The following is a 144,179-nucleotide window of genomic DNA, read 5'->3' on the forward strand; positions in this document are numbered from 1 at the left end:
TTCTAAAAAAATTGGTCAAAGTTTTATTTCTATAGAAAATGTTGTAAAAATTTTATTTCTATAGCAAATGTTGTCGAAATCTCATTTCTATCGAAAACTTTGTCAAAATTTTATTTCTATCGAAAATTTTGTCAAAATTTTATTTCTATAGAAAATTTTGTCGAAATCTTATTTCTATTGAAAATTTTGTCAACAAATTGTTTCCATAGAAAATTTTGTCAAAATTTTATTTCTATACAAAATTTTATTAAAATTTTATTTCTAAAAACCATTGGTCAAAATTTTATTTCTAAAAACAATTGGTCAAAATTTTATTTCTATAGAAAATTTTGCCAAAGTTTTAATTCTATTAAAAACTTTGTAAAAATCTTGTTTCTAAAGAAAATTTTGTCAAAATTTTATTTCTATAGAAAATGTTGTCAAAATTGTATTTCTAAAGAAAATTTTTGTCAAAATTTTATATCTCTAGAAAATTTAAACAAAATTTTATTTCTATAGAAAATGTTGTCAAAATTGTATTTCTTAGAAAATTTTTGTCAAAATTTTATATCTCTAGAAACTTTAAACAAAATTTTATTTCTATAGAAAATTTAAACAAAATTTTATTTCTATAGAAAATGTTGTCGAAATCACATTTCTATAGAATTTTTTTTTTCAAAATTTTATTTCTATAGAAAAATTTTGTCAAAATTTTATTTCTATAGAAAATTTTGTCGAAATCTTATTTCTATTGAAAATTTTGACAACAAATTGTTTCCATAGAAAATTTTGTCAAAATTTTATTTCTATACAAAATTTTATTAAAATTTTATTTCTAAAAACCATTGGTCAAAATTTTATTTCTAAAAACAATTGGTCAAAATTTTATTTCTATAGACAATTTTGCCAAAGTTTTAATTCTATTAAAAACTTTGTAAAAATCTTGTTTCTAAAGAAAATTTTGTCAAAATTTTATTTCTATAGAAAATGTTGTCAAAATTGTATTTCTAAAGAAAATTTTTGTCAAAATTTTATATCTCTAGAAAATTTAAACAAAATTTTATTTCTATAGAAAATGTTGTCAAAATTGTATTTCTTAGAAAATTTTTGTCAAAATTTTATATCTCTAGAAACTTTAAACAAAATTTTATTTCTATAGAAAATTTAAACAAAATTTTATTTCTATAGAAAATGTTGTCGAAATCACATTTCTATAGAATTTTTTTTTCAAAATTTTATTTCTATAGAAAAATTTTGTCAAAATTTTATTTCTATAGAAAATTTTGTTAACAATTTGTTTCTATAGGACATTTTGTCAACAATTTGTTTCTATAGAAAATTTTGTCAAAATTTTATTTGTAAAGAAAATTTTGTCAAAATTTTATTTCTATACAAAAATGTTGTCAAGATTTAATTTCTATAGAAAATTTTGTCAAAATTTTATTTCTATAGAAACTTGTGTTAAAGTTTTATTTCTATGGAAACTTTTGTCAAAATTTTTTTTTTTGTAGAAAATTTTGTCGAAATCTTATTTCTAAGAAAATTTTGTCAAAATTTTATTTCTATAGAAAATTTTGTCGAAATCTTATTTCTAAGAAAATTTTGTCAATTTTTTTCTTCATAGAAAATTTCAAAATTTTATTTCTATAGAAAATTTTGCCAACATTTTATTTCCATAGAAAATTTTGTCAAAATTTTATTTCTATAAACAATTTTGTCGAAATCTTATTTCTAAGAAAATTTCAAAATTTTATTTCTATAGAACATTTTGTCAAAATTTTATTTCTATACAAATATTTTGTCAAAATTTTATTTCTATAGAAAATTTTGTCAACAATTTCTTTCTATAGAAAATTTTTTTTTATTTCTAAAGAAAAATTCGTCAAAATTTTATTGCTAAAGAAAATTGTATCAAAATTTTATTTCTATAGAAAATTTTGTCGAAATCTTATTTATAAGAAAATTTTGTCAAAATTTTATTTCTATAGAAAATTTTGTCAAAATTTCATTTCTTGAGAAAATTTTTTCAAAATGTTATTTCTATAGACAATTTTGTCAAAATTTTATTTCCATAGAAAATTTTGTCAAAATTTTATTTCCATAGAAAATTTTGTCAAAATTTTATTTCCATAGAAAATGTTGTCGAAATCATATTTCTAAGCAAATTTTGTCAAAATTTTATTTCTACAGAAAATTTTGTCAAAATTTTATTTCTATAGAAAATTTTGTCAAAATTTTGTTTCTATAGAAAATGTTGTCAAAATTTTATTTCTATAGAAAATGTTGTCAAAATTTTATTCCCATAGAAAATTTTATCAAAATTTTATTTTTATAGAAAATTTTGTAGAAATCTTATTTTTAAGGAAATTTTGTCAAAAGTTTATTTGTATAGAAAATTTTTCCAAATTTGTATAGAAATTTTACCAAATTTCAAAATTTTATTTTTATAGTAAATTTGTAAATACATTTTGGAGAGAAAAAAATATTAAGAATTCTACAAAACAGTAAAATATCTGCCACAGTTGGTTGAATTGTACCAACTGTGGCAACCGTTGATGCAACATTGCCACTATCATTGTAAATTAAATAAGTTATAGTGGCAGCCCGATGTTACAGGCTCACTAGGACTATTCAGTCCATTGTGTTGCCACAATCTAAAGGCAGTTGCAGTCTAAAAGGCCTTTGAAATATTTTTCCTCTTTTGTTAAGCTACTCTTGTAATTTATTCAACGCATATGTTAGACTGAAATCAAAACGATAATAATTTTTCGTAGTTTGTAAAATATTCTCAAAAAATCCAATGGAAGGTTAAAAGTCATCTGGCACAGGTTCAAATTCCCGCGGGGGTAAAATGTTAAATTTTTGCATTGTTTTTTTTTTTTATTCTTTTTTTCGACAATTAATTGTCCAAAATTTAAAATTTCACTTTAAACGGCCAAATAGCGTATTTTCTAAGACTTTTCCCCAAAAATGTTCATCGGAAGTGAAAAAAATTGGTGGAGGAATCCCAGATGGGCTTAAACAGAAATGTTTGTGGAATAACTATATAATTGCTATCACATAGATGTCATTCATTTCATCTCCTAAATGTCAACGACTTTAGGTCAATGTTCCATTTAATAGTTCGAAAAGTATTTAGCAAATACTACCCAAATGCCAATAATATTGTCACACACAAACAAAAATCTTCCAAATCCAAAATTGGGAGCAAAAATGTCATTCATTCAATCACATTCTCTTTGGCATTCATTTCTCAACCACTTTGCTGGACACATCCGAGTATTTCTTACTTTATTGTTATTATTGTCCAGGCCTATAGAAGACATCACCATAATGGAGTGATGGCTGTTACTGATGCCTGACTGGCCATTTATCCTTTTAGTCCTTGTATTCACTTAACACTTGTTGGAGAAATTTTATTGTTTGTGTGTTGTGTGGTGTGTAAGTGTGAGTGTGGTGGTTTATTGCACATAAAATTTCACTCGCAGCAATTCACATTCACACAAACACACTCGCCTATATCGGAGCACTGAATGTAGACAAATCCGTATATATATGTACATCTTATGCTCGTAATAACAAAATAACATTTTATGTATATTTATGTCTATCTTTGTCTCTTCTTCTCTCTTTCTCCGTTTCTTACTATTCTTTCACTTGGCCATTTAAGAATCGTACATGACATTTCATCGTCTTATTGAAACATTTATAATTTGTTGCACATGGACACACTACTCGCATGCACAAACACACATACTAAGATAAGAAAACAATAAAGTCAAGTATACTCTTGGCCAAATAATTGTGATGAGAGTATGCACGGGAGTGTTGTACTTTGTATAGATGTCACGGTTGCCACAGTTTATAGAATACTAACAAAAATGGTAAATTTTTTAAATGTTTATTTGATTGGTAGAATTCTTGAAGTTTTGGTAGATTTCGCAAAATGTTCCTCTATAACAAAGATACACTTCAATTTTTTATAGAAATAAAAGTTTGAGAAAATTTTTTATGTAAATAAAGTTTTGAGAAAAATTTTTATAGAATTAAAATTTTCCCAAAATTTTCTAAAGAAACACAATTTTCTATAGATATACAATTTTGACAAAATTTTCTATAGAAATAAAATATTGACAAAATTTTCTATAGAAATAAAATGTTGACAAAATTTTCTGTAGAAATAAAATTTTGACACAAGTTCCTATAGAAATAAAATTTTGAGAAATTTTTCTATAGAAATAATATTGAGAAAATTGTCTAAAGAAAAAAATAAAATTTTGAGAAATTTGTCTATATAACTACAATTTTGAGAAAATTTTCAAAAAGAAATAGAAATAATTTTTTGACAAAATTTTCTACATAAATAAAATTTTGCAAAAATTTTCTATCGAAATAAAATTTTGAGAAAATTTTCTATAGAAATAAAATTTTGACAAAATTTTCTATTTAAATAAAATTTGTAGAAAATTTGCAATATAAAAAAAAATTTGAGAAAAATTTTTGTATAAAAAAATTTTGAGAAAATTTTTTATATAAAAAAATTTTGAGAAAATTTTCTATACAAAAAATTTTTGAGAAAATTTTCGATAGAAATAAAATTTTGAGAAAATTTTCGATAGAAATAAAAATTTGAGAAATGTTATAAAATCTTGTGTAGAAATAAAATCTGAGAAAACTTTCTATGGAAATAAAATATTGAGAAAATTTTCCATAGAAATAAAATGTTGACAAAATTTTCTAAAGAAATATAATAATAAAATTTTGACACATATAGTAATAAAATTTTGACACAATTTTCTTTAGATATAAAATTTTGACAACATTTTCTGTGGAAATAAAATTTTGAGAAATTTTTCTATAGAAATAAAAATAAAATTTTCTATATAACTAAAATTTTGAGAAAACTTTCCAAAGAAATAGAAATAATTTGTTGACAAAATTTTCTACATAAATAAAATTTTGCAAGAATTAAAATTTTGAGAAAATTTTCTATAGAAATAAAATTTTGCCAAAATTTTCTATTTAATAAAATTTTGAGAAAATTTTCTATAGAAATAAAATTTTGAGAAAACTTTCTATTTAAATAAAATTTTGAGAAAATTTGCAATATAAAAAATTTTGAGAAAATTTTCTATACAAAATTTTTTTTTAGAAAATTTTCGATAGAAATAAAATTTTGAGAAATTTTTTAACAAATAAAATTTTCTGTAGAAATAAAATTGTTTTAAAATCTTCTGTAGAAATAAAATTGTTTTAAAATCTTCTGTAGAAATAAAATTTTGAGAAAATTTTCTATAGAAATAAAATATTGAGAAAATTTTCTAAAGAAATAAAAATAAAATTTTGAGAAAATTTTCCATAGAAATATCGTTTTGACTAAATTTTCTAAAGAAACAAAATTTTCTATAGTAATAAACTTTTGACACTATTTTCTATAGATATAAAATTTTGACAAAATTTTCCGTAGAAATAAAATTTTGACAAAAGTTTCTACGCAAATAAAATTTTGATAAAATTTTCTGTAGAAACAAAATTTGGCAAAATTTTCTATTTAAATAAAATTTTGAGAAAATTTTCTATACAAATAAAATGTTGATAAAATTTTCTGTTGAAATGAAATTTTCACAAAATTTTCTATACAAATAAAATTTTGACATAATTTTCTATAGAAATAAAATTTTAAGAACATTTTCTATAGAAATAAAATTTTAAGAACATTTTCTATACAAGTAAAATTTTGAGAAAATTTTCTATACAAATAAAATTTTGACAAAATTTTCTATACAAATAAAATTTTGCCAAAATTTTCTATAGAAATAAAATTTTGAGAAAACTTTCCAAAGAAGTAGAAATAATTTTGTGACAAAATTTTCTACATAAATAAAATTTTGAGAAAATTTTCTATAGAAATAACATTTTTACAAAACTTTCTATTTAAATAAAATTTTGAGAAAATTTGCTATAGAAAAAAATTTTGAGAAAATTTTCTATATATGAAAAAATTTGAGAACATTTTCTATAGAAATAAAATTTTGAGACATTTTTTAACAAAATTTTCTGTAGAAATAAATTTTCTGTAGTTATAAAATCTTCTGTAGAAATAAAATTTTGAGAAAATTTTCTATATAAAAATTTTTTGAGAAAATTTTCTATATAAAAAAATTTTGAGAAATTTTTCTATACAAATAAAACTAGCGTAACCCCACCCGCTTCGCTGCGCCTTCCGAAACATACAAAGAATCACTGTTTCCCTTCCAATACGAGTAAATCGGAAAAAGTAGAAATACTAAAAAATTACCACATCAACTTTTGTTAAAATTTTGGACACGGGGAACATGCCTTTCCCGAACATATACCGGAAAATGATACACCCTCTATGCTACATAACTTAAAAAAGTCTGGCAGAAGCCTGTGCAAAAATCATAGAATTATGTAGCGAGTTCCCATTTACGGGCAACCCTCTACTTTCAGTTTTCAAAAAATCGCACCAAATGGAATCCTCTTCCCACCTTCGCTCCACCCCGACCAGATATCGGAAAATCACGTAGCTTATATTAATTTCACAAACTACCCAACGGTCCCTATAGATTCCAAGTAAATCAACAAAGTTTATTTCACTATTTCCCTTTCCCAAACAGATATCGAAAAACCATGAAAACAATTTAATCACCTTCTTCCACGTTCCCTGTACATTTCAAGTTGATCGGAGAAGATTAAATTTTGCTCTATTTTTTTTAATACACTTCACTTTCCCTGACAAAATATCGATAAACACAAATGTGGATAGCACTCCTAACCTTCACTGAAAATTCCAAGAAAATCTAGAAACTTTCCTTCAAGTGTTGTGTAAGGAGAAGGTTCCCTCCCAGTCAGTCGGAGAATTTTAGTTTTGTTTTCAATGTACTTTAAAAAATTTGGGCAAAGGGGAGGTCTCCCTCCCCGACCAAATATCGAAAAATAAAATTGCCGTTCTCTGTCTAGACGCTTCCTTCTACCTTCCATGACAATTTCAAACAAATCGGATAATTTGGTCCAATTTTTAAAAAGTCGGGCAATAGGAAGTCCCCCTCTCATCCAAATATGAAAACATGAGGTACCCCATATTAATTTCGTAACCTCACCGCACGTTCTCTGTAAATCTGAAGTAAATCAGAGAATTTAAGTTTATTCACTGTACTATAACAAAAAGTCAGACAAAGGGGAGGTCCCCCTCCGCGACCAAATATCGAAAAATAAAGTAGCAGATCTTTGTCTAGATGCCAATGACAACCTTCACAGGCAGTTTAAGTAAATCGGTTCAGCCGTTTCCGAGCTTACCCCGAACATACAAATAAACATACTTGGAATTTTATATATATATATATATATATATATATATATATATATATATATATATATATATATATATATATATATATATATATATATATATATATATATATATATATATATATATATATATATATATATATATATATATATATATATATATATATATATATATATATATATATATATATATATATATATATATATATATATATATATATTTTGTCAAGATTTTATTTCAATGAAAATTTTGTCAAAATGTTATAAAGGGTGATTCTTTTGAGGTTAGGATTTTCATGCATTAGTATTTGACAGATCACGTGGGATTTCAGACATGGTGTCAAAGAGAAAGATGCCCAGTATGCTTTGACATTTCATCATGAATAGACTTACGATCTGCCACAACGTCGAATTTTCAGTGAATGGGCCCTAGAAAAGTTGGCAGAAAATCCGCTTTTTTATCGACAAATTTTGTTCTGCGATGAGGCTCATTTCTGGTTGAATGGCTACGTAAATAAGCAAAATTGCCGCATTTGGAGTGAAGAGCAACCAGAAGCCGTTCAAGAACTGCCCATGCATCCCGAAAAATGCACTGTTTGGTGTGGTTTGTACGCTGGTGGAATCATTGGACCGTATTTTTTCAAAGATGCTGTTGGACGCAACGTTACGGTGAATGGCGATCGCTATCGTTCGATGCTAACAAACTTTTTGTTGCCAAAAATGGAAGAACTGAACTTGGTTGACATGTGGTTTCAACAAGATGGCGCTACATGCCACACAGCTCGCGATTCTATGGCCATTTTGAGGGAAAACTTCGGAGAACAATTCATCTCAAGAAATGGACCGGTAAGTTGGCCACCAAGATCATGCGATTTGACGCCTTTAGACTATTTTTTGTGGGGCTACGTCAAGTCTAAAGTCTACAGAAATAAGCCAGCAACTATTCCAGCTTTGGAAGACAACATTTCCGAAGAAATTCGGGCTATTCCGGCCGAAATGCTCGAAAAAGTTGCCCAAAATTGGACTTTCCGAATGGACCACCTAAGACGCAGCCGCGGTCAACATTTAAATGAAATTATCTTCAAAAAGTAAATGTCATGGACCAATCTAACGTTTCAAATAAAGAACCGATGAGATTTTGCAAATTTTATGCGTTTTTTTTTAAAAAAAAGTTGTCAAGCTCTTAACAAATCACCCTTTATAAATCTATATATATATATATATATATATATATATATATATATATATATATATATATATATATATATATATATATATATATATATATATATATATATATATATATATATATATATATATATATATATATATATATATAATATATATATATATATATATATATATATATATATATATATATATATATATATATATATATATATATATATATATATATATATATATATATATATATATATATATATATATATATATATATATATATATATATATATATATATATATATATATATATATATATATATATATATATATATATATATATATATATATATATATATATAATATATATATATATACATATATATATATATATATATATATATATATATATAGATTTATATAACATTTTGACAAAATTTTCATTGAAATAAAATCTTGACAAAATTTTCTATAGAAATACTATTTTAGACAACATTTTCTATAGAAATCAAAATTTTGTATAGAAATAAAATTTTGGCAATATTTTCTAAAGAAATAAAATTTTGACAAAATGTTCTGTAGAAATAAAATTTAAAAAAAAAATCTATAGAAATATAATTTCGGAAAAATTTTCTGCAGAAATAACATTTTGACAAAATTTTCTGTAGAAATAAAATTTTGACAAATTTTTCATTGAAATAAAATTTTAGACAACATTTTCTATAGAAATCAAAATTTTGAGAATATTTAGTATAGAAATAAAATTTTGGCAATATTTTTTATAGAAATAAAATGTTGACAAAATTTTCTATAGAAATCAAAATTTTGAGAAAATTTTCTATAGAAATAAACTTTTGACAATATTTTCTATAGAAATAAAATGTTGACAAAATGTTCTGTAGAAATAAAATTTTGACAAAATTTTCTGCAGAAATAACATTTTGACAAAAATTTCTTTAGAAATAAAATTTTGAAAAAAATTCTATAGAAATAAAATTTTGGGAAAATTTTCTGCAGAAATAATATTTTGACAAAAATTTCTTTAGAAATAAAATTTTGACAAAAATTTCTATAGAAATAAAATATCGGGAAAAACTTCTATAGAAATAAAATTTTGAGAATATTTTCTATTGAAATAAATTTTGACAAAATTTTCTATAGAAATAAAATTTTGAGAACATTTTCTATACAAATAAAATTTGAGAAAATTTTCTATACAAATAAAATTTTGACAAAATTTTCTATACAAATAAAATGTTGACAAAATTTTCTATAGAAATAAAATTTTGAGAAAATTTTCTATACAAATAAAATTTTGAGAAAATTTTCTATACAAATAAAATTTTGACAAAATTTTCTATACAAATAAAATTTTAACAAAATTGTCTCTAGAAATAAAATTTTGACAAAATTTTCTATAGAAATAAAATTTTGAGGAAATTTATAAATAATAAAATTTTAAGAAAACTAAAATTTTAAGAAAACTTTCCAAAGAAATAGAAATAATTTTTTCACAAAATTTTCTACATAAATAAAATTTTGCAAGACTTAAAATTTTGAGAAAATTTTCTATAGAAATAAAATTTTGAGAATAATTTCTATTGAAATAAATTTTGATAAAATCTTCTATAGAAATAAAATTTTGACAAAAAAATTCATAGACATTAAACTTCAAAAACTTCAAAAGATTTTTTAAATTTGGTAGATTTTCTTCAAGGTTTGGTAGAGTGGCAACCGTATTGAATGCTTCCAAAAATGAAATTTGTGGTAATTGTGTACTTAATTTGTCGATATTGGCTACGAGTTAAATAAATATGAATATAGTGTTTGCAATTTAGAGTATATGTGTCGGTATGCGTGCGTGACTTTGGTTTATTTGAGTAAACCAATATTGAAGCTGACACAAGCCAAGGCTCTTTTATTTTTCGCCATTAGAGAACAAAGACAAAAAGTTTTTCTGCGGTGAATTATCCCCCCTCAATAATGCTGGTGATATTTCTGATTGTTTAAAAGCTTATCCAAGTGATTTCACCGCAATGTAGAACGCCGTTCGGACTCGGCTATAAAAAAGAGGTCCCTCTTCTCTGAACTAAACATAGAATAGGGCAGAGAGAAGTTCACCACTGTGGTATCACAATCTAGTGAATAGTTTAAGTGAGTCCGAAATATCGGGCTGACACTATACCTAACCTAATACAACCAACCCGTACAGTTGCCCTTCCTTCCCAGTTTTGCTTCAAAAAAGACCTCCCCGGTTGTGCTCCAAAAAAGTCTCTCCTTTGAATTGAAGATCCAATAATAGAATGACAATGTAAACATTCTGGTATATTTCTTGAGGTCTATGACTACATATCTCCTTAGTAAACATACATTCTTGACAAAGCCTTTTGTCAATATAATTTCATACCCAAACTATGGCATTGAAGCTAATTAAGCCAACTGCAAACATAATTCAAAAATATTGCTTGTAGCCGCAAAAATGTTATCCAAAACGCCACTCTTACTGCACTAGTAATTGACAGCTGAATTTTGCCATTTAAATAGCTTCACAAAGTCATTTGTTGTCTTCTTCACAAGTTCTGCATTGCATCTGTTCCTAAATTCATATACCATACATGACAGAGAGACTTTGATGAAAGTCTTCTTTGATGAGAATAATTTGTTCGTTTTACACACATCCACACCAACACACATATGCGTATGTAGTATTTCCTAAGACTCTTTACTATTTATGTTCCTTAAAGGAGTTTTCCAATTTACATAGGAAATTTGTGATACGTTCGTTTTGTGGCAAATAAGGCTTGTTCTCTCTCGCTCTATCTCTCTCTCTCGCTCTTGCTAGTATCACATTCTAATCATTAACATTGTCATTTATTAGTATTTAGAAATGAAATGGAGTAGTAGTACACTTTGGTGATTTAATATGGAAATTTTGAGAATGTATGTTGAGTGGGATCTCTCCAGATGGGGAATGAAGGGTATAAGTATTTAAAAATTCGTACAAATGTTCAGGCATGTTCCTGATATCAGCTAGCAAATTTTGTCAACATTTTATTTCTATAGAAAATTTTGTCAAAATTTTATTTCTATAGAAAATTTTGTCAAAATATTTTTTTTCTATAGAAAATTTTTGCAAAAGTTTATTTCTATGGAACATTTTTGCAAAATTTTATTTCTATTGAAAATGTTTGCAAAATTCTATTTATATCGAAAAATTTGCCAAAATTTTATTTCTATAGAAAATTTTGTCAAAATTTAAATTCAATAGAAAATTTTGTCAAAATTTTATTTAATAAAAAATTTTGTCAAAATTTTATTTCTATAGAAAATTTTGTCAAAATTTTATTTCTATAGAAAATTTTGTCAAAATTTTATTTCTATGGAAAATTTTTGAAAAATTTTATTTCTATAGAAAATTTTGTCAACATTTTATTTCTATAGAAAATTTTGTCAAAATTTTATTCTATAGAAAATGTTGTCAAAATTTTACTTCTATAGAAAACTTTGCCAAAATTTTATTTCTATAGAAAATTGTGTCAAAATTTTATTTCTATAGAAAATTTTGTCAAAATTTCATTTCTATAGAAAATTTTGTCAAAATTTTATTTCTATAGAAAATTTTGTCAAAATTTTATTTCTATAGAAAATTTTGTCAAAATTTTATTTCTATAGAAAATTTTGTCAAAATTGTATCTCTATAGAAAATTTTGTCAAAATTGTATCTCTATAGAAAATTTTGTCAAAATTGTATCTCTATAGAAAATGCTGTCAAAATTTTATTTCTATAGAAAATTTTTGAAAAATTTTATTTCTATAGAAAATTTTTGAAAAATTTTAATTCTATAGAAATTTTTGAAAATTTTTATTTCTATAGAAAATTTTTGCAAAATATTATTTCTATGGAAAATCTTGTCAAAATTTTGTTTCTATAGAAAATCTTTGCACAATTTTATTTCTATAGAAAATTTGGTCAAAATTTTATTTTTTTAAAAAAATTTTTCAAAATTTCATTTCTATAAAAAAAAAATTGCAAAATCTTATTTCTTCAGAAAATTTTGTCTAAAGTTTATTTCTTTAGAAAAGTTTGTCAAAATTTTATTTATATGGAAAATTTTGCCAAAACTTTATTTCTGTAGAAATTTTTTACGAAATGTTATTTAATATGGAAATTTTGAGAATGTATGTTGAGTGGGATCTCTCCAGATGGGGAATGAAGGGTATAAGTATTTAAAAATTCGTACAAATGTTCAGGCATGTTCCTGATATCAGCTAGAAAATTTTGTCAAAACTTTATTTATTAGAAAATTTTGTCAACATTTTATTTCTATAGAAAATTTTGTCAAAATATTTTTTTTCTATAGAAAATTTTTGCAAAAGTTTATTTCTATAGAACATTTTTGCAAAATTTTATTTCTATTGAAAATGTTTGCAAAATTCTATTTATATAGAAAAATTTGTCAAAATTTTATTTCTATAGAAAATTTTGTCAAAATTTTATTTCTATAGAATATTTGGTCAAAATTTTATTTCTATAGAAAATTTTGTCAAAATTTTATTTCTATAGAAAATTTTGTCAAAATTTTATTTCTATAGAAAATTTTGTCAAAATTGTATCTCTATAGAAAATTTTGTCAAAATTGTATCTCTATAGAAAAATTTGTCCAAATTTTATTTCTATAGAAAATTTTGTCAAAATTTTATTTCTATAGAAAATTTTTGAAAAATTTTATTTCTATAGAAAATTTTTGAAAAATTTTAATTCTACAGAAAATTTTTGAAAATTTTTATTTCTATAGAAAATTTTTGCAACATATTATTTCTATGGAAAATCTTGTCAAAATTTTGTTTCTATAGAAAATCTTTGCACAATTTTATTTCTATAGAAAATTTGGTCAAAATTTTATTTCTATAGAAAATTTTGTCAAAATTTTATTTCTATAGAAAATTTTGTCAAAATTTTATTTCTATAGAAAATTTTGTCAAAATTGTATCTCTATAGAAAATTTTGTCAAAATTGTATCTCTATAGAAAAATTTGTCCAAATTTTATTTCTATAGAAAATATTGTCAAAATTTTATTTCTATAGAAAATTTTGTCAAAATTGTATCTCTATAGAAAAATTTGTCCAAATTTTATTTCTATAGAAAATATTGTCAAAATTTTATTTCTATAGAAAGTTTTTGAAAAATTTTATTTCTATAGAAAATTTTTGAAAAATTTTAATTCTATAGAAAATTTTTGAAAATTTTTATTTCTATAGAAAATTTTTGCAAAATATTATTTCTATGGAAAATCTTGTCAAAATTTTGTTTCTATAGAAAATCTTTGCACAATTTTATTTCTATAGAAAATTTGATCAAAATTTTAATTCTAATTTACTTCTAAAATTTGTGGAAAATTTTATTTCTTTAGAAAATGTTGTCGAAATTTTATTTCTATAGAAATTTTTTTCGCGAAACTTCATTTCTATAGAAAATTTTGTCAAAATTTTATTTTTTTAAAAATTTTTTCAAAATTTCATTTCTATAAAAAAAATTGCAAAATCTTATTTCTTCAGAAAATTTTGTCAAAAGTTTATTTTTTTAGAAAAGTTTGTCAAAATTTTATTTATATGGAAAATTTTGCCAAAACTTTATTTCTGTAGAAATTTTTTACGAAATGTTATTTCTATAGAAAATTTTTGAAAAAAATGATTTCTATATAAAATTTATCAAATTTTATTTCTATAGAAAATTTTTGAAAAATTTTATTTGTACAGAAAACTTATCAAATTTTATTTCAATAGAAAATTTTTGCAAAATGTTATTTCTACAGAAAATTTTTGCAAAATTTTATTTCTATAAAAAATTTTTCAAAATTTAGTTTCTAGAGAAAAATGTGTTAAAATTTTATTTCTATAAAAAATTTTGTCAAAATTTTATTTCTATACAAAATTTTGTCAATATTTTATTTCTATAAAAAAATTTTGAAAATATAGAATATTTTATCAAAATCTAATTTCTATGGAAAATTTTGTCAAAATTTTATTTTTATAGATAATGTTTGCAAAATTGTATTTCTATAGAAAATTTTTGCAAAATTTTATTTCTAAATAAAATTTTCTCAAAATTTTATTTGTATAAAAAATTTTTCAAAAGTTTGTTTCTATAGAAAATCTTATCAAAATTTTATTTCTATGGAGAATTTTTCAAAATTTTATTTCTCGAGAAAATTTTGTCCAAATTTTATGCCTGGAGAAAATTTTGTCAAAATTTAATTTCTATAAAAAATTTTTGCAAAATTTTATATCTATATAAAATTATTGAAACTTTTTATTTCTATAGATAATTTGGTCAAAATTTTAATTTCTATAGAAAATTTTGTCAAACGTTTATTTCTATAGAAAATTTTATTTCTTTAGAAAATTTTGTCAAAATTTTATTTCTATAGAAAATGTTTCCAAAATTGTATTTCTATAGAAAATGTTTCCAAAATTTTATTTCTATAGAAGGTTAGGTTAGGTTAGGTTAGGTTAGGTTAGGTTAGGTTAAAGTGGCAGCCCGATTAAGATTCAGGCTCACTTAGACTATTCAGTCCATTGTGATACCACATTAACTAAAAGTACCTATTACATATGGGCACTTCTAGTTTTAACCGCTGAACCTTCTCGATTATTTTTCTTCGCTGAACCAACCAGATTATTCCAAAAACATTAGCAGACTGCTTAAGTTAAGGTTTTCCAGATCCGCCAGTAATCTGAAGGTATATGCTCCCAAAAGTGGCTTGCGCTTTACACAAAATGCAGGACACTCACACAAGAGGTGTTTAATTGATTCTGTTTCCTCCGCATCATGACAGCTCATACAATAGTCATTATACTTCGCGCCAATAGTTTTTGCAAAATCGCCTATCAGGCAGCGACCCGTTATAGCAGATATCAGGAGTGATATCTGACGTCTCGAGAACATTAGCATATCTAGTGTGCGGTTTAAGTTGAAATGGGGCCATATTTGCTTGGTGTCGTTACAACCCTTGCAATTCTCCCATCGAACATTTGCCATCATAACAGCCTTCTCACGCAGTATGAGCTTGCAGGTAGCTAGGGGCATACCAACAACATATAGAACATAGAACATATAGAAAATTTTGTCAAAATTTTATTTCTACAGAAAATTTTGTCAAAATTTTATTTCTGTAGAAAATTTTGTCAAACTTTTATTTCTATAGAAAACTTTTAAAATTTTATTTCTATAGAAATTTTTTTCAAAATTTTATTTCTTTAGAAAATTTTGTCAAAATTTTATTTCTATAAAAATTTTGTCAATATTTTATTTCTATAGAATATTTTGTCAAAATTGAATTTCTATGGAAAATATTGTCAAAATTTTATTTTTATAGAAAATTTTTTCCAAAATTATATTTGTGTAGATAATGTTTGCAAAATGTTATTTGTATATAAATTTTGTCAAAAGTTTACTTCTCTAGAAAATTTTGTCAAAATTTTATTTCTATAGAAAATTTTGTCAAAATTTTATTTCTATAAAAATTTTTGTCAAAATTTTATTTCTATAGAAAATTTGTTAAAATTTTATTTCTATAGAAAATTTTGTCAAAATTTTATTTCTATACAAAATTTCCCTGTGGAATGGAATTTCCATCAAAACCTTTCTGTGCCTTAAGGCCATAATGTGTGGTTTAATAAATTGGTAGCAAAGTGGTTGAACCAATGAACGACAATGTCAATTACACATAACACAAGTAATAAAATCTCTTGAACACACACACACACATACATACTCGTATAAAGGATAGTATATCTGTGCTATAGTCCTTTTGCCTGGCCTGGTGAATGTAATGTCCTTTCATGTGCTTATAAATAAAGATTTCCGAGTAGGACATAAATAATTTTACATTTCAATTTTCTGTTAATTTTGTGGCAGGACTACGAGTATGTATGTGATTTTCCCCATAATTCCTTGAACTGGTGTCAATTAGTTAATGGCAAGAATAATTATTTGTAATGGTTTAAAGAGCACAGTACACAGATGTGTAGTTGTCGAGTGCAATCTTTTGTAGTTTATCTCTATCTCTTTCGCTCGCTCTCTCTCTCTCTCTTGTACTTAATATAAATGTCAGTTGTCAGGCTATAATTGTTTACCATGTATGTCAGAACATGGGTTAATTTTAATGTCGAATGATTGTAATTGATTTATGGTTGAGTGAAGTGTACAACTAATTTAGTTGCTTGTTTAGCTTGTTTTAATCTACAACTATGGCTATGTCATCTTTACTCCTATGGGAGTTGTGAGATCTTTGAAACTCTAGTGAGCCAGTGAATATTTGTGCCCTAAACCAAATAGTGGTCTGTGCCCTAAACCAAATAATGTTGCTGTGCCAACAAATGTGTCTACCAGAAATATTGATTGTAGACCCCATATAATATCGGCTCAGAATCGCCTATTGAGTTGATTTAACCTTTACTGACGGACGGACCGTCCGTCTATACGGCAAAAATATGTCCTCCGCATTTTATTCTAATTTCTGTTTTTAATAGTCTATGATATCGAGCTTTGAAAACCAAAAAATAAAAACAAATGCTAAATTGCCTACTATTTTTAAAAACTATTTGAAACTTAAGATTTCTTTGCAAAACTAACGATACTTTTTCACAATTAGCAAAACTTTATTTTTTCAGTCAAAATTCTGAAACAAGTCTAAATTCTAAAAAAAATGAAAGGTTGATAAACTTTTTCCATAGCCAAGGTGACCAATTTTAGATGCCTGTCACTAGGATTTACTACTTGGCCAATATTTCGGCTCTAACCATTCCAAATTTCATTTGGGAACGGTCTATAACCGTTCCCAAAAGACGGTCATTTTGCTATTTGTGTTATCTCACCATTTTATGCAATCAAATATTTTTGATCAAATTTTGTCAAAATTTTATTTCTATAGAAAATTTTGTCAAAATTTTATTTCTATAGAATATTTTGTCACAATTTTATTTTGACAAAACTTTATTTCTATAGAAAATTTTGTCAAAATACAGCAGCAGTAAGTTCGGCCGGGCCGAATCTTAAACACCCATCACCATGAATCAAATATTAGGATTTCCTTTGAAATTTCTGAGGGTTTGAGGACTGATCAAGCAGATCAGTTCAACCAGTACACTTCACGAAGATAAATTTAAAGATTTTACCTATGAAGACTATATCAGATTCTGGATTTATAAGAACCATTTTTGTTTGAATTTTAGAGGAATCATTAACATCTCTTGTAAGTGTGCAAGAAAATTATAAAATAACGTCTTGATTTGAAATCTTAAATAGAAATAGAAATAAAATCTGGAAATTTTACATTGAGTTTCAAGCAATTTTCATGATCAGTGCACCTTCTATACTCTCAAGAAGTGCAATCGGTCTATATGGAGGCATTACCAAATTGACCGATAAAAACTTAATCCGATACACGTTTTTGTGAGCCTTAAATACCAGAATATTTACAATTTCAGGCAAATCGGAAAAAACTACGGTTTCTAGAAACCTAAGGAGTTAAATCGGGAAATCGTTCTTATGGGGGCTATTCTAAAATACGGACCGATACTCACCGTTTTCGGCACACCTCTTTATGGCCCGAAAATACTTCTAGATTTCCAATTTCAGGCAAATTGGATAAAAACTACGGTTTCTATAAGCCCAAGAAGTAAAATCGGGAGATCGGTCTATATGGGGGTTATACCAAAACATGGACCTATACTCACCATTTTTGGCACACCTCTTTATGGTCATAAAATACCTCTAGATTTAAAATTTCAGGCAAATTGGATAAAAATTACGATTTCTATAAGCCCAAGACCCCAAATCGGGAGGTCGTTTTATATGGGGACTATATCAAAACCTTGACCGATATACCCATCTTCGAACTTGACCTGCCTGCAGACAAAAGACGAGTTTGTGCAAAATTTCAGCACGAGAGCTTCATTATTGAAGACTGTAGCGTGATTACAACAGACAGACAGCCAGACAGACAGACGGACTGACGGACATGGTCATATCGTCTTAGAATTTCTCCCTGATCAAGAATGTATATACTTTATATAGTCAAAAATCGATATTTCGATCTGTTACAAACGGAATGCCAAACTTATTATACCCCCGTCACCATTCTATGGTGGTGGGTATAATTATGGCAAAATTGTCTACAGCCATACAATTTTGCGATAATTTTACTTTGTCAGAATTTTATTTCTTTAGAAAATTTTGTGAATATTTTATTTCTATCGAACATTTTTATTTCTATAGAAATTTTTTTCAATTTTTTTTTATTTAGAAAATTTTGTCAAAATTTTATCTCTATAGAAAATTTTGTCACAATTGTATTTTGTCAGAATTTAATTTCTATAGAAAATGTTGTCAAAATTTTATTTCTATAGAAAATTTTGTTAAAATTTAATTTCGATAGAAAAGTTTGTCAAAATTTATTTTTATAGAAAAATTTCATTTCTAAAGAAAATTTTGTCAAAATTTTATTTCTGTAGAATATTTTGACAAAATTTTATCTCTATAGAAAATGTTTCCATAATTTCTATCGAAAAAATTTTTATTATGGCAAAATTGTCTACAGACATACAATTTTGCGATAATTTTATTTTGTATAATTTTTATATAATTTTTGTTATAGCAAAATTGTCTACAGACCTACAATTTTGCGATAATTTTATATTGTCAGAATTTCATTTCTATAGAAAATGTTTTCAAAATTTTATTTCTATAGAAAATTTTTAAATTTTTTTTAAAGAAAATTTTGTCAAAATTTTATCTCTATAGAAAATGTTGTTATAATTTTATTTTGTCAAAATCTTATTTCTATAGAAAATTTTGTCAAAATTTTATTTCTATAGAAAATTGTGTCAAAATTTTATTTCTTTCGAAAATTTTGTCAATATTTTATTCCTAGTCACGGTTGCCACTCGTGCCATAAATAATCTACCAAAGTTTTAAGAAATTGTTACCAAAAATCTACCAACTTTAAAAACCCTTATTGTGAAGTTAGATTTTTTTTCTATTGACAATTTTGTCAAAATGTTTTTTATTTCTATAGAGAATTTTGTCAAAATTTTATTTCTATAGAAAATTTTGTCAAAATTTTATTTTTATAGGCATTTTTTGCGAAATTTTATTTCTATAAAAAATTTTGTCAAAATTTTATTTCTTTAGAAAATTTTGTCAATATTTTATTTCTATAGAAAATTTTGTCAAAATTTTATTTCTATAGAAAATTTTGTCAAAATTTTATTTCTTTAGAAAATTTTGTCAATATTTTATTCCTAGTCACGGTTGCCACTCGTGCCATAAATAATCTACCAAAGTTTTAAGAAATTGTTACCAAAAATCTCCCAACTTTAAAAACCCTTATTGTGAAGTTAGATTTTTTTCTATTGACAATTTTGTCAAAATGTTACATCTATAGAAAGTTTTGTCAAAATTTTATTTCTATAGAAAGTTTTGGAAAAATTTTATTTCTATAGAAAATTTTGTCAAAATTTTATTTCTATAGAAAAATTTGTCAAAATTTTATTTCAGTAGAAAATTTTGTAAAAATTTTATTTCTAAAGAAAATTTTTGCTAAATTTTATTTTTATAGACATTTTTTGCGAAATTTTATTTCTATAGAAAATTTTGTCAAAATTTTATTTCTATAGAAATTTTTTGCGAAATATTGTTTCTATAGATTTATTTCTATAGAAAATTTCGTCAAAATTTCATTTCTTTAGAAAATGTTGTGAAATGTATATTTCTATTTTAGCACAATTTTATTTCTCTAGAAAACTTTGTCAAAATTTCATTTCTTTAGAAAATTTTGTCAAAATTTAATTTATATTTTTAGCAAAATTTTATTTCTCTAGAAAACTTTGTCAAAATGTTATTTCTATGGAAAGTTTTGTCAAAATTGTATTTCTATAGAAAATTTTATTTTTATAGACTTTTTTTGCGAAATTTTATTTCTATAGAAATTGTTTTCATAATTTTATCTCTAATGAAAATTTTGTCAAGATTTTATCCCTAATGAAAATTTGGCAAAATTTTATTTGTATAAAAGCTTTTTGGAAAATTTTATTTCTATAGAAAATTTTGTCAAAATTTTATTTCTATTGAAAATTTTTTCAAAATTTTATTTCTATAGAAAATTTTGTCAAAGTTTTATTTCTATAGAACATTTTTGTCAAAATTTTTTTTCTGTAGAAAATTTTGTCCAAATTTTATTTTTATAAAAATTTTTGTTAACGTTTTATTTCTATAGAAAATTTTGTCAAAATGTTATTTTTATAGAAATTTTTGTTAACGTTTTATTTCTATAAAAAATTCTGTAAAAATTTTATTTCTATAGAAATTTTTGTTAACATTTTATTTCTATATATCATGTTATCTAGAATGATTTTTAACCACGTTACAGCCAGCAGAGAGATCAAGCTGAAGTTTTACAAAGACTATGTTTTTGACTGCAGACAGATTATGATCTGACCCATATAAACACTGTATCAACAATTGATTGGTTTAGTGTAGGGTAATCTATAATCGACTTATATCCCACTTACTTGGTATATTGCACATTTTGAATTTTGTAATATAATTTATACCTTGTACATTTTAGGATAAAATTTTATGTCAATGACTTTTATTAGTTTTGTCGTAAATACACAAATAAGTTCTCCTTCTACTTGGTCTTATTTTTTTTACACAACATTGGCCCAACTCTGGTTGGCTTTCACTTTCGTTCACCATTTTTGTTGATTTAGGTTAAGATAAGGCCATCAGTTGCAATTTATCACTTGCAAAAATTGTAGGCTGAATATGGCCTTGCTTGTCTGTCTGTATGTCTGTCCGTCTCTCAATCAAGCAATGCGTCCGTCCTTCCGTTCGTCTGTCCCTTGATTCGTTCAAGTCGATGTGGATATTCTGTTTGGTTGATTTGAAGTTTACAACATAACTTGAAGTTGTTTTTCTGGGATTTTGTTTTTTTGTTGATGGCATTAACTTTTTGATTATTTATTATACTGCAATGAACTTTGCATTTTTCACCAACATAAATCAATATTATATCAGGTTTATCCACCTCCTTCTCTTCCTCCTCAACATCATCAAGTACCATCGGTGCGAAATGATTCTACTTTGGAGATTTCTAAAGAGATTACATGGGTTAGTATTGATTTGACTGTCTGTTTTCGGTTTCTTTGTCTGTCCTTGGCTAGGTCTTAATGTCTGCTTCTTTATGATTATTTACGAAAAACAAATTCTGGTTGTAAATTAGGGTTGGGTGATTTTTGACTTATTTTGATGGCTTTAATATAACTGGAAAAATTAACCCCTTTCAGTATCAGGCAATGAAGTGCTAGGAATTTCAAAAAATTAATGCGTTTACATTATAGAATAATTATAAATTTAAATATAAACAAATTGAGTTTTTGAGTTTCAGATTATGGTTGTTGATTATGAATTATAATAGGCTAGGTTAGGTTAGGCTGAAAAGAGAATCCAGGTTTCCCCGTCTCATATAGGCTGATGTACGCATAAGTCAGTATTCGGCAAACGTGACAACCGTGCCACGGTTGTCACGGTTGCCACAGATGGTACAATTCTACGAAAAATGGTAGATTTTTTACTGTTTGTTAGATTGGTAGAATTATTGATATTTTGGTAGATTTTGCAAAATATTCCTCACTACCTAAGAGGTAGGTAGAAGTACAAAATGTATAAAAGGTGTATGTTGACAAAATTTTGTGGAATAACATTTTTGAAAATTTTCTCTAAGACTACAATTTTTACAAAAATTTTTATAGAAATACAATTTTGACAAAATTTTATACAGAAATAAAATTTTGACAAATTTTTTTATAGAAATAAAATTTTGACAAAATTTTATACAGAAAAAAAAATTTTGACAAAATTTTCTATAGAAATAAAATTTTGATAAACATTTCTATAGAATTAAGATTTCCACAGAGTATGCTGTAGAAATAAAATTTTTACAATTTTCTATAGAAATAAAAATTTGCAAAAAAAAAATCTATAGAAAGAAATAAAATTTTGACAATTCTATAGAAAATTTTGAAAAACTTGTATAAAGAAATAAAATTTCGACAAAATTTTGAACAGAAATAAAATTTTGACAACATTTTCTATAGAAATAAAAATTTCTATAGAATTATAGATGATAAAAATTTCTATAGAATTAAGATTTTCATAGAGTGTGCTATAGAAACAAAATTTTTACAATTTTCTATAGAAATAAAATTTTGACAAAATTTTATACAGAAAAAAAAATTTTTTTGACAAAATTTTCTATGGAAATAAAATTTTGATAAAAATTTCTATACAATTAAGATTTTCACAGAGCGTGCTATAGAAACAAAATTTTTACAATTTTCTATAGAAATAAATATTTGCAAAAATTTTCTATAGAAATAAAACTTTGACAATTCTATAGAAAATTTTGAAAAAATTTTATAAAGAAATAAAATTTAGACAACATTTTGTATAGAAAAAAATTTTGACAACATTTTCTATAGAAATAAAATTTTGACAAAGTTTTCCATTGAAATAAAATGTTGACAAATTTTTCTATAGAAATAAAATTTTGACAAAATTTTCAGTAGAAATAAAATTTTGGCAATATTTTTATAGATATACAATTTTTTAAAAAATTTTCTACAGAAATAAAATTTTGGTTAAATTTACGGTAGAAATAAAATTTTGAAAAAATCTTTCTATAGAAATAAAATTTTAAAAAAATTTTCTGTAGTAATAAAATTTTGACACAATTTTCTATAGCAATAACAAATGACAAAATTTTTTATAAAATTAAAATTTTGGCAAACTTTTCGATAGAAATAAAATTTTTACAAAATTTTCCATAGAAATAAAATTTTTAAAAAATTTTTTCTATACACAGAAAAAAATATCACCAAAATATTTCCAATTAAAAAGTTAATTGAAGTTGAAATTTTTTTCAATTAATAAATTAATTGGTACAATTAACTTTTTAATCAAGATAGAAACATTAAGTTAATTAAGTCAATGATTGAACATTTTAAAATTTTTAATTAAAAAGTTAATTGATACCATTAACTTTTAATCAAATTCGGAAGACTCAGTCAGTTTATGATGATGATGAACATTTTTTTTTAATTTTAAATTAAAATTTGTTTCAAACAATCAATTGTTAATCCAAATAAAAATTCTAAGCCAATTCAGAATGTAATTGAAAATAGTTACCTTTTTTTAATTAATAAATAAATTGAGTTTTGCAATGAACATCAATTAAATTTTTAATTGAATCAATTAAAAAATTAATTGAAATTTGGCAATGAAATCAATTAATTTTTTAATCAAAAATTTTTTCTATGCCCAATTAAAACTGTGATTGATACTATCATTTTCGTGATTGAAGACATTTCAATTAAAAAATTAATTGGATCAATTAATTTCGTGATTGAATCAGAAAAAAAAATTTTTGTGTGTATATATAAAATTCAATCTATGTTTGTATATTTGTTTGTTTGTTTGTATGTACCGAGTTGGCTCCGAAACGGCTGAACCGATTTACTTGAAACTTTCAGAGATCGTAGGGGGCGTTCATGTGGTGCAAATAGGGTACCTCATTTTTGGACACCTGGTCGCGGAGGGGGACCTCCCCTTTGTCGGACTTTTTGAAAATTGGACCAAAGTTGACCGATTTGCTTGAAATTTTCATTGAAGATTGGGGTTGGCATCTAGACAAAGATCCGCTACTTTTTATTTCGATATTTGATGGCGGAGGGGGTCCTCCCCTTTGTTCGACTTTTTTTTAAGTACAGTGAAAAAACTAAAATTCTCTAAATTATCTGAGATTTACAGAGAACATGTGGTGAGGTTATGGAATTAATATGGGGTACCCGATGATTTCATATGTAAATGGTGAGGGGGACCTCCCCCTTGCCCTAGTTTTTGACACTTGGAACAAAATTATGCGATTTGCTTGAAATTTTCATTGAATGTTGGGGTTGGCATCTAGATAAAAATCAGGTACATTATTTTTCGATATTTGGTCGGGGAGGGGCACCACCCCTTTGCCCGAATTTTTTTGTTTGAAAGTACAAACAAAACTAAACTCCCCCGACTGAAATTTTATGGAAAAAATTGGTTATAAAATTTATATCAGGTTCTAGATTTTTTAATAAAAATAAAAGGGCATAGGGAGACATCCGCTTCTCTTAAGTACATACAGAGAAACAATTAAACTTTTACCGAGTTACTTGAAATTTACAGAGGACTGGGGAGAGATCGTAACCTCCGTCAACCGTAATAGTTGATACCTGATTTTGTGATATTTGGACGGAAGAGAGGCCGCCCTTTTAGGCTTATAATTTGCTTGACATTTTCTGGGACGTTTACAAAAGGTACGCTACATCACTTTTCGATATTTAGTCGGGGAGGAGGTCCTCCTCTAAAACTGCAAAAAAAACAACAATTCTTAAGTTTTCTTGAAATTTACATAGGCAGTGGGGGAAGGTTATGAACGAAGAGGCAACCTTCCTGGCCCACACTTGAAGGAAAGTTTCAAGAATTTTCAGGGAAGGTTAGGGGTGCTATTCACTACGGTGTTTGTCGAAAGTGACGTCTTTTTAAAACAATAGAGCAAAATTTAACATCGCCGATCTACATAAAATTTACAGGGAACGTGGGAGGAGGTGATTAAATTTATACATGATTTTTAAATTAGTATATGATTTTTCGATATCTGGTTGGGGAAGGGGAAAATTGAAATAAACTTTGTCGATTTACTTCGATAGAATTTATAGGGACCATTGAGTAGTTGCGAAATTAATATAGGGTACGTGATAGTCCGATATCAGGTCGGAGTAAAGTGATGGGGGGGGGGGGGGTTCCCTTTTGTCCGTTTTTTTTTTTCTTAAATTGAAAGTAGAGGGTTGTCCGTAAATGGGAACTCGGTACATAATTTTATGATTTTTGCACAGGCTTCTACCAGACTTCTTTTTAGTAAAGAACTTAAATTTACATGAAATTGGCAGCCAACGTAGAGGGTGCATCCTTTTCCAAAATTTTAGCAAATGTTATTGTTGCTGTTGGTTAAGCTACACTTGCAGTTTAGTCAATGCATGGTTTTAAACTGAAATCAAAAACAACAGAAATAAAATTTTGATAAAAATTTCTACAGAATTAAAATTTTCACAGAATGTGCTATAGAAATAACATTTTGCAAAAATTTTCTATAGAAATAAAATTTTGAAAAAATTGTCGATAGAAATAATATTTTGCAAAAATGTTCTAAAGAAATATAATTTTGACAAAATTTTCTATAGAAATAAAATTTTGAAAAATTTTCTAAAGAAATAAGATTTTTACCAACTTTTATATAGAAGTAAAATTTTGACAAAATATTTTATATAAAAAAAATTTTGACAAAATTTTCAATAGATATAATATTTTGATAAATTGTTTTATAGAAATAAAATTTTGCAAACATTTTCTATAGAAGTAAAATGTTAGCAATATTTTCTATTGAAGTAAAAATTTACACAAATTTTCTATAGAAATAAAGTTTGGACAAAATTTTCTACAGAAATAAATATTTGAGAAAATATTCTATAGAAATAAAATTTTGAGAAAATTTTCTATAGAAATAAAATTTTGACAAAACTCTATAAAGAAATAAAATTTTGACAAAATTTTGTGTAGAAATAAAATTTTGACACAATTTTATAAAGAAACTAAATTTTGTGTAGCAATAAAATTTTGACAAATTATCTATAGCAATAAAATTTTGACAAAATTTTCTATAGAAATAAAATTTTAGCAAAATTTTCTTTATAAATAATATTTTTACAAAATTTTCTATAGAAATAAAATTTGTACAAAATTTTCTATAGCAATAAAATTTGTACAAAATTTCCTATAGAAATAAAATTTTGACAAAATTTTCTATAGCAATAAAATTTTGACAAAATTTTCTATAGCAATAAAATTTTGACAAAATTTTCTATAGAATAAAATTTTGATAAATTTGAAACTAAATTTTGTATAGCAATAAAATTTTGACAAATTATCTATAGCAATAAAATTTTGACAAAATTTTCTATAGAAATAAAATTTTAGCAAAATTTTCTTTATAAATAATATTTTTACAAAATTTTCTATAGAAATAAAATTTGTACAAAATTTTCTATAGCAATAAAATTTGTACAAAATTTCATATAGAAATAAAATTTTGACAAAATTTTCTATAGCAATAAAATTTTGACAAAATTTTCTATAGCAATAAAATTTTGACAAAATTTTCTATAGAAATAAAATTTTGACAAAATTTTCTATAGAAATAAAATTTGTACAAAATTTTCTATAGAAATAAAATTTGTACAAAATTTTCTATAGCAATAAAATTTTGACAAAATTTTCTATAGAAATAAAATGTTGACAAAATTTTCTTTAGAAATAATATTTTGACAAAATTTTCTGTAGAAATAAAATTTGTACAAAATTTTCTATAGCAGTAAAATTTTGACAAAATTTTCAGTAGATATAAAATTTTGATAAAATTTATACAGAAATAAAATTTTGCAAACTTTTTCTATAGAAGTAAAATTTTGGCAAAATTTTCTATTGAAGTAAAAATATGGCAAAATTTTCGGTAGAAATAACACTTTGACAAAATTTTCCATAGAAATAAATATTTGAGGAAATTTTCGATAGAAATAAAATTTGGACAAAATTTTCTAATGAAATAATGAAATAAATTTTCTACAGAAATAAAATTTTGACAAATTTTCTATAGAAATAACAAAATTTTGTGTAGAAATAAAATTTGGACAAAAATTTCTATAGAAGTATAATTTTCTAAAGAATTTTCTATAGAATTGTCCGCATCGCTCTATGTTTCTCTCGTGCCCATTCATCCAACTTTTTCGTTTTCCATATATTGAATATTATCACCACCGCTTCACAATGGGTTAATGTAGGAACTTTGGTGTTTTCTTAACAAACTATAATTACAACTTACACATCCTTAACACCGTTTCCACAATTATCAATAAAAATTCAAAATGTTCTTCTTTAAAATTAAATATCGTTTCTCTTGTTCGTTTTCAATTTTCATAATATCATGTCTTAGGTATCCATTTTGTTAAAAAGCCAAAAAAAATTATAGGCATAGCGAAAAATCAATGCTGCTATCAAACTTCGGCAAACTACATTTAATTTTGTACCTTTAAGCATGAATGCTCCGTAGAGGGGCATATCTGTGGGGTCTACAGATCAATGGTGTATTGGTTTCACAATTAATGTTCACAAATTAGTGGTTTCTCATTGGCATTTTGGCCTTTTCCAACCCAAGTGTCAGAGTATGTACAGATAAATTACCGGTTGTTTGATTGTGTTTATTGGGGAGTTGTTTTTTGGCAGTTATGTTGATGACCTTTTTGGCTAACAATTAATAATTGGCCAATCATCAAAAATATATGTATGTAATTTGAAATGAAATAATTTGCCACAATATAACCTAAATTTCATTCCATAATTAAAGATTAGTTCGAAATGGCAAAATAATAATTAGCAAATAATTAATTATAAAATTTAGAAAATTGAAATAAAAATTATATGGTCGCAAAAAAGGAACAAAACCAAGTATATACGGCCGTAAGTTCGGCCAGGCCGAATCTTATGTACTCCCACAATGGATTGCGTAGAAACGTCTACTTAAGACTATCATCCACAATCGAATTACATGGGTTTCGGTTATACTTACCGATGTCAAGGTATCTTAAACCTTCCTAACATCGTCTTCCAAATTGTAAGTTAGTCCATACGGGGTATATATTAGCCGACTAAATACGTATATAATTCACTTCTTTACCGGTATATATAGGGAAGTCTACATATAACTGATATGAACTTTTGCACCGTAATTAGTGAGCCAGAATTGAAATATGGGGGTCGCTTTATATGGAGGATATATACAATTATGAACCGATATGGGCAAATTTTTGTGTAATTGCGGATCGGTTTATATGGGGACTATATATAATTATGAAGCGATATAGATACATTTTTGCATGGTTGTTAGAGATCATATAATGACACCACGTACCAAATTTCAACCGAATCGGATGAAATTGGCTCCTCTAAGAGGCTCCGGAAGTCAAATCTGGCGATCGGTTTATATGGGGGCTCTATATAATTATGGATCGATTTGGACCAATATTTGCATGGATGTTCGAGACCATATACTGACACCACGTACCATATTTCAACCAGATCGGATGACATTTGCTCCTCTAAGAGGCTCCGGAGGTCAAATCTGGGAATCGGTTTATATGGGAGCTATATATAATTATGGACCGATTTGGACCAATATTTGCATGGATGTTTGAGACCATATACTGACACCACGTACCATATTTCAACCGGATCGGATGAAATTTGCTCCTCTAAGAGGCTCCGGAGGTCAAATGTGGGAATCGGTTTATATGGGGGCTATATATAATTATGGGCCGATATGAAACAATTTTTTCAGGGTTGTTAGAGATCATATATTTACACCACGTACCATATTTCAACCGGATCGTATGAAATTTACTCTTCTAAGAGCCTCCGGAGGTCAAATCTGGGTATCGGTTTATATGGGGGCTATGTATAATTATGGACCGATTAGGACAAATTTTTTGCATGGATATTAGAGGCGATATATAAACACCTCATACCGAATTTCAACCGGAACGGATGAAATTTGCTCCTCCAAGAGGATCCGCAAACAATATCTGGGGATCGGTTTATATGGGGGATATATATAATTATGGACCTATATGGACCAATTTTAGCGTGTATATTAGTTACCATATACAAACACAACGTACGGAATTTCAGCCGGATGGGATGAAATTTGATTCTCCTAGAGCCTGCGCATGCCAAATCTGGGAATCCGTTTATATGGGGGCTATAAGTAAAAGTAGTCCGGTATGGCCCATTTGCAATACCATCCGACTAACATCAATAACAACTACTTATGCCAAGTTTCAAGTAGATAGCTTGTTTCGTTCGGAAGTTAGCGTGATTTCCACAGACGGATGGACAGACGGACATCGCTAAATCGACGCACAATTTCACCACGACTCAGAATATATGTACTTTATGGGGCCTTTAATCAATATTTCGATGTGTTACAAACGCAACACATCCTATGGTGGAGAGTATAAAAACTGACACGTCCGCAAAAAATCAACCTAATCCGCACTTAAATGCTTGCACTTGCTTGGTTTCGGCATCCTGTCTGCGTAGAATGGGTCCTCAACGAGATACCTTGATGTACAACTTACTTCCGATTATAAAGGGTGATTCTTTTGAGGTTAGGATTTTCATGCATTAGTATTTGACAGATCACGTGGGATTTCAGACATGGTGTCAAAGAGAAAGATGCTCAGTATGCTTTGACATTTCATCATGAATAGACTTACTAACGAGCAACGCTTGCAAATCATTGAATTTTATTACCAAAATCAGTGTTCGGTTCGAAATGTGTTTCGCGCTTTACGTCCGATTTATGGTCTACATAATCGACCAAGTGAGCAAACAATTAATGCGATTGTGACCAAGTTTCGCACTCAGTTTACTTTATTGGACATTAAACCAACCACACGAATGCGTACAGTGCGTACAGAAGAGAATATTGCGTCTGTTTCTGAGAGTGTTGCTGAAGACCGTGAAATGTCGATGAATGAAATGTCGCAGCAATTGGGTTTGTGTTATTCGACCACATGGAAGATTTTACGCAAAGATCTTGGTGTAAAATCGTATAAAATACAGCTCGTGCAAGAACTGAAGCCGAACGATCTGCCACAACGTCGAATTTTCAGTGAATGGGCCCTAGAAAAGTTGGCAGAAAATCCGCTTTTTTATCGACAAATTTTGTTCAGCGATGAGGCTCATTTCTGGTTGAATGGCTACGTAAATAAGCAAAATTGCCGCATTTGGAGTGAAGAGCAACCAGAAGCCGTTCAAGAACTGCCCATGCATCCCGAAAAATGCACTGTTTGGTGTGGTTTGTACGCTGGTGGAATCATTGGACCGTATTTTTTCAAAGATGCTGTTGGACGCAACGTTACGGTGAATGGCGATCGCTATCGTTCGATGCTAACAAACTTTTTGTTGCCAAAAATGGAAGAACTGAACTTGGTTGACATGTGGTTTCAACAAGATGGCGCTACATGCCACACAGCTCGCGATTCTATGGCCATTTTGAGGGAAAACTTCGGAGAACAATTCATCTCAAGAAATGGACCGGTAAGTTGGCCACCAAGATCATGCGATTTGACGCCTTTAGACTATTTTTTGTGGGGCTACGTCAAGTCTAAAGTCTACAGAAATAAGCCAGCAACTATTCCAGCTTTGGAAGACAACATTTCCGAAGAAATTCGGGCTATTCCGGCCGAAATGCTCGAAAAAGTTGCCCAAAATTGGACTTTCCGAATGGACCACCTAAGACGCAGCCGCGGTCAACATTTAAATGAAATTATCTTCAAAAAGTAAATGTCATGGACCAATCTAACGTTTCAAATAAAGAACCGATGAGATTTTGCAAATTTTATGCGTTTTTTTAAAAAAAAAAGTTATCAAGCTCTTAACAAATCACCCTTTATATGTATTTCTGCGCCTATCATGCTTCCGCACAGTTATCCAGCATATAGCATGCTCCCGTCTTAACATCCAGGATTCACAAAATTGCTTACGCGTTGGTTCCTTCGGCACCTAATATGCTTCTGCGCTTGTTGCTGCGGCAACAATTCTCTTTCACACTAATTGGTGATGCTTTCGCCCTAGTGGACTTGGCATCTAGCTTGGTTCCACATTCGTTGCTTTGATGCTTAACTTGGTTTCCCATTATTAGCTTCGGTTTTTAGAATGGTTCCACAACTATGTACCTTAGTATATAACTCACATCCGCACTATTTAATCCTGCATTACCTGGCATATAGCGGTCTTGCGCTTGCTTTCACTCTGGTTCCTTTGGTAGCTGTTGCACGTTTTTACTAGTATCTTCAGCGTTTGCCTTGCTTCCGTACTTTTTATATTTGCACCTATCTTGCTTCTGCTCTATTTGCTCCGGCTTTATTTTTTCCAAAGTAGTGGTTCCGGCGACTAGCACTAGTGAGTTTAATATCTAGTTTTAGTTTTCATCGCACTGTTTATTCCTGCGTCTATCGTGCTTTCGCATAGTTTCCCGGCATATATCGTTCCCCGTTTTATTCTCCAGGCTATTGGCTTGCTTTCGCATTGGTTCCTTTGACACTCCGCACTATTTGCTTCGGCATTAATTTTCTTCCGCACTAGTGGTCGATGTTTCCGCTCTAGAGGCTTCGGTTGCTTCGGATTGATTCCGCACTATATGTGTTTGTATCACGTTTACTTTTGCAGCCGTTTCTTCTGTATTTAGCGTACATCCGCACTAGTTTTTTCGGCATTTAAGTTAATTCCATACCAATTGCTTAGGATCTTAGTTTGCTTCCGCAAAATCTACTTTAACATCCAGCTATTTTCCACACCTCTGTATTCTCCCATACAAGCACTCGCATTGATTTGTGAACGCATCAATTAGCATCCGCAATGGAACATATTTTGCTTCCTAATTAATTGCTTCGCATTTAGCTTGCTTCCGCACTAGTTGTTTCGACATATATTCTCCTTTCAAATGAGTGACTTTGTTTTAAGATTGTTTTGCTTCCGCGCTACTTTTATTGGGTTCCAATTTGGCTTCCCGCTGCTTTCTTCGGCATTTTGTTTACTTACGTAATTGTTGAAGCTGGCTTCCGCACTTATTTCTTTGGTGTCTAGTTCGCTTCGGGTTTAGAGGATTTGACATTTAGCTTGCTTCTGCATCTAGTTGCGCTATTTTGGAATTTACCTTGCTTCCGCACACTTTACAAAGCATTTGCTTTATTTCCGCACTTTTTGTTTTGCCATCTTATTTACTTCCGTAATATGTGCGACAGGCCTTAACTAATTCCGCAATAGTTGTTTTATCATCCAAAATGCGTCCGCATTATTTACTTCGGCATCTAACTTCCTTCCGTATTATTTCCTTAGGTAGCTTCCGTACTAATTTTCAGAATTTTGGTATTTTCCTAACTGCCCTTTTGCTTTGGAATTTACCTTGCTTCCGCACTATTTACTAACTATTTGCTTTATTTCCGCACTTTTTGCTTCGCCATTTTATTTGCTTCGTAATATTTGCGACGTCATTAGTTTACTTCCACAATTGGGGCTACATCATCCAGATTGCATCCGAATTATTTTCTTCGGCATCTAACTTGCTTCCGAATTATTTCCTCAGGAATTTTGGCATTTTCCTAAAATCCGCACTATTTGCTTTGGAATTTATCTTGCTTCCGCACAATTTACTACGCGTTTGTTTTATTTCCGCACTCTTTGCTTCACCGTTTTATTTGCTTCCACATTATTTGCGACGTCCTTAGCTTACTTCCACAATTGTTGCTTCATCATCCAGATTGCATCCGCATTATTTACTTCGGCATCTAACTTGCTTTCATGTTCTTTCCTTACGCAGCTAACCTGCTACAGCACTAGTTGTTCGGAATTTTGCATGCTTCCGCACAAGATGCTAGGGATTCATTGTCTTGCCGCACAGGTTGCTTCGCCATCTAGATTGCTTCCGTACTATTTGCTTCGGCATTTACAGTATTTGCTGCGCCACTTATGTGACCACAATGCTGGTTCCCTCACCAACTTCTGATTGCTTCGCCATCTAGATTGCTTCCGCACTATTAGCTTCGCCACTTATGTGGCCACAAAGCATGCTTCCGCACTAGTTTCTTGGTACGTTGTACGCTTCGGATTTAGCGAATTTGGTATCTAGCTTGCCTCGCCATCTTATTTTCTTCCGCATTATTTGTTTCAGAACCTACCTTGCTTCGGAACTTGTTGTTCGGAATTTTGCATGCTTCCGCACTATTTACTGGCATTTGGAATGTTGGCGTTAGCTAGCCTTTGTAGAATTTGCTACGGTACTTAGGTGGCTTCTGCAAAAATTCTTTAGGGTACCAAGGCACCGCTACAATTGCATGGGAAGAAGACCAAATGGGTATATTGGTGGAGAGGGTTAATTCTTCCTACTGGAAATTTCTGAACAGATTTATCTCAAATTTTCTTTAGACGGCATTGTAACAGAATCACTTCACCTTCAAACTTCACAATGTGAGTTTATAACGATAAGGATAACACCCTATGTATTGTGACGCTTGAAGCCGGAGGCCCTCGTTTCCAGCCACGACATTTGTAAATTAACTTATAAATATTCAAGTAGTTGAGAAAGTTTTCAATATAGTAAAAGGTTTTGACAAAATGTTCTACATAGAAATAAAATGTTGACAAAATTTTCTACAGAAATAGAATTTTACCAAAATTTCGTATAGAAATATTTTTTTTTAATTAAACTGATTTCTCGAAAAAGTCCCCACAAAAATCCCCAAATTTATGGAAATTCCCCAACAAAACCCCAAGTCCCCAACTCTGAAATTTCGTCCCCATTCACGAAAAAAATTTGGGGAAAATCCCCAATACTGGCAACACTGGGCAGGCAGTGTGTGAGATCTGGCTCAGTCGGTCAGCAGCAGTCAAAGAGGTAACACCATATAGGTAATCGAGCTTGTTAGTAAATAGTTGGAATTGTAGAATATTGGAGAGGGAAGCGAAGGTAAAGTAAATAATTAAGCTAAAGGTGCTAGAGAGGGAGCCACCGTGGTGCAATGGTTAGCATGCCCGCCTTGCATACACAAGTTCGTGGGTTCGATTGCTGCTTCGACCGAACACCAAAAAGTTTTTCAGCGGTGGATTGATTATCCCACCTCAGTAATGGTGGTGACATTTCTGAATGTTTCAAAGCTTCTCTAAGTGGTTTCACTGCAATGTGGAACTCCGTTCGGACTCGTCTATAAAAAGGAGGTCCCTTGTCATTGAACTTAACATGGAGTCGTGCAGCACTCAGTGATGAGAGAGAAGTTCACCACTGTGGTATCACAATGGACTGAATAGTCTAAGTGAACCTGATACATCGGGCTATCGCCTAACCAAATCAAGCTAGAGGTGTGCGATCATTCTAGCCACGTGTTCCTACATTGCCTTCTCCTTTCCTATCCGATAGCTAGAGGTGTGTGACCACTCCTACGTTACTTCTTCCTTTCCAATTCCACAGGTAGAAGTGTGGGATCACTCTAGACACGTACTCCTACTTCTCCCTCCTCCTTTTCTATCCTATTGCTAGAAGTGTGTAACCATTCTAGTCAACGTGCTCCTACTTACCCACATACTTTCCCAGTCCTCAGCAAAGTGTGTGTGTGATCACTCTAGCCTCGTTGTACCTCGTCTATTCCACAAGTAGAAGTGTGCAATCACTCTAGTCACGTGTTATCTTTTCCTACTCCCCTCATCTTTTCCTATTCCACAACTAAAGGTGTGCGAACACTCTAGCCACGTGTTCCTACATTCCCTTCTCCTTTCCTATGCGATAGCTAGAGGTGTGCGACCACTACAGCCATGTGCTCCTACATTTCTTCCTCCTCTCCTTTTCCATAGATAGAGGTGTGGAATCACTCTAGTCACGTGCTCCTACTTCTCCTTCCTCCTTTTCTATCCCATTGCTAGAGGTGTGTAACCATTCTAGTCAATGTACTCCTACTTACCCACATTCTTTCCCAGTCCTTAGCTAGATGTGTGTGTGTGTGTGCTCACTCTAGCCTCGTTATACCTCGTCTACTCTTTCTGTTCAACGTATCCAGCCACGTGTTTTTTCCACCACCAGCTGGGGGTGTGCGATCACCCTAGCAGTACATTCCCCAGTCCGTCAGAGCTCCCCTGGGGTAGTCTGACCTCTCCAACCACTTTACAGTTCATCCCTCACAGCAAGCATCCTGTGTGCCGCCTACCCAACATCGCTCAACAAAGCCCGAGAACCGACGGGTCTCGGCGCACGCTATATCCACCTCCTCATTGCCTTTATAATAAAATCTACTGTTAAGCAAATTTCTTTGAACTACTCAAGTACCCCGGCCCCGAGAGCCTTACGCCCCCAGCCAGGAGTGAGAAAAAACGTCGTTACAGCCTATCATCGTGAAATCGAACTCGTCATCTTAGTTTCTTCTTGCTTATTGGAAAAAATTTACTCACATGAACCTGCTTTGATATAAAAATGTCATTCGATTGCGTTACCAAGTTGGCATCGATGATTAAACTTTTAATCATTTTTACACCAAGAATAAATGTTTCTTAGATTTCTTTATGACATTTTAAATTATGCAAATTGAAGTTGGCCTAAGAATTTTCCACGTTTCAAAAGAAACTTTTTGCAGTGACTCAAGAAAAAACAGGGTGTTTATTTTGGCGCTAAAAAAAAGGCAAACGAAAAAAGTCATAAATGAAAAAAAAAACTTTGCCAAAATTTGGGGAATAATCGTACTCAACATGCGCCAAGTAGGAAAGTCTTAAAAAGGAGGTTCCTCGCTTTATTACCACCACAAAAATCCGTAGATTTCAATCCGTTGGACTTTTGAGCCAGGGACATTTTGGAGGGTAAGGTTGCAACTAAAAAATACCAATGTGTCAATTATCTCAAGACGGCACTTTGTCACGAATTTACCGCAAAGCCACTTTTGTCCAGCGTGTAATGGCCATGGTGGCCGTTTGAAGGCCATAATTCGTGGCAAAGGTAGTCAATTCCAAGAAAATATCAATTAATTGAATATTTAATGTTATTTCCGAATTTTTTGCTTTAAACAATAAAACTAAAAAAAACTAAAAATAATATAGCGCTGCATAGTCTCCTATTTTTTGTTGTTGATCCCCATTTGGATTTCAATTATTTCTTGATTGAAAATTGTAGCGCTTTTCTATAATTTCTATCACTCCAAAATGATCTCCTTCTCTTTCAATGATGCGATATGCAATTACAATAATTCACCAGACGCAGCCAACTTTTGCCATTTCCATTGGTATCTGTATTACTGGGTACGCTAATCTTATGCACCACCGCCAGCAGCACCCACATTCCAAACATTCTGGCTCTACGACTTGCTACCACTTTTTGTAATGTAAAGGCAACAAAACAAAAAAAAAACAGTTTTCCAACAATTCAAAATTCCATAGTAATATTTAATGTTGAAGTGAACAAAAAAAATAGTTTTACATTGAAGGTTAATGAAATATTTATAGGTGAAAAAGTTTCTATCCAATTCTCTTGTAGTTCACTGGTACTTTGGAAGAATTTACTGCAGCTTGAATTCAAATTTTGCGAAAGCCACCAGTTCGAAAGTATTTCGGTGCCAATGTGTTTTTTTTTTTTTTTTTTTTTTTTTTTTGTCGATGCATATATAAGATATAATTTCATAGGAAAAATTTATGACAATTCCAAAAAAATTGGATTTTTCCCAAACTTTCTTTCTTGGCAAGGGAAGAAAATAAAAAATATCCTTTCATATTTTGACAATAGATGTCGTTGAAAATTATCTATTTCCTGTGTTACAAACAACACTGTGCCATACCATATAATGACACTTTAAGCTTCATTTAATCAAATTCGGAATTAAATTCGGAAAAGTTGCACAAATTATAGGATTTTTATAGAAATATTTAATTTATTCGAACTTTCCTAAACAATTAGCATTTATTCGAATTTCCATAAAAAGTTAAAATTTACTTGAATAAAAAAAATCCTTTGTAGAAAATGTGATTTTTTTTCGAATTTTCCTATAAAATTTTAATTGATTTGATTTGTTGTTTACAAAATTTAACTGTACTCGAATTTCGTTAGAAACTTTGAATTTATTCGAATTTTCATTGAAACAATAAATTCATTCGAATTTACATAGAAAAATTGAATTTATTGGAATTTTTATAGAAAATTTTAATTTATTGGAATTTTCATAGAAAATTTGAATTTAATCGAATTGTCATAGAAAATTTGAATTTATTCGAATTTTCTTAGAAAATTTGAATTTATTCGAATTTTCTTAGAAAATATGAATTTATTCGAATTTTCTTAGAAAATTTGAATTTATTCGAATTTTCTTAGAAAATTTGAATTTATTCGAATTTTCATAGAAAATTTGAATTTAATCGAATTGTCATGGAAAATTTGAATTTATTCGAATTTTCATAGAATATTTGAATTTATTCGAATTTTCATAGAAAATTTGAATTTATTCGAATTTTCATAGAAAATTTGAATTTATTCGAATTTTCATAGAAAATTTGAATTTATTCGTATTTTCATAGAAATTTATTCGTATTTTCATAGATTATTCGTATTTTCACAATTTATTCATATTTTCATAGAAAATTTGAATTTATTCGAATTTTCATAGAAACTTGGAACTTATTCGAATTTTCATAGAAAATTTGAATTCATTCGAATTTTCATAGAAAATTTGAATTTATTCGAATTTTCATAGAAAATTTGGATTTATTCGAATTTTCATAGAAAATTTGAATTTTTTCGAGTTTTCATAGAAAATTTGAATTCATTGGAATTTTCATAGAAAAATTGAATTTATTCGAATTTTAATGGAAAATTTGCATTTATTCCAATTTTCATAAAAAATTTGCATTTATTCCAATTTTCATAAAAAATTTGCATTTATTCCAATTTTCATAGAATATTTTCATTTATTCCAATTTTCATAAAAAATTTGAATTTATTCGAATTTTCATAGAAAATTTGAATTTATTCGGTTTTTCATAGAAAATTTGAATTTATTCGAATTTTCATAGAAACTTTGAATTTATTGGAATTTTTATAGAACATTTGAATATATTCGAATTTTTATAGAAAATTTGAATTTATTGGAATATTCATAGAACATTTAAATATATTCGAATTTTTATAGAAAATTTGAATTTATTGGTATTTTCATAGGTTAGGTTAAAGTGGCAGCCCGATTAAATTTCAGGCTCACTTAGACTATTCAGTCCATTGTGATACCACATTTAACTAAAAGTACCTATTACATATGGGCACTTCTAGTCTTAACCACTGAACCTTCTCGATTATTTACTTTTGTGGAACCAACCAGATTGCTCCAAAAACATTAACAAACTGCTTAAGTTAACGTTTTCCAGGTCCGCCAGTAATCTAAAGCTATATGCTCCTAAAATTCGCTTACGCCTTACACAAAAAGCAGGACACTCACACAAGAGGTGTTTAATTGATTTCTTTTCCTCCACATCATGACAGCTTATACAATAGTCATTATACTTCGCACCTATAGTTTTTGCAAATTCGCCTATCAGGCAGCGACCCGTTATAGCAGATATAAGGAGTGCTATCTGACGCCTTGAGAACACTAGCATATCTAGTGTGCGGTTTAAGTTTAAATGGGGCCATATTTGCTTGGTGTCGTTACAACCCTTGCAATTTTCCCATCGAATATTGGCCATCATAACAGCCTTCTCACGCAGTAAGAGCTTGCAGGTGGCCAGAGGCATACCAACTATTCTAGTTCCCCTGGAATATGTAAGGTAGTTCCTAGCCTTGCTAACACATCTGCTTCGCAGTTCCCCGGTATGTTCCTATGGCCAGGCACCCATATTAGGTGAATATTGTACTGCTCAGCCATCTCGTTGAGAGATTTGCGGCAGTCTATGGCCGTTTTCGAGTTAAGGAACACAGAGTCCAAGGATTTTATTGCAGGTTGACTGTCTGAGTATATATTAATGCCAATATTTGTTGGAACATTACTTCTCAGCCAATTCACCACCTCTCTTATTGCCAATATTTCAGCCTGAAAAACACTACAGTGATTAGGTAATCTTTTCGCTATTCGAATTTCCAGATCTTCAGAATATACTCCGAAACCCACTTGTCCATTCAATTTGGAGCCATCAGTATAGAAATCTATATATCTTTTATTCCCCGGGGTCTGTGTACACCACGCCTCGCCGTTGGGAATTAGAGTTTCAAACTTTTTGTCGAAAAGTGGTTTTGCCAGGGTGTAATCCACTACGTTAGGCACATCTGGCATTACTTTGAGGACCGAACTATGACCGTACATTTTTTCCGACCACAGCGATAGCTCGCGCAACCGCACAGCCGTTGTTGCAGCTGACTGTTTGGCCAAAATGTCTAAAGGCAATAGATGTAGCATGACATTAAGGGAGTCTGTTCCTGTCTTACTAAATGCGCCTGAGATACATAAGCTTGCCATACGCTGAACTTTATCTAAACAAGTCGGTTTCTGAAGTGCCGGCCACCAGACTACAACACCAAATAGCATTATAGGTCTAACCACTGCCGTGTATAGCCAATGCACAATTTTTGGTCTTAGTCCCCACTTTTTCCCTATTGCCTTTTTGCACGAGTACAAAGCTACCGTGGCTTTTCTCGCCCTCTCTTCAATATTAAGCCTAAAATTCAGCTTCCAGCCCAAAATAACGCCAATGTATTTTGCACACTCACCAAAGGGAATTTCAGTACCCCCTAAAGAAATGGGCCTAACCGTGGGAGTTTTGCGATCTTTGCAGTACATGACTAGTTCTGTCTTTGCTGGATTTACACCAAGACCATTATCTTTCGCCCATTTCTCTGTCATCCGGACAGAGAATTTATTCGCATTTTCATAGAAAATTTGAATTTATTCGAATTTTCATAGAAAATTTGAATTTATTCGAATTTTCATAGAAAATTTTAATTTATTCCCATTTTCATAGAAAATTTGAATTTATTCGAAGTTTCATAGAAAATTGAAATTTATTAGAAATTTTTAATTTGATCGAATTTTCATAGAAAATTTAAACTTATCCGAATCTTCATAGAAAATTGAAACGTATTCGAATTTTCATAGAAAATTGAATTTGAATTGAATATTTTCTATGAAAATTCAATTCAAATTGAATATATGTAAATTTTCACAGAAAATGTAATTTATGCAAATTTTCATAGAAAATTTGAATTTTTTGGAATTTGTATAGAAAATTTGATTTTATTCGAATTTTCATAGAAAATTTGAATTTATTCGAATTTTCATAGAAAATTTGAATTTATTTAAATTTTCATAGAAATTGAATTTATTGGAATTTTTATAGAAAAATTGTAATATAATCAAATTTTCGTAGCATATTTGAATTTATACGAATTTTTATAGATATATTAAATTTTCATAGATTTAAGTCGAATTTTAAGTCGAAGTTGCATAGAAAATTTTAATGTATTGGAATTTACATAAAAATTTTCATAGAAGATTTTAATTTATTTGAATTTTGATAGAAAAATTAAGTTTGTTAAAATTTTCAGAGAAAATTTTAGTTTATTCGAATTTTCATATAAAATACTTCATTTATTTATTTACTTCAATGTAGTTTTATGTTTATTATTATTTTGATTTCAACTTAAAGCCAGCCGTTGACTGATTTGATTTTGTTGTTTGATTTTCTTAGAAAATTTGTATTTATTCAAATTTCTATAGAAAATTTGAATTTATTCGAATTGATTTTATTAAAATTGATTTTGTTGTTTGATTTTCTTAGAAAATTTGTATTTATTCAAATTCATATTGAAAAACTGAATTTGTTCAAATTTTTATGGAAAATTTTAATGTAATCAAATTTTTATAACAAGTTTGAATTTATACGAATTTTTATAAAAATATTAAATTTTCATAGAAATTTGTAAATTTATTCGAATTTTTATAGAAAATTATAATTTACTCGAAGCTACATAAAAAAATTGAATGTATTGGAATTTACAGAAAAAAAGTTAAATTTATTAGAATTTTCATAGAATTTTAATTTTGATAGAAAATTTTAGTTTGTTCAAATTTTCAGATAAATTTTGAGTTTATTCGAATTTCCATAGGAAAATTTAATTAATTTATTTATTTCAGTGTAGATTTATTTATATTATTATTTTGATTTCAACTTAAAACCAGCCGTTGACAAATTTCATTTTGTTCGAATTTTCTTGAAAAATTTGTATTCATTCAAATTTCTATAGAAAATTTGAATTTATATGAATTTTCTTAGAAAAATTGAATTTATTGGTATTTTCGTAGAATATTTTCCAATAAATTGGAATTTTCATAGAAAATTTGAATATATTCGAATTTTCCTAAAAAAATTTTTTCGAGGTTATATAGAAAATTTTATTCGATTATATAGAAAATTCAAATATACTGAAATTTTCATAATAATTTTGAATTTATTCGAATTTTTATAGAAAATCTGAATTTATTCGAATTTTTATAGAAAATCTGAATTTATTAAAATTTTCTTAGAAAATCTGAATTTATTCGAATTTTCTTAGAAAATCTGAATTTATTAGAATTTTCTTAGAAAATTGAAATTTTTCAAACTCTCTCCACCAACAATGAAATATATATTCAAGCAGTTTGCTCTGCCAAAAGTTACAATTTAGCATTAATTTATTGTCCATCTCTGAATTTACATTTCAACATTAGTTTATTATCAATTTCTCGCTCGAAGTGTACGGTCATTTTGATTAAATAAATAGAATTAATTTTCTTTTATTGACCAACATAATTTTCGGAAAAGATACAAGAACATTTTCCAATATAATTAATGATGCATAACGAACTCGGATCTCCGAATATAAGCCATCTAATAAGCATTTGAAAGGATTGCTAACACATCTTTTTATGTAAATTTTCAATATTAGAGGAACCCTTAATTTCCATATAAATGGCAAATGGTCCTTATGTTCTCTTCATTGTGTGAAGAAAAAAAGTTGCAAAGGACTTAAGGAATACAAATAATCTATAGTGATTTATGACAACGATAGCGGCAGATAAATCTTTTGCAATCCATTTAGGCAAACCAAAAATAATTATTTATACCATTGACCGTAGGACGGGCAATATAGTGTGTGGTTAAATGTGGTGTGATGCTACACTTGAATGGTGAAGCGCTCCTACCGAAATTACATGCCCGATTCCATGTTTGGGCTTAATTGTAGGGGACCCCAAAAGTGGCAAAACTGCCATTAAAGTGGTACGACAGATTCTCATCATTCGGTCTCAGCTATGGGCAACCATTCATTGACAAGAGAAAAGTTCACCATTAAATGAAAAAGTGGCATAAAATTGTAAAAAAGTAAAGAATTGAATTGCTCAATGTTGTGACACAAAAGTAGCATCGAATGGTTAGAATAGGACAGTCGGTTGATTGCCTGCTTTCCTCCACACTCTGTGTCACAACGAAGCGAAAGTGTTGCACAACAATGGTAAAGTGATATATATATATATATATATATATATATATATATATATATATATATATATATATATATATATATATATATATATATATATATATATATATATATATATATATATATATATATATATATATATATATATATATATATATATATATATATATATATATATATATATATATATATATATATATATATATATATATATATATATATATATATATATACCATCCAATAAATCGGAAAAGGCAAAAGTAGTAAAAAATTTTACCACATTAACATTTGCTAAAATGTTGGAAAATAATGCACCCTCTACGTTGGCTGCCAATTTCATGTAAATTTAAGTTCTTTACTAAAAAGAAGTCTGGTAGAAGCCTGTGCAAAAATCATAAAATTATGTACCGCGTTCCCATTTACGGGCAACCCTCTACTTTCAACTTAAGAAAAAAAAAAAAAAAACGGACAAAAGGGAACCCTCTCTTTACTAATAAGAAGTCTGGAAGAAAGAAGCCTGTGCAAAAATCATAAAATTATATACCGAGTTCCCATTATATACCGAGTTCCACCCTCCACTTTCAATTTAAGAGAAAAAGCCGACAAAAGGGAACTCTCTCCCCACCTTCGCTCCACTCTGACCTGATATCGGACTATCACGTACCCTATATTAATTTCGCAACTACTCAATGGTCCCTATAAATTCTATCGAAGTAAATCGACAAAGTTTATTTCAATTTTCCCCTTCCCCAACCAGATATCGAAAAATCATATATTAATTTAAATATCATGTATAAATTTCATCACCTCCTCCCACGTTCCCTGTAAATTTCAAGTAGATCGGAGATGTTTAATTTTTGCTCTATTGTTTTAAAGGGACGTCACTTTCCGCGATACAATATCGACAAACACCGTAGTGAATAGCAACCCTAACCTTCCCTGAAAATTCTTGAAACTTTCCTTCAAGTGTGGGGCAATGAAGTATGCCTCTTCATTTATAACCTTTTCCCCCGCTTCCTTTGTAAATTTCAAGAAAACTTAAATTGTTTATATTTCATGTTAGCCTGATACGGAAAAAGGCAATTGACGCCCAAATGCATTATATCTAATTATACAATTATTTTTCGTGCTTTATGGACAGATATAGATTAAGGAACATGGTTAATAGAGCCATTGCAGTTTTAGAGGAGGACCTCCTCCCCGACCAAATGTCGAAAAGCGTATCTTTTGTAAACGTCCCAGAAAATGTCAAGCAAATTATAAGCCTAAAGGGGCGGCCTCTCTTCCGTCCAAAAATCACAAACTCAGGTATCAACTATTACGGTTGACATAGGTTACGATCTCTCCCCAGTCCTCTGTAAATTTCAAGTAACTCGGTAAAGTTTAATTGTTTCTCTGTATGTACTTAAGAGAAGCGGATGTCTCCCTATGCCCTTTTATTTTTATTAAAAAATCAGGAACCTGATATAAATTTCATAACCTCACCCATTTTTCCGTAAAATTTCAGTCGGGGGAGTTTAGTTTTGTTTTCACTGTACTTTAAAAAAAGTCGGGCAAAGGGGTGGTCCCCCTCCCCGACCAAATATCGAAAAATAATGTAGCGGATTTTTGTATACATGCCAACCCCAACATTCAATGAAAATTTCAAGCAAATCGCATAATTTTGTTCCAAGTTTCAAAAAGTAGGGCAAGGGGGAGGTCCCCCTCCCCGTTCGCATATGAAATCATCAGGTACCCCATATTAATTCCATAACCTCACCACATGTTCTCTGTAAATCTCAGATAATTTAGAGAATTTTAGTTTTTTCACTGTACTTTAAAAAAAGTCGAACAAAGGAGAGGCCCCCCTCCGCCGCCAAATCTCGAAATAAAAAGTGGCGGATCTTTGTCTAGATGCCAACCCCAATCTTCAACGAAAATTTCAACCAAATCGGTCAACTTTGGTCCAATTTTCAAAAAGTCCGACAAAGGGGAGGTCCCCCTCCGCGACCAGGTGTCAAAAAATGAGGTACCCTATTTTCACCACATGAACGCCCCCTACGATCTCTGAAAGTTTCAAGTAAATCGGTTCAGCCGTTTCGGAGCCAACTCGGTACATACAAACAAACAAACAAACAAATAAACAAACATAGATTGAATTTTATATATATATCTATCTATATAGATAGATATTATCAAAATTTTATTTCTACAGAACATTTTTTCAAAATGTTATTTCTATAGAAAATTTTGTCAACATTTTTATTTCTATAGAAAAAGTCAAATTTTTATACCCTGCTCCACACTGTGGAACAGGGTATTATAAGTTAGTGCATATGTTGGCAACACCCAGAAGGAGACGAGATATGCACATGGTGTCTTCGGCAATAATGCTAAGGGTGGGCTCCTGAGTCAATATAGCGATGTCCGTCTGTCCGTGAACACATTTTTGTAATCAAAGTCTAGGTCGCAGTTTTAGTCCAATCGACTTCAGATTTGGCACAAGTATGTGTTTTGGCTCAGAATAGATCCCTATTGATTTTGGAAGAAATCGGTTTCGATTTAAATATAGCTCCCATATATATATTTCGCCCGATATGGACTTATATGGCCCCAGAAGCCAGAGTTTTACCCTAATTTACTTAAAATTTTGCACAAGAAGAACAATTGGTACTATAGTCAAGTGTGCCAAATTTTATTGAAATCGGTTCAGATTTAGATATAGCTCCCATATATATCTTTCGCCCGATATGGACTAATACGGTCCCAGAAGCCAGAGATTTACCCCAATTTGGTTAAAATTTTGCAGAGGGAGTAGAATTAGCATTGTAGCTATGCGTGCCAAATTTTGTTGAAATCGGTTCAGATTTAGATATAGCTCCCATATATAGCTTTCGCCCGATTTACACTCATATGACCACAGAGGCTAATTGTTTGCTCCGATTTAGTTGAAATTTTGCACAGAGAGTAGAATTAGCATTGTAGCTATGCGTGCCAAATTTGGTTGAAATCGGTTCAGATTTAGATATAGCTCTAATATATAACTTTCGGCCGATTTACACTTATATGACCACACAGGCCAATTTTTTGGTCCGATTTAGTTGAAATTTTGCACAGGGAGTAGAATTAGCATTGTTGCTATGCGTGCCAAATTTGGTTTAAATCGGTTCAGATTTAGATATAGCTCCCATATATAACTTTCGCCCGATTTACACTCATATGACCACAGAGGTCAATTTTTAACTCCGATTTAGTTGGAATTTTGCAAAGGGAGTAGAATTAGCATTGTTGCTGTGCGTGCCAAATTTGGTTGAAATCGGTTCAGAGTTAGATATAGCTCCCATATATATGTTTTTCTGATTTCGACAAAAATGGTCAAAATACCAACATTTTTCTTGTAAAATCGCCACTGCTTAGTCGAAAAGTTGTAAAAATGACTCTAATTTTCCTAAACTTCTAATACATATATATCGATCGATAAATCATAAATAAACTTTTGCGAAGTTTCCTTAAAATTGCTTCAGATTTAAATGTTTCACATATTTTTTACTAAAATTGTGTTCCACCCTAATGCATTAGCCGACTTTAATTTTGAGTCTATAGATTTTGTAGAAGTCTATCACATTCTTCCAGATCGAGTCATATTTAAATGTACGTATTTGGGACAAGCCTTTATATATAGCCCCCAACACATTTGACGGATGTGATATGGTATCGAAAATTTAGATCTACAAAGTGGTGCAGGGTATAATATAGTCGGCCTCGCCCGACTTTTGACTTTCCGTACTTGTTATTTCTACAGAACATTTTTTCAAAATGTTATTTCTATAGAAAATTTCGTCAAAATTTTTATTTCTATAGAAAATTTCGTCAAAATTTTTATTTCTATAGAAATTTTTGTCAAAATTTTTATTTCTATAAAAAATTTTGGCAAAATTGTATTTCTATGGAAAATTGTGACAAAATTGTATTTTTATAGAAAATTTTGTCAAAATTTTATGTCTTTAGAAAATTTTGGCCAAATTGTATTTCTATAGAGAATTTTGTCAAAATTTATTTCTATAGAAAACTTTGTCAAAATTTTATTTCTATAGAAAATTGTGGCAAAATTGTATTTCTATGGAAAATTTTGACAAAATTGTATTTCAATAGAAAATTTTGTCAAAATTTTACGTCTATAGAAAATTTTATCAAAATTGTATTTCTATAGAGAATTTTGTCAAAATTTTATTTCTATACAAAATTTTGTCAACATTTTTTTTCTATAGAAAATTTTGTCAAAATGTTATTTCTATAGAAAATTTTGTCAAAATTTTATTTCTACAGAACATTTTTTCAAAATGCTATTTCTATAGAAAATTTTGTCAAAGTGTTATTTATATAGGAAATTTTATCAAAATTTTATTTCTATTGACAATGTTGTAAAAATTTTATTTGTATTGAACATTTTGTCAAAATTTTATTTCTATAGATAATTTTGTCAAAATTTTATTTCTATAGAAAATTTTGTAAAAAGTTTATTTCTTTAGAAAATTTTATCAAAATTTTTTGTCAAAATTTTATTTCTATAGAAAATTTTGTCAAAATTTTATTTCTATAAAAAAAATTTCTCAACATATTATTTCTATCGAAAATTTTCTCAAAAATGTTTTTCTATAGAATTTTTTGCTAAATTTTAGTCTTATAGCAAATTTTGTCAAAAAAAAAAAAAACATGTTGTCTATAGAGAATTTTGTCAACATTTTATTTCTATAGAAAATGGTGTCAAAAAAATTTTTTTTTCTATAAACAAATTTCTCAAAATTTTTATTTCTATATAAAATTTTGTCAAACTTTTATTTCTATAGAAAATTTTGTCAAAATTTTATTTCTATAGAAAATGTTGTCCAAACATCCTTCATTTTTGTTAAATTTAAGACAACCATATCCCAAAGAGACTTAAAAAAAGGTCTTGCTGAAAGTACAGCCAAAAAAGTACAGTCAAAATTTTATTTCTATAGATAATTTTGTTAAAATTTTATTTCTATAGACAATTTTTCAAAATTTTATTTCTTTAGAAAATTTTGTTAACATTTTATTTCCATAGAAAATTTTGTCAATATTTTATGTTTATAGAAAATTTTGTCAAAATTTTATTTCTATAGAAAATTTTGTCAACATTTTATTTCTATATAGAAAATTCTGTCATCATTTTATTTCTATAGAAAATTTTGTCAAAATTTTCTTCTTAAAGAAATTTTGTCATATATGATTTCTGTAAGAAATTTTGTCAAAATTTTATTTCTATAGAACATTTTTTCAAAATGTTATTTCTTTAGAAAATTATTTCAAAATTTGTATTTCTATATAAAATTATTTCAATTTTTTTTTGTATAGAAAATATTGTCAAAATTTTATTTCTATATAAAATTTTGTCAAACTTTTCTATCTATAGAGACTTTTGTCAAAATTTTATTTCTATAGAAAATTTTGTCAAAATTTTATTGCTATAGAAAATTTTGCCAAAATGTTTTTTTTAAAAGAAATTTTCTCAAATATTATTTCTATAGAAAATTTTGTAAAAATTTTATTTCTTGAGAAATTTTTTTCAAAATTTTGTTTCTAGAGATAATTTTGTCAAAATTTTATTTCTATAGAAAATGTTGGCAAAATTGTATTTCTATAGAAAATTTTGACAAAATTGTATTTCTATAGAAAATTTTGTCAAAATTTTATTTCTATAGAAAAATTTTGTCAAAATTGTATTTCTATAGAGAATTTTGTAAAAATTTAATTCTATAGAAAATTTTTTAAAAAAATTAATTTCTATAGAAAAATTTAGTAAAAAAATTATTTCTATTCAAAATTCTTTTTATAGAAAAATTTGTAAAAATTTTATTTTTATAGAAAACTTTGGACAAATGTTATCAATTTTTTTTCTGTATACAATTTTATAAAAATTTTATTTCTATTCAAAATTTTGTCAAAATTTTATTTATATAAAAAATTTTCTCAACATTTTATTTCTATAGAAAATTTTCGCCAAATTTTTTCTTATGGAAAATTTTGCTAAATTTTATATTTATAGCAAATTTTGTTAAAATTTTATTTCTTGCTAGATTTTCTTGCTAGAGAATATTTTGTAAAAATTTTTCTCGTAAAGGAAATCGTTTGAAATATTATTTCTATAGAACATTTTCTCAAAAGTTTATTCTTATAGTAAATTTTGTAAAAAAAATTTTTTTTGTCTATAGAGAATTTTGTCAACATTTTATTTCTATAGAAAATTTTGTCAAAATTTTATTTCTATAGAAAATTTTGTCAAAATTTTATTTCTATAGAAAATTTTGTCAAAATTTTATTTCTATAGAAAATTTTGTCAAAATTTTATTTCTATAGAAAATTTGTCAAAATTTTATTTCTATAGAAAATTTTGTCAAAATTTTATTTCTATAGAAAATCTTGTCAAAATTTTATTTCTATAGAAAATTGTGTCCAAACATCCTTAATTTTTTTTTTTAATTTAAGACAACCATATCCCAAAGGGAGTTAAAAAAAGGCCTTGCTGAAAGTACAGCTACCGATTTACACTCTCATCGACAGCCATGAGTTGAAAACAAAGTTTTGCTAAAAGGAAGCCAATAAGGGGAAAATATTCAACAGGTCTCAGCTGCTGAGAGAACTAATTTCTAAATAATTTATTAAACTAACAATGTAATGAAAATGTTCCCCTATCCCATCCCTTACTCCTGTTGCCCGGGTGGGAAGATGGGGCCAAAGGAATATTTGAGTAGTTTTTTAATTGAGATAGAGGTGGAGGTCTTATACACTTTTTGACCCCCTTCTAAGGTCAAAATTGTTTACTCTAATTTATTAGTATCAGTTGAAGGAATTTTCTACCATCACTTAAGTAAACAATGCGAACGTAAATTTTTTGCGTGAAAGAAAAATAAAAGCAAAAATGAAAGTAAAAATTTAAACTTAAACTTTGAGCAAAATGAATTATAAATTAAATGGAGAAACAACAACTACATTATTTCAAGTATAACCATCACATTTGCACCACCGCAGGTTCATTTGGCTATAAAGAGAAACTGGTCTTTTTGGTTTCGCCAAACAAATCATATAAAATTCATAGCATATCTTGGGGCTATTCAACATTCAAAGTGCTTATAAAATTGCAATTTTTGGCAGGCAAATTTTTCAACAGGCTAGAAAAGTTGAGCAAAAAAACAAAAATACCCGCCGTATCACGTGTTGGTCATTTCATTATAAACGTAAGTAGGTATTTAGGTGACCACTCATTTTTCTGTATAGCTATGAAAATAACTGTAGCCTACTTTTAGGCATTAACTTTGTTATAAATTAAGTCTATACACTTGGGACATTATTTAAACGATTGCTCTTCCAAACATTATGTGACTTACGGTTTTGTTTTGTGTTTTTTTTTTGCTTTTTGAAACTTAAAAGAAAGTAAATACCATAGTTTGTTTTCTGTTTGGGGTTATAAACCCCAAAAAAAGGTCTTGTCATACATAATGCATTCTGGCAAAGGGGACAAAATAAAATTCAGCTACTGGTAGTTTATAACCCCAGAATTTATCGTTGTAATTCTTAAAGGACTGTTTTTTTTTTCTTTTTTTGATGATGGTAATATATGGTTATCCTTTATGTAATATTTCGTAAAGCAATCAATTAAAATCCATTTGAAATCGGATCAGATTGTGGATTCTTTTTTTTAGGTATTAAGGTGATTTATTAAAGGCTCCAAGGAGGGATTGTAAAGCAATGCTAAACCAAAATATTAGTAGGATTTTGAATAAATATACAAGTTGAAAATATACTTTAAACCAAATGAACTTAAAAATATTTTTTCAGGAATAAAAATGTTAAAACGAGTTTCTATTGACACTTTCTTCACATTTTTATTCTATAGAATATTTTTGAAAAAATGTATTTCTATACAAAATTTTGGGAAAATGTTATTTCTATAGAAAAATTTTGAAAAATTTTATTTTTATAGAAAAATTTTATTTCTACTTAAATTATTTTAAAAATTATATTTCTAAAGAAAATTTGTTAAAATTTTGAAAGTTTATTCTATAAAAAATATTGTCAAAATTTTATTTCTATAGAATATTTTATTTCTACGGAAAATGTTTGCAATATGCTATTCCTACACTGGAAAAAATATTTACGTGAATTTTACAAAATATTAAGGACAAATTTCTTTAAAATAATGAAATTTTAATTAAAATAAAGTTTATAATCCTTGCTTCAAAAATTGTTTTCATTAAATTTAGGAGACAAATTTTTGTAAATTTGCGTCCCTCCGTTAAAGTCGCATGTCTTTGAACTAAGCCCAATTTTCCTTAAATTAAAGCAACATATTTTTGATTCAAAGAAATTGTCCTTAACTGAAATATTAAAACTTTAGACTTAAGATAAAAACGCTTCAAATATATGCAACGGCTATAAAAAGGAGGTCCCTTGTCATTGAGCTTAACATGGAATCGGGCAGCACTCAGTGATAAGAGAGAAGTTCACCAATGTGGTATCACAATGGACTGAATAGTCTAAGTGAGCCTGATACATCGCGCTGCCACCTAACCTAACCTAACCTAGGCAACGATTTATTTTAAGGATTTAGCGTCTTTGGTTTAAATTTTTTTTTTTGGAATTAAGAAAACATGTTTTACTTTGAAGTATCAGTTATAATTTGGATTTTTAAACTGGCATTTGTTTGTACGTGAGTAGCTTTCTTAATAAACCGCAAAAATAGAATGAAACTTTTATAAATGAGATCTGTATTCTAATTTTAATTTTATTGGTTATAGATTTAAAGCCGGTCCTAGGTCTCTAAAAATTTCTTTACTTACAGAAGCCCAATCTTTGGCTCGGAATCAATACCAAAATACTTAAAGGAAGGTAAAAATTCTTTGGATCCAAGTAAACTTTTTTGAGTGTATAGAACATTTTTGCAAAATTTTACTTTTAAAGAAAATTTCTGCAAAATTTTATTTCTGTAGAAAAATGTTGAAAGATCTTATTTCTATAAAGAAATTTTGTCACAATTTATTTTCCTTAATTTTTTTAATTTTATTCCTATAGAAAATGTTCGCAAAATTTTATTTCTACAGAGAATATTTGCTAAATTTTTTTTCTATGACAAATTTCTGCAAAATTTTATTTATATGAAAACTTTTTGCAAAATTTTATTTTTATATAGAAAATCTCTGCAAAATTTTATTTCTATAGAAAATTTCTGCAAAATTTTATTTCTGTAGAAAAATGTTGAAAGATCTTATTTCTATAAAGAAATTTTGTCACAATTTATTTTCCTTAATTTTTTTAATTTTATTTCTATAGAAAATGGTAGCACAATTTTATTTCTACAGAGAATTTTTGCTAAATTTTTCTTCTATGAAAAATTTCTGCAAAATTTTATTTATATGAAAACTTTTTGCAAAATGTTATTTTTATATAGAAAATTTCTGCAAAATTTTATTTCTATAGAAAATTTCTGCAAAATTTTATTTCTATAGAAAATTTCTGCAAAATTTTATTTCTGTAGAAAAATGTTGAAAGATCTTATTTCTATAAAGAAATTTTGTCATAATTTATTTTCATTAATTTTTTTTTTCTTAATTTTATTTCTATTGAAAATTTTTGCAAAATTTTATTTCTATAGAGAATTTTTGCTAAATTTTTCTTCTATGAAAAATTTGTGCAAAATTTTATTTATATGAAAAATTTTTGCAAAATTTTATTTCTATATAGAAAATTTCTGCAAAATTTTATTTCTATAGAAAATTTTTGCAAAATTTTATTTTTGTAGAAATATTTTGGAAGATTTTATTTCTATAAAGAAATTTTGTCACAATTTATTTTCATTATTTTTTTTTTTAATTTTATTTCTATCGAAAATTTTCGTAAAATCTTATTTCTATAGAGAATTTTTGCTAAATTTTTCTTTATGAAAAATTTCTGCAAATTTTTATTTATATAAAAAATTTTTGCAAAATTTTATTTCTATATAGAAAATTTCTGCAAAATTTTATTTCTATAGAAAATTTCTGCAAAATTTTATTTCTATAGAAAAATTTTGGAAGATCTTATTTCTATAAAGAAATTTTATCACAATTTATTTTCATTAATTTTTTTTCTTAATTTTATTTCTCTTGAAAATTTTTGCAAAATGTTATTTCTATAGAGAATTTTTGCTAAATTTTTCTTCTATGAAAAATTTCTGTAAAATGTTATTTATATGAAAACTTTTTGCACAAATATATTTCTATATAGAACATTTTTGCAAATTTTTATTTCTATATAGAAAATTTCTGCAAAATTTTAGTTCTGTAGAAAAATTCTGGAAGATCTTATTTCTATAAAGACATTTTGTTACAATTTATTTTCATTATTATTTTTTTTTTTTAATTTTATTTCTATAGAAAATTTTCGCAAAATTTTATTTCTATAGAGAATTTTTGATAAATTTTTCTTCTATGAAAAATTTCTGCAAAATTTTATTTATATGACAAATTTTTGCAAAATTTTATTTCTTTATAGGAAATTTCTGCAAAATTTTACTTCTGTAGAAAAATTTTGGAAGATCTTATTTCTATAAAGAAATTTTATCACAATTTATTTTCATTAATTTTTATACCCTGCTCCACACTGTGGAACAGGGTATTATAAGTTAGTGCATATGTCTTTTTCTTAATTTTATTTCTCTTGAAAATTTTTGCAAGATGTTATTCCTATAGAGAATTTTTGCTAAATTTTTCTTCTATGAAAAATTTCTCTAAAATTTTATTTATATGAAAACTTTTTGCAAAATTTTATTTTTATATAGAAAATTTCTGCAAAATTTTGCTTTTAAAGAAAATTTCTGCAAAATTTTATTTCTGTAGAAAAATTTTGGAAGATCTTATTTCTATACAGAAATTTTGTCACAATTTATTTTCATTATTTTTTTTTTTTTAGTTTTATTTCTATAGAAAATTTTCGCAAAATTTTATTTCTATAGAGAATTTTTGAAAAATTTTTCTTCTATGAAAAATTTCTGCAAATTTTATTTATTTTGTTTCTATATAGAAAATTTCTGCAAAATTTTATTTCTATAGAAAATTTCTGCAAAATTTTATTTCTGTAGAAAAATTTTGGAAGATCTTATTTCTATAAAGAAATTTTGTCACAATTTATTTTCATTAAATTTTTTATACCCTCCACCATAGGATGGGGGTCTAAGACCCCATAAAGTATATATATATTCTGGGTCGTGGTGAAATTCTGAGTCGATCTGAGCATGTCCGTCCGTCCGTCTGTTGAAATCACACTAACTTCCGAACGAAACAAGCTATCGACTTGAAACTTGGCACAAAGAGTTGTTATTGATGTAGGTCGGATGGTATTGCAAATGGGCCATATCGGTCCACTTTTACGTATAGCCCCCATATAAACGGACCCCCAAATTTGGCTTGCGAGGCATCTAAGAGAAGCAAATTTCATCCGATCCGGCTGAAATTCGGTACATGGTGTTAGTATATGCTATCTAACAACCATGCAAAAATTGGTCCACATCGGTCCATAATTATATATAGCCCCCATATAAACCGATCCCCCGATTTGGCTTGCATAGCCTCTAAGAGAAACATATTTCATCCGATCCGGCTGAAATTTGGTACATGGTGTTAGTATATGGTCTCTAACAACCATGCAAAAATTGGTTCACATCGGTCCATAATTATATATAGCCCCCATATAAACCGATCCCCCGATTTGGCTTGCGGAGCCTCTAAGAGAAGCAAATTTCATCCGATTCGGTTGAAATTCGGTACATGGTGTAAGTATATGGTCTTATTTCAATATTTTTTATTTCAATAGAAAATTTTTTAAAAATTTTATTTCTATAGAAAATTTTTGGAAAATTTTATTTCTATAGTAAATTTTTGCAAATTTTTGTTCCTAAGAAAATTTTAGCAACATTTTATTTCAATAGAAAATTTTGTAAACATTTTATTTCTATAGAAAATTTTGTAAAAATTTTATTTCTATAGAAAATTTTTGCATAGTTTTATTTCTATAGAAAAGTTTTGTCAAAATTGTAGTTTAGAACATTTAGTTATGATTTTCTTTCTACAGAAAGTTTTATTAAAATATTATTTCGATAGACAGTTTTAGTACAATTTTAATACTATAGAAAATTTGTCAAAATCTTATCTTCTATAATTTATCTTCTATAATATAAATTTTTGAAAAATTTTATTTCTATAGAACATTTTTGAAATACTTAATTTCTATAGAAAATTTTTGAAAAATTTTATTTCCAAAGAAAATTTTTTAAAAATTTTATTTCTATAGAAAATTTTTGAAAAATTTTATTTCTATAGAAAATTTTCGAAAAATTTTATTTGTATAGAAAACATGTTATTTCTGTAAACAATGTTTGCACAATTTTATTTCTATAGAAAATTTTAGCAAAATTTTATTTTTATTAAATATTTTTACAAAACTTTATTTTTATGGAAAATTTCGTCAAAATTTTATTTCTATAGAAAATTTTAGCAAAAATCTTATTTCCATAGAAAATTTTATTTCCACAGATTTTTGTCTAAATAGTTTATTTCTATAGAATTTTGTCTCAATTTTATATTTTTATAGAATTTTGTATAAACACTTATATCTATAGAAAATTTTGGCACAATTTTATTTCTATAGAACTTTGTGGCAAAGTTATATTTTCATGGAAAAATTAGTCAACATTTTCGTTGTGTATCATTTTGTCTCAATATTTTATTTCTATAGAAAATTTTGTCACAATTTGATTTGTATAGAAAATTTTTTTAAAATTTAATTTCTATGGAAAATTTTGTCAAAATTTAATTTCTATAGAAACTTTTTTTTAATGTTATTTATATTGAAGAGTTTTGCGAAATTTTATTTGTGTAGAAAATTTTAGCAACATTTTAAATTTTATTTCTATAGAAAATTTTTGCAAAATTTTATTTTTATACAAAATTGTCTCTAAATGTTATTACTACCCAGCAAAAAATTGGAAGTTCTTCTAAAGGACCAACTTTAAAACACTTCCAAAAATGCCCTGCCAAAGATGTTCTAGATTAACTACAGAGGAAGTTCTTTTAATGCAATTTGTTATAACTCGATTTTTTCATATATTTAATGGTATTTTTTAATTTTTTTTTTGTTTCAAATAAATTAAAAACTGAGGAAGAATTAATAAAATGATACAAATTTATAAATTTTGTTGTCGAAAAAAATGAAATATCCATTCTGGAAAAATTACGAATTTTTGTAAATTTTTGAAGTCAAAAGTTTCAGAAAAGCGTTAGATTGCATAAAAAATCATAAAAAAAATTATTTAATTTATTTAGCAAAGTATTACAAATTTTTTTTAATTCAAATTCAAAACATTGAATTCGGATCACACCTTAAGAAGTGATGCAAATTCAGTGCAACAGCTGTTGAAATGGTGGACATCCGTCCTATGACAAGCCCATGTTAATCTCATCGCTTCTGCGCCAATTTTACACCACTTCCGGATCCAAAAAGAACATTTCACTGCTTTTTTAGCGACGCATTTTTTGCTGGACATAGCAAACGTTTGCAACTGTTTTTTACAGAAATTTTTTGCAAAATTTTACTTCTTTAGAAAATTTCGATAATATTTTACTTCAATAGAAAATTTTTACAAAATCGTATTGCTTCAGAAATTTTGGCAAAATTTTATTTCTATAAACAATTTTGTCAAAATTTAATTTCAATTAAAATTTTGTCAAAATTTTATTTCTGTAGAAAATTTTTATTTCTAGAAAATGTCAAAATTTTGTTTCCATAGAAAATGTCAAAATTTTATTTCTTTAAAAAATTTTGTAAAATTTTTATTTCTATAGAAAATTTTGGTAAAATTTTTTTCTATAGAAAATTTTGTCAAAAATTTATTTCTATAGCAAATATATAGCAAATTTTATAAGAATTGTATTTCTATAGAAAATTTTGTCAAAATTTTATTTCCATAGAAAATGTCAAAATTTTATTTCTTTAAAAAATTTTGTAAAATTTTTATTTCTATAATCAATTTTGTCAAAATTTAATTTCTATTAAAAATTTGTCAAAATTTTATTTCGTTAGAAAATTTTTGCAAAATTTTATTTCTATATAAAATTATGTCCAAATTTTATTTGGTTAGAAAATTTTTGCAAAATTTTATTTCTATATAAAATTATGTCAAAATTGTATTTCTGTAGAAAATTTTTGCAAAATTTTGTTTGTTTAGAAAATTTTGGAAAATTTTAATTATATTTTATTTAATTGGTTTTTGTTTTTTTTTTTGTTCTTTGTATATATTAAAGTAATTCACACTAAAATTCCCTCTTCCATATAAAAATTCCCTCGCCTTCTGAATTAATGCTAGCTACCCTAATAATTTCGCTCCCTTTTCATGAACTTAAAAATAATAAAGGAAACAGTCCCTGGTTCTCTACATAAATGCAATTACAAAATATTTATGTATCATTTAAAACTTGAACACCTTTATCTTTATCTCAATCTTTTTAGGGGAAACACATCATCATAAAGGGTGATTTGTTAAGAGCTTGATAACTTTTTTTAAAAAAAAAACGCATAAAATTTGCAAAATCTCATCGGTTCTTTATTTGAAACGTTAGATTGGTCCATGACATTTACTTTTTGAAGATAATTTCATTTAAATGTTGACCGCGGCTGCGTCTTAGGTGGTCCATTCGGAAAGTCCAATTTTGGGCAACTTTTTCGAGCATTTCGGCCGGAATAGCCCGAATTTCTTCGGAAATGTTGTCTTCCAAAGCTGGAATAGTTGCTGGCTTATTTCTGTAGACTTTAGACTTGACGTAGCCCCACAAAAAATAGTCTAAAGGCGTCAAATCGCATGATCTTGGTGGCCAACTTACCGGTCCATTTCTTGAGATGAATTGTTCTCCGAAGTTTTCCCTCAAAATGGCCATAGAATCGCGAGCTGTGTGGCATGTAGCGCCATCTTGTTGAAACCACATGTCAACCAAGTTCAGTTCTTCCATTTTTGGCAACAAAAAGTTTGTTAGCATCGAACGATAGCGATCGCCATTCACCGTAACGTTGCGTCCAACAGCATCTTTGAAAAAATACGGTCCAATGATTCCACCAGCGTACAAACCACACCAAACAGTGCATTTTTCGGGATGCATGGGCAGTTCTTGAACGGCTTCTGGTTGCTCTTCACTCCAAATGCGGCAATTTTGCTTATTTACGTAGCCATTCAACCAGAAATGAGCCTCATCGCTGAACAAAATTTGTCGATAAAAAAGCGGATTTTCTGCCAACTTTTCTAGGGCCCATTCACTGAAAATTCGACTTTGTGGCTCGTTAGTAAGTCTATTCATGATGAAATGTCAAAGCATACTGAGCATCTTTCTCTTTGACACCATGTCTGAAATCCCACGTGATCTGTCAAATACTAATGCATGAAAATCCTAACCTCAAAAGAATCACCCTTTAGAAAGTTAACGCAAGTCAGTTGGGAAATAATGCCAGAATGCATGAGATAATGATTCCTAAAATGGGGAAGAAAATTAAATAAAATTGCTTTTAGAGATGAAGACTTAAGCGAACTTGCAAGGGATAAATTCCCCTTACAAAGTGTACAAAGGTGTTAGGAATAATGCGAAGCAGCGGTGGTTTAACTCCACTTTACAAATTGCCAAGAACTTAAATTTAGCTTAAGGAAAATTCGTTAGTATAAAAATTCAAATATGACTTAAAGAAGATGTAATAGAAAAACACTAAACAAGTATATACAGCAGTAAGTTCGGCCGGGCCGAATCTTAAATACCCACCACCATGAATCAAATATACTATACCGATGGTGTATCGAAATATCCGAGAACAGCAACATTTCAATAAAAAAGTAATGAAAAACAACAACACCAGCATTTGTCATTAGTCCATGACCTCAAGCCAAACGAACAATCCCAAAATTATAAAAATGTCTATAGAAATAAATCGTTGCAAATATTTTTATAAAGAAATACAATTTTGAAACCACTTTCTACAGAAATAAAATTATGCAAAAATTTCATTAGATCTAAAATTTTGTAGAAAACTTCAATTGATATAAATTTGTGCAAACAGTATTTAGGAAATTGTTTCATTGGCCCATTTTAATGCCAACTTTTGTCAATATAATGAAAATTACATCTACTTCGATATAGTTAAAAAAACTTCGCACAATTTCTAAAGAAATGTAATTTTGGAAAATTTTTTATAAAAATAAAATTTTGCAACAAGAATTAAAATTTTGACAAAATTTTCTAGAGAAATAAAATTTTGCAACAATTTTCTATAAAAATACAATTTTGCAACAATTTTCTATAAAAATACAATTTTGCAACAATTTTCTATAAAAATACAATTTTGCAACAATTTTCTATAAAAATAAAATTTTTCAAAAATTTTCTTCATATTTTTAAAATTTTGCAAAAATTTTCTAGATATATAAAATTTTGCAAAAATTTTCTACAAAAATAAAATTTTGCAAAGATTTTCTATAGAAATAAGATACTGTCAAAATTTCTATATGAATAAAATTTTAACAAATATTTCTATAAAATATGAAATTTTAAAAAATTTGTATAGAAATAAAACTTTGCAAAAATGTTTGATAGAAATAAAATTTACTAAAATTGTTTATAGAAATAAATCGCTGCAAATATTTTTATATAGAAATACAATTTTGAAACCACTTTCTACAAAAATAAAATTTTGCACAAATTTTCTATAGAAATATAATTTTGCAAAAAGCTTCTAAACAAAATAAAATTTTGCCAAAATTTCTTTAAAGTTTAAAAAAAAATTTATAGAGATAAAATTTTGCAAAAATTGTCTATAGAGATAAAATTTTCCCAAAATTTCACTTCGATCTAAAATTTTGTAAAAAAATTCTATTGATATAAATTTTTGGAAACAGTATTTAGGAAATTGTTTCGTTGGCCCATTTTAATGACAACTTTTGTCAATATATTGAAAATTACATCTATTTCGATTTAGTTAACAAAATTTCGCACAATTTCTATAGAAATGTAAAAAATAAATCGTTGCAAATAGTATTATATAGAATTTTGAAACCACTTTCCGCAGAAATAAAATTTTGAAACCACTTTATAATATAATTTTGCAAAAAGTTTCTAAACAAAATAAAATTTTGCCAAAATTTTGCAAAAATTTCCTATAGACATAAAATTTTGCCAAAATTTCAATTTTGTAAAAAACTTCTATTGATATAAATTTTTGCAAACAGTATTTAGGAAATTGTTTTATTGGCCCATTTTAATGAAAATTAAGAAAATTACGCACAATTTCTATAGAAATGTAATATTGCAAATTTTTTTATAAAAATAAAATTTTGCGAAAATTTTCTATAGAAATAGAATTTTGAAAAAATTTCTATAAAAATAAAATTTTGCAAAAATTTTTCCATAGAAATAAAATTTTCTATAAAAATTGTTCGCAATTTCTGTAGAATAAAATTTTGCAACAATTTTTTATAGAATTAAAATTTTGACTAAATTTTCTAGAGAAATAAAATTTTGCAACAATTTTCTATAGAAATACAATTTTTCAACAATTTTCTATAAAAATACAATTTTGAAACAATTTTCTATAAAAATAAAATTTTGCACAAATTTTCTACATATATAAAATTTTGCAAAAATTGTCTACATATATAACATTTTGCAAAAATTGTCTACATATATAAAATTTTCCAAAAATTTTCTACATATATAAAATTTTGCAAAAATTTTCTACATATATAAAATTTTGCAAAAATTTTCTACATATATAACATTTTGTAAAAATTTTCTACATATATAAAATTTTGTAAAAATTTTCTATCGAAATAAGATTCTGCCAAAATGTCTACACAAACAAAATTTTGAAAAATATTTTTATGAAAATAAAATTTTTATATAAATAAAATTTGCTTAAGTTTTCTATAGAAATAAATCTTTGCAAACATTTTTATATAGAAATACAAAATGGAAACCATTTCTATAGAAATAAAATTTTTACAAAATTTCTATAGCAATAAACTATTGTAAAAATGTTCTGTTGAAATAAAATTTTACCCAAATTTTCTAAAAAAAAAAATTTGCCAAAATTTTCATAGAAATAATATTTTACCCAAATTTTCTTAAAAATATTTGTCAAAATTTTTAAAAATAAAAGTTTGCCAAAATTTCACTAAAACTAAAATTTGTTAAAAATTTTGTATTGAAATAAATTTTTTCAAACAGTTTCTATAGAAATACAATTTTGCAAAATTTTTCTATAGAAATAGAATTTTGCAAAAAAATTTCTATAGGAATAAAATCTTGCAAAAAAATTTCTATAGAAATAAAATTTTTCAAAATTTTTCTATGGAAATAAAATTTTGAAAAGGTTTCTATAGAAGTAAAATTTTGCAAAAAATTTTCAATAGAATGCAAGTTTTGCAAAAATTTCTTATAGAAATAAAATTTTGCAAAAATGTCTTATAGAAATAAAATTTTGCAAAAATTTTCTATAGAAATAAAAATGTGCAAAAACAAAAACTGCTAATTGAGATAAGGATAAAGTTCATTAAAGGTATGGAATAATTCTTTATTTAATTTTTATTAAAAAAAATATTGTATTCTTGAAATTGAACCACGTGGTCAATTTTAACTGTATGAAGCTTTAATTTATCTCCATTTAAAACAAAATATTAAAGTTAACTTTAAATGTTATTGGAATTCGCCAAAAAATTCTGTATCTTTGCCTTTTCATTTTTCCTCAAATTCCTCATTGCGGTAGAAATTAACTTCTTTACTTCTCATTGCTCTTTGTTGGTTTTTACACTGCATTGCACAAACTATTTGGCAAATATGTAAAGTGGTCCTTCACTCTAAGGATGAGAACAATGCTCAGTCAGACCACATTCAAGCTACTAAATACCATTTTTAAAGAATTTACGGAATTTTTGCAATTTTATTTATTTTCTTCTCGTATTTTATTCTATTCGGAAATCTCGGATGTTTGCAATGATTTTTTGAGGAACAACTCTGTGAAAATTATTTCGATGTTCTTGAATGAATAAATTTTTAGTTGGCGCCACAACTCAAGCGAATCATATTCTCATAGTATTTTGGAATCTATGCAAAAGTTGTATAGATTTCATACTTGGCGTATTGAAGTCTCAAATATGATCCCGTTGATTTAGAAGGCAAAGGATCAAATTCATGATTTTGGATCCCTGAAAGGTGATTATGAATATAACTCAATAGATGGCAAATCGTGCCAATTTTCCATTTGTCATTTAGGGTTATCACAAAATTCCAAAATATCACAAAATTCCTGAAGATGATGTCCTGAGCTCATTTAGGGTTATCACAAAATTCCAAAATATCACAAAATTCCTGAAGATGATGTCCTGCCTGAGCTCATCAGAAATAAACTTGAACTTTTGTGGAAATTACTAAACCAGTAGACAAAATGGACATCCGCCATGTCACCAAGGATGAAGTTGTTAGCTCCACATATTGCTAACGCTGTTAGTTTGTGTCCTGCACCCCTGCCATGCTGGTGGTAGTGGGTGTTGTTGGCTATCATTAGCTGCTGATGTCAGAGTGTATGCGTGCTTGCGTGTTTGTTTGTGACTTTCTGGGTGCAACGTGCAATCTGACCAATTTTTCTCCTGCGAACCACATTTGTGGATCCGTTAAAGTTATTTCGCTTAGCAACATGACGCTTTTACACTTCTTTCTGACTTTTCTGCAACATCATCAACTTTTGGTTGCCATATCGCCGACACACATCCCAGTGGGCAAATAAAATTGGTGTGAAACCATCGCTAGTTTGTTGTTAGCAGATGACTTGGCATCAGAATGTTCATGATACACTTGGAACAATTGCAACAGCTGGTTCATCAGTGGTTTTGCGCGGAGTTAGATAGAATAAAAAAGTAAGATTTCCTTTAACATACAATAAGGTTTGGTTGAACTTTTCAAAGGCCATCTTTCGCGTTACATATTTTACCAGAAAACTAAAAAAAATTGACAAAATTTTATTTCTATAGAAAATTTTGTCAACATATTATTTCTATAGAAATATTTGAACAATTTTATTATTATAACAAATTTTTGCAAAATTTTATTTCTATAGAAAATTTTTGCAAAATTTTATTTCTATAGAACATTTTTGCAAAATTTTATTTCTATAGAAATTTTTTTGTAAAATTTTATTTCTATAGAAATCTTTTGCAAAACTTTATTTCTAAAGAAAATGTTTGCAAAATTTTATTTCAACATATTATTTCTATAGAAATATTTGAACAATTTTATTATTATAGCAAATTTTTGCAAAATTGTATTGCTATAGAAAATTTTTGCAAAATTTTATTTCTATAGAACATTTTTGCAAAATTTTATTTCTATAGAAATTTTTTGTAAAATTTTATTTCTATAGAAATCTTTTGCAAAATTTTATTTCTAAAGAAAATTTTTGCAAAATTTTATTTCTAAAGAAAATTTTTGCAAAATTTTATTTCTACAGAAAATCATAAGGACATCTGACTGAAATTTAATGAAATAGAATTTTGACAAACTTTTCGATAGAAATAAAATTTATGGCAAATTTTTGCAAAATTGTATTTCTATAGAAAAATTTTGCAAAATTTTATTTCTATAAAACATTTTTGCAAAATTTTATTTCTATAGAAATTTTTTGTAAAATTTTATTTCTATAGAAATCTTTTGCAAAATTTTATTTCTAAAGAAAATGTTTGCAAAATTTTATTTCTACAGAAAATCATAAGGACATCTGACTGAAATCTAATGAAATTTTATTTCTATAGAAAATTCAAATGCCAAAATTTTATTTCTATAGAAAATTTTGTAAAATTTTTATTTCTATAGAAAATTTTTGCAAAATTTTATTTCTATAGAACATTTTTGCAAAATTTTATTTCTATAGAAATTTTTTGTAAAATTTTATTTCTATAGAAATGTTTTGCAAAATTTTATTTCTTAAGAAAATTTTTGTAAAATTTTATTTCAACATATTATTTCTATAGAAATATTTGAACAATTTTATTATTATAGCAAATTTTTGCAAATTTGTATTTCTATAGAAAATTGTTGCAAAATTTAATTTCTATAGAACATTTTTGCAAAATTTTATTTCTATAGAACATTTTTGCAAAACTTTATTTCTATAGAAATTTTTTAAAAAATTTTATTTCTATAGAAATCTTTTGCAAAATTTTATTTCTAAAGAAAATTTTTGCAAAATTTTATTTCTACAGAAAATCATAAGGACATCTGACTGAAATTTTATTTCTATAGAAAATTTTGTCAAAATTTTATTTCTATAGAAAATTTTGTCAAAATTTTATTTCTATAGAAATTTTTTGCAAAATTGTATTTCTATAGATAATTTTTGCAAAATTTTATTTCTTAGAAAATTTTTTCAAAATTTTATTTCTCAGAAATTTTTTTCAAAATTTTATTTCTATAGATTTTTTTTGCAAATTTTTTTTTTTTCTACAGAAAATCATAAGGACATTTGAGTGAAATCTAATGACTCTATAATCATAAATCTTATTATTCAAATACACCTTAAAGTTGCATAAACTTGACAAGGTTTCTTTTTTTATCATATAATGAAAGGTTGTAAATTTGTTCATCCACTTCAACACGTTTCTGGCAGTAATAAAAATTCGAAGGCAGATAGAAAAAAAAATATATATATCGAATTATTTGTTTTTTCTTAATTTGATGCACATCCTCATGAATATTTCTTCACAATGAAGAATGACAGTGTACTTCAGGGTTTGTTAAAAAATGAGCAAAAAAATGAAAAATTCACAATAGCATTAAACAACTCTATTTTTAAGCTTTGAAATAATATTTAGTTACATATTAGCATAATTAAGGAAGAATTAAGAAAATAGACTCACAGAAAATACTATCACCAAAACATTTTTTAATTAAAATTTTCTATAGTAATAAAATTTTGACAAAATTTTCCAATGAAATAAAATCTTGACAAAATTTACTATAGAAATAAAATTTTGACAAATTTTTCTATAGAAATAAAATTTTGACAAAATTTTCTATAGAAATAAAATTTTGACAAAAATTTCAGAAGAACTAAAATTTTGACAAAATTTTCTATAGAAATAAAATTTTGACATTTGAATTTTTTATAGAAATACAATTTTGACAACATTTTCTAAAGACTAAATTTTTATACCCTCCATCATAGGATGGGGGTATATTAACTTTGCCATTCCGTTTGTAACACATCGAAATATTGCTCTAAGACCCCATAAAGTATATATATTCTGGGTAGTGGTGAAATTCTGAGTCGATCTAAGCATGTCCGTCCGTCCGTCCGTCTGTTGAAATCACGCTAACTTCCGAACGAAACAAGCTATCGACTTGAAACTTGGCACAAGTAGTTGTTATCGATGTAGGTCGGATGGTATTGAAAATGGGCCATATCGGTCCACTTTTACGTATAGCCCCCATATAAAGGGACGCTCAGATTTGGCTTGCGGAGCCTCAAAGAGAAGCAAATTTCATCCGATCCGGCTGAAATTTGGTACATGATGTTGGTATATGGTCTCTAACAACCATGCAAAAATTGGTCCATATCGGTCCATAATTATATATAGCCCCCATATAAACCGATCCCCAGATTTGGCTTGTGGAGCCTCTAAGAGAAGCATATTTCATCCGATCCGGCTGAAATTTGGTACATGGTGTTGGTATATGGTCTCTAACAATCATGCAAAAATTGGTCCACATCGGTCCATAATTATATATAGCCCCCATAAAAACCGATCTCCAGATTTGGCTTGCGAAGCCTCAAAGAGAAGCAAATTGCATCCGATCCGGCTGACATTTGGTACATGGTATTGGTATATGGTCTCTAGCAACCGTGCAAAAATTGGTCCACATCGGTCCATAATTATATATAGCGCACATATAAAACGTTCTCCAGATTTGACCTCCGGAGCCTCTTGGAGGAGCAAAATTCATCCGATCCGGTTCAAAATAGGAACGTGGTGTTGGTATATGGTCGCTAGCAACCATACCAAAATTGGTCCAATCACACAAAAATTGGTCCATATCGGTTCATAATCATGGTTGCCACTAGAGCCAAAAATAATCTACCAAAATTTTATTTCTATAGAAAATTTTGTCAAAATTTTATTTCTAGAGAAAATTTTTTTAAAATTTTATTCGGTTCATAATAAAATTTTCATCATTGTCAAAATTTTATTTCTATAGAAAATTTTGTTCAAATTTTATTCGGTTCATAATCATTGCCACTCGAGCCAAAAATAATCTACCAAGATTTTTTTCTATAGAAAATTTTGTCAAAAGTTTATTTCTATAGAAAATTTTGTTAAAATTTTATTTCTGTAGACATTTTTGTCAAAATTTTCTTTCTATAGAAAATTTTGTGAAAATTTTTATTTCTATAGAAAATTTTGTGAAAATTTTATTTCTATAGAAAATTTTGTTAAAATTTTATTTCTGTAGAACTTAAGTAATTCGATTGTGGATGGCAGTGTTTAGAAGAAGTTTCTACGCAATCCATGATGGAGGGTACATAAGCTTCGGCCTGGCCGAACTTACGGCCGTATATACTTGTTTTGTTTTTTTTTTAATTTCTATAGAAATAAAACTTAATCAAAATTTTTTATGCAAATAAAATTTTGAAAAAATTTGTATAGAAATAGATTTTTAACAAAATTTATAGTAATAAAATTTTGACAAAATTCTCAATAGTGGTAAAATAATTTTCGACAAAATTTTTTATGGCAATAAAATTTTAACAAAATTTTCTATAGTAATAAAATTTTAACAAAATTTTCTATAGTAATAAAATTTTGACAAAATTTTCTATAGAAATAAAATTTTGAAAAAATTTTCTATAGAAATAAAATGTTGACAAAATTTTCTATAGAAATAAAATTTTGACATTTGGATTTTCTATAGAAATAAAATTTTGTCAAAATCTTCTAATGAAATAACATTTTGACAAAATTTTCTATAGAAATAAAATTTTGTCAAAATTTTCTATAGAAATAAAATTTTGTCAAAATTTTCTATAGAAATAAAATTTTAACAAAATTTTCTAATGAAATAAAATTTTGACAAAATTTTCTATAGAAATAAAATTTTAACAAAATTTTCTATAGTAACAAAATTTTGACAAAATTTTCTATAGAAATAAAATTTTGACAAAATATTCTATAGAAATAAAATTTTGACAAAATTTTCTATAGAAATAAAATTTTAACAAACCTTTCTATAGAAATCAAATTTTGATAAAATTTTCTAATGAAATAAAATTTTGACATAATTTTCTATAGAAATAAAATTTTGACAAAATTTTCTAAAGACTATTTTTTTTTTTTAATTGCTATAGAAATAAAATTTAATCAAAATATTTTATGCAAATAAATTTTTGAATAAAATAACAATATTTTCTATAGTAATAAAATTTTGACAATATTTTCTATAGTAATAAAGTTTTAACAAAATTTTCTATAGTAATAAAATTTTAACAAAATTTTCTAATGAAATAAAATTTTGACAACATTTTCTATAGAAATAAAATTTTGATAAAATTTTCTATAGAAATAAAATTTTGATAAAATTTTCTATAGAAAAAAAATTTTGACAAAATTTTCTATAGAAATAAAATTTTGATAAAATTTGTTATAGAAATAAAATTTTCAATTGAAATAAAATTTTGACATTTGAATCTTCTATAGAAATAAAACTTTGACAAAATTTTCTATAGAAATACAATTTTGACAAAATTTTCTATAGAAATACAATTTTGACAAAATTGTCTATAAGAATAAAATTTTGACAAAATTGTCTATAAGAATAAAATTTTGACAAAATTTTTTATAGAAATAACATTTTGACAAAATTTTCAATTGAAATAAAATTTTGACAAAATTTTCTATAGAAATAAAATTTTGACATTTGAATTTTTTACTGAAATAAAATTTTGGCAAAATTTTCGATAGAATAAAATTTTGACATTTGAATTTTCTGTAGAAATAAAATTTTGACAAAATTTTCTATAGAAATAAAGTTTTGACAAAATTTTCTATAAAAATAAAATTTTGACAAAATTTGTTATAGAAAAATTTTCTATAGAAATATAATTTTTACATTTGAATTTTCTATAGAAATAAAATTTTGACAAAATTTTCTATAGAAATAAAATTTTGACAAAATTTTCTATAGTAATTAAATTTTGACAAAATTCTCAAAAGTAATAAAATAATTTTCGACAAAATTTTCTACATAAATAAAATTTTTTTAAAATTGTTTATAGAAAAAAATTTCGACAAAATTGTTTATAGAAATACAATTTTGACAAAATGTTATATAAAACTAAAATTTGGATAAAATTTTTCTATTGAGGTAAAATTTTGAATTTTGACAATATTTTATGTCTAGGAATTTCGTATCGAAATATGCTAACCCAGTTTAGAATTGCATCCCTTCTCCCTATATGGTCTGGGAAATTAAAGTAAGACGGATAAGCAACAAAACTGGTACTATGATTTAAAAAATTCTAACGTGGGAGAGGTACCCTCCCATAGGAACATACCGGGGAACTGCGATGCGGATGAGTTGGCAAGGCTAGGGACTACCTTACATATTCCAGGGGAACTGGAATCTGTTGTTATGCCCCTGGCTACCTGCAAGCTCATACTGCGTGAAAAGGCTGTTATGATGGCAAATGTTCGATGGGAGAATTGCAAGGGTTGTAACGACATCAAGCAAATATGGCCCCATTTAAACTTAAACCGCACACTAGATATGCTAGTGTTCTCGAGACGTCAGATATCACTCCTGATATCTGCTATAACGGGTCGCTGCCTGATAGGCGATTTTACTAAAACTATTGGCGAGAGGTATAATGACTATTGCATGAACTGTCATGATGCGGAGGAAAAGGAATCAATTAAACACCTCTTGTGTGAGTATCCTGCATTTTGTGTAAGGCGTAAGCAAATTTTAGGGGCATATAACTTTAGATTACTGGCGGACCTGGAAAACGTTAACATAAGCAGTCCGTTAATGTTTCTGGAACAATCTGGTTAGTTCAACAGAAGAAAATAATCGAGAAGGTTCAGCGGTTAAAACTAGAAGTGCCCATATGTAATAGGTACTTTTCACAATGTATAGTCCAAGTGAGCCTGAATATTAATCGGGCTGCCACTTTAACCTAACCTAACCCTCCCCATCAAAATATCCAAATATAAAAATATCGAATCTTCGTCTAGAGGCCATTCTTAAATTTTTTTATAAATTTTAAAGCAATACCAGAACGTACAATTTTTTAAAAGGTGGACAAGGGTGGGCACGCCCATGTATCGAAAAATAAGAAATGGGACAAAAGAGGACTTTAACTCTGATAAACTATTTACTAATTTTTGCCTTATTATCATTTTGCATTAAAACCAGGATATGAAGTGAATGGCTATCACATTATATCCCTCCGTCTTCTTTTCCACTTCACCACATGCAAGGAATGATAATCGCCATTTTATGTGAATATGCGAATGGAACAAAAGGGGCATCTACTTCCTCGACGATAAAAGAAATAAATGAAAAAAATTACAAATATTTTTAAACGGGGAAAAATTATCATCGCTGGAGTCATTATCAACTTCTACACTTTTTGAACACTGAACAAAAAAATGGTTTGTTAATTATTTTGGTTTTGATGTGCAGCCAGTAACCTATGTTATTTAAATTTTACTAAAATTCACTTTGAGAAAATTTCGTCTTCGAGATCGAAATTCCCTAGATTTTTTTATGGGAAAAAATTCGGAAATTTTATTTTACTTTCTGGGTTCTGGATTTAGACGAGAGCAGCTCCTTCAGTGCTCTCGAAAAAATTAAATTTAAAAGAAAATTGCATCTTAATTTTCAGCTTCAACTAAATTTTCTTCTTCAACGCTTTGGATCAGAATCAAATTTAAAGTCCTTAGAGTAAAGGCAGAATCTTTGGTACAAGTTAAGCTTTTTTTCAGTGTGAGGGAGTTGCTAGTAAAACTCTTGTTACAGTGTCCGGCTGAGGTGATGGGGTTAAATAAGGCCTAGAATATTAAACTGCACCCAGGCATCAGGATGCGTAGTTGTTTTTTTCCACCATTTTTTTTTTGTATTCTAAAGTAAATGACCATGGTAATGAAACTTTTGGCTTGAAGTTATAATGCTCATTACTATAAGTGGGAAAAGTGTCGCATTTAACGAAGGACTATGTGGAATATCTGATGCAAAGTGATTGAGAAAAAAAACGTGGTATAAGCTAAACAAATGATCCAAGTGTATGATTTCCGGATGCTGCACAACATAGGAGAATTATGCTATGTAAGGTCTAGAAAAAGACTGTTTCGTCATCACATTGTCCGTCCGACCAACTGCCATCCAACAAAGGCATATCAAACTTTGACCCAGATTTGTCAATATCTATGGACTCTGCACTCACTAGTGCATCACATAGAGAAATCTATACGATACGGTGACTAATCACTAGCCTCCAGTTTCTGCATATTCCTTTAATAATACAAGAATTTATGGGGTAGTACTGACGTTAGAAGAAAATGGCGTGGAAGATTTTATTAAAAGTGGATCGCGCTGGTACACTTCACAGAGGAAGAAAAAATCATTGGATACAAAACTGCTGATTTTCAAGGGAGGAAGTTGGGTCTCTCGAAATCATCAAGATACTTGGAAGTTCTCTTGGACTCTAAACTGAACTTTGATCTTTCAGACTGAACCAGAGGAAGGGGATTGTGTGTAAACTCTGGAAAAACAGAGCTGGTACTCTTCCCTAAAAGAAGAAAAAATCATTGGATACAAAGCTCGTGAAGTTCAAGGGAGGAAGTTAAGTCTCTCGAAGTTAGCAAGATACTTGGGAGTTCTCCCGGCCTCAAAAATGAACTTTGATCTTTCAGGTTGAACCTGAGGATGTACACTGGAAAACTCTTCACTAGAAAAAAACAAATCATTGGATCGTGAATTTTAACCCTGGACAGTCATCCTTATTTTTTGTACACTAACGTCATCCTTCGTCATTTTGACTACGGCTTATTTCAAGATGGTATAATTTGCACTGTGAGCAAAAATGTGAACCAAAATTGAATTTATTTTCTTATTCATTTTGTTTTTAATTAGAATACAACAAAAATTCATAAAATATTTGCATTTGTATAACTTAAATTTATCATTTCCCAATCGGCTAAAATGCATTTTAGATCGAAAATGAAATTACGCGTCGTCATTTTGACGAAGGATGACTGTCCAGGGTTAAAGGAAGAGGTTGAGTCTCTCGAAATCAGCAAAATACTTGGGAGTTCTTTTGGACTCTAAAGTGGACTTTGATCTGTCCGACTGGAACAGAGGATATGGACCAGAGGGAGAGTTCTCTGGGGGCTTTAAATTGAACTTTGATCTTTCACACTGGGCCAGAGAATGTGGATTTAGTGTGATCCTTGGAGAAACTGAGCTGATACTCCTTATGAGAGGAAGAAAGATCATTGGATATAAAGCTGCTGAATTTTTAGGGATGAAGTTGAGTCTCTCAAAATCAGAAAGATACTTGAGCGTTCTCTTGGTCTCTAAACCGGCCTTTGGTCTTTCAGACTGGACCAGAAGATGTGGATTGGATGTGAACCCTGCAAAAGCGGAGTTGGAACTCTTCATTAGAAGAAGAAAGATCATTGGGTACAAAGCTCGCGAATTTCAAGGCAGACTGGACCAGAAGATGTGGATTGGGTGTGAACCCTGGAAAAATTGAGCTGGTACTCTTCAACGTTCGCGAATTTCAAGGGAGGAAGTTGAGTCTCTCCAAATCAGCAGGATACTTGGGAGTTCTAAACTGAACTTTGATCCTTCAGAATGGACTAGAGGACGTGGATTGAATGTGAACCCTGGAAAACCCGAGCTGGTACTCTTCACTAGAAGAATGAAACATCATTAGATACAAAGCTCGTGGATTTCAAGGGAGGAAGGTGATCTCGTAATCAGCAAAACAATTGGGAGTCCTCTTGGACTCTAACCTGAACTGTGATCTTTCAGACTGGCCCAGAGGATGTTGATTGGGTGTGAAGCCTGGAAAAACTGGGCTGGTACTCTTCAAAGCACGCGAATCTCAAGGGACGAAGTTGAGTCTCTCCAAATCAGCAGGATACTTTGAAGTTCTCTTGGACTCTAAACTGAACTTCGATCCTTTAAACTGGACCAGAGGATGTGAACCTTGGAAAAACAGAGCGGGTACTCTTCATTAGAGAAAGAAAGATCATTAAATACAAAGCTCCTGAATTTTAAGGGACGATGTTGCGTTATCAAAATCAACAAGATAGTTGGGAGTCCTCTTGGACTATAAACTGAACTTGTGGTCTTTCAGACTGGACCAGAAGGTACTCTCTGAATTTCAAAGGATGTAGTAAGTCTCTCGAAATCAGCAAAGTACTTGGGAGTTCTCTTGGCTCTACAACGAACTTCGATCTTTCAGACTGGACCAGATAATGTGGATTGGATGTGAACCCTAGAAAATAGAGCTGGTATTCTTCACTAGAAGGAGTAATATCAGTGGATACAAAGCCCTCGAATTTCAAGTGAGGAAGTTGAGTCCCTCCAAATATTCAAGATACTAGGGAATTCTCTTGGATTCCAAATCGAACTTTGATCTTTCAAACCAAACCAGAAGATGTGGACTCCTCACTAGAAGAAGAAAAATTATTGGATACAAAGATCGTGAATTTCAAGGGAGGAAGTTTAGTCTCTCGAAATCAGCAAAATGAGTTCTCTTGGACTCCAAGCCGAACTTTGAGCTTTCAGACTGGAGCAGAGAATGTGGATTGGGTGTGAAACATGGAAAAACAGAGCTGGTACTCTTCACTAGAAGAATGAAACATCACTAGATACAAAGCTTGTGGATTTCAAGGGAAGAAGGTGAGTCTCTCGTGGTCAACAAAACACTTGAGAGTTCTCTTAGACTCTAAACCGATGTTTGATGTTTCAGACTAGACCAGAGGATGTGGATTGGGTGTGTATCCTGAAAAAAAAAACAGAGCTGGTGCTCTCCACTAGAAGATGAAAGATCATTGGATACAAAGCAACTGAATTTCAAGGAACAAAGTTCAATCTCTCGAAATCGTCAATATACTGGGGAGTTCTCTAGCACTCCAAATCGACTGGACCAGAAGATGTGGATTGGGTGTGAACCCAGGAAAAACAGGTCTGGTACTCTTCAAGGATCCTGAATTTCAAGGGAAGAAGTTGAGTCTCTCGAAATCGTCAAGATACTTGGGAGTTCTCTTTGACGCTAAACTGAATTTTGATCCTTCAGACTGGACCAGAGGATGTGGATTGATGTGAATCCTGGAAAAACAGATTTTGTAGTCTTCATTAGAGGAAGAAAGTTCATTAGATACAAAGCTCCTGTATTCCAAGGGACGAAATTCAGAACTCTAAACTGAACTGAACTACCTAGTATCTACACTAAATCGTCTAGATACTAGGGAGTTCTCTTGGACTCTAAACTGAACTGTGACCTTTCAGACCCTGAAAAAACAGAGCAGGTACTCTCTGAATTTCAAGGGACGAAGTTGGGTCTCTCAAAACCAGCAAGATACTTGGGAGTTATCTGGGAGTCTAAACTGAAGTTTAATTTATAAGACTGGACTAGAGGAGGTGGATTGGAAGTGAAGCCTGGAAAAGCATAGTTGATACTCTTCACTAGTAGAAGAAAAATTATGGGATGCAAGGCTCCAGAATCTCAAGTGATGAAGTTGGGTCTCTCGAAATCAGCAAGACACTTGAGAGTTCTTCTGAACTCTAAACTGAACTTTGATCTTTTAGACTGGACCAGTGGATGTGGATGGGATGTGAAGCCTGGCAAAAATGGACTAGTAGTCCTCAAAACTCCTGAATATCAAGGGACGAAGTTGAAATCTCTTGATCTTTCAGACTGGATTAGAGGATGTGGATTGGGTGTGAACCCTGGAAGAATAAAGCTGCTACTCTCTGAATTTCAACAGACGAAGTTGAAATCTCTCGATATAAGCAATACACTTGGGAGTTCTCTGGGACTCTAAACTGAACTTTGATTTTCAGATTGGACCAGAGCATATGGATTGGGTGTGAACCCTGGAAAAATAAAGCTGCTACTCTCTGAATCTCAAGGGAAGAAGTTGAGAGTCTCCAAATCAGCAAGACACTTGGGAGTTCTCTTGGATTCTAACCTGAACTTGGATCTTTCAGACTGGACCAGAGGATGTGGATTGGATGTGAAGCCTGGAAACAAGGCACTAGTAATCATCAAAGGTCCTAAATTTCAAGGGACGAAGTTGAAATCTCTCGAAATAAGCAAGACACTTGGGAGATCTCTTGGACTCTACATCGAACTTTAATTTTCCAGGCTAGACCAGAGAATGTGGAATGTGTATGAACACTGGAAAAGAAGAGCTGGTAATCTTCACTAGAGGAAGAAAGACTATTGGGCCCAAAGCTCCTGAGTTTTAAGAGACAAAGAGAGCCTCTCAGGGTAAGCAAGAGGAGTTCTCTTTGACTCTAAACTGAACTTTCTTTAAAGCCAGACCAGAGGATGTGGATTGGGTGTGAACTCTGGCAAAACAGAGGTGGCACTCTCTGAATTTCAAGGGAAGAAGTTACGTCTCTCGAAAACAGCAAGACACTTGAGAGTTCTAATGGACTCTAACCTGAACTTTGATCTTTCAGACTGGACCAGAGGATGTGGATTGGATGTGAAGCCTGGAAATACAGAACTAGTACGAAGTTGGGTCTCTCCAAACCAGCAAGGTACTTGGGAGTTCTCTTGAACTCTACATCGAACTTTGATCTTTCAGGCTAGACCAGAGGATGTGGATTGAGTGTGAACGCTCGAAAAATAGAGCTGGTACTCTCTGAATTTTAAGGGAAGAAGTTGAGTCTCTCGAAATCACCAAGACACTTGGCAGTTCTCTTGGGCTCTAATTTGAACTTTGATTTTTTAGACTAGACCACTGAACGTGGATTGGGTGTGAACTCTGGCAAAACAGAGCTGGTACTCCTCATCACTAGAGGATGAAAGATCATTGGATACAAAGCTCTTGAGTTTCAAGAGACGAAGTGAGTCTCTCAAAGACAGCAAGAGGAGTTCTCTTGTACTCTAAACTGAACTTTGATTTTTCAGGCTAGACCAGAGGATGCGAATTGGGTGTGACCTCTGGAAAAAGAGAGCTGGTACTCTCTGAATTTTAAGGGAAGAAGTTGAGTTTCTCGAAATCAGCAAGACACTTGGGAGTTCTCTTGGACACTAACTTGAACTTTGATTTTTCAGACTAGACCACAGGACGTGGATTGTATGTGAAGCCTGGAAATCTACAACTAGTACAAAGTTGGGTCTCTCTAAACCAGCAAGATTTTTGGGACTTCTCTTGAACTCCAAATCGAACTTTGATCTTTCAGGCTATACCAGAGGATGTGGATTGGTTATGAATACTGGAAAAATAGAGCTGGTACTGTCTGAATTTTAAGGGAAGAGGTTGAGTCTCACGATATCAACAAGACACTTGGCAGTTCTTTTGGGCTCTAACTTGAACTTTAATTTTTCAAACTAGACCACAGGACGTGGATTTGGTGTGAACTCTGGCAAAACAGAGCTGGTACTCCTCATCACTGGAGGATGAAAGATCATTGGATACAAAGCTCTTGAGTTTCAAGAGACGCAGTGAGTCTCTCAAAGTCAGCAAGAGGAGTACTCTTGTACCCCAAACTGAACTTTGATCTTTCAGGCTAGACCAGATGATGTGAATTGGGTGGGAACTCTGGAAAAAGAGAGCTGGCACTCTGAGAATTTCAAGGGAAGAGTTGAGTTTCTCGAAATCAGCAAGACACTAGGAGTTCTCTTGGACCCTAACTTGAACTTTGATCTTTCAGACTGGACCAGAAGATGCTGATTTGGTACTCTTCACCAGAAGAAGAAAAATCATTGAATGAACAGCTCGTGAATTTCAAGGGATGAAATTGAGTCTCTCAAAATCAGCAAAATACTTGGAAGTTTTGTTTGAGTCTAAACTGAACTGATGACATTTTCAGATGGTGTTTGGACCCAGTAGTTACGGAGGACTCGCATAATTTCCTGTGCCAGTGTCCAGCATTATCTTCTTGAAGAAACAAGATACTGGACTCCTTTTTATTTTGGGCTCACACAGATTTGCGGGAGTGTAAGGAACATACTTGCCTTGAGCCGGGCCTCTGATTGGATGTTGTAAGCCAATTTATGTAACATGGATAAATGGAAGTTCTTGAGCGACTTTAAAGGAGACCACCTCGCAGAACATTAAAGGTAGCTGTCATCCTCTACTCTTTAATCCAATTTTATAGAATTGGTTTATAGGTATTGAGTCTCAACTATCAGCAAAAGAACTTTTGGAAGAAAAATGTAAATTTACCATCATATTCAAAAAAAAAAAGTTCACGTAACCCTTCCATACAAATTGCTTTGATAAATTGTTGGTAAACTATTTTGAATATGGATATTAATCTCGTAAGCATACGGATTTAATGGCAAAATCCAAAAATGGATTCACATTTTCTAAAACATTCCAAAGGATCTAAAACTATTAAAGATCTCACATTTCTCTCTACAATTTAAGGATATGTATTTCACCACGTGTTATAAATTTAATTTATAAGGTTGCTTTCCCATGGCATTTCATGGCATTGCTCACAATCCTTCGATGTTGTCCTCGTTGCTTGTGAATATCCTTCCTTTTGTAGCCAATTACCGAGTTCCAATTACGAAGAAGAAAAACTGCCAATGCCACTGTCGCAGCCACTTCCATATGTTCCTGTTGCTTCCGTAATAACTATTGCGGCATTGGATTGATGTCGCCAATTTTTTATAGTGTTCGCTTATTTACGAAATTGTATGGGAATTGCAATCAACGTGCACATGGTTCTATTTGAAATATTTGCACATAAACTCCGTGTGTGTATGGCACAGGCTTGTATTCATCTGGAGCAACAGGAAAAACGGGAAACATAAATTGAAACACGGACCAAAAATATATGTCACATTATAAGGAGGCATAAAAGAAGTAAAATGAGATCGATGGGAATGAAGCTCGTGCAGCTTCCAGTCCTTCATGGACTGGAATCTGATATTGTGTGAAATAAATATAGAAAGTGTGAAATAAATTCTTCTAAAAATACTAATAGAACCAGAAATAAAAAACCAGAAATAAAAAACCAGAAATAAAAAACCAGAAATAAAAAAGCGGATGTAGTAAAACTTACTGGTCCCAGAATATAATTGTAGACAAAACCCTCACCATATATCAGAAATAAGACCAGAAAATATTTTCTGCTTTAAACTGTGGCAACGATTCATTTTTCGATATTTGTCAAATATTTACCAAGTGTGGCCGAACAATATTTTAGAAATATCACTCATACGCTACCTGCCACTCGAAGAAGATATGTTATGTATACGCCCTGGTGTTATATTTAATTAATATCACTTATACGCAATCTGGGCCATATACAAATTTCAACTAAATCGGATAAAATTCGTTCTTCCACGAGGCTCCAGACGAAAAAATTGGAGAATCGGTTCATATGGGGTTATATATATATATAATTATGAACCGTTATGGACAAACTTTTATAGCATTATTAGAGAGCTCATCCGGGAGGCTCAAGAATTCAAATGTGGACAGATTCTTGAATGGTTATTAGAAGACATATATTAGCCCAATATGCCAAATTTCTCCTACCATTTATCCAAAAAAATCCTAATTTTTCGATATTGGTTAACGTTTTCCAAAAAATTTCTATGGAAAATTTAGTCAAAATTTTATTTCTATACAAAATGATGTCAAAATTTTATTTCTATGGAGATTTTTTCAAAATTTTCTTTCTATAGAAAATTTTGTCAAAATTTTCTTTCTATAGAAAATTTTGTCAAAATTTTATTTCTATAGGAAATTTTGTCAAAATTTTATTTCTATAGGAAATTTTGTCACAATTTTATTTCTATAGAAAATTTTGTCAAAATTTTATTTCTTTAGAAAATGTTGCCAAAATTTTATTTCTTTAGTAAATTTTTGCCAAAATTTTCTTTCTATAGAAAATTTTGTCAAAATTTATTTGTATAGACAATTTTGTCAAAATTTAATTTCTATAGGAAATTTTGTCAAAATTTTATTTCTATGGGAATTTTGTCAAAATCCTATTTATATAGAAATTTTTTTCAAAATTTTATTTCAATAGAAAAATTTTATCCAAATTTTAGTTTTATATAAAATTTTGTCAAATTTTTATTTCTTGAATGTTTTTCTATAAACAATTTAAAAAAAAAATTATTTATATAGAAAATTTTGTCAAAATTTAATTTCTATAGAAAATTTTGTCAAAATTTTATTACTATAGAAAATTTTGATTAAAATTTATTTCTATAGAAATTAAAAAAAAAAGTTTTTAAAAATTTTGTCAAATTTTATTTCAATTGAAAATTTTGTCAAAATTTAATTTCTATGGAAAATTTTGTCAAAATTTTATCTCTATAGAAAATTTTGTCAACTTTGTATTTCTATAGAAAATTTTGTCAAAATTTTATTTCATTAGAAAATTTTGTCAAAATTTTATTACTATAGAAAATTTTGTTAAAATTTTATTACTATAGAAAATTTTGTTAAAATTTAGTACTATAGAAAAATTTTATTTCTATAAAAAATTTTGTCAACATTCCATTTCTATAGAAAATTTTTATTGCTATAGAAAATTAAAAAAAAAAAAAAATTTAGTCTTTAGAACATTTTGTTAAATTTTTATTACTATAGAAAATTTTGTTAAAATTTAGTACTATAGCAAATTTTGTTAAAATTTTATTACTATAGAAAATTTTGTTAAAATTTAGTACTATAGAAAAATTTTATTTCTATAAAAAATTTTGTCAACATTCTATTTCTATAGAAAATTTTGTAAAATTTTTATTGCTAAAGAAAAAAAAACAATTTTTAGTCTTTAGAACATTTTGTCAAAATTTTATTTCAATTAAAAGTTTTGTCAAAATTTTATTTCTATAGAAAATTTTGTTAAAATTTTATTTTTATAGAAAATTTTGTAAAAATTTTATTTCTATAGAAATTGTCGCCAAAATGTTATTTCTATTAAAAATTTTATTTCTATAAAATATTTTGTCAAAATTTTATTTTATAGAAAATTTTGTCAAAATTTTATTACTATAGAAAATTTTGTTAAAATTTAGTACTATAGAAAATTTTGTCAAAATTTTATTTCTATAGAAAATTTTGTCAAAATTTTATTTCTATAGAAAATTTGGTCAAAATTTTATTTCATTAGAAAATTTTGTCAAAACTTTATTTCTATAGAAAATTTTGTTAAAATTCTATTTCTATACAATTTTTTTTTAATTTTATTTGCATAAAAAATTTTGATTAAAATTTATTTCTATAGCAATTAAAAAAAATAGTCTTTAGAAAATTTTGTCAAAATTTTATTTCAATTAAAAATATTGTCAACATTTTATTTCTATAGAAAATTTTGTCAAAATTTTATTTTTATAGAAAATTTTGTCAAAATTTTATTTCTATAGAAAATTTTTGGAAAAATTTTATTTCTGTAGAAAATTTTGTCAAAATTTTATTTCTATGGAATATTTTATCAAAATCTTCTTTCTATAGAAAATTTAAATGTCAAAATTTTATTTCTATAGAAAATTGTTTCAAAATTTTATTTCTATAGAAAATTTTGTCAAAATTTTATTTCTATAGAAAATTTTGTCAAAATTTTATTTCTATGGAAAATTTTGTCAAAGTTTTATTTCGTTGTTTTTGATGTCAGCTGAAACCCATGCCTTGACTAAACTACAAGTGTAGCTTAACCAACAGAGGAAAAGAACTTTCTGATAATTGCTTGATAGTTTTGCTACAAGTAGAGGATGCTGATGAGGTAATTCCGAAACGTGCGTTCATCAAACCATCTTGCTGTCTATAGGGCTTTGCCCAAATAAATTTGACAAACATTCTTTTTCTCTGTTGGTTAAGCTACACTTGTAGTTTAGTCAAGGCATGGTTTTAAGCTGAAATCAAAAACAACAAAATGATTAAAAGAATAAACCAACAACAACAAAAAATTTTTCTAAAAAAATTTTTAAATTTTTATTTCTATAGAAAAATTTGTCAAAATTTTATGTCCATAGAAAATTTTTTCTAAAGAAAATTTTGTCAACATTTTATGTCTATTAAAAATGTTGTCAAAATTTTATTTCTATAAAAGATTTTGCCAAAATTTAATTTCTATAGAACATCTTGTCAAAAATTCATTTCTATTGAAAATTTTGTCAAAATTTTATTTCTTAAGAAAATGTTGTCAAAATTTTATTTCTATAGAAAATGTTGTTAAAATTTTATTTATATAGAAAATTTTGTTAAAATTTTATTTATATAGAAAATTGATATTTCTCTTAGTTGAGGAGGTATATTTTGCAAAATCTACTAAAACATACAGAATTCTACCATACAGTAAAAAATCTAAAATTTTTGGTAGAATTCTTCCAAATGAGGCAACCGTCCCTAAGGACCGAAGTAATAAAAACTAACTATAGTATTTAATAATATAGCTCAGAAGCCACAAGTCTTTAAAGTGGACAGTGTTACGTATTCGCACTAGAGTTGCAATTAATTAATAACACGTATACGCCACCTAGTCTGTAGGCAATTAAATTTAAACGAATTCATATAAATTTCTGGCTCAGAGTATCACTTTATTCGTCTCAGACTGTTCGTCAACCTTAAAGTCACTGAACAATGGTAAAAATATTTAAACAAATTTACACCATTTTTTCTCTATGGTTAAAATCTCGCATTTAATAATGAGTTTGGGGACTCGAAGTTCATATGTCCACAACCATCGATTTGAATGATTTGTATCGGAACTCCGTAAAGGGTGATACGGTCAAAATGTGGTCAATATAAACTTGACGTATTTCTTTCAATTTTGCATTTAAAAAACACCCTGAACACCCCTCATTTTGAAGATGTGTGTGTGTAGAATGTTGCTCCTATTTTGATTTTGGAATTCACTCTTCAGCTGTCAAATTGCCGTCCAAGCAAGAAGAGCAGCGTATCAAAATTTTGCTCGCGCATCGCGAAAATCCGAGCTACTCGCACGCAAAGCTGGAAAAATCGCTAAAAGTTGCCAAATCAACCGTTACAAATGTAATTAAAGTGTTTGGGGAACGTTTGTCGACAGCCAGGAAGTCTGGATCGGGGGGAAATCAGGTGGTCCCCAAGTACAAGAACCCTCCCAACAAGCCAGAGCTCCGCCCAATTGAGAAATACTGGACTATTGTCAAGCGGAACCTAAAGAAGACCAAAAAACTGCTAAGGACGAGCAGCAGTTCAAGGCAAACTGGCTTTATGCGGCGAAGAAGGCGGACAAGGTGGCTGTACAAAATCTGATGGCAGGTGTCAAGCGTGAGGCCCGGCAATTCGGATTTGGAAAAGCGAAAGCCTAACTGAATATTTTTCCTGAATTTTATACTAATTGAACTTAAAAAAGAAATTTAATATGATTTTTTAAATAAACGATTTCACCGATTTACACGCGTTTTCCCTTGACCAAATTTTGACCGTATCACCCTTTAGCTCTGTTGCTCACCAGTGCCATGGACGTTGCGTATACGCACCAGTGTTACAATGTATTTAAATCTCTCATATGCTATCCAGTCTCTAGTTAGTCATACGTAAATAAATTAAACGCACTAAATAAATTAAACGCACTAAAGTGAAAATCTCTTCTCCGAGCTGTACAATGGAATATAATAGCGTACTGAAAAGGCTATATGTAGTTCTAGACAAAGGATATTTTCCAAGAAAGCGCTAATATATCCTTGCTCCTGAAGGCTTTTTAATCCTGTGGAAAACACAATGCCACAACAAAGACAACGCCAAAAGCTTTGAATTCTGAATTTCTTATATAAAAATATAACTTACCAGACATTTGTCTATTTAGTCAATTTTCAATTACCTGCAATGAAAAAAAGAAAAATATCAAATTAAAATATATCAGGAGAGTAAATATTGTGTTAAACAAAATTAAAAATTGTCTATTTAAATGTTGACCAAAGAAAATTGACAAGAAGGAAAACGATCATATTCTTGGTTAATCCTAATCCCGTTTTTATTCACAAAACTTTAGACAGGCTACGCTATTACCAGAGAAACGACAGTAACGTTAATCACCACTACACTAATGGGAGAATGAATGAGTGTGTGTGTGTATCAAATATGAAACAATGTGATTTTTCATACCATTTAAGCATGAATGCCATTCAATGACTTGGTGATAATGTAATTTTCCAGCCATAAACTAAAGGGGTACTTAGCAGGGTTGCCACAGTTGACAGAATTCTAGAAAAAAGGTAGAGTTTTTACTATTTCGTGGATTGGTGGAACTCTTGATGTTTTGGTAGATTTTGCAAAATATTCCTTTTCACCTAAAACATTCTTCCCAAATTTTTATGGAAAAAAACATTTGACAAAATTTTCTATAAAAATAAAATTTCGACAAAAAAGGGGGTACTTAGCAGGGTTGCCACAGTTGACAGAATTCTAGAAAAAAGGTAGAGTTTTAACTATTTCGTGGATTGGTAGAACTCTTGATGTTTTGGTAGATTTTGCAAACTATTCCTTTTCACCTAAACCATTCTTCCCAAATTTTTATGGAAAATATTTGACAAAATTTTCTATAAAAATAAAATTTCGACAAAATTTTCTATAGAAATAAAATTAAGACAACATTTTCAATAGATATACAATTTTGACAAAATTTTCTATGGAAAAAAAAATTGACAAAATTTTCTATAAAAATAAAATTTTGACAAAAAATTCTATAAAAATAAAATTATCTACAGAAACAAAATTTCGACAAAATTTTCTATAGAAATAAAATTTGGACCAAATTTTTTATATAAATAAAATTTTGACAAATTTTTCTATATAAATAAAATCTTGACAAAATATTTTATGTAAATCAAATTTTGACAAAATTTTCTATGGAAATAAAATTTTTTATAGAAATAAAATTTAGGGACAAATATTCCATAGAAATAAAATTTTGAAATATTCTATAGAAACAAAATTTTGACAAAATTTTCTATAAAAATAAAATTTTGACAAAATTTTCTATAAAAATAAAATTTTGACAAAATTTTCTATTGAAATAAAATTTTGAACAAATGTTGTTGAAAATAAAATGTTGACCCAATTTTTACAGAAATACATTTTTAACAAAATTTTCTATAGAAGTAAAATTTTGAACAAATTGTCTATACAAATAAAATTTTCTATTGAAAAAAAAAAATTGAAACAAAATATTTAACAAAATTTTCTATATAAATAAATTTTTGGAAAAATTTTCTGTAGAAATAAAATTTTGGTAAAAATTTCTGTAGAAACGAAATTTTGACAAAATTTTCTATAGAAACACAAGTTTGACAAAATTGTATATAGAAATAAAATTTTACAAAAGTTTTGTAAAAATGTTATTACATTTTCCTGCAGAAATAAAATTTTAACAAAATTTTCTATAGAAATCAAATGTGGACAAAATTTTCTTTAGAAATAAAATTTTTGCAAAATTTTTTTGTAGAAATGAAATTTTGAAAAAATAATGAAATATAAAATTTTTTGGTTAAGAAGTTTTTTGGTAAGGGAGGTATTTTCTTCTTCGGTGCTGTAAGCGGTACTCGATCCCCAAGGACAGGATTAAGCATGTAGCTTCTCACCGCTTTGGCTATAGCTATCGTAAGGAATTCTCTATAGAAATAAAATTTGGACAACATTTTCAATAGATATCAAATTTTGACAACATTTTCTATGGAAATAAAATTTTGACAACATTTTCTATGGAAATAAAATTTTAACAAAATTTTCTATAGAAATATAATTTTACAAAATTTTCTATAGAAATATAATTTTACAAAATTTTCTATAGAAATAAAATTTTGACCACATTTTCTATAGAAATAACATTTTGACAAAATTTTTTATAGAAATAAATTTTTTACAAAATTTTCTATAGAGTGAAAATTTTAACAAAATTTTCTATAGAAATCACATTCGAAATAAAATTTTGAAAAAATTTTCTATTATTGACAAAATTTTCTGTAGACATTAAATTTTGATAAAATTTTCTGTAGACCTACAATTTTGACAAAATGTTTTATATAAATAAAATTTTTACAAAATGTTTTATATAAATTAAATTTTGACAAAATATTCTATAGAAATAAAATTTTAAAATTTGAAATATTCTATAGAAATTATATTTTGACAATTTTTTTATAGAAATGAAATTTTGACAAAATGTTGTATGGGGAAAAATTTTTTTCTATAGAAATAAAATTTTGACAGACTTTTCTATAGAAATAAAATTTTGACCAAATGTTGTTGAAAATAAAATGTTGACCAAATTTTTACAGAAATGCATTTTTAACGAAACGTTCTATAGAAATAAAATTTTGGCAAACATTTTTTATAGAAATAAAATGTTGGCAAACGTTTTTTATAGAAATAAAATTTTGACAAAATTTTCTATAGAAATAAAATGTTGGCACAATTTTCTTTAGAAATAAAATTTTGACAAAATGTCCTATATAAATAAAATGTTTACAAAATTTTCTTTAGAAATACAGTTTGACAAAATTTTCTATATAAATAAAATTTTGACAAAATTTTCAATATAAATAAAATGTTGACAAAATTTTCTAAAGAAATAAAATTTTGACAAAATTTTCTATATAAATTAAATTTTGATAAAATTTTCAATATAAATAAAATTTTGACAAAATATTCCAAAGAACTAAATTTTCACATTTTCGCTAAAAATTAAATTTTCTATAGAATTTTTTCTTTTTTTTACAAAATTTTCTATAGAAATAGAATTTTGACAAAATTTTCTATAGAAATAAAATTTTGACAAAATTTTCTCTTGGAAAAAAAATGACAAAAATTTCTATAGAAACAAAATTTTTACAAAATTTTTTATAGAAATAAAATTAAAAAAGAAAATTCTATAAAAATAAAATTTTAACAAAATTTTCTATATGAATAAAATTTTGACAAAATTTTCTGTAGAAATACAGTTTGACAAAATTTTCTATATAAATAAAATTTTGACAAAATTTTCAATATAAATAAAATTTTGATAAAAAAAATTGACAAAAATTTCTATAGAAATAAAATTTTGACAAAATTTTCTATTGAAATAAAATTTTAAAAAATATTTCTATAGAAATAAAATTTTAACAAAATTTTCTATATGAATAAAATTTTGACAAAATTTTCTATAGAAATAAAATTTTACAAAATTTTCAATAGAAATAAAATTTTACAAAATTTTCTATAGAAATAAAATTTTACAAAATTTTCTATAGAAATAAAATTTTCTGTAGACATAAAATTTTGACAAAATATTCTATAGAAATAAAATTTTGACCACATTTTCTATAGAAATAACATGTTGACAAAATTTTCTATAGAACTAAAATTTTTACAAAATTTTCTATAGAAATCACATTCGAAATAAAATTTTGAAAAAAATTTCTATTATTGACAACATTTTCTGAAGACATTAAATTTTGACAAAATTTTCTGTAGACCTAAAATTGTGACAAAATTTTTTATATAATTAAAATTTTCACAAATTGTTTTATATAAATTAAATTTTGACAACATCTATATATATAAAATTTAATCTATGTTTGTTTATTTGTATGTTCCGAGTTGGCTCCACAACGGCCGAACCGATTTACTTGAAACTTTCAGAGATCGTAGGGGGCGTTCATGTGGTGAAAATAGGGTACCTCATTTTTTGACACCTGGTCGCGGAGGGTGACCTCCCCTTTGTCTGACTTTTTGAAAATTGGACCAAAGTTGACCGATTTGCTTGAAATTTTCATTGAAGATTGGGGTTGGCATCTAGACAAAGATCCGCTACTTTTTATTTCGATATTTGGCGGCGGAGGGGGCCTCCCCTTTGTTCGACTTTTTTTTAAAGTACAGTGAAGAAACTAAAATTCTCTAAATTATCTGAGATTTACAGAGAACATGTGGTGAGTTTATGGAATTAATATGGGGTACCCGATGATTTCATATGTGGATGGGGAGGGGGACCTCCCCCTTGCCCTACTTTTTGAAACTTGGAACAAAATTATGCGATTTGCTTGAAATTTTCATTGAATGTTGCCATCTAGACAAAAATCCACTACATTATTTTTCGGTATTTGGTCGGGGAGGGGGACCTCCCCTTTGCCGATTTTTTTTTGAAAGTACAAACAAAACTAAACTCCCCCGACTGAAATTTTACGGAAAAAACGGGTTATGAAATTTATATCAGGTTCCTGATTTTTTAATAAAAATAAAAGGGCATAGGGAGACATCCGCTTCTCTTAAGTACATACAGAGAAACAATTAAACTTTACCAAGTTACTTGGGGACTGGGGAGAGGTTACGATATTAATAGTTGATACCTGATTTTTTGATATTTGGACGGAAGAGAGGCCGCCCCTTTAGGCTTATAATTTGTTTGACATTTTCTGGGACGTTTACAAAAGATACGCTACATCACTTTTCGATATTTGGTCGGGGAGGAGGTCCTCCTCTAAAACTGCAAAAAAAAATTTAAGTTTTCTTGAAATTTACAAAAGCAGTGGGGGAAGGTTATTAACGAAGAGGCAACCTTCCTTGCCCCACACTTGAAGGAAAGTTTCAAGAATATTCAGGGAAGGTTAGGGGTGCTATTCACTACGGTGTTTGTCGATATTGTATGGGGGAAAGTGACGTCCCTTTAAAACAATAGAGCAAAATTTAAACATCGCCGATCTACTTGAAATTTACAGGGAACGTGGGAGGAGGTGATTAAATTTATACATGATTTTTAAATTATATGATTTTTCGATATCTGGTTGGGGAAGGGGAAAATTGAAATAAACTTTGTCGATTTACTTCGATAGAATTTATAGGGACCATTGAGTAGTTGCGAAATTAATATAGGGTACGTTATAGTCCGATATCAGGTCGGAGTGGTGCGAAGGTGGGGAGAGGGTGCCCTTTTTCCGTTTTTTTTTTCTTAAATTGAAAGTAGAGGGTTGTCCGTAAATGGGAACTCGGTATTTAATTTTATGATTTTTGCACAGGCTTCTGCCAGACTTCTTTTTAGTAAAGAACTTAAATTTACATGAAATTGGTAGCCAACGTAGAGGGTGCATCATTTTCCAACATTTTAGAAAATGTTAATGTGGTAAAATTTTTTACTTCGTTTGCTTTTTCCGATTTATTGGATAATATAGTGCTTAATTTTCAGATATGTTGAGGAAAAGGATACCTTTCCTTGACAAACCACACTTAAAATTCACAAGAAATATAGAAGATTGTCCAACTACTTGAATACAGAACATTATTAAAAAAATTTGGAGGAAAGGGTACACCCTCTCCCGCCGTATTTGTACCTATAAACGAAAAATCAAGTAGTCCGATTTGTTTAAAAGAATTCAAATCTTTTCGAATTTGTTTTCAGCACGAAGGATATAGTTGACTAAGTTAACGCAAAATGTTCCTCCAAATACGCTTCGGAAGGCGCAGCGAAGCGGGCCGGGTTACGCTAATTTTCTATAGAAATAAAATTTTTAATTGAAATAAAATTTTTAATAGAAATATAATTTAGGGAAAAATATTCTATAGAAATAAAATTTTGAAATATGAAATATTCTATAGAAATTATATTTTGACAATTTTTTTTTATAGAAATGAAATGTTCTATGGGGAAAAAATTGACAAAATTTTCTATAGAAAAAAAATCTTGACAAACTTTTCTATGGAAATAAAATTTTGACAAAATGTTGTTGAAAATAAAATTTTGACCAAATTTTTTTAGAAACACATTTTTAACAAAATGTTCCATAGAAATAAAATTTTGGCAAACATTTTTTATAGAAATAAATTTTGACAAAATTTTCTATAAAAATAAAATTATCTATAGAAATAAAATTTTGACAAAATTTTCTATGAAAATAAAATTTTAACAAAATTTTCTATAGAACTAAAATTTTGACAAAATTTTCTATAGAAATAAAATGTTTACAAAATTTTCTATAGAAATAGAATTTTGACAAAATTTCTATGGAAATAAAATTTTGACAAAATTCTCGATAGAAATAAAATTTTGACAAAATTTTCTATAGAAATAAAATTTTGACAAAATTTTCTATAGAAATAAAATCTTGACAAAATTTTCTATAGAAATAAAATTTTGACAAAATTTTCTATAGAAATAAAATTTTGACAAAATTTTCTATAGAAATAGAATTTTGACAAAATTTTCTATAGAAATAAAATTTTGACAAAATTTTCTATAGAAATAAAATTTTGACGGAATTTTCTATAGAAATAAAATTTGGACAAAATTTTCTATAAAAATAAAATGTTGACAAAATTTTCTATAGAAATAAAATTTTGACAAAATTCTCTATAGAAATAAAATTTTGACAAAATATTCTATAGAAATAAAATTTTGACAAAATTTTCTATAGAAATAAAATTTTGACAAAATTTTCTATAGAAATAAAATTTTGACAAAATTTTCTATAGAAATAAAATTTTGACAAAATTTTCTATAGAAGTAGAATTTTGACAAAATATTCTATAGAAATAGAATTTTGACAAAATTTTCTATAGAAATAGAATTTTGACAAAATTGTCTATAGAAATAAAATTTTGACAAAATTTTCTATATAAATAAAATTTTGACAAAATTTTCAATATAAACAAAATTTTGACAAAATATTCTATAGAAATGAAATTTTCACATTTTCGGTAAAAATTAAATTTTCTATAGATTTTTTTTACAAAATTTTCTATAGAAATCAAATTTTGATAGAATTTTCTATAGAAATCAAATTTTAACAAAACTTTCTCTTGGAAAAAAATTTTACCAAATTTTCTATAGAAATAAAATTTAAAAAAAAAATCTATAGAAATAAAATTTTGACAAAATTTTCTATAGAAATAAAATTTTGACAAAATTTTCTATAGGAATAAAATTTAGACTAAATTTTCTTTCGATTGGAATAAAATGTTGGTGGCAACCATGATAGCCAGACTCCTCTATACCATCATTAACGTTAGGTAGCTTAACTACACCTTGGCATTTTGTTGCAAATGGATAGATAATTATGCGTTCTATTTTTAATTTTCATTTTATTTGTGTACAACACACGATGAAGAATGGAAGGAAAGACCGCTATCCTCAGATTGGTTGCTGGTATTTTTCACGACAAACAAAATAGATAATGGAAAATTCTGGTTGCATGGAAGGAATACATATTCCCGTTATAGTGTTTGGTTTTTTTTCGATTTTCCTCGATACAAGTTTTCCATGTCTGGGCTTTATATTCATCGTCGTTAACTAATAAAAGTCTATCGGATCCATTTTCCTTTTTGTTGCAAAGGATTACATACAACTTTCCTTAAAGCAGCTATGACAGGATTAAAGTGAACCCAATGAATTAGTGTTGATATAATTTATGTTAATTACTTTTCATTCTACGCTGCATTGTTGCGTATAATATTCTGGGAGAGAGGAAATTATATAGAAAATTCCTCTAGGAGGGTTCTGAAATGGCAAAAAATGTCTGTGTATTGTCACTGTGTTCCATAGTTGGGTGTAGAAAATTAATGTCATTATCTGTACACACAGGTTGCGTATAAGTGATATAAATTGAGCATTGCCAGTAGAGCGTATACGTTATGAAGCTAACACTATTGCAAGAGCATGAGTTATGGGATAAATTAAGGGAAGTGTTAGGGAAGGGTTAGTGTAGTGTGTACTCTAAGCCTTGAAAATGAAAACTTTTAAAGATTCAATAGAAACTTAATCTTTTGTTTATGAATTTTTAATTAAGAGAGGCTTAGCAAAAAATCTTATTTCGAGCTAAAACTAAATTTGTATGGTTTATGGATTTGTTTGTTGGCTTAATTACAGAAATTTAACTAAACAATTTTCGATCAAACTCACTATGGTCTAATTGCTCTGGGTAATTTTAAGAAATATGAAGCAAATATTCAACCCCATCAACTTTGCAGTTATAAGACAACATATGTGGAGTTCAGATCCAGCAGTTAATGGCTGAAGTTTTCTATTGTGACCTTGTGCCAGAGTTTAATGTAGAAAATTAATCTGATACTCTAAACTCAGGTAGCGTATAAGTAATATAAATTGAACATTGCCAGTAGAGCGTATACGTAATGATAGTAACACTACTGATGGTAACATAGCATCAAGTGTCGCATAAGAAATAGAGGAGGACGCATGGTTTTCGCATTACAACGTTCCGTGGATTATAGGCTTATCTTATGTGGCAGACACTAGTCACCGCTATATGGGGAACATGAAACATATTTGCTACATATTGAGTGGCTGTCACGTGGTCATAATCGATTGGTGCTGGGAGACAAGAATGTCCGCATCAGTGATTGCATCAATTCGCGAGATACGAGTATATCATTAGCGTGGTCTGATATATGACGTCTACTTGAAACTTTACTCTTCACTGGAATAAGACAACTTCCTTCTGGACGGCGCCAGAAAACTAACCAGCAGAAAACTGGGACTCGAAGATAATCATGATAAGCGCCGAGCATGGCTATTTCGCACAGATCGATCTCTCTTCTCTCGCAAATAACAAAAACAATTGTGACACTGCTCCTAGCAAGACATACCAGCAATGTCGCAACAGAATTCCTTACGATAGCTGTAGCGAAAGCGGTGAGAAGCTACAAGCTTAATCCTGTCCTCGAGAATCGACTACCGCGCGAAGAAGAGAAAACCTCCCTTACCAAAAAACTTCTAAACCAAAAATTCTTGTACTTCATTTTTTTTCAAAATTTTATTTCTATACAAAATTTTGTAAACATTTTATTTCTAAAGAAAATTTTGTCCACATTTTACTTCTATAGAAAATATTGTTAAAATTTTATTTCTATAGAAAGTTTTGTCAAAATTTTATTTCTACAGGAAATGTAATAACAATTCTATATTTTTAAAAAAACCTTTGTAAAATTTTATTTCTATATACAATTTTGTCAAAATTTCGTTTCCATAGAAACTTTTGTCAAAATTTCGTTTCTACAGAAAATTTTACCAAAATTTTATTTCTACAGAAAATTTAACCAAAGTTTTATTTCTATAGAAAATTCTGTCAAAACTTTATTTCTATATAAAAATTTTCTAAAAATTTTCAATAAAAAAATTTTGTCAAAATTTTATTTATTATTGTTTTTGATCTCAGCTTAAAGCCATGCATTGACTAAACTACAAGTGTAGCTTAACCAACAGAGGAAAAGTATGCTTGTCAAATTTATTTGGGCAAAGCCCTATAGACTGCAAGATGGTTGGATGTACAGCTGTTTCGGAATTACCACATTCCTCATCAGCATCCTCTACTTGCAGCAAAACTATCAACCAATTATCAGAATAAATTCGGGTAATTCACTCAACCCAAAGTGAAATACACTTGAACCTTCCGAAAAAGGGTTTAATAGTCGGCTACTGCCTAAACAAATTTGCAAGCATATCTCTTTTCCTTTGTCAAACTCAAATCATCGATTTGTATTTAGTTGGCTGGGTTTTTATCTCTATATAGAATTTTGTCAAAAGTATATTTCTATGAAAAGTTTTCTCAAAATTTTATTTCTATATAAAATTTTCTTAAAATATTATTTCTATATAAAATTTTCTTACAATTTTATTTCTATATAAAATTTTCTCAAAATCATTGTTGTCGTTTTTGATTTCAACCTAAAACCATACATTGACTAAACTACAAGTGAAGCTTAACCAACAGAGGAAAAGAATGTTTGTCCAATTTATTTGGGCAAAGCCCTATAGACTGCAAGATGGTTGGATGGACGCACATTTCGGAATTACCACATTCCTCATCAGCATCCTCTACTTGCAGCAAAACTATCAACCAATTATCAGAATAAATTCAGGCAGTTCACTAAACCCAAAAGTGAACCACACTTGAACCTTCCGAAAAAAGGTTTTATATGATAGCAGGCTTATGCCGAAATAATTTCGTACAAAAACATCTGTTTTCCTTTCACGGTGGCACATCTCTTTTCCTCTGTTGGTTAATCTACACTTGTAGTTTAGTCAATGCATGGTTTTAGACTGAAATCAGAAACGACAACAAAAATTAACGAAAAAAAAAACCAACAATAACAAAACAAAATTTTCTCAAAATTTTATTTATTTTAAAAATTGTTGCACAACTTTATTTCTGTAGAAAAATTTGTCAAAATTTTACTTCTATAGAAAATTTTGTCAAAATTTTATTTCTATAGAAAATTTTGTCAATTTTTTTTTTCATAGGGAATTTTGTCAAACATTTATTTCGGTAGAAAATTTTGTTTTTTTTTTATTTCTATAGAAAATTTTCTCAAAATTTTATTTCTATAGAAAATCTTGTAAAAATTTGATTTCTAAGAAAAATTTTTCAAAATTTTATTAATATACAACATCTTCTCAAAAATTTTATTTCGATATACAATTTTCTCAAAATTTTATTTCTATATAAAATTTTCTCAAAATTTTTTTTTTTAGAAAATTTTATTTCTATAAAAAATTTTTGCACAACTTTATTTCTGTAGAAAATTTTGTCCACATTTTATTTCTATAGAAAATTTTGTCAAAATTTTATTTCTATAGAAAATTTTTTCAAGATTTTATTTCTATAGAAAATTTTGTCAAAATTTTATTCCTATCGGAGTGTTTTTTTCAAAATTTTATTTCTATAGAAATTGTTGTCAAAATGTTATTTCAATAGAAAATTTTGTCAAAATTTTATTTCGATAGAAAATTTTGCCAAAATTTTATTTCTATAGAAAATCTTGTCAAAATTTTATTTCCATAGGGAAGTTTGTCAAAAGTTTATTTCGGTAGAAAATCTTGTCAAAATTTGATTTCTAAGAAAATTTTCTCAAAATTTTATTTCTCTATATAAAATTTTCTCAAAATTTTATTTCTATATAAAATTTTTAAAAATTTTATTTCTATAGAAATTTAGTCAAAATTTTACTACTATGGAAAGTTTTGTCAAAATTGTATTTTTATAGAGAATTTTGTCACAGTTTTATTTCTATAATATTTTATTATTTTGTCAAAATTTTATTTCAATATAAAATTTTCTCAAAATTTTAAATCTACACACAATTTATACTTTGTCAACAAAAATCAAAAATTTTATTCCTATATAAAATTTTCTCAAAATGTATGTCTATATAAATTTTTGCCAAAATTTTATTTCTATAGAAAATTTTCCCAAAATTTTATTTCTATACAAAAATTTTGTCAAAATGTTCTATAGAAAATTTTGTCAAAATTTTAGTTCTGTGAAAAGTTTTGTCAAAATTTTATTTTAATATTTCTCAAAATTTTATTTCTATATAAAATTTTGTCAAAATTTTATTTCAATATAAAATTTTCTCAAAATTTTATTTCTATATAAAATTTTCCCAAAATTTAATTTAGAAAATTTTATTTCTATAGAAAATTTGTGCACAACTTTATGTCTGTAGAAAATTTCGCCAAAATTTTATTTCTATAGAAAATGTTGTCAAAATGTTATTTCTGTAGAAAATTTTGTCCACATTTTATTTCTATAGCAAGTTTTGTCAAAATTTTACTTCTATAGAAAATATTGTCAAAATTTGATTTCTATAGAAAATCTTGTCAAAATTTGATTTCTAAAAAATTTTGTCAATATTTTATTTCTATAGAACATTTTGTCAAAATTTTATTTCTACAGAACATTTTTTCAGAAAAAAATCCCTTCGATATACAATTTTCTCAAAATTTTATTTCTATATAATTTTTTGTCAAAATTTTATTTTTATAGAAAACTTTGTCAAAACTTTATTTCCATAGGGAATTTTATCAAAAGTTTATTTCCATAGAAAATTTGACAAAATTGTGGTAATATTTTATTTCTATAGAAATTTTTTGTCAAAAATTTTATTTCTATAGACAATTTTTGCAAACTTTTATTTCTATATTATTTTTTTCAACAATTTTTTTTTATAGAAAACTTTGTCAAAATTTTATTTCTATACAAAATTTTCTCAAAAATGTTATTTTTATATAAAATTTTCTTAAAATTTTATGTCTATATAAATGTTTGTCAAAATTTTATTTCTATACAAAATTTTCTCAATATTTTATTTCTATACAACATTTTCGTAAAATTTTATTTCTATATAAAATTTTCTCATAATTTTATTTGAATAGAAAATTTTTGCAAAATTTTAAATCTATATACAATTTATACTTTGTCAAAAAACAAATCAAAAATTTTATTTCTATATAAAATTTTCTGAAAATGTTATGTCTATATAAATTTTTATATATGTTGTTTTGATCTCAGCTTTAAACCCATTGCGTTGACTAAATTACGAGAGTAGTTTAACCAACAGAGGAAAAGAATGTTTGTCACATTTATTTGGGCAAAGCCCTATAGACTGCAAGATGGTTGGATGGACGGACGTTTCGGAATTACCACATTCCTCATCAGCATCCACCACTTGCAGCAAAATAATTTTTTGTCAAAATTTTATTTCTATAGAAAATTTTCACAAAATGTTATTTCTATATAAAAATTTTCTCAAAATTTTATTTCTATAGAAAATTTTCTCAAAATTTTATTTCTATATAAAAATTTTCTCAACATTTTTTTCTATATAAAGTTTTATGAAAAATTTATTTTTATAGAAATTTTATTTCTATGGAAAGTTTTGTCAAAAAAAATGAAGATAGAGGAAGCACGCTCAAAAACAAACCCAACCAACTACATTCAAATCGATGATTTGAGTTTGGCAAAGGAAAAGAGATATGCTTGCAAATTTGTTTAGGCAGTAGCCGACTATTAAACCCTTTTTCGGACGGTTCAGGTGCAGTTCACTTTCGGTTGAGTGAATTACCCGAATTTATTCTGATAATTGGTTGATAGTTTTGCTGCAAGTAGAGGATGCTGATGAGGAATGTGGTAATTCCGAAACAGCTGTACATCCAACCATCTTGCAGTCTATAGGGCTTTGCCCAAATAAATTTGACAAGCATACTTTTCCTCTGTTGGTTAAGCTACACTTGTAGTTTAGTCAATGCATGTCTTTAAGCTGAGATCAAAAACAACAATAATGATTGAAGAGAAGCCAACAATAACAAACAAAACGAAAATTTTATTTTTATAGAGAATTTTGTACAATTTTTATTTCTATATAAAATTTTGTCACTTTTTATTTCTATATAAAACTTTGTCAAAATTTTAATTCCATATAAAATTTTCTCAAAATTTAATTTCTATATAAAATTTTCCCAAAAATTTTATTTATATATAAAATTTTATTAACAATTTTATTTCTATATAATTTTTTTTCGCGGCCTTCGTATAGGAAGATGGGAAAAGGTAGTGGATAACTATAGACAATACTTCGATCGGGGAGTCTGTTAGGTTAGGTGAGGTTGTAGAGGACGACAATAAATCTTGGATCAATTTGATGTTCACTTATAAGTAAACATCAGTGGTCTATAGACCACTATTGGTCCATAGTTATTCCTCAAGGTAATTTTCTCATTTTCTGTGGGTTTAAGTCCTTTTTCAACCAAACAACAAAAAATGTTTTTCAGCGGTGGATTATCTCACCTCAGTAAAGCTGGCGACATTTCCGAGTGTTTCAAAGCTTCTCTAAGTGGCTTCAATGCAATGTGAAACCCTGTTCGGACTGCGCTTTAAAATGGAGTTCTCTTATCATTAAGCCAAACATGGAATCGGACAGCACTCAGTGATAAGAGAAAATTTCACCACAATGAACTGAATAGTCTAAGTGTGCCTAAAAAATCGTGCTGCCACTATACCTAACCTAACTTCTTGGTTCAGACCTCGGTTGCCACAGTTCGTAGAAATCTAATAAAAGTGGTAGATTTTTTAATGTTTGGTAGATAGATACAATTCTTGATGTTTTGCTATGTTTTTCATAATTTTCCTCTCCAACTAAGGGGTACTTTAATTTGCTATATAAAGGGTGGTTAAAATTTCAAGGGCCGATGTTGATTTTGAATAAAACACTAACCATTTAGGAAATTATTATAATTTTATTTTATTATGATATATTGGTATTACTCAATTATGTATGGAACAAAATATCGGCCAAATGGGCGCCGCGACCTCGGTGGCACACCTTCATCCGATGGTCCAAATTTTCGATGACGCTGAGGCATAATGGAGGTTCTATGCCGTTAATGTGCCGAATTATCTCATTCTTTAGCTCTTGAATTGTTGCTGGCTTATCGACGTACACCTTTTCTTTCAAATAACCCCAAACAAAAAAGTCCAACGGTGTCAAATCACATGATCTTGGCGGCCAATTGACATCGCCATTACGTGAGATAACAAGGCCATTGAATTTGTTGCGCAAAAGAGCCAAACAATGGCTTTTAGCTGTGTGCTGTGTGGCAAGTGGCACCGTCCTGCTGAAACCACATATCGTCCACATCCATATCTTCCAATTCAGGACATAAAAAGTTCGTTATCATCTCACGATAGCGAACACCATTCACAGTAACTGCCTGACCGGCCTCCTTTTGGAAAAAAATACGGCCCGATGATGCCGCCAGCCCATAAACCGCACCAAACAGTCACTCTTTGTGGGTGCATTTTTTGTTTTTCGACAATCACTCTTGGATTCTCATTCGCCCAAATGCGGCAATTCTGTTTATTGACGAATCCACTAAGATGAAAATGTGCCTCATCACTGAAGATGATTTTCTTCGAAAACTGATCACCCACTGTTGCCATTTCTTGGAACCACTAAACTCGTTGTTGGATTGTGTATCTCTCCATGGTTCAAATTGAATAAGTCTGAAATAGAGAAATGTCAAATAAAATTCAGAAAAAAACTTGGCGTTTAGGTGTGGCTCACATTCAACATCGGCCCTTACAATTTAACCACCCTTTATATAGATACACAATTTTGACAAATTTGTCTACAGAAATAAAGGTTTGAAAATTTTTTTCTATAGAATTAAAATGTTGACAAAATTTTCGAAGGAAATATAATTTTGGAAAAATTTTCTATAGAAATAAAATTTTGACAAAATTTTTTATAGAAATAAAATTTTGACAATTTTTTTTATAGAAATAAAAGTTTGAGAAATTTTTCTATAGAAAAAAAACCATTTTGAGAAAATTTTCTATAGAAATAAAATGTTGACAATTTTTTTTTATAGAAATAAAATTTTGACAATTTTTTTATAGAAATAAAATTTTGATAAAATTTTCAACAGAGACACCTTTGTCGAGTATGGGGAAAATGCCTCTGGTGACACACATTGCATTTAGGTTGGAAGCATTTCTACATTGTAAAATTTTATATTATAAATGGAACCGCTTTGCTTTTTCTTTTATTTTATGCCTTGAATACAGCTTTGGGAGTTTGGAAACATATCAAATTAAACGAACTAAAATATAAAGAATTTTTTGTCAAAATTAATTTTCCAATAGCTTTGTTGGGATCATATTTTATATTTAAAATTGCATACCCAACTCACTTCACTTTAACCGTAATGAATGTCTAGGTATATTTTAAAACAAATATCTTTCTAAAAACCTTTATGCTTCACACACATACACACTCACTCACACATCGACACCATTACCAATTTACCATATCTCGTAGTCCATCACTTGCATTGAAGTCTTATCTTCATAGCAAAACACATTTCGTCACAATTAAAATTCTTTGTTCTCTTATTTCCAATGAGCATTTTAAATTTTATGGGGTCATTACTAACAACCTGTGTGCAGAGTAATACCAAATTCTCGTCCTTATTTTTTCCCCATTTAGTAAAATTTTTTGTTTTTTTTTTGTCTCCAGCTCAGATTCAATTTTAGATATCCGATTTGGTGTGGTGAGGGGTGGGGGCAAGAAACCAAAATTGAAATCATTTTAAACCCAAAATGTTCTTTGCTAATGACTGGCTAGGAAGTTAAGGCAAATAGTCATGAGTTTTTTTCGATTTTTCCTGGTTTACAGAAAATTTTTCCATTTGTCTGTCTGTCTGTCTCTCTCTCTCCTTCTCTCTGCTTTTAATGGTAATAGTTTTGTTTTTCTAAAATTGATTTTTAATGACTAGAATTTTTCAATTACATTTGTGTTTGTGTCCTTCTGCTTATAATTGAGGAGACAATATGTAATAGCACCAAAGTGCAAGTCAAATAATTCCGAAAGCAAGTCAAACAATTACTCTAACTCTAACAGCTTATTGTCCTTCTTTCGTAGAAGAAATCATGAGAATGAATCAAAGATTTGTAATGAAAGGAAATCTAAATGGACGTTTGGGTCTTCTATTTCACAAAACAAATTTGAAACGTATATGATATGTGTCAAGAAAGAAGTAACAACATTTTGGAAATTTAGAAGAATTCCCAGGTCAACATTATGAAATTCTTTGAGTGTGTTGCGTATCCAACTTGTATCCAAATCAAGCTGATGTACCAAAAGATGGAATGCGTCGTGGGTGGTAAGTTGGGTAGGTTTGCAAGCTAGCATATGGACAATTTTGACAAAATTTTATTTCTATAGAAAATATTGTCAAAATTTAATTTCTTAAGAAAATTTTTGCAAAATTTTATTTCTATATAAAGTTTTGTCAAAATTTTTGCTTTAGAAAATTTTGTCAAAATTTTATTTCTATAGAAAATTTTGTCAAAATTTTATTTCTATAGAAAATTTTGTCAAAATTTTATTTCAATCCAAAATTTTGTCAAAATTTTATTTCCATAGAAAATTTGGTCAAAATTTAATTTCAATAGAAAATTTTGTCAAAATTTTATTTGTAAATTTTTTCCTTTGGGAAAATTTCTTTAGAAATTTTTGTAAATTTTATTTCTATAGAAAATATTGTCAAAATTTAATTTCTTAAGAAAATTTTTGCAAAATTTTATTTCTATAGAAAGTTTGGTCAAAATTTTTGCTTTAGAAAATTTTGTCAAAATTTTATTTCTATAGAAAATTTTGTCAAAATTTTATTTCAATACAAAATTTTGTCAAAATTTTATTTCTATAGAAAATTTGGTCAAAATTTAATTTCAATAGAAAATTTTGTCAAAATTTTATTTGTAAATTTTTTCCTTTGGGAAAATTTCTTTAGAAATTTTTGTAAATTTTATTTCTATAGAAAATATTGTCAAAATTTAATTACTTAAGAAAATTTTTACAAAATTTTATTTCTATAGAAAGTTTTGTCAAAATTTTTGCTTTAGAAAATTTTGTCAAAATTTTATTTCAATCCAAAATTTTGTCAAAATTTTATTTCTATAGAAAATTTTGTCAAAATTTTATTTCAATCCAAAATTTTGTCAAAATTTTATTTGTAAATTTTTTCCTTTGGGAAAATTTCTTTAGAATTTTTTGTAAATTATTTTTCTCTACAAAATTTTTCCAAAATAATTGCCAAAATTTTATTTCTACAGAAAGTTTTGTCAACATTTTATTTACATAGAAAATTTTGTCAAAATTTTATTTCTGTAGATAATTTTTGCAAAATTGTATTTCTAAAGAAAATTTTTGCAAAATTTTATTTCTATAGAAAATTTTTTGCAAAATTGTATTTCTAAAGAAAATTTTTGCAAAATTGTATTTCTAAAGAAAATTTTTGCAAAATTTTATTTCTGTAGAAAATTTTTGCAAAATCTTATTTCTATAGAAAATTTTCTCAAAATTTTACTTCAACAGAAAATTTTTTCAAAATTGTATTTCTATAGAAAATTTTGTCAAATTTTTTTCTCTATAGAAAATTTTGTCAAATTTTTTTTCTATGGAAAATGTTGTCAAAATTTTATTTTTATAGAAAATTTTATCAAAACTTTATTTCTATAGAAAATTTTTGCAGAATTTTATTTCTATAGAAAATTTGTTCAAAATTTTATTTCTATAGAAAATTTTGTCCACATTTCATCTCTATAGAAAATTTTCTCAAAATTTTATTTCTATAGAAAATTTTCTCAAAATTGTTTTTCCATAGAAATTTTTCCAAAATTTTATTTCTATAGAAAATTTTATCAAAACTTTATTTCTATAGAAAATTTTTGCAAAATTTTATTTCTATAGATAATTTTGTCAAAATCTTATTTTTATAGAAAATTTTGTCAAACTTTTATTTTTATAGAAAATTTTGTCAAAATTGTATTTCTATGGAAAATTTTGTCCACATTTTATTTCTATAGAAAATTTTGTCAACATTTTATTTCTATCGAAAATTTTATCAAAATTTTATTTCTATAGAAAATTTTGTCAACATTTTATTTGTGTAGAAAATTTGGTCAAAATTTTATTTATATAAATAATGTGTGGACTATAACCAAGAGCACAGCTACCAATCGGCGGTATATAAACATAGTATATCTTTATGTCAGCAGTCCCAGACTTGCAATATGAAAGATATGCCCTGAGTTCGTAGCAGTTGCTGGTTCAATCGGGTGCAAAGAAAGCATCCGCTGTGGGATTGTATCTGTTGCTGTCACATTAAATCTTTCAATAATGGAGATATCGTTTAGAAATTTATCTCAGATTTGTATTTTCCTATCAACAGGTTATGTTTGAAGATGGGCCAAGCTTTTGACATAGCGTTGATATAAACCGAACCCCGATTTTACTTCAAACGAGCGGTGTTAAAAATGATAGCAACCAGTACTTGGTTGCAATATATATCAATCACACTGTACGAACTCAGCTACCCTTCATTTATGTACATTCTTTTTTTTTCATTTTTTTAATCTATACATTTCTATGCCATCTTCCCCCCAAAAAAACATGAAAAGTCAAACCCATTTCAATGAAGTCACGTTCATTTTAGTAATGACCCTACACAATAACCACTAAAGTCATGTCCAGATAGCCCATAAATGACATTCGTTCGCCTCCATTATTGTTGATCATCCTGAAATAACAAAACATCCTGGATTTGGGGAAAAAAGTTTAGGCAATGACAATAAAATTAAAACCTCAAAATTCGAATAAAAACATTTCCTATCGCATAGGCCACAAATACCGATTAAAACCAGAGTCACTATGATTTGTTCAAGATAGGGATTGCAATCAGAAACAAAAAGTCGGGTTTTTTCATACATATTTGAAAAGATCGACTAAAAATTTGGATATGTAGACTTTTTGAGTTTTCGATTTTTGTTTTTTTAATTTTTTATTTTCTGAAAATTTGGAAAAGTCACCATTTCAAGTTTTACTTACAGCTCTATTTGAAAAAGTTCACTTTGCCAATAATTGGAAAAATCGACTTTTCGACTTTTCAAATATCTTAGCCGCCGTTGAATCGGAGTCACAAAGTTTTGTTGAGTAGTGGGAACTTTAGACATTTAAAAATTTCGTAAATATTTCAAAATTTGAATCGACTTTTAGATGTATAAAAATTCGATCTTGGCCAACTTCAAAAGTCGATTAGTCGAATATCAATGGTAGGTTTGTCGAATTTAATAGCTACAAAATTTCAACTTTTCAAAAATTTTGAAATGTCAACTTTTCATCTTTGGTAAAATTTTGCAAATCTTATATTTTGACTATGAAATTTCGAATAGTCGGAATTTCTAGATTTTATTTTTTTTTTTCTCTAAAATTGTAAAAGTCGACTTTTGAAAATTACATCTCAAAAGTCGAATAGTCGCTCTTTCTACGTTTTTCATAATTGAAATGGTAGACTCTATTGAAAATTTGGAAAAGTAGACCTTTCGAGTTTTGTCGATTGGCCCGACATCCCTATGTGAGGTTGTGTATGTCAATTTGTGTGTGTGTGTCTGAGTGTTATTGTGTGCCGAATAAAAGCATCAGCATCAACAATTTGACATAATAATAACACTTAAATAATATTTGAAAATATGATTGACAAACAACAAGACCGAAAAAAACGCAGGACAAAAAGCCACTCGTCCACAATAGCTGCGTCATGTTTGAATGACTCGCATACACTGTGAAAATTTGATGACAAAAAATGAAGATAAATATTTTGTATTCTGCAAGAGGGTACCATTTTAAAAGAATCTAGAAAGATTGAACTCTAAAAATAATGAGATTATATCCTTCAGAGATTCTTCTATATTCCGTTTGCATCTGTGGTCACATAACATATAAAATAAAAATAATAAGGAAATAAAATTGTGATAAAAAATGGATACTCTGAAATAAACTTTTCACAAAATTTTCTATAGAAACAATATTTTGAAAAAAAAAATCTATATAGAAATAAAATTTTTACAAAATTTTCTATAAAAATAAAACTTTGACGAAATTCGCGATAGAAATAAAATTTTAACAAAATTTTCTATAGAAGTAAAAACAAAATTGATACTCATAAAAAAAAAAAACAAAATTCTCTATAGAAATAAAATTTTGTCACAATTTTCTACAGAAAGAAAATTTTAACAAAATTTTCTATAGAAATAAAATTTTGTCGCAATTTTCTATAGAAAGAAAATTTTAACAAAATTTTCTATGGAAATAAAATTTTGAAAAAAATTTCTATAAAAACAAAATTGTGACCAAATTTTCTACAGAAATAAAATTTTAAATAAAGATAAAATCTCATTCAAGCATTGTAATTATAGTGAGAAATGAAGACTAATAAAGACGAATTCAAAAATTGATTGATTGATAAATTTTCTATAGAGATACAATTTTGACAAAATTTCCTATAAAAATAATATTTTTGAAATAACATCTTGAAATTTTTTTACGGAAATAAAATGTCGATAAAATTTTGACAAAATTTTCTGTAGAAATAAAATTTTAACAAATTTTTATATATAAATAAAATTTTGACAAAATATTTTATGGAAATAAAATTTTATTTATATAGAAAACTTTGTTAAAATTTTATTTCTACAAAAAATTTCAAAATTTTTTCAACATTTTATTTCCGTAAGAAATTTTCAAAATGTTATTTCTATAGATAATTTTGTCAAAATTTTATTTTTATAGAAAATTTTGTCAAAATTTTATTTCTATAGAAAATTTTGTTAAAATTGTATTTCTCTAGAAAATTTAGTTAAAACTTTATTTCTGTAGAAAATGTTGTCACAATTTTATTTTTATAACAAATTTTGTCAAAATTTTTTTTCTATAGAAAATTGTGACAAAATTTTATTTCTATATAAAACTGTGACAAAATTTTATTTCTATATAAAATTGTGACAAAATTTTATTTCTATAGAAAATTTTGTCAAAATTTTACTTCAATAAAAAATTTTGTCAAAATTTTATTTCTATAGAGAATTTGGTATTTTATGAGTATCAATTTTTTTATCACAATTTTATTTTCATATTATCAAATTTTTATAGAAAATTTTAGTTCTATAGAAAATTTTGTCCATATTATATTTTTATAGGAAAATTTGTCAAAATGTTATTTCAGTAGAAAATTTTCTCAAAAATTTTACTTCTATAGCAAATTTTCTCAAAATTTTATTTCTACAGAAAATTTTGTCAAAATTTTATTTCTATAGAAAATTTTGTAAAAATTTGCAAAAAATTGTGACAAAATTGTATTTCTATAGAAAATTTTGTCAAAATTTTACTTCAATAAAAAATTTTGTCAAAATTTTACTTCAATAAAAAATTTTGTCAAAATTTTATTTCTATAGAGAATTTGGTATTTTATGAGTATCAATTTTTTTATCACAATTTTATTTTCATATTATCAAATTTTTATAGAAAATTTTAGTTCTATAGAAAATTTTGGCCATATTTTATTTTTATAGGAAAATTTGTCAAAATGTTATTTCAGTAGAAAATTTTCTCAAAATTTTACTTCCATAGCAAATTTTATCAAAATTTTATTTCTACAGAAAATTTTGTCAAAATTTTATTTCTATAGAAAATTTTGTAAAAATTTGCAAAAAATTTATTTCTATAGAAAAATGTTATTTCTATTTTTGCAAAAATGTTATTTCTATAGAAAATTTTGTCAAAATTTTATTTCTATAGAAAATTTTTTCAAAATGTCAGTTCTATAGAAAATTTTGTGAAAATTTTATTTCTATTAAAATTTTGTTAACATTTGATTTCTGTAGAGTTTTTTTTTTTTGCAAAATTTTATTTCTATAGAAAATTGTTACAAAATTTTATTTCTATAGAAAATGTTGCCAAAATTTTATTTCTATAGAAAATTTTGTCAAAATTTTATTTCTATAGAAAATTTTGTCAAAATTTTATTTCTATAGAAAATGTTGTCAAAATTTTTATTTCTATAGAAAATTTTGTCAAAATTTTATTTCTATAGAAAAATTTGTCAACATTTTATTTCCATAAGACATTTAACAAATTGTATTTATATAAAAAATTTTGTCAAAATTTTATTTCTATTAGTATTTTGTCAAAATTTTATTTCTGCAGAAAATTTTGTCAAAATTTATTGCTATAGAAAATTTTGTTAAATTTTATTGCTATAGATAGATATGAAAAAATTTTATTTATATAAAAAATTTTGTCAAAATTTTATTTCTATTAGTATTTTGTCAAAATTTTATTTCTGTAGAAAATTTTGTCAAAATTTATTGCTATAGAAAATTTTGTTAAATTTTATTGCTATTTAAAAAAAATTTTCTATAGAAAGAAAATTTTGACAAAATTTGTTATAAAAATAAAATTGTGACAACATTTTCTACAGAAATAAAATTTTAACTAAATTTTCTAGAGAAATACAATTTTAACAAAATTTTCTATAGAAATAAAATTTTGACAAAATTTTCTATAAAAATAAAATTTTGACAAAATTATCTATAGAAATAACATTTTGAAAATTTCTTACGGAAATAAAATGTTGAAAAAATTTTGAAATTTTTTGTAGAAATAAAATTTTAACAAAGTTTTCTATATAAAAAATAAAATTTTGACAAAATATTTGATAGAAATTAAATTCTAACAGAATATTCCATATATAAATAAACTTTTGAAAAAATTTTCTATATAGAAATAAAATATTTTGTCACAATTTTCTATAGAAATAAAATTTTGTCACAATTTTCTATAGAAATAAAATTTTGTCACAATTTTTTATAGAAAGAAAATTTTAACAAAATTTTCTATAAAAGTAAAATTTTGACAAAATTTTCTATAAAAATAAAATTGTGACAAAATTTTCTACAGAAATAAAATTTTAACAAAATTTTCTATAAAAATACAAATTTAACAAAATTTTCTATAGAAATAAAATTTTGACAAAATTTTCTATAAAAATAAAATTTGGACAAAATTATCTATAGAAATAACATTTGGAAAATTTCTTACGGAAATAAAATGTTTATAAAATTTTAACAAAATTTTTTATAGGAATAAAATTTTGACAAAGTTTTCTGTAAAAATAAAATTTTAACAAATTTTTCTGTAGAAATGAAATTTCAACAAAGTTTTCTATATAAATAAAAGTTTGACAAAATATTTTATAGAAATAAAATTCTAACATAATTTTCTATAGCAATAAAATTTTGACAAAATCTTCTATAGAAATAACATTTTGACAAACTTTTCTATAAAATTAAATTTTGACAAAATTTTCTATAGAAATAAATTATTAACAAAATTTTCTATAGAAATAATGTTTTGACAAAATGTTGACAAAATTTTCTATAGAAATAAAATTTTGATAAAATATTCTATAGAAATACAATTTTTACTTATTTAAATTTTTTTTTTACAGCGTACCAAAAACCCAACAAATCCACCTATTCTCTGGGACAGACAAAAAAACAAAGTGGATGATTCTATTCCCTAGCTCTTTGTTCAAGCTTCATTTGTGTCATTAGCAGACATCATTGATTTCAGCTAGCCAAGGATATTTCCATATCGTTGTCTCGTTTGTGTTTTTGTTGTTTGGGCATGGGTCTCTTCAACTCAATAATAGGGGGGATCAAATTATCATTTCACCAGCCTACCTAGTTTACCTGGGATATGCCGTAGACATTGGGGACAATTAGAAAAAAAGGTCTGCAGCCTTTTTCAACGTATGCAATTGGATGAAGGGTATATTCATTCATTTGGTCACTAACCCAGTAAAAAAAGAGCTTCCAAAAAGTAGTTTGGATCCCCAATCTGTGATCCGGAAGTAGTGCAAACTTGGATCATCTCCAATGAATTTTACACGGGCTTGTCATAGGACGGAAGTACTCCCTTTTTGGATCCTTTGCATTACTTTAGAAGTTGTGTCCTGGAAGTTAATTTGAATGAAGAAATTTAAAAAGCAAAAAAAAAATTTGCAACCAATTTCACTTTTTTTTCAACCATAGGTTTTATTACACTATTATTTTCCTATTATCTAATTTTTACAATTTGAAAAACTTTTTCGCTCCGACCAGGGGTTGAACCTGGGTTTGCTGACACCATAACAGAACGCCTTAGCACACTCAGCCACAAACGCCATTGAATATAAAGCGTCGAAAGGTCAATTCAAATGTGTGTTAAATTTAATTGTCCAAAATTTGCACTTAAAATATCCTGATTGCGTTCTTTCTAATACTTGCCCAAAAGGACTGCATCGGAAGTAGAAACAAATCATTGGGGGATCCCAAGATGCGCTTTAGAAGAAATGTTTGTGGACTTGTCCAAAAGGACTGCATCGGAAGTTGAAGAAACTCGATGGAGGATCCTGGGATGGGCTTTAAAAGAAATATTTGTGGAACAACTTCCAATTTTTTTTGCTGGGAAGGTTTTAAAAAACAGAACCAAAAATGTAAGGCCGAAAGGTCGGCCTAAACCTAAATACCATACACCATAGAAGGCATACAAGAATTTTCTTTGAGTTGGAAAACGTTTCATTCGAATTGAAAAAAAAGTTTCATATGAAATGAAATAAATTTGAAATGATTTACAAAAGGTTCCGATTGATAACAATAAAGGTTTCATATAATTTGAAAAAGGTTTCATTTGATTTGAAAAAAATTCATTTGAAATGTAAATGGAGTTTATTTGTGATGTACAATAGACGATGGGGACAATTACAAAAGAAAAGTCTGGAACCTTTTTTAACTTAACCAACACAAAAAGAAAAACAAATATTTTAGGCCGGAAAAGGTTTCATTTGAAGTGTAAACGGTTCGGTTTCTTTGACAATTATGCGCAGGGCTGACCACTGAGTCTATCTAGCCATGTCCGTCTGTCTATGAACACATTTTTGTAGTCAAAGTTCATGTCGCAATTTTAATCCAATCGACTACAAATTTGGCATAAATATGTGTGTTAGGTCAGAATAGAACCCTATTGGTAAGAAATCGGATCATATTTATATATCTTTCGCCCGATATGCTCTTATATGACCACAGAGGCCATAGTTTTACCTCGATTTACGTGAAATTTTTCATTAACAAAATTTTTTACAGAAATACAATATTGACAATATTTTACATAAAAATTAAATTTAGACAAAATTGTATATAATAATTAAATTATAACAAAATCTTCTATAAAAATAAAATTTTGACAAAATTTTCTATAGAAATACATTTTTGACAAAATCTTCTATAGAACTAAAATTTTGGAAAAATTTACAAAAAAAAAACATTGAAAAAAATTTCTATAGAAAAAAAAAAAATAAACTTTTGGCAAAATTTTCTATAGAAATAAAATTTTAACAAAATTTTCTACAGAAATAAAATTTTGACAAAATTTTCTATAGAAATAAAATGTAGACAAAATTTTCTGTAGAAATTAAATTTAGACAAAATTATCTATAGAAAAAAAATTTTACAAAATTTTCTACAGAATTACAATTTTGATAAAATTTTCTATAGAAATAAAATTTTGACAAAATTTTCTATAGAAATAAAATTTTGACAACATTTTCTATAGAAATAAAATTTTGAAAAAATTTTCTATAGAAATAAAATTTAAAAAAAAATTTTCTGTAGAAGAACAAATTTGAGAAAATTTTGTATAGAAATAAAATTTTGACAAAATAAATAGAAATAAAATTTTGACAAAATTTTCTATAGAAATAAAATTTTAACAAAATTTTCTACAGAAATAAAATTTTGACAAAATTTTCTATAGAAATAAAATTGTGACAAAATTTTCTATAGAAACAAAATTGTTCACAAGTTTTCTATAGAAAGAAAATTGTCTATAGAAATAAAATTTTGACAAATTTTCTATAGAAATTAAAATTTTTACAAAATTTTCTATAGAAATAAAATGTTGAAATGTAGAAATAAAATTTTGACAAAATAAATAGAAATAAAAATTTAAAAAAATTTTCCAGAGAAATATACTCTGAACAAAATTTTCTATAGAGTTAATATTTTCAAAAATTTTTCTATAGAAGTCAAATTTTGAGAACATTTCCTAAGAAATAAAATTTTGAAAAAATTTTCTGTTGAAGTACAAAATTGAAAAAATTTTCTATAGAAATAAAATTTTAACAAAATTTTCTATAGAAATAATTTTTTGACAAAATTTTCTATAGAAATAAAATTTTCTATAGAATTACAATTTTGATAAAATTTTCTATAGAAATTAAATTCTGACAAAATTTTCTATAGAAATAAAATTTTGACAAAATTTTCTATAGAAATAAAATTTTGACAAAATTTTCTATAGAAATAAAATTTTGACAAAATTTTCTATAGAAATAAAAATTTTGAAAACATTTTCTGTAGAAGTAAAAATTTGAGAAAATTTTGAATAGAAAGAAAATTTTGATAAAATCTACTATAGAAATAAAATTTTGACAAAATCTTCTATACAGATAATATTTGTTGTAAATATACTCCCTTGTAAAGAAGTTCACTGTTCTTTAAATATAAATTAATTTCCCTGAAGACGAGCATCGGAGATGTCTCGAAATATTGGAAAATTTTAAATATAAAAATACAACTCAAAAAACAAAAACATCTGTTTTTATTCACATGACCTCAAGCCGAACTAAGCAAATAGAAATAAAATTTTGATAAAATTTTCTATAGAAATAAAATTCTGACAAAATTTTCAGTAGAAATAACGTTTTGACAAAAGTTTCTATACAGATAATATTTTGAAAAAAAATTCTATAAAAGTAAAAATTTGAGAAAATTTTCTATAGAAATAAAATTTTGAGAAAATTTTCTATAGAAATAAAATTTTGAGAAAATTTTCTATAGAAATAAAATTTTGACATAATTTTCTATAGTAATAAATTTGAGACAAATTTTTCTGTAGAAATAAAATGTAGACAAAATTTTCTGTAGAAATTAAATTTAGACAAAATTATCTATAGAAAAAATTTTTTTACAAAATTTTCTACAGAAATACAATTTTGATAAAATTTTCTATAGAAATAAAATTTTGACAAAATTTTCTATAGAAATAAAATTTTGACAACATTTTCTATAGAAATAAAAATTTGTAAAAATTTTCTATAGAAATAAAATTTTGACAAAATTTTCTATAGAAATAAAATTTTGAAAAAATTTTCAGTAGAAGAACAAATTTGAGAAAATTTTGTATAGAAATAAAATTTAGATAAAAATTTCTATAGAAAAAAAAATTTGACAAAATTTTCTATAGAAATAAAATTTTGACAAAATTTTCTATAGACATAAAATTTTGACAAAATTTTCTACAGAAATAAAATTTTGACAAAATTTTCTATAGAAATAAAATTTTGACAAAATTTTCTATAGAAATGCAATTTTGACAAAATAAAATTGTTTGTTTGGTAGTTTTTTGGAAAAATTTGCTCCAAATCTAAACTGATTCTAAAATTTGATATTATTTCCAACATTTGGTGCTTTTTGACAATAAAGTTAAAAGCTTTTGAATTTGTTGGATTACATATTAGCTAAATCAAAATTACAGAATAATTCTGGATCATGGTAGATTGAATTCTCTCAATGCTCCCATATGATGTACACTGAAGCAATGTTAGCATGAATCAACAAACCCCTCCTTTCAATAACACCCACAGAGTCGTGGCTATGTAGGCTATAACTGTCCAGACGTATAATATTCGATACAAACCAACACTATAACTTCATATCCAATAATCCATTTAAGCCAGGAAAAAATACCAGCACCATCCCCAATAGAATCTGTCAAAAATGTTATTTAAATGCCATGTGTCAAAATGTAAATGAGACGGTCATCCTGTGTTTAAGCTCCCCTCGAAAACAAAATTCATTGAAAAATTTAACATTCAATGAAGAGAATCGCAACAATGGATATTGAATTCAATACGAAGGTGTTTCATTGACAGAGAATAAATCCTGCGATTACTATGAATTGAAAATACCAGCTGTTGATATAAAATTATGATATTGTTGGGAAATTGGAAGTAGTAATGATTTTAGAGGATTTTATTGTCATTCATCATTGGTTTAGAATCTACATCACTGTATGTAAAAGTGGTATCAAATGTACTCAGAAAAAAAATTATTCTTAGAGAAGATGCGACCACAACTTAGGTTCACGAAAGCATATCTGAGGGCTATACCATATATAATTATGGACCAATTTTTGGATGGTTGTTAGAAGATAAATACTAACCAAGTTTCAACGGGACCATGAGGCTCCAGAAGTCAAATTTGGGGTCCTGTTTATATGAAATCTATACATAAAAGTGGTGGGATATGGTCCATTTGCAATCGCAATTGCCAATTGAGCCCAAAAATAATCTACCAAAATTAGAAGAAAAATATACCAAATATCTCACAAATTTTAAAAAGCTCTCATTTTTAAGGTTTTGCCTCCATACAAACCGATTTTGAACCTTAAGAAATTTTAACTCTTAAGCGCATCTGATAAAATTTACTCTTCCAGAAGGCATATCTGGGGACTAATTCGGGCAGGGCTTTTAGAAGACACATACACTAGAAAAAATATTGTCGTTAAACCACATATTTCATGTCCTTAAAATACGAATCCTTTTCCAAAAGTCGGTAAACTTTTCAATGTCGTTTTATCCTTATAGTTAAGTGATTTGACTTAAAATTGTGTATCCCAAAGTTAAAGAAAATTTTATTTGACTACGGTCAACTTGGTTTCAACAATTTTGAAAAATTAATAAAATCGTCTTTAAATTGGTTTGAATTGAGTCAAAAAATAATTTACCAAAATGTGTCAACATTTTATTTGCATAGAAAATTTGTCAACATTTTCTATCTATAGCATACGATGTCAAAATTTAATTTTTATAAAGAATTTTGTCAAAATTTTATTTTTATAAAAAATTTTGTCAAAATTTTATTTTTATAAAAAATTTGGCCAAAATTTTATTTTTACACAAAATTTTGTCAAAATTTGATTAAATTCTTAATAGAACATTTTGTCAAAAATTTATTTTTATAGAAAATTTTGTCAAAATTTTATTTTTATAGAAAATTTTGTCCAAATTTTATTTCTAAGGAAAATTTTGTCCCAATTTTATTTCTACGGAAAATTTTGTCAAAATTTTATTTTTATAGAAAATTTTGTCAAAATTTTATTTTTATAGAAAATTTTGTCAAAATTTTATTTTTATAGAAAAATTTGTCAAAATTTTATTCTTATAGAAAATTTTGTCAAAATTTTATTTTTATAGAAAGTTTTGTCAAAATTTTATTTTTATAGAAAATTTTGTCAAAATTTTATTTTTATAGACAATTTTGTCAAAATTTTATTTCTATAGAAAATTTTGTCAAAATTTTATTTTTAGAGAAAATTTTGTCAAAATTTTATTTCTAAAGAAAATTTTGTCAAAATTTTATTTTGATAGACAATTTTGTCAAAATTTTATTTCTATAGAAAATTTTGTCAACATTTTATTCTATGGAACATTTTGTCAAAATTTTATTTTTATAGACAATTTTGTCAAAATTTTATTTCTATAGAAAATTTTGTCAAAATTTTATTTTTATGGAAAATTTTATTTTTCATAGAAAATGTTGTCAAAGTTTTATTTTTATAGAAAATTTTATTTTTCATAGAAAATGTTGTCAAAATTTTATTTATATAGAAAATTTTGTCAAATTTTTTTTTATAGAAATTTTTTTTCAAAGTTTTCTGTTTATAGAAAAAATTTTCACGATTTTATTTTTAAAGAAAATTTTGTCAAAATTTTATTTTTCATAGAAAATGTTGTCAGAATTTCTAAAAATTTTCTTAGAATTTTATTTATATTAAAATTGTTGTCAAAATTTCTATTTCTATATATAATTTTGTCAAAATTTTATTTCTATAGAAAATTGTGTCAAAATTTTATTTCTATAGACAATTTTGTCAAAATTTTATTTTTATACAATTTTTTGTCAAAATTTCTATTTCGATAGAAAATTTTGTCAAAATTTTATTTATATGACAAATTTTTTCAAAATTTTATTTCTATACAAAATTTTGTCAAAATTTTAATTCTAAAGAAAAAAATGTGTCAAAATTTTATTTCTATAAAAGTAAATGGTAAAATTATATTTCTTTACAAAAATTGACAAGACGTTTTATAGAAACGTATGTGTGTCAAATTTATTTGTACAAAGCCGTTTAGATTGCAAGATGTACGGATATTTCGGAAATACCACATTCTCCATCAGCATCATCTGCTTGCAGCGAAACTATCAACCAATTATCAGAATAAATTCGGATAATTCACTAAACCCAAAGTGAAGTACACTTGAACTTACCGAAAAAAAAAGGTTTTTTAATAGTCGACTTTGCCGTAATAAATTTACAACAAATCACTTTTCCTTTGAAAATTTGGAGGTGGTATTGAAATATTGGTAGATCTGTTGAATAGCTTAGGGTACAATATAGTTGGCCCTGTCTGACTTTACACATTCCCTATTTGTTTTCGGTTATGGTTTTCCATAGACCCATAAATAAATTTACGCACACCCACACCTTAATTTACGTGATAGTCTACCTTACCGTCACCAAACCAAAGTTAGTTCATTAATATCCCAAATAGGACCACGACCAATACCACCAACACCTACACCTACGCCAGCTCCCATACACAAAGACTCCTAACACTATCAGACCGAAAGAGAGCGAGAGAGAGAGAGAGTATGAAACATGCTGTCAATAGATAGACAACTTCATGGCATTTAATGCCACAATCCGGTGTAGGTGTCTGAGTGTGTGAGAAGGGCATGTAAACGAGATAAATTGGCACACAGCAGAGACATGTCATTTACACCGATAGTGGGACAAAAGCTCACGCATTTACACAGCAGCAGCAGCATATATAGATCCAATAAGTGTCACATCATGGTGGAACACACACACACCCACCCCATACATTTGCCTTAGCCTCTTCTAACAAGGACTCCATTTTAGACAACAAAGCCAAATGCAATATCAGCTCTTTCTTTCTGCTCTGTTCTGTTCGTTGGCTATGTGTGTGTGTAGACAACTACCAAGTTTATTCTTGTGGCACTTGTGGCAAAAGTTTTTCCTTAGCGTTTAAGTTCGTTGATACTTTTTGGCAACTTAGAACACAATGACTTCCAACTCCATTAACATTTTCCTGTGATGTGCGGTTTCTTCTTTTGTCTACTTCTCCTTGGTTTTGCCGTGAAACCTTCAAAAAGTTAACTTTTCCTTTGAAGATATTCGAAGACAAGAAGTAAAAATGAAAAGTTCGGCAAAAAGAAAATATAGTGCGACAGATACTAAGAATTTAATTAACACTCGATGCTGGAATAGTAAGAAAGGTGACATGGAATTTCAGGTGTTATACATCTAAAGAAAACGAAATATTTCTTCTTAAAGACCTAACCCATTATGTGTTTTTACTACACCCAGAGAAGGAATATGATCACCTCAAAATGTTATTTTTGGGTGGTGACCATGTAAAGTGGTTTTCGCAAGCAGGTTATATTTGACGATAAAATAACATTTTAGTGACAAACAAGTTGGTTAGGTGGCAGCCCGATGTATCAGGCTCACTTAGACTATTCAGTCCATTGTGATACCACATTGGTGAACTTCTCTCTTATCACTGAGTGCTGCCCGATTCCCTGTTAAGCTCAATGACAAGGGACCTCCTTTTTATAGCCGAGTCCGAACGGCGTTCCACATTGCAGTGAAACCACTTAGAGAAGCTTTGAAACCCTCAGAAATGTCACCAGCATTACTGAGGTGGGATAATCCATCGCTGAAAAATTTTTTGGTGTTCGATCGAAGCAGGAATCGAACCCACGACCTTGTGTATGCAAGGCGGGCATGCTAACCATTGCATCGCGGTGTTACATGGTAACCATACAAAAATAACATTTTGCTCTTGAAACATGTTTGAGGTGATCAAATTCCTTCTCTGCGTGTAAATGATGATACGGACGAATGAACATTACAAACATGACTTAGATTTTGGACACAATCATAAAAATATGGTCAAAATCAGGATAGGGTTAACGATGTCCTTCCATTCTGAATACTTTAAGCTCACAACCAGCGTCATCATTATGAATTTCTAAAAAACGGCACAAAAAGTTTTATTCGTAATAAAATGTGACACACTTTTTAAAACAAATAGCACCAACAATTTACGAAAGTTTTCTATAGAAATAAAATCTTGAAAAATTGTTCTATAGAAATCAAATTTTGACATAATTTTCTATAGATGTAAAATTTTGACAAAATTTTCTAAAGCAATAAAATTTTGACAAAATTTTCTATAGAAGTAAAATTTGGACCAAATATTGTAAAGAAGTAAAAATTTTTAAACTTTTTTCTATAGAAGTAAAAATTAAAAAAAAAAAATTCTACAGAAAGAAACTTTTGAAAAAATTTTCTATTGAAATAAAATTTTGACAAAATTGTCTACAAAAGTAAAATTTCGCCATGCAGAAAAATTTTGACAAAATTTTCTACAGTAGTAAAAATTCAAAAATTTTTTTGTAGAACTAAAAGTTTTAAGAAAATTTTCTAAAGAAGTAAAAATTTTAACAAAATTTTGTATAGAAATAAAATTTTGAGAAAATTGTTGATAAAAAAAAATCTTGAGAAAATTTTGTAAACATTTTAACTTCTATAGAAAAATTTCTACAAAAGTAAAATTTGGCCAAAGTATTCCAAAATTATCTATAGAAGTAAAAATATAAAAATTTTTCTGTAGAAATAAAAGTTTTGAGAAAATTTCTATCGAAGTAAAAATTTTGAGAAATTTTTCTTAAGAAGTAAAATTCTATAGAAATAAAAATAGAAATAAAAATTTTGACAAAATTTTCTCTAGAAATAAAATTTTAACAAAATTTTCTTTAGAAATAAAATTTTGACAAAATTTTTTGTAGAAGTAAAAATTTAACAAATTTTTCTGTAGAAATAAAAGTTTTAAGAAAATTTTCTATAAAAGTAAAAATTTTGACAATATTTTGTATAGAAATAAAATTTTGAAAAAATTGTCGATAAAAAAATCTTGACAAAATTTTGTCAACATTTTTACTTCTATAGAAAAAATCCTACAGATGTAAAATTTGGCCAAAGTATTCCGAAGAAGAAAAATTTTGACAAAATTTTCTATAGAAGTAAAAATTTAAACAAATTTTTCTGTAGAAATAAAAGTTTTAAGAAAATTTTCTAAAGAAGTAAACATTTTGACAACATTTTGTATAGAAATAAAATTTTGAGAAAATAGTCGATAAAAAAATCTTGAGAAAATTTTGTCAACATTTTTACTTCTATCGAAAAATTTCTACAAAAAAAAAAACATTTGGCCAAAGTATACCAAAGAAGAAAAATTTTGACAAAATAATCTATAGAAGAAAAAATATAAAAATTTTTCTGTAGAAATAAAAGTTTTCAGAAAATTTTCTATCGAAGTAAAAATTTTGACAAAATTTTCTATAGAAATAAAATTTTGAGAAAATTGTCGATAAAAATAAAATCTTGAGAAAATTTTCTACAGAAACAAATATTAGACAAAATTTTATTAAGAAGTAAAATTTTGAGAAATTTTTCTTAAGAAGTAAAATTCTATAGAAATAAAAAAAGAAATAAAAATTTTGCCAAATTTTCTTTGGAAATAAAAATTTTGACAAAATTTTCTTTAGATTTTAAATTTTGAAAAAAATTTTTATAGAAATAAAATTTTAACAAAATTTTCTATGGGACAAAATATTCTAGAGAAGTAAAAATTTTGCCAAAACTTTCTATAGTATTAAAATTTTGAGAAAATTTTCTACAGAAATAAAATTTTGACAAAACTTTATACCGAAGTAAAATTTGAAGAAAATTTTCTATAGAAATAAAATTTTGACAAAATTTTCTATCAAAATAAATTTTGACAAAATTCTCTATATAAATAAAATTTTGAGACAATCTTCTATAGAAATAAGATTTTCACAAAATTATCTACACAGAAAAAAATAACACCAAAATATTTCCAAGTAAAACATTGATTAAAGTTGAGATTCCAATCCAATTAAAACTGTGATTGATACTATCGTTTTCGTGATATAAGACATTTCAAATTAACTAAATCAATTAATTTCGTGATTGAATCAGAAACAAACAAATTTTGTTTGTATAAAAGTACACTCTTGACAAAATTTTCTATAGAAACAAAATTTTTGAAAACTTGTTTTGACAAAATTTTCTATCGAAATATATTTATTTATTAAAAATTTGACAAATTATTCTATAAAAATAAAATATTGACAAATTTTCTGTAGAAATTTTGACAACAATTTCTAAAGATTTTCTAAAGAAATTTTGAGAAAATTTTCTATAGAAAAAAAATTTTGACAGAATTTTCTACAGAAATAAAATTTTGACAAAATTTTCTACAGAAATAAAATTTTGACAAAATTTCCTATAGAAATTTTGACAAAATTTTCTATAGAAATTTTGACAAAATTTTCTATACAAATAAAATCTTGACAAAATTGTCTATCGAAATTAAATTTTGACAAAATTTTATATAAAAGAAAAACTGACAAATTTTGACACAAATTTCTATAGATTTTCTATAGAAATTTTGAGAAAATGTTCTATAGAAATAAAATTTGAGAATAGTAAAAATTTTGAAAAAATGTTCTATTGAAAAAATTTATGATAAAATTTTCTAGAAAAATAAATTTTTAGCAAATTTTCTATAGAAGTACATTTTTCAGAAACCGTACTGCAGTTAAAAGCTGCAAAATTAAATTTTGGAAAAAAAAATTCTAAAAATAAAATCTTGACGAATTTTCTATAGAAATTTTGATAAAATTTTCTATAAAAATTTGGACAAAATTTTCTACAGAAATAAAATTGTGACAAAATTTTCTACAAAAATACAATTTTGACAAAATTTTCTATAGAAATTTTGTTTTGTTGTTTTTTTTTTTTTGTCAAAATTTAATTTCTATAGACAATTTTGTCAAGATTTTATTAGTATAGAAAATTTTGTCAAAATTTCTATACAAAATTTTTGACAAAAATTTTTATAGAAATTTTGACAAAATTTTATACAGAAATAAAATTTTGACAAAATTTTCTATAGAAATTTTGACAAAAATTTTGTATAGAAATTTTGTCAAAATTTTCTATACTAATAAAATCTTGACAAAATTGTCTATAGAAATTAAATTTTGACAAAATTTTATATAGAAGAAAAGTTTGGACAAAATATTCTAAAGAAGTAAAAACTTTGACAAATTTTCTATAGAAATAAAAGTTAGGTTAGGTGGCAGCCCGATATATCAGGCACACATAGACTATTCAGTCCATTGTGATATCACATTGGTGAAATTCCGTCTAAATAAAATTTAGACGGAATTTTATAAAGAAGTCAACATTTTGAGAAAATTTTCTGTTGAAGTAAAAATGTTCATAACATTTTCTATAGAACTAAATATTTGAAAAAAAAAAAATTCTATTGAAGTAAAATTTTGAAAAAGTTTTCTATAGAAATAAAATTTTGACCAAACTTTCTATAAAAATAAAATTGTGAGAAAATTTTCTACAGAAATAAAATTTTGACCAAACTTTCTATAGAAATAAAATTTGAGAAAAAATTCTATAGAAGTAAAAATTGTGAAAAAATGTTCTATTGAAAAAAATTATGATAAAATTTTCTAGAAAAATAAAATTTTAAGCAAATTTTCTATAGAAGTACATTTTTGAGAAACCACACTGCAGTTAAAAGCTGCAAAATTAAATTTTGGAAAAAATTTTCTAAAAATAGAATCTTGACAAATTTCCTATAGAAATTTTGACAAAAATTTCTATAGAAATTTTGATAGAAAATTTCTATAGAAATGTTGACAAACATTTTTTACAGAATCAAAATTTTGACAAAATTTTCTATAGAAATTTTGACAAAATTTTCTATAGAAATTTTGACAAAAATTTTCTATAGAAATTTTGACAAAATTTTCTATACAAATACAATCTTGACAAAATTGTCTATAGAAATACAATTTTGACAAAATTTTACACAGAAGAAAAATTTTGTACAAAATATTCTAAAGAAGTAAAAATTTTGACAAAATTTTCTATAGAAATAAAATTTAGACGAAATTTTGTAAAGAGATCAAAATTTTGAGAAAATTTTCTGTAGAAGTAAAAATGTTCTTAACATTTTCTATAGAACTAAAAATTTGAAAAAAAAATCTATAAAAGTAAAATTTTGAGAAAGTTTTCTATAGAAATAAAATTTGAGAAAATATTCTATAGAAGTAAAAATTTTGAAAAAATTTTCTATAAAAAAATATGATAAAATTTTCTACAAAAATAAAATTTTAAGCAAATTTTCTATAGAAGTACACTTTTGAGAAACCACACTGCAGTTAAAAGCGGCAAAATTAAATTTTGGAAAAAAATTCTAAAAATGAAACCTTGACAAATTTTCGATGCAAATTTTGACAAAATTTTCTATAGAAATTTTGACAAAAATTTTCTATAGAAGTTTTGACAAAAATTTTCTATAGAAGTTTTGACAAAAATTTTCTATAGAAATTTTGACAAAATTTTTTTAGAAATTTTGAAAAAAAAATATAGAAATTTTGACAAAATTTTCTATAAAAATTTTAACAAAATTTTCTATAGAAATTTTGACAAACATTTTTTATAGAAATTGTGACAAAATTTTCTATACAAATAAAATCTTGACAAAATTGTCTATACAAATACAAATTTGTCAAAATTTTCTATAGGAGAAAATTTGGACAAAATATTCTAAAGAAGTAAAAATTTTTACAAAATTTTCTATAGAAATAAAATTTACACAAAATTTTATAAAAAAGTCAAAATTTTCTGTAGAAGTAAAAATGTTCATAACATTTTCTATAAAACTAAATATTTGAAAAAAGAAAAATCTATAGAAGTAAAATTTTGCGAACGTTTTCTATAGAAATAAAATTTTGAGAAAAATTTCTATAGAAATAGAATTGTGAGAAAATTTTCTACAGAAATAAAATTTTTACAAAACTTTCTATAGAAATAAAATTTGGAGAGAATATTCTATGGAAGTAAAAATTTTGAAAAAATGTTTTATAGATAAAAATTTTGACAAAATTTTGAGGAAATTTTCTATAGAAGTACATTGTTGAGAAACCGCACAGCAGTTAAAAGCTGTCGCTAATTGGTATTGAGATTCTAGGTTTTATTTTTCATATGAGTTTTCTATGCATAGCCTGTATACGCACCCCATGACTCTAATCATCATAATTAATATCAATTATACGTACAATGGGATACTTATTAATATAACTTATACACCACATGGCACCTCAATCTACATATGCAAACATCAGAAAATTTAGTAAAAAAAAAACACAATTGCAATTCATCTTAAATTCCTTGGGATTTACAAAATTAAGCTGCCTTTAAATTTAAAGCTATTTTTCCAACCTATTCTTACGCACACAGTCACAAACTTTCGGCTACAGTATTTTTCTTTTTTTCCGGCTCTTAAAGAAAATGAAAAATTCAAAACACTTGTGCTAAAACTACCATAAAAGTTGTTGAGATGTGTGGCAAATAAAGTAGATGTGAAAAACAAAAAAAAACACAAAGAAGAATAGCTGACAAACAAAAGCGAAGAAAAAAAAACGCAGAGAAACTAAAAATAAAGCAAACAAGTATCGTACGTGTAAGACTATCACGAACAAATAAAGTGTAAACTTGAAAATGCACTTTCAATGTTCTACTTGAATCAGATTTTACAAAATACAAGCAAACAAAGAAGAAAAAGAACTAAACAAAAAAACTCGAACTCGGAAAAATATAACAAAACTCAACTTTTATTGTATGCCATGTTTCCAAACAAAGAAACTCAAAATTTATACACAATTCCATTTTTTCACACTTTTCTGTTTGGAGTCACTCTTCGAACTTTATGTTTTTTTTTTAAGTTTTTTTTTCAAAGACATGTATAAGCACTTTAGTTGTTATTAAATTCAAAGGACCCTAAAGTTAATTTCTATCGACACTTAGGATTGGTTTCGCAAATAGATGGTGTTGGTATTCGACTTACAATAAAGGCCAAAGGGTCTTCAATTTCAAAATGTTGCATTTGACCATTTTCGTTTTTTCTGAAAAGATTATGTTCTTTTTTTCCGCAAAAGTTATTTGGGTTTTTTGGTTTTTTCTCCCTCCCTTCAAATGAATAAAAATCCATTATTTCTATGAATATCCTTTGCTATGAGATTCTACAAAATTGTTACAAAATTTAGAGTTTTTTCCATCCTTTGTCCCTCTTTCCCTCTCTCTCTCTCTTTCTCCCTCTCTCTCGAAATAACTTTACACCATTGCTAACATCCATTGTGGTGATGTCGACAACAATTGACCGATAATCTAACCCCAAATACATGAGCACCACATTAAGAACTCAACCAAATATATTGCACAAGATTACCGAGTAACCTTTTGCATTAGAAAAATGTCTGCTATTACAACAGATATTAGATGTGGGTGAGAACTGAATGGAATTTTCAAAGTTGAAATGAAATTATCAAATCTTGCATATCCACTATCGGTTTCCAAAAAAAACATAATGTTTATAGAAATAAAATTTTTACAAAATTTTCTATAGAAATAAAATTTTCTATAGAAATAAAATTTTGACAAAATTTTCTATAGAAATAAAATGTTAATAAAAATAACATTTTGTCAAAATTTTTTATAGAAATAAAATTTTGATAAAATTTTCTACACAAATAAAATTTTGGCATTTTTTTTATAGAACTAAAAGTTTGACAAAATTGTCTATAGAAATAAAATTTTGACAAATTTTTTTATGGAAATAAAATTTTTATAAAATTTTTTATAGAAATAAAAGTTTGACAAAATTGTCTATTGAAATAAATTTTAGACAAAATTTTCTATAGAAATAAAATTTTTACAAAATTTTCTATAGAAATAAAATTTTGACAAAATTCTCTATTGAAATAAAATTTTGACAAAATTTTCTATAGAAATAAAATTTTAACAAAATTTTCTATAGAAATAAAATTTTCACAAAATTTTCTATAGAAATAAAATTTTGACAAAATTTTCTATAAAAATAAAATTTTTACAAAATTTTCTATAAAAATTACATTTTGACATAATTTTCGATATAAATACAATTTTGACAAAATTTTCTATAGAAATAAAATTTTGACAAAATTTTCTATAGAAATAAAATTTTTACAAAATTTTCTATAGAAATAAAATTTTGACAAAATTCTCTATTGAAATAAAATTTTGACAAAATTTTCTATAGAAATAAAATTTTGACAAAATTTTCTATAGAAATAAAATATTGACAAAATTTTCTATAGAAATAAAATCTTGACAAAATTTTCTATTGAAATAAAATTTTGACAAAATTTTCTATAGAAATAAACTTTTGACAAGATTTTATATTGAAATAAAATTTTGACAAAATTTTCTATTGAAATAAAATTTTGACAAAATTTTCTATTGAAATAAAATTTTGACAGAATTTTCTATAGAAATAAAATTTTGACAAAATTTTCTATAGTAATAAAATTTTGACAAAATTTTCTATAGAAATAAAATTTTGACAAAATTTTCTATAGAAATAAAATGTTGACAAAATTTTCTATAGAAATAAAATTTTGACAAAATTTTCTATAGAAATAAAATTTTGGCAAAATTTTCTATAGAAATAAAATTTTGACAAAATTTTCTATAGAAATAAAATTTTGACAAAATTTTCTATAGAAATAAAATTTTGACCAAATTTTGTATAGAAATAAAATTTTGACAAAATTTTCTATAAAAATTAAATTTTAGTAAAATTTTCGATATAAATAAAATTTTTACAAAATTTTCTATAGAAATAATATTTTGACTAAATAAATACAATTTAGGCAAAATTTTCTATAGAAAAAAAAATTGGCAAAATTTTCTATAGAAATAAAATTTTGACAAAATTTTCTATAGCAATAAAATTTTGACAAAATTTTCTATAGCAATAAAATTTTGACAAAACTTTCTATAGAAATAAAATTTTGACAAAATTTTCTATAGCAATAAAATTTTGGCAAAATTTTCTATAGAAAAAAAATTTTGACAAAATTTCCTATAGAAATAACATTTTGACAAACTTTTCTACAAAAATAAAATTTTGACAAGATGTTCGATAGAAATAAAATGTTGACAAAATGTTTGATAGAAATAAAATTTTGACAATTTTTTTTTTAATTTATACCCTTCACCACTACTGTGGTACAGGGTATAATAAGTTTGTGCATTTGTATATAACGCCAAGAAATAATTGTCATAGACCCGTCTTTTAGTATACCGATCGGCTTAAAATTAAATTCTGAGTCGATTTAGCGATGTCCGTCTGTCTGTCTGTCCGTCTGTCTGTATATGTAATTTTGTGCACAAAGTACAGGTCGCAGTTTAAGTCCGATCGTCCTCAAATTTGACATAACGTCTTTCTTCGGGTAGAAGACAATCGCTATTGATTTTGGAAAAAATCGGTTCAGATTTAGATATAGCTGCCATATATAGTCATCACCGATTTGGTCATAATTCACGTATTTATGAACCGACGTTCTTCAAATTTTGTACATCTGAATGTTTTGTCAGTCCCGTAAAAACTACCAAATATCAGCTAAATCGGTTCAGATTTATATATAGCTCCCATATATATCTTTCGTCCGATTTGGACTTATATGGCCTCAAAAACGAGAGTTTTGCCCTGATTTGCTTCAAATTTTGCACAACGAGTACGTTTAATAGTATCGTTAATTGTGCCAAATTTAGTTGAAATCGGTTCAGATTTAGATATAGCTCCCCTATATATCTTTCTTCCGATTTTGACTTATATGGCTTCAAAAGCCAGAGTTTTGCCCTGATTTGATTAAAATTTTGTACAAGAAGTACGCTTAATAGTATCGTTAATTGTGCCAAATTTAGTTGAAGTCGGTTCAGATTTAGATATAGCTCCCATATATATCATTCGCCCGATTTGGACTAATATGCCCACAGAGGCAAAAGTGCTACTTTGAGTTACGTGAAATTTTGCAGAGGGAGTAGAATTGAACTTGAAACTTTGCACAGGCAGTAGAATTAAGGTTCTGCATATGCGTGTTTATTTTGGTTGAAATCGGTCCAGATTTTGATATAGCTCCCATATATATATTTCGCCCGATTTTCGGTCATATTACCACAGAGGTCAAAGTTGTTATCCGATTTACGTGAAATTTTGCACAGGGAGTAGATTCAACATAGTAACTATGCATGTGAAATTTGAATGCAATCGGTTCAGATTTCGATATAGATTCCATATATATGTTTTTCCTCTTTAGGCAAAACTGGCCGAAATACCTACATTTTCTTTATCAAATCGCCACTGCTAAGTCGAGAACTTATCACAATGACTCAAATTTTCCTACTACTCTATTACACATCTATCGACCGATAAATCATAAATACACTTTTGCGAAGTTGCCTCAAAATCGGTTCATATTTAAATGTTTTCTATAATTTTTTACTAACATTGTGTTCCACCTCAGCGCATTAGCCGACTTAAATGTAAAATCTATAAATATCGCAGAACTCCGTACAGATCTGCTCAGATATACAGAATATATGTGTATGGATTCATATAGCATCCAACACATGGACGGATTTGATATGGTATCGAAAATGTGGACTTACAAAGTGGTGAAGGGTATAATATAGTCGGCCCCACCCGACTTTAGACATTCCTTACTTGTTTTTAAATAAAATTTTGACAAAATTTTCTATAGAAATAAAATTTTGACAAAAATTTTCTATAGAAATAAAATCCTGACAAAATTTTCTATTGAAATAAAATTTCGACAAAATTTTCTATAGAAATAAAATTTTGACAAAATTTTCTATAGAAATAAAATTTTGACAAAATTTTCTATAGAAATAAAAGTTTGAGAAAATTTTCTATAAAAATAAAATTTTGACAAAATTTTCTATAGAAATAAAATTTCGACAAAATTTTCTATAGAAATAAAAGTTTGACAAAATTTTCTATAGAAATAAAATTTTGACAAAATTTTCTATTGAAATAAAATTTCGACAAAATTTTCTATAGAAATAAAATTTTGACAAAATTTTCTATAGAAATAAAATTTTGACAAAATTTTCTATAGAAATAAAAGTTTGAGAAAATTTTCTATAGAAATAAAATTTTGACAAAATTTTCTATAGAAATAAAAGTTTGACAAAATTTTCTATAGAAATAGATCTTCATAAATAAAATTTCGACAAAATTTTTTAAAAAATAAAATTTTTACTAAATTTTCTATAGAAATAAAATTTTGGCAAAATTTTCTATAGAAATAAAATTTTGGCAAAATTTTCTATAAAACTTAAATTTGGCAAAATTTTCGATAGAAATAAAATTTTGACAAAATTTTCTATAGAAATAAAATTTTAACCAAATTTTCTGTAAAAATATTATTTTAATACAATTTTATATAGAAATAAAATTTTGACAAAATTTTCTATAGAAAAAAAATTTTGACAAAATTTTTTATAGAAATAAAATATTGACAAAATTTTCTATAGAAATAAAATTTTGACAAAATTTTCTATAGAAATAGATCTTCATAAATAAAATTTCGACAAAATTTTTTAAAAAATAAAATTTTTACTAAATTTTCTACAGAAATAAAATTTTGAAAAAATTTTCTATAGAAATAAAATTTTGGCAAAATTTTCTATAAAACTTAAATTTGGCAAAATTTTCGATAGAAATAAAATTTTGACAAAATTTTCTATAGAAATAAAATTTTAACCAAATTTTCTGTAAAAATAACATTTTAATACAATTTTATATAGAAATAAAATTTTGACAAAATTTTCTATAGAAATAAAATTTTTTATAGAAAAAAAATTTTGACAAAATTTTTTATAGAAATAAAATATTGACAAAATTTTCTATAGAAATAAAATTTTGACAAAATTTTCTATAGAAATAAAATTTTGATAAAATATTCTATAGTAAAAACAATTTGTCTAAATTTTCTATGGAAATAGAATTTTGACAAAATTTTCTACACAAATAAAATTTTGACCGTGGTTCCGATAATAAATTTTTTAGCTAGTTTTATGTAGACGACTTCTATTGGCATTATGATTTTTTCTTTCGAAACTGGGCTCGGAGATATCTAACTCTGAACCAATATGAGCCCCCTATGTGTTGAAATCGGCCGATACATACATATGGGAGCTACGTACATCAGAATTGGATTATGTTTTTGTCAAAATTACTATTTCATAGTGAACATCAGTCATAGCAAACAAATTGTGATATTAATATTCAAATTTTCCTTACGAAGAGGTAAACGTTTAGCAAATTTAATTGGTGGCTGTTAATCGACTAACTGATAACCAATATCAGAAAACGTGGATATCATTTTTATTAACTGGTTGGTTCATCACATCAATGTCTTAAGCGATATCAGTATCAGTACTCACAAAACGTGTCCAAGCCTGACGTTGAAAATTTCAAATGTCCAGTGATATTAGCCAATCACTCACTCACTGATGCTTCAACAAAATTTTTAATACGTTTTCCATCATCAGTTCAATTGGAAAAGTGGTTTTGGGTTTTTGGTGTTGTTTTATTCTCCTTATTACTAAAGTCGAACTCAATCATTGAGGAGTAAACTGGAGGCCGTGTGGGTTTCTGAGTGCAGTAGTCAGTCCATTGGCTAGTTTCTTCATTACCATTTTATATTAGACTCCCAAGTATTTGGTTAGAAGAGCATTCTAAGCTCGCTTACATGCCCCTCCCCCATAGTCTTTCTTGCCTAGGAGGAACTTTTGTTAGGAGAAGAAAAAAGAAACCTATTAAAATCCTCTTAACAAAATCTTAGCAACATCAATCATTTCCATCATCATCATCATCCAAAATTACATGTTGGACAAGCGGGAGGATCTAGGAAAATATAAACTGATGCTGATGCTTGTTAAGGGATTTTCTTTTCATTTGCAATACGAAATTTTTCAATTTACTTTCAAGCAAGAGTAGTAGTGAAAAGTCCTTAAGATATGGACTTCGTTGAAAACCAATATAAGTGAACTGTTATCAATTGGAAAAATGATTAAAAAATCCAATCGAAGTCGATGGTAATAAGAAAACTGATAATGAGAAATAAAGCAGTAGCGATTTTAGAAGCAGCAATGCTGTTGAAAATTATTTATTTATTTATTATTTATTGTTTATTTTAATCATACAGTAAATGTATGATCAAAAGAGAAAAACAAGCATTGGCTGCTAAGGCCATCAGCTAACTGTTGTAGCTGTTGAAAATTGTTAAACATAATATCGCAGAAAATGACATATGTTTATGGAAATAAAATTAAAAAAAAAAAAAAAAACTTTTCTAGAGAAAAAAATTTTGACAACATTTTCTAAAGAAAAAATTTGACAAAATTTCATGTAGAAATAAAATTTGGACAAAATTATCTATAGAAATAAAATTTTGTCAGTAATTTTTATAGAAATAAAATTTTGACAAAATTATCTATATAAATAAAATTTTGAAAAAACTTTCTATATTTTGACAAAATTATCTATAGAAATAAAGTTTTCCATTGATATACAATTTTTACTCATATTTTCTATAGGAATAAAATTTTAACAAAATTATCTATAGAAAGAAAATTTTATTTTGACAAAATTTTGACAAAATTTTCTAAAAACTTAAAATTTTGTAAGGAAATTAAATTTTGACCAAATTTTCTATAGAAATAAAAGTTTGACAAAATTTTCTATAGAAATATAATTTTAACAAAATTTTCCATATAAATAAAAATTTACCATATAAATAAAAATTTACAAAACTTTTCGACAATATTTTTACAGAAACAAAATTTTGACAAAATTTTCTATAGAAATAAAATTTCGACAAAATTTTCTATAGAAATAAAATGTTGAGAAAATTTCTATAGAAATAAAATTTGGGCAAAATTTTCTATATTTTGACAAAATTGTCTGTAGAAATAAAGTTTTCCATTGATATAAAATTTTTACTCATATTTTCTATAGAAATAAAATTTTAACAAAATTATCTATAGAAATAATATTTTTACAAAATTTTCTATAGAAATAAAATTTTGACAAAATTTTTTATAGAAATAAAATTTTAACAAAATTATCTATAGAAATAAAAATTTACGATATAAATAAAAATTTACAAAAATTTTCGACAATATTTTTACAGAAACAAAATTTTGACAAAATTTTCGATAGAAATAAAATTTCGGCAAAATTTTCTATAGAAAAAAAATATTGACAAAATTTTCTATAGAAACAAAATTTGGGCAAAATTTTCTATATTTTGACAAAATTGTCTATAGAAATAAAGTTGTCCATTGATATGCAATTTTTACTCATATATTCTATAGAAATAGAATTTTAACAAAATTATCTATAGAAATACAATTTTTACAAAATTTTCTATAGAAATAAAATTTTGACAAAATTTTCTATAGAAATATAATTCTAAAAAATTTTTCCATATAAATAAAAATTTACAACAATTTTCAACAATATTTTTCCAGAAACAAAATTTTGACAAAATTTTCGATAGAAATAAAATTTCGGCAAAATTTGCTATAGAAATAAAATTTTGACAAAATTTTCTATAGAAATAAAATTTTGTCAAAATATTCTATAGAAATACAATTTGGGCAAAATTTTCTATATTTTGACAAAATTGTCTATAGAAATAAAGTGTTCCATTGATATAAAATTTTTACTCATATTTTCTATAGAAATAGAATTTTAACAAAATTATCTATAGAAATACAATTTTTACAAAATTTTCTATAGAAATAAAATTTTGACAAAATTTTCTATAGAAATATAATTTTAAAAAATTTTTCCATATAGATAAAAATTTACAAAAATTTTCAACAATATTTTTACAGAAACAAAATTTTGACAAAATTTTCGATAGAAATAAAATTTCGGCAAAATTTGCTATAGAAATAAAATTTTGACAAAATTTTCTATAGAAATAAAATGTTGTCAAAATATTCTATAGAAATACAATTTGGGCAAAATTTTCTATATTTTGACAAAATTGTCTATAGAAATAAAGTGTTCCATTGATATAAAATTTTTACTCATATTTTCTATAGAAATAGAATTTTAACAAAATTATCTATAGAAATACAATTTTTACAAAATTTTCTATAGAAATAAAATTTTGACAAAATTTTCTATAGAAATATAATTCTAAAAAATTTTTCCATATAAATAAAAATTTACAAAAATTTTCAACAATATTTTTACAGAAACAAAATTTTGACAAAATTTTCGATAGAAATAAAATTTCGGCAAAATTTGCTATAGAAATAAAATTTTGACAAAATTTTCTATAGAAATAAAATTTTGTCAAAATATTCTATAGAAATACAATTTGGGCAAAATTTTCTATATTTTGACAAAATTGTCTATAGAAATAAAGTGTTCCATTGATATAAAATTTTTACTCATATTTTCTATAGAAATAAAATTTTAACAAAATTATCTATAGAAAACAATTTTTACAAAATTTTCTATAGAAATAAAATTTTGACAAAATTTTCTATAGAAATAAATTTCTAACAAAATTATCTATAGAAATAAAACTTTTACAAAATTTTCTAGAGAAATAAAAGTTTGACAAAATTTTCTATAGAAATATAATTTTAACAAAATTTTTCCATATAAAGAAATTTTACTAAAATTTTCTATATGAAAAACAAGTATACCCAGCAGTAAGTTCGGCCGGGCGAATCTTAAATACCAACCACCATGAATCAAATAATACAGTGTACTTTGAAAACTCTTCGTCGTAGCGGGTTACTTGATAATATATAGAATTTCAGGGGGTTTGATGACAAATATTCTCCCAAGCAAATCCGTTCAACCAGTACGCATCCCGAAAGATAAATTTAAATTTAAAAATTATGAAGACTAGATTAGATTCTGGATTTATAGGGACCAAATTTGTTAGATTTTTAGAGAAATCATAAACATATCGTATAAATGATGAAAGAAAGTCTTGATTTAAAATTTTAAATTTGTAGATTTTTACCGCTATTATTTAAATGATTACGAGGAGTAAAATCTGTAACATTTGCTTTCAGTTTCATGCAATTTTTATGATTAGTTCGCCTGCTATACCCTCAAGAAGTGAAATCTGTCTATATGGCAATTTTAGACAAATCGGATAAAACTAGAGTTTATATGTTATAAGATCGAACAGTTAAATCGGGAGAATCTAGACCCCTAATCAGAGGGGGAGGGGGGGTTATATATGGGGGATATATCAACATCTGTACCGACACATAATATATTCGAAACACCTATTTATGGTCTTAAAATACCTCTAGATTTCAAATTTTTGGCAAATTGCATTGAAAACACGTTTTCTACGAGCCCTAGAAGTAAACTCGGAAGATCGGTCTATATGGGGGCTATATCAAAACATGGTCCGATAGGTACCATTTTCGGCAAACGTATTTGTGGTCCAAAAATACCTAGAGATTTCAAATTTCAGGCAAATCGGATAGCAAATACGGTTTTTCGAAGCCCAAGACTCAAAATCGAGAGATCGGTCTATATGGGGGGCTATTCCAAAACATGGACCAATACTCACCATTTTCGATACACCCCTTTATGGTCTTAAAATACCTTTAGATTCCTAATTTCAGGCAAATCGGATAGAAAATTCAGTCCCTAGCCCAAGCCCAAGAAGATCGGTATATATGGGGGCTATATCAAAACATGGACTGATACTCACAATTTTCGTCTCACCTTTTTGTGGTCCTAAAATACCTCTTGAATTCCAATTACAGACAAATTGGTTAAAATCTACGGATTCTAGAAGCCCCAGAAGTAAAATCGGGAGATCAGTCTATATGGGGACTATACCAAAACATGGACCGATAGGCACCATTTTCATCACACCTTTTGATGGTCCTAAAATACCGCTAGATTTTCCATTTCAGCCAAATTGGATAAAAACTACGGTTTTTACAAGAAGGTCGGTTTATATGGGGACTATATCAAAACTTGGACCGATATAGCCCATCTTCGAACTTGACCTGCAAACAAACAACGAATCTGTCCCAAATTTCAGGACGATAGCGTCATTATTGAAGGCTGTAGCGTGATTACAACAAACAGACGGACAGACGAACATGCTTATATCGCCTTAGAAATTCTCCCTGATCAAGAAAACATATACCCAGCAAAACAAGCGTCGCCAAAAAAGTAATGAAAATGTTCTTTTTGGATCTGGAAGTGTTGCAAAATTGACGCAGAAGCGATGAATTTAACATGGGCTTGTCATAGGACGGAAGTCCTCCATTTCAACAGCCGTTGCACTGAATTTGCATCGCTTTTTTAGGTGTGATCCGAATTCAATGTTTTGGATGTAAATAAAAATTCTGTCATATTTTATTAAATAAATAATTTTTATAATTTTTTTATATTTTTATAATTTTTTATATAACGTTTGACCTCAAATATTTTAAAAAATTCAAAATTTAAATGATTTGTACCATTTTATGAATACCTAGTCTGTTTTTAACCTATTTGAAACAAAAAAAGTTACAATTACCCATTAAAAGTATGAAAAACCCAAGTTATAAAAAATTGAATTAAAAGAATTTCCTGGGTAGTTAAAATAAAGAACTTCTTTGGGAGTGCATCTTCTGGAAGTGCTTTTCTATTTGCACCTTTGGAAGAACTATACACACTGAAAAAAAGCATGCCCGGTTCCAAAGATTTTGTCTTTACTTTAAAAAATTTGGTATTGATTCCGAGCCAAAGAAGCGGAGAATACAAGTAAGGATACTTTTAAGACACAATTCTCTTTTAAATTTGGGTTTTGTGTACTTGCTTCTAGGAAGCAAATTTTAAGTTTTCGTTTTTTCAGCTTTTTATCTTCATATGCTATCAAAGTCCTTTAAAAACGAGTTAACGACAACTTTATTTTCCAAATTGAGACTCGACTTCCAGTAGAAATTATGCTATGTTTCAAGTAAAAAACATCTTTAAAATAAAGTTTTGAAAAACATGTCCTAAATTTGAACGATTTTTTGCTTTATAGTCAAGACGCAAAAGGCAACAAATTTAAAGACAAATTCATTAAATTTAAAGAATTTTCCTGAATTATTAAAGTCAAGTTGACCTTAGCCCAAACATTTTTTCTTTCATGTTATGATACCCATTTTTAAGTCAAATCACTTAATTATAAGGGCTTACGACTTCATTGAAAAGTTTATTGACTTTTGGACAAGGAAAAAAACTTTATATTAGAGAAATGCGTCTTCTATGCTAAGCAAAATTTGCATTCGTATTTTAAAGACATGAAATCTTTGACTTCACGACAATATTTTTTTCAGTGCACATAAAATTTGGAAATAACAATAAAAAAATATTACTAAATTTTTCTATAGAAATAAAATGTTGACAAAATTTTCTATAGAAATAAAATTTGGACAAAATTTCTTATAGAAACAAAATTGAACAAAATTTTCTATAGAAATTAATTTTTAAAAAATTTTCTATAGAAAACAATTTTTGACAAAATTTTTCCATAAAAAAAAATTGACAAAATTTTCTATAGATATAAAATTTGGACAAAATTTCTTATAAAAAAAATTTAACAACATTTTCTATAGAAATTAAATTTTTAAAAATATTTCTATAGAAAAAAAATTTGGACCAAATTTTCTATATAAATAAAATTTTAACATAATTTTCTATAGAAATAAAATTTGGACAAAATTTTCCATAAAAAAAAAATTGGACAAAACTTTCTATAGAAAGAAAATTTGGACAACATTTTCTAAGTAATAAAGTTTGAACAAAATTGTCTATAGATATAGGTTAAAGGTTAAAGTGGCAGCCCGATTAAGATTCAGGCTCACTTAGACTATTCGGTCCATTGTAATAGTCTATAGATATAAAATTTGGACAAACATTTCTAAAAAAAAATAAAATTTTGAAAAAAAAAATGTTTGCCAAATTTTCTATAGAAATACAATTCTGACAAAATTGTCTATATAGAAATACAATCTTGACCAAATTATCTATATAAATAAAATGTTTTAACAAAATTCTCTATAGAAATAAAATTTGGATAAAATTTTATATAGAAATAAAATTTTAACAAAATTTTCTAAAGAAATAAAATTTGGACAACATTTTATATAGAAATAAAAAATTACAGAAATTTTCTATAGAAATAACATTTTGACAAACTTTTCTAAAAAAAAATAACATTTTAATCATAAACCTTTTTTCGGAAGGTTCAAATGTGGTTCAATTTGGGTTTAGTGAACTACCAGAATTTATTCTGATAATTGGTTGATAGTTTTTCTGCAAGTGGAGGATGCTGATGAGGAATGTGGTAATTCCGAAACGTTCGTCCATCCAACCATTTTGCAGCCTATAGGACTTTGCCCAACTAAAATTTTACAAATATTATTTTCCTCTGTTGGTTAGGCTACATTTCTATTTCAGTCAATGCATGGCTTTAAGCTGAAATCAAAAACAACAGAAATAAAATTTTTACAAAATTTTCTATAGAAATAAACTTTTGTCAAAATTCTCTATTTTGTCAAAATTTTCTATAAAATTTTGCTAATTTTTTTATGGAAATACAATTTTGACAAAATTTTCATAAAAACAATTGGACAAAATTTTCTATAGAAATAAAATTGAGACAAAATTTTCTATAGATATAAAATTTGGACAAAATTTTCTTTAGAAATAAAATTTGGACAAAAATTCCTAAAAAATAAAATTTGGACAAAATTTTTTAACAAACAAAATTTGGACAAAATTTTCTACAGAAAAGAAATTTGGACAACATTTTGTATACAAATTAAATGTTGAAAAAATTTTCTATGGAAATAAAATATTGCCCAATTTACCATAGAACAAAATATTTTCTTAAGAAATAAAATTTTGACAAAATTTTCTATAGAAATAAAATTTTGACAAAATTTCCTATAGAAATAAAATTTTTAAAAAAGTTTCTATAGAAATGTAATTTATACAAAATTTTCTATAGAAATAAAATTTATACAAAATTTTCTATAGAAATAAAATTTATACAAAATTTTCTATAGAAAAAAAGATTTTGTCAAAATTATTTATAAAAATACAATTTTGACAAAAATTGACTAAATTTCTATTGAAATAAAAATTTGCATTGACTTAAAATTTTGCAAAATTTTTTAAGGAAATAAAATATTGCCAAATTTTCCTTAGAAAAAATATTTTAAAATATTTTCTACAGAAATAAAATTTTGAGAAAATTTTCTATAGAAATAAAATTTTGACAAAATTTTCTATAGTAATAAAATTATTAGAAAAGTTTCTATAGAAATAAAATTTAAAAAAAAAAATTCTATAGAAATAAGATTTTGTCAAAATTATTTATAGAAATAAAATTTTGTCAAAATTATTTATAGAAATAAAATTTTGACAAAAATTCTTAATTAAGTACAATTTTGACAAAAATTGACTAAGTTTCTATAGAAATAAAGATTTGTATTGACTTAAAATTTTGCACAATTTTTTAAGGAAATGAAATTTTGACAAAATTTTCTATAGAAATGAAATTTTGACCAAATTTTTCATAGAAATAAAATTTTGACTATATTTTTTATAGAAATTAAATTTTGACCAAATTTTCCACAAAAATAAAATTTCAACAAAATTTTCTATGGACATAAAATTTGGACAAAATTTTCTATAGAAATAAAATTTTGAAAAAAAATTTCTTTAGAAATAAAATTTTGAAAAAAATTTTCTATAGAAATAAAATTTTGAAAAAAATTTTCTATAGAAATAAATTTTTGACAAAACTTTTTAGTGTTAAACCTGGATTTTATTCAATTTAAATTTTTTTCTTAGCATACATAATCTTGTTCCTATTCATGTCATATGAACTTTATTTTCGCCAATGGATTTTTCCCATCATTATAACTTTTCAATGGTTTCCGCAGAGCATCGTTTTGTATGTGCATATCTTTACAAGAGAATGTACGAACCAACTTTATACTCAAAAACTTCCAGCTATACTAAAGCAATAAAGTCCTATTAAGAGTAGCTTTGTGAACAAAATAAAAGTTTTACATTTCGTTTGTGTTTAAGAGTTGAGTTAAATCAAAGTTAACATAAATTCAAATCATTATCACATCGCACAGTATAAAGACCAAGTGTATTTGGTATTTTCTACCACTTGAGATTAATGTGAGTAAAAAATATGTTTTAATTTTGATTCAAAGAGAAAGAACATTTTTTTAATTAATTATTTCAATTGCAATTTTATATAATAAAGTAGGTGAAAAAATTTAAATTTTAAGTAGCATTATAAGACAGCAATCGCCAGCTATTGACAGGATTCGATAGTAATAAATTCTTACTAAATACTATCCTATATTTCCTCACTTAAGTAACTCCCTCTTTGTTCCCAGATGCTTTGAAGTAAATCGGTGAAACGTACCCTACTTGTCAGGATGTGAGAAAGGGAGAGAGCATACACTGAAGAAAATATTTATGTGATATTATAGGTAACGCAACCCAAATTTGCTATGCTATGCAATTTAAAAAATATTAAGGATAAATTTCTTTAAAAAAAAATGGCATTTAAATTAAAGTATAGTTTAGATGATTTGCTTTAATTTTTTTTTATTAAATTTAGATCACAATTTTTGGAAATTTGCGTAGCTCCGTTCAATTCGTGTGTCTTTGAAATAAGGCAAATTTTACTTAATACAAGGAAAGCCATTTGTGATTTAAAGAAATCGTCCTTAAATTATTTTAAGGTTTTAATATCTTTGGTTTAAAGTTTTTTTTTATGGAATTAAGAAAACATTTTTTACTTCGAAGTATAAAAGTTAAAATTACCCATTAAAAATATAAAAAAAATCGAATTATAAAAATTTGAATTAAAAGAACTTCCTATGTAGTTAAAATAAAGAACACCTTTGGGAGGATATTTTTGGAAGTGCTTTTAAAGTCGTGCCTTTAGAAGTTAAATAAATACCAAGCAAAAAAAGAGCTTTAAAATAAATTTATTTGGATAGCCAATTTGTGATCTGGAAGTAGTGCAAACTTGGATCATGTCCAATGAATTTTACATAGGACGGATGTACACCATTTTTGGATCCTTTACATTGCTTTAGAAGTTGTGCCTTGGATGAAGAAATTAAAAAATAATAATAATAAAAACCAAGAATTTTTTTGCTTGGTATTTATTTAAGTTGGAAGTTCTTTTAATTAAATTTTTTAAAACTCGATTTTTTCATATTTTTAATGAGTATATTTAACTTTTTTGTTTCAAACATATTAAAACTTAATGAAATGGTTCAAATTTATAAATTTTTTTCGAAAAAATGCAAAATTCAAACTAGAAAAATTGCGAATTTTTAAAAATATTTAAGGTCAAACGTTTCAGACAAGCGTTAGAATGCATTAAAAATAATAAAAAAGATCAGAAATTATTTAGTTGGAAGTAGTTAGAATGTCATACCGTGATGACACCCCAGCAAAAAAAAAGCGTCGCCAAACAAGTAGTGAAAATGTTCTTTTTGGAGCCGGAAGTGGTGCAAAATTGACGCAGAAGCGATGAATTTAACACGGGCTTGTCATAGGACGGATGTCCACCATTTCAAATGCCGTTGCACTGAATTTGCAGCACCTCTTAAGGTGTGATCCGAATTCAGTGTTTTTGATATAAATTAAAAAATTTTGCAATAAATTGCCAAATAAATAATTTTTGTATTTTTTTATGATTTTTAAAGCATGTATGAAACGTTTGACATCAAAATTTTTAAAAATTGGCAATTTTTCTACAATGGATTTAGCCTTTTTTTTGGAAAAATTTTAATAATTTGTACCATTTTATTAATTCCTACTCGGTTTTTAAGCTATTTGAAACAAAAAAAGTTAAAAGTTCCTTTCAAAAATATGAAAATAGCAAGTTAAAAAAAATTGAAAATAAAGAACTTCCTGAGAAGTTAAAATAAAGAACATCTTTGGGACAACATTTTTGGAAGTGCTTTTAAAGTTGTGCCTTTAGAAGCACTTCCAATTTTTTTTGCTGGATATAAGCATGTCCGTCTGTTTGTCTGTTGTAATCACGCTACAGCCTTCAATAATGGCGCTATCGTCCTGAAATTTGGCACAGATTCGTTTTTTGTTTGCAGGCAGGTCAATTTCGAAGATGGGCTATATCGGTTTTGATATAGTCCCCATATAAACGGACCTCCAGATTTGGGGTCCTGGGCTTATAAAAACTGTAGTTTTTATACAATTTGCCTGAAATTGGAAATCTAGAGGTATGTTAGGACCATCAAAAAGTATGCCGAAAATGGTGGCTATTGGTCCATGTTTTGGTATAGGCCCCATATGGACCGATTTGGCGATTTTTGCTTCTTGGCCGTCTAGAAAGTTTTTTTCAATCGGATTTGCCTGTAATTGAAAATCTAGAGGTATTTTAAGACCACAAATTGGTGTGTCGAAAATGGGGGCTATCGGTCCATGTTTTAGTATAGCCCCCATATAGACCGATCTCCCGATTTTACTTCTTGGGCGTCTAGAAACTACATTTACAATCCGATTTGCCTGAAATTGGAAATCTAGAGGTATTTTGGGATCATAAAGAGATGTGTCGAAAATGGTCCATATCGGTCCATGTTTTGATGTAGCCCCCATATGGACCGATTTCCCGATTTTGCTTCTTGGGCGTCGAGAAAGTGTATTTTCAATCCGATTTGCCTGAAATTGAAAATCAAAAGGTATTTTAGGACCATAAAGAGATATGTCGAAAATGGTCTATATCGGTCCATGTTTTGGTGTAGCCCCCATATAGACCGATCTTCCGATTTTACTTCTTGGGCTTCTAGAATCCGTTTTTCACCAATTTGCCAGAAATTGGAAATCTAGAGGTATTTTGGGATCATAAAGAGATGTATCGAAAATGGTCAGTAGCGGTCCATGTTTTGGTATAGCCCCACATATAGACAGATTTCCCGATTTTGCTTCTTGGGCGTCTAGAAAGTGTATTTTCAATCCGATTTGCTGAAATTAAAAATCAAGAGGTATTTTAGGACCACAAATTTTTGTGTCGAAAATGGTCCGTATCGGTCCATGTTGTGGTATGGGGCCTATAGACTGATCTCCCGATTTTACTTTTTGGGCTTGTAGAATTCGAAGTTTTTAGCCAATTTGTCTGCAGTTGTAATTCTAGAGGTATTTGAGAACCTTTAAGAGGTGTGTCGAAAATGGTGAGAAAATGGCCAGAAAAAATCCCAGTATCGGAGTATATTACTGAAATAATAAGCAAAAAAAAAAAACTTGTCATTGTATGCCATTTCACAGCAGTGTTCAAAGGTATAAATTTTTACTCTCATAGTTCACATTAATTAATAATACTCATACGCCACTAAGAACGATTAAGTTAATAATTAATAACACTCATACGCCACGAAGGTAGGCAAATGCAGAAGTTGTCTCTTTACCTTTATGGATAAAAACAATGTATTACAAATTAATAAAACTGAGAAAGTCACTGTTTACATAAGACGAAATAATAAGTTAAAAGCTTCAATTAATATTTCCAGCAAAATAAAAAAAAATGACTAGAAAAAATTATTAATAGTTTTTTTCTTATATGTCCATCCATTTTAGTTCTATTGTGCAGTTTATGCAACATCACATAAAAAAAATCATTCTATGCCATTTCAAAGAAACTTTAATTAATAATACTTATACGCAACCTTGGACGATGCATGTAGCAGTTATATATTTAAGTACATGGATAAATGAAGGGATTGAGTAAAAGTAATGTGTTAAAAACAAAAAAACAAAAAAACTGAGAATTTTACTGCTTGACAAAAATAAATAAATAATTTAAAAGCTTCTAGTAACAGTGAAAGCAAATTAAAATGGATAATTTAACATTTTTGAGACCATTTCAATACTAGGACCAGAAAAAGTCCCCAATATTTTTATTTTCTTTCCAAAATTTCGTTCTTCTTAGTCATTTTTAATTTTAAAACTTTTTTTTTTAATATTGTAAGCAAAATCAAAAAATGTTAACTTATATTTTTTTTTAAACGATTACATCAATCAATGGCCAATGGCCAAAAGTCCATAACATTTTTAATTGTTTTTCCTTCTATTTCTTCCTTGTTAGACCCATTATTCCGTAATGCAACATCACAGTATATTACTGATATTACTGGATCACCTTTATGCGGAGACCAAGATCATCCCAGTGCGTCGACACAACTACATGTTGTCAAAGCAGTACCTCTTGGGTTGCCATCGAAGTTGTCATCCGAATCACCATCTTGTGGCTAGACAACCTCCACCCAGGAATGTAAGGGTCGATCTTCACCTTCCAGAGCCCGAGATCCAGCGTTACAAAAAAGAGCCTCTAGATCAGGCAGCATACCAGACAGGTCTGAACAGGTTTCATGAGGATACTGTAGCTGAAGCGGTGAGAAGCTACAAGGTTAATCCTGTTCTCGGAGTCCGACCGCCGCCCATAGCACCGGATGAGAGAGACCCCCCACGGCAGACAAGGGTAGTTTTGGCCCAACCAAGATCAGGCAAGTGCAGCCGCCTCAATTTATACTTATCAGTGATTGATAGCAGCGTAGCTGACGTGTGTCCCATATGTAGTCAAGGGCCACATGACACTCGTCACCTTTTTGCTTGCCCAGCTAAGCCTACCCGTCTCACTACCAGATCACTATGGACACATCCCATCCTTGTCGCAGAGTTCCTTGATCTGGCTACCAGCTGAACTACACAAGCATAGAACAAAATGGATGAAACTATATTAAAAACTGTTACAACAACAACAACTGATATAGTAACAAAAAAATTCTATTCGTTTTATGCCATCTTACAGCAACTTTTGAAATTATAAAGCTTTATTGCTGTAGTTCATATTAATTAATAATACTTATACGCAACCAAGGACGATCAATGCAGAAGTTGTCTGTTTGGATATATGGACATGACGGGAATTAAATTAAAAGCAGTGTTTTCAAAAATTTCTATTATTCAGAACTTTACTGAACTTTAATTCCTCAATATTTTTATTTTCATTCTCATATTTCGTCCTCCTCAGTCTTTTTTTGATCCATTGCGCAGTAGTCCAACTCCATAGTAAATTACTGGTATAGTAAAAATTAAAAAAAAAAAAAAAAAAACATTTCATTAAGTCATTTCAAAGTAACTTTTGAAGGCATAAAGCTTTACTCTCATAGTTCAAATTAATTAATAACACTTATATGCAACCAAGGACGATGAATGCAGAAGTTGTCTATTTGGGTACATGGATAAAATGGAATTAAATTAAAAACAGTGTCTGTTTGGGTACATGGATAAAATGGAATTAAATTAAAAGCAGTGTTTTAAAAATTACTAATACTTATACCTTTACTGATCTTTAATTCCCCAACAGTTGTATTTTCTTTCTCATATATCGTCCTTCTTAGTCCCATTGTGCAGTAGTCCAACAAACCAAGAAAAAATCATTTCAACCTATGTCAGTTTATATTAAGTTTCAAAGGTATTAAGCCTTACTCCTTTAGTTCACATTAATTAATAATACTCATACGCAACCAAGGACGATGAATGCAGAAGTTGTCTCTTGACTATTGTATGCGGATGTGAATGAGATTAAAAAACAATTGTTCGGAAAAATTTCACTGCTTGAAAAAAAAAATAATAATAATAATTGTAATATTGTAGGCAAAATCAAAATGTTTTTTGTTTTCTAACAATTAGAAAACATTGGCCAGAAAAATCCAAACTATTTTTATTTTCTGTCTTATATTTTAACCTTCTTAGCTCCATTGTGCAATTATACTGTATCACAGCATATTACTGATATGATAAAAAAAAAAAAAACATTCCATTTCAAATTAACTTTCGAAGGCATTAGACTTCACTTTCATAATTCAAATTAATTAATAATACTCATACGCAACCAAGGACAATAAATGCAGAAGTTGTCTATTTTAGTACACATATGTATGTGAGGGGATTAAAAAAAAATAATGTGTTACAATTGAATAAAGCTGTGATTTTTACAGCTTGACAAAGATGAAATAATAATTTGAAATAATCTATTAAGAAGCAAAATAAAAGTGCACAATATTTTTTTCCGGATGGTTGCAAATAAATGACCGGAAAAATTCCCCAAGATTTGTATTTTCTTTCTTACATTTTGAACCCAATTTTTTGAACCCAATAGTGCAGTAATACATCGGCATCATTGCATGTTACTGATTTATTCAAAAAAAAAATCAAAAAAATCATTTCACTTTATGCCTTTTCAGAGTAATTTTCGAAATTATAAAGGTTTATTCTCATAGTTCACATTAATTAGTAATACTCATACGCATCCAAGGACTATTAATGCAGAAGTTGTCTGTTTAACGAAATTGGAGCATTTAATAAAACGGAAAATTGCACAGCCTAAAAAAACGAAATAATAATTAATTCTATTCTATATTTTAGGCAAAAACAGAATGTAACATAACTTTTTTTTAACGATTAGAAAACAATGGCCGGAAAAATCCCAACTATTTGAATTTTCCAAAATTTTCCCATCTAATTAAGCTATTAGACCTAAGGTTGTTTTCCGCAAATAAAAAGACTTTTTTTATTGCATTGTTTTGTATTTTCTTTCTATATGTTGTTTTTCTTAGCCCCATTGTGCAGTTATAATGTATCGCAGTATACTATAACAGTGATAAGTAAGAAAAACATTCCATTTTAAAGTATCTTTCGAAGGTACAAAGCTTTATTCTCATAGTTCACATTAATTAATAAAACTCATACGCAACCAAGGACGATGAATGCAGAAGTTGTCTCTTTAACCATTTTATATGGATGGGAATGGGATTAAATAAAAAGCAATATTCAAAAATAAAATGGAATATTTAACTGCTTTAAAGAAAAAAGAAATACTACTTTTTAAAACTTATTTTCATATAGTAGATAAAAAAAACGAAAAAAAACATGACCAAAATAAAATCCCAACTATTTGTATTTTCTATCTTATATTTCAAAATAGTTAACCTTATTATGCAGTTATAATGTATCACAGTACACTATGTTATATCAGTAATAAGTAAGAAAAACATTCAATTTTAAAGTAACTTACGAAAATACAAAACAATATTCTCATAGTTCACATTAATTAACAAGTATATACGGCAGTAAGTTCGGCCAGGCCGAATCTTATGTACACTCCACCATGGATTGCATAGAAACTTGTACTAAAGACTGTTATCCACAATCGAAATACTTGAGTTGCGGTAACACTTAAGGTATTTTAAAGCTTCTTAACACCTTCTTCTCAATTGTAACTTAGTCCATACGGGGTATATATTAAACAAAACAGGCCGATTAAATACGTAAAGAAATTCAGCTTGGCAAAAATTTCCGTAGAAATAAAATTTTGACAAAATTTTCTATAGAAATAAAATTTTGACAAAATTTTCTATAGAAATAAAATTTTGACAAAATTTTCTATAGAAATAAAATGTTGACAAAATTTTCTATAGAAATAAAATTTTGACAAAATTTTCTATAGAAATAAAATTTGGCAAAAATCTATATATATATAAAATTCAATCTATGTTTGTTTGTTTGTTTGTTTGTATGTTCCGAGTTGGCTCCGAAACGGCTGAATCGATTTGCTTGAAACTTTCAGAGATCGTAGGGGGCGTTCATGTGGTGAAAATAGGGTACCTCATTTTTTGACACCTGGTCGCGGAGGGGGACCTCCCCTTTGTCGGACTTTTTGAAAATTGGACCAAAGTTGACCGATTTGCTTGAAATTTTCATTGAAGATTGGGGTTGGCATCTAGACAAAGATCCGCTACTTTTATTTCGATATTTGGTGGCGAAGGGGGGCCTCCCCTTTGTTCTTTCTTTTTTAAAGTACAGTGAAAAAACTAAAATTCTCTAAATTATCTGAGATTTACAGAGAACATGTGGTGAGGTTATGGAATTAATATGGGGTACCTGATGATTTCATATGTGGATGGGGAGGGGGACCTCCCCTTGCCCTACTTTTTGAAACTTGGAACAAAATTGTGCGATTTGCTTGAAATTTTCATTGAATGTTAGGGTTGGCATCTAGACAAAAATCCGCTACATTATTTTTCGGTATTTGGTCGAGGAGGGGACCGATGACGATTTTTTTTTTTTGAAAGTACAAAAAAAAAAAATGGGTTATGAAATTTATATCAGGTTCCTTATTTTTTAATAAAAATTAAAGGGCATAGGGAGACATCCGCTTCTCTTAAGTACATACAGAGAAACAATTAAACTTTACCGAGTTACTTGAGGACTGGGGAGAGGTTACGATATTAATAGTTGATACCTGATTTTGTGATATTTGGACGGAAGAGAGGCCGCCCCTTTAGGCTTATAATTTGCTTGACATTTTCTGGGACGTTTACAAAAGATACGCTACATCACTTTTCGATATTTGGTCGGGGAGGAGGTCCTCCTCTAAAACTGCAAAAAAATTAAGTTTTCTTGAAATTTACAAAAGCAGTGGGGGAAGGTTATGAACGAAGAGGCAACCCTCCTTGCCCCACACTTGAAGGAAAGTTTTAAGAATTTTCAGGGAAGGTTAGGGGTGCTATTCACTACGGTGTTTGTCGATATTGTATCGGGAAAGTGACTTCCCTTTAAAACAATAGAGCAAAATTTAAACATCGCCGATCTACTTGAAATTTACAGGGAACGTGGGAGGAGGTGATTAAATTTATACATGATTTTTAAATTAGTATATGATTTTTCGATATCTGGTTGGTGAAGGGGAAAATTGAAATAAACTTTGTCGATTTACTTCGATAGAATTTATAGGGACCATTGAGTAGTTGCGAAATTAATATAGGGTACGTGATAGTCCGATATTAGGTCGGAGTGGTGCGAAGGTGGGGAGAGGGTTGCCTTTTGTCCGTTTTTTTTTTTAATTGAAAGTAGAGGGTTGTCCGTAAATGGGAACTCGGTACATAATTTTATGATTTTTGCACAGCCTTCTGCCAGACTTCTTTTTAGAAAAGAACTTAAATTTACATGAAATTGGTAGCCAACGTTTTAGCAAATGTTAATGTGTTAAAATTTGTTACTACTTTTGCTGTTTCCGATTTATTGGATAATATAGTGCTTAATTTTCAGATATGTTGAGGAGAAGGATACCTTTCCTTGACAAACCACACTTAAAATTCACAAGAAATATAGAAGATTGTCCAACTACTTGAATACAGAACATTATTTAAAAAGATTTGGAGGAAAGGGTACACCCTCTCCCGCCGTATTTGTAACTATAATCGAAAAATCACGTAGTCCGATTTGTTTAAAAGAATTCAAATCTTTTCGAATTTGTTTTCAGCACGAAGGATATAGTTGACTAAGTTAACGCAAAATGTTCCTCCAAATACGCTTCGGAAGGCGCAGCGAAGCGGGCCGGGTTACGCTAGTTTCAATAGAAATACAATTTTGACAAAATTTTCTATAGAAATAAAATTTTGACAAAAATTTCTATAGAAATAAAATTTCGACAAAATTTTCTATAGAAATACAATTTTGACAAATTTTCTATAGAAATACAATTTTGACAAAATTTCCTATAGAAATAAAATTGTGGCAAAATTTTCTATAGAAATAAAATTTTGAAAAAAATTTTCTATAGAAATAAACTTTTGACAAAATTTTCTATAGAAATAAAATTTTGACAAAATTTTCTAAAGTAAAAAAAATTTGATAAAATGTCTCTATTGAAATAAAATTTTGACAAAA

Source organism: Haematobia irritans, chromosome 2 (assembly GCF_050003625.1).
Source record: "Haematobia irritans isolate KBUSLIRL chromosome 2, ASM5000362v1, whole genome shotgun sequence".
NCBI lineage: Eukaryota > Metazoa > Arthropoda > Insecta > Diptera > Muscidae > Haematobia > Haematobia irritans.